The sequence below is a fragment of the Cetorhinus maximus genome, chromosome 2 (assembly GCF_964194155.1).
Source record: "Cetorhinus maximus chromosome 2, sCetMax3.hap1.1, whole genome shotgun sequence".
NCBI lineage: Eukaryota > Metazoa > Chordata > Chondrichthyes > Lamniformes > Cetorhinidae > Cetorhinus > Cetorhinus maximus.
In genome coordinates, this window is record NC_135880.1 from 29,036,519 (window position 1) to 29,180,697 (window position 144,179).

The 144,179-nt window shown below is 42.2% G+C and overlaps 1 protein-coding gene and 1 pseudogene across 2 annotated transcripts; both read left to right on the forward strand.

The window, feature by feature from the left end:
• Window positions 1-3,435: 3,435 nt before the first annotated feature.
• trappc11 (trafficking protein particle complex subunit 11) lies at window positions 3,436-82,586 on the forward strand. Of its 2 annotated transcripts, none has more exons than XM_078561864.1 (30): window positions 3,436-3,514; window positions 9,687-9,913; window positions 18,323-18,492; window positions 22,169-22,239; window positions 25,976-26,090; window positions 27,646-27,745; window positions 29,319-29,392; window positions 30,312-30,408; window positions 31,295-31,428; window positions 31,634-31,781; window positions 34,474-34,567; window positions 39,944-40,023; window positions 40,141-40,219; window positions 40,349-40,403; window positions 44,090-44,235; window positions 46,769-46,830; window positions 46,928-47,060; window positions 50,052-50,182; window positions 52,041-52,196; window positions 55,399-55,586; window positions 61,774-61,922; window positions 69,595-69,716; window positions 70,147-70,266; window positions 71,685-71,750; window positions 76,693-76,849; window positions 79,767-79,878; window positions 80,066-80,157; window positions 81,453-81,586; window positions 81,776-81,943; window positions 82,115-82,586. In XM_078561864.1, exons 2-30 carry the CDS (start codon window positions 9,710-9,712, stop codon window positions 82,157-82,159), a joined length of 3,402 nt encoding a protein of 1,133 aa, XP_078417990.1. In that variant the 5' UTR covers window positions 3,436-3,514; window positions 9,687-9,709; the 3' UTR covers window positions 82,160-82,586. The 2 variants fall into 2 exon arrangements, with proteins under 2 accessions (XP_078417990.1, XP_078417997.1); XM_078561871.1 differs by having other exon boundaries at window positions 3,436-3,504.
• On the forward strand, window positions 67,436-67,483 carry LOC144671812 (U2 spliceosomal RNA; annotated as a pseudogene).
• Window positions 82,587-144,179: the final 61,593 nt, after the last annotated feature.

Here is a 144,179-nt window from a genome sequence, read left to right on the forward strand (position 1 = left end):
ATCATTTTGAAGTAGATATGATTTTATTGGTGTCCCTGCCCCCTTTCCTGCATATGGCATTAATATCTAGAACACTGTCTTTGTTCTTGTGAGTACAGTATTCTTGCACTTGAAATGGCATAAATGTTGATTAACTCATGTATTTCCTCAGTTATTGTTCAGCATTTCTAGAATCACCTTTTCATATATAGTTCAAATTTACATTAGTAACAGGGTTGCCAATTTTTGGCAAATCCAAAACCAAATGGGTTGAAAGTGCTTTTTGAAGTTCAGCAAACATGAAAGAAATGTTTGTTAGCTGCATACAATAGGCCCATGCTCAGTAAGAATTCATGATGATGTACAATATGATGCAAGACTTCCTGAATACGTGGTGGGCCATGAAAGTAAGGAATATTGTTCAATCATAATGTTTGTTCCTCTTTGCCTTTAGTGTTTTTGTTAATCTATTTTAAAGGTATGAAGGGGAGGGATATCTGTGTTAAGCAAAATGACATTATTTTTCAATTTTTACCACCCCTTGTCACTGTTGAGTACTCCTTGATTCAATGCAGGAGAAAACTTTCCCCAAAATATCATCTCAATCATTCCCCACAAAACACCTTTCCCTGTGACCTAAGCAAGCCTGCCAATTATATCCCACAAAACTTATCTATGTGGCACAAGCAAGACTGCCAATCAAATATGATAAGTGCAAAATCACTGATCAATTTGGTGCTGTGGATTTATGATCAGTAGAAAACTGATTAAGACTATCCAAGCTCTGTTGCTTTAGGATTTGCAGGCGCAATCACCTGATTAAAAACCTCTTTCCTTTAGTCTTGAAAGTAGACAATTGGGATCCTTTTGAAACATACAAGATGTTAGATGGTATTGATATCCTAAATCCAGGGTTCTACATTAAGGTAGTCAAGATGATGACCTATGCCCATATGGCTCACCAATCCCTCAAAGGCAATTAGAGATGAGCAATGGACGCTGGCCTAGCCAGTGAAGGCCACATCCAATGAATGAATAAATGAAAAAAAGATACTAAACATGTAATGGTCATGTATGAAATCATATTCAGTGGAGAAGGTGGCATAGTAGTAATGTCACTGAACTAGTAATCCAGAGGCCCAGGCCCTGGGGACATGGGTTCAAATCCCACCATGGCAGCTGGTGGAATTTAAATTCAATTAATAAATCTGGAATATGTGTTGCGAAAATTCATCCAGTTTACTCATGTCCTTTAGGGAAGGAAATTTACCATCCTTACCCAGTCTGGCCCACAGCAATGTGGTTGACTCTTAACTGCCCCCTGAAATGGCTGAGCAAGCCACGCATTTCAAGGGCAAGTATCCATATTCTATGACATCCCAATGGCATTACCGTCGCTGAATCCCCCACTATCAACATCCTGGGAGTTACCATTGACCAGAAACTGAACTGGACTAGCTACATAAATACTGTGGCTACAAGAGCAAGTCAGAAGCTAGGAATCCTGCAGTGAGTAACTCATCTCCTGACTCCGCAAAGCCTGTCCACCATCGGCAATTAAGGCACAAGTCAGAAGTGTAAAGGAATACTCTCCACTTGCTTGAATGAGTACAGCCCCCACACTCAAAAAGGTGGGCATCATCCAGGGCAAAGCAGTCCGCTTGATTAGCACGCCTTCCACAAACATTCACGCCCTCCACCGCCAACGAACAGTGGCAGCAGTGTGTACCATCTACAAGATGCACTGCAGAAACTCACCAAGGCTCCTTAGGCAGCACCTTCCAAACCTAGGACCACTACCATCGAGAAGGACAAGGGCAGCAGATAAATGGAATATTACCACCTGGAAGTTCCCCTCCAAGTCACTCACCCATAAGACCATAAGACGTAGGAGCTGAAGTAGGCCATTTGCCCCATTGAGTCTGCTCCGCCATTCAATGAGATAATGGTTGATCTGCTAATCCTCAACTCCATTCTCCACTTTCCTGCCTTTTCCCCATAACCTTTGATTCCCTTACTGATGAAAAATCTGTCTATCTCAGCCTTCAATTTACTTAAAGACCTGCCCTCTTTGGTGAAGAATTCCACAGATTCATTACCCGCTGAGAGAAGAAATTCCTTCTCATCCCTGCCTTAAATGGGCGACCCCTTACTCTGAGATTATGCCCTTTGGTCCTAGACTCTCCCATAAGGGGAAAGAACCTCTCAGCATCTACCCTGTCAAGCTCCCCTAAGTATCTTATATGTTTCAATAAGGTCGCCTCTCATTCTTCTAAACTCCAATGAGTACAGGCCCAATCTAATCAACCCCTCGCATAAGAAAATCTCTCCATACCTGGAATCAACCTAGTGAACCTTCTCTGAACTGCCTTCAATGCCAGTATATCTTTCCTTAGATAAGGGGACCAAAATTGTCCACAGTATTCTCACCATCCTGACTTGGGACTATATCGCTGTTCCTGTCGCTGCGTTAAAATCCTGGAACTCCCTCCCTAACAGCACTGTGGGTGTGCCTACACCACATGGACTACAGTGGCTCAAGAAGGCAGTTCACCACCACGACCTTCTCAAGGGCAACTAGGGGTGGAAAATAAATGCTAACCTAGTCAGCATCCTGCAAATGAATAAATACAATTCCATGAGAGAATAACAAAAACAAAATTAAATAATCACACAAGAACTAAAAATGATGATGGAAAAGATATGCCCAAAACATTAACTTATCTTTTCTATAGATCAAAGCAAAATACTGCGGACGCTGGAAATCTGAAGCAGAAATAGAAAATGTTGGAAAAGCTCAGCAGGCCTAGCAGCATCTGTTGACAGAGAAACAGAGTTAACATTTCCAGCCTGTGTGACCCTTCCTCACAGCAGGACTTCAGAACTTATCTTTTCTTCCTACTTATGTGTATTTCCAGGACATTCTAGCTTCATATTCGCAGTTTTCTATCCTTTTTCTTTTTTTAAATGATATAAGTGAATAGGTCACTTCTGACAATAACTCATGAGACCCTTAACTCATGCAAAGTAATTTTCACTCCTGAGTTAACTCATTAAGTTAACTTACTTCAGAGTGTCAGCACATATTGATCATGCCGACCACATCTCTTGCTATTACACATTTTGTTTATGACAGCTTCGGTTCATAGAAAGGAAAAGCCAGGAAAAAGACCCTGCACAATGTCTTTTTGCAATAGCTTTGTCAGCCTTTATTGACAGTGCCCCACCGACGACCTCCCAGCACCAGATGGCGAAGTTGAGCAAGGCTGTTCAAAGGATTGCATCATGATTTGCGACGACGTCACAGCGTTTTAAATCACCTGATCCCCGGCGCACAGCGAGCGAGAGGGAGAGCCTTCTGGCTGCTGATTGGACAAATCTGCCAAGACGCGGCCACGGAGGCCTAGGCACTGATTGGTTCGTTCTGCTGTCAATCAAAGAAGGACGGCTGTGCATATTGCGTCATGACACAGTGTTTTGAGGGGACTGCAGTTCGAGCCTGGGGAAGTGAGAAGCGGTGACTTGGTCCGTCTGGGTAAAGTATCCGGGCTGCAGGGCGGGGTGGGGGTTGGATTGGGCCTCAGTGCTGGTGACTGTTCCTGTGGGTTGGGGGAGTTAGACTGTTGTCTTTTATAACCATAGTCAGTTTAGTTACCACAACACAGGCCATGACACCAGCTGTCAGATAATAGTGAGAACTTAATGCGTCTGATCAGCAGCTTCCTCTATAAAGCACCACCCTAGCTCTGAATTCATCTTGCTCTAGTTTCTCTCATTATTGCCACCAAACTACTGACTGTCCAACTTCCTTCTTGATCCCCAAGTTAGCAACTATGGCCAAGGCCCCCTGCAAACTGGTTGTCTCTTTCTCCCCCACCCCTTGACTCCTCTCTCTTTTTGAAGTATTACCCCTATGTCCAACTCCCATTCCTCGCAAATCCTTGAACATGTTGCCTCCCAAACTACATACCCAGTTAGCCTCCAATTCCATGTTTGAATCCCTCCAATCAGGTTCCCCTCCCTGCCATAGCACTGAAGTGGCCCTTATCAAAGTCACATTACATTTGATGTGACTATGGTAAACTATCCATCCTCCTCCTCATTCTTGACTTGTCTGCAGCCTTCAACGCAGTTGACAACACCATCTCCACAAGTGCCTCCCTACTGGTGCCCAGGTGGATGAGGCTTCCCTCACTTAGTTCCATTCATATCTGTCAAATTGCAGTTAGAGAATCAGCTACAATAGCTTCTCTTCCTGTTCCCACATTTGCCTCAGATGTACTCCAAGGATCTACCCTTGCCCCCCACCTATTTCTTATCTACTTGTTCCCTCTGGGGACATCATCAGAAAATTTGTTGGATTCTACATATATGCTGACAACAGCTCTACCTCACCACCATCTCTCAATTCTCCATTGTCTGATTTGTTGTGTTACAGGTTGGACATCAAGTACTAGATGAAATATTTTCCAGCTAAATATTGGGAAGACCAAAGTCATTGTCTTTTTTTTCCTGACACATGCTCTATTCCCTAGCCACCAACTCCAGAACCAGATTGCTTCCAACCTTGGTGTCATAAGAATATTAGATGTAGAAGCAGGAATATAGGCCATTTGACACTTTGAACCTGCTCTACCATTCAGTACAATCATGGCTGATGTTCAACCTCAACTCCCCTTTCCTGTATCATATTTGACCCTGAGATGAACTTCCAACTACATCCTTTCCATCACCAAAGCTATCTCTTTGGACTTCAGTAACATTGCCTTTCTTTTTCATTGCCTCAACTTATCTGCTGAAATCCTTATCTATGCCTTTGCTACCTCTAGACTTAGCTATTTCACTGCTCTCCTGGCCAGCTTCCTATTTTCCACTTTGCATAAACATGAGCTCACCCTATTGTTCTAACACACACCAAGTTCCGCTCACCCATCACACCTGCTGACCTACATTGGGCTCCTGGTCCAACATAGCTTTGACTTTGAACATTTCCATGCTTCTTTTCAAATCCCTTCATGGCTTCACCCCTGCCTATCTCTAACTTCCTCCAGCCATATAACCTTCTGATATTCTTGCATCTCTCACTCAAGAACTTCTAAAACTTTGTTCCAGTAAATGTATCAAATTATATAGCCTGGCTTGATGACTTAAACTAACAATTGCTTTGCACAGGATAGCCCTGGGAATCACGTGATCGACACTATTTCTGTACTCAGTCTTATTTTTTCCCCACCTAAAGGAATGCCATAATGTGGAAACTCTTCTAGTTACTGAAAATGTAAGAAAGTAAATCATGGTCTGTTGTGATTTTTTTTCTTTTGTTCCACCATTGGTGGCTTTGCTTTCAGCTATCTAGGCCTTCAGCTCTGGAATTCCCTTCCTAACTTTCTCTGCCCCTCTACTCCTTTAAAACACTGTTTAACACCTACCTTTTTGATCAAGTCATGGGCACCTGTCCTGATATCTCCTTACATGGTTTAGTGTCAAATTTCTGTTTGAAAATGTTCCTGTAAAATGCTGTGGGACATTTTATAATCTCAAAATTCTACAGAAGTGTAAGTTCATGTAATGGTTATGCACACTGCTGTGGTGGTGTGTCAGCCACTTGGTTGAGCTGATCTATTTGAGACCTGTGCATTACTCCACAACAAGGATTTGGCCAATCCTTGCTTCCTTTTTTAATTTGTTCTGTGATGGGATAATGCTGGCAAGGAAGTTGTATATCGATCATCCTTAGATATCTTGAGTGTTTTGAATCAACTCCATATTGTGGGCTGGGGTCAAGTTTAAAGCAGCCAGTTAGTGGGGTGGCAACTTTTCCACTGATGAAGGGCATTAACAAATCAGTTGTGTTTTACAATAATTTGGAAATTTCAATGAATATGTTTCTGGTTTGAGCCCACAACTGACCAGATTGTTAATTCACGTGACTTCTGAGCAGTTAGGCTTGTCCCATAACCGCTAGGATACCTGCCCAGTCGGACATTTCCATTGAATGTTTAATCTTCTCGTCTTTCGAAATTCCTTGGATTCTGCAAGGGTCCCAGGGGCTTGAGAAATAGCAAATGTAAGACTTTCCTTCAAGAAAGGTCAGTTAGCCTAGCATTTGTCATGGGAAAATTACTGTAATCCATTTTTAAGGGGGTTATAGCAGGATGCTTAGGAGGAAATCATAATGTGATCAGGCAGAGTCAAATGGTTTGTGAAAGGGAAATAGTGCTTAACTAAATTATTAGAGTTTTTCTAAGGGAGTAACATGCAAGGTGGATAAAGGGGAACCTGTGGATGTGGTGTACTTGGATTTCCAAAAGACATTTGATAAGATGGCACATCAAAGGTTACTACACAAGATAAGAGAACATAGTGTAAGGGGTAACATATTAGTATGGATAAAGGATTGGTTAGCTAACAGGAAGCAGAGAGTAAGGATAAATGGGTCTTTTTCAGATTGGCAAGATGTAACTATTGGGAGTACCATAGGGATTACTGCTGGGGCCTCAACTATTTGCAACATATATCAATGATTTGGGTGTAGGAACTAACTATGTGGTAGTTAAATGTGCTGATGACACCAAGATAGGTAGGAAAGTAAGTTGTCATGAGGAGGTAGAGTGTCTGCAAAGGGACATAAGATAGGTTCAGTGAGTAAGCAAAAATTTGGCAGATGGAATATAATGTGGGAAAATGTGAACTTGTCCACTTTAGTAGGAAGAATAGAAAAGCAGTATACTATTTAAATGGAGAAAGATTACAGAACTTGTGGGTTCTGGTACATGAATCACAAAAAGTTAGTATGCAGGTACAGCACTTGATTAGAAAGGTAAATGGAGTGCTGTCGTTTTTTTGCAAAGGGAATGGGATATAAAAATAGGAAGGTTTTCCTGCAGTTGCACGGAGCCTTGGTGGGACCACATCTGGAGTACTGTGTACAGTTTTGGTCTCCTTTTTTAAAAAAAAGGATATAATTGCAGTTCAAAGAATTTACACTCAACATTTGCTGGGATCAAGGGCTTGCTTTATGAAAAAAGGTTGAACAGATTAAGTCAATTGGCGTTTAGAAGAATGAGAGGTGATCCTAATGAAGCATAGGAGATCCAGAGGGGACTTGATAGGGTAGATACTGGGAAGATGTTTCATCTTGCAGGGGAAACTAGAGCTGGGGGACACAGTTTAAGAATGAGAGATCTCCCTTTTCATATGGTGATGAGGAGAATTATTTTTCTGAGGGTAGTTCGTATGTAGAATTCTCTATCCAAAAAGCAGTGGAGGCTGGGTCATTGAATTTATTCAAGGCAGAGATAGACAGGTTTTTGATAGACAAGAGAGTCAAGGGTTATGGGGCAAGACTGGAAAGTGGTGTTGACGCCATAACCAGGTCAGCCATGATCTTATTGAATGGTGGAGTAGGCTTGAAGGGCCTAATAGCCTATTCCTGCTCTTATGTCCTATGTTTAAGCTCAGCAATTTATTTGAGGCTATACTTGCAGCTTCCCTTCCAGTCTCTGGCCCTCAGTTTCAATTGCCTGCAGTGTGGCAGTGAGTGGGTGAATAATGCACCCTAACTGTTGCTTGCATTTGAAGGCATTTGTTGTTCCATCCTTCACAGAACTGTTTCAAGAAAGCATTGGGATTGACGACAGGTTTAACTGAGGTCATCTTCAGTGTCTCTCAAACTCCTTTCTCACCCAAAAGAAAACTCAAAAAAAACAGCCACGTGATGCCATCTAGGATGATAACTGTACCTAGCCAATAACTCAATGTTGAAGTGGTGATTAGACTCTTCTGAAGGGTTATCACAATTGTACCAATACCTAGAGCTTTGGCTTCAGGCATTGGAGCCTTAACTCTGCCTCCAGGCTCCTGAGGACTCGGGCAAACAAAAAGAACAGAAAAGAAAGTGTAGGAGCAACATTAAAAACGAAAACGACGGGAAAAAAAAGAAGGAAAACTAAAGATAGAGTGGGGGAGACAAGCAGAGGAAAGAGGAGACAGAGGAAAGGCGACAAATACACAAAGATCTAGAGGACAGCGAGAGACTAACAGCCAGAGAGAAGTGTCTACACGCACATGGAGTTATAGAAAGGGACAACCTCATTATTTTTATCCATGTGCAATGCCACTAGAAATTAACATGACAAAATATGAAGCGTTCCAAGACTGGTTGTTGGAATGCCATCCAGCCAGTAGCTGCAGCATGGTCAAACCTACCGCATTCTCACCTGACATTCGAATACATGACCTTTCCAGCATGCATCACTAGATCGCAATCAGGAGTGGTCACCTTGACTTTTTTTGCACCCTTAAGTGCTGAGACTAATTGTGAATGTTCCCATGCATCAGGAATGTCCCCTGCATGTCACAATCAGGCTGCAACAAACAGCATTTCCTATTTCCATCATTGTAACATGGCTCAACTTCGCCCATGTCTCAGCTGATCTGCTGCTGAAACCCTAATTTGTGCTTTTCTTACCTCTGGACTTAGCTATTCCAGTGCACTCCTGGCTGGTCTCTCTCATTCTACCCTTTGTAAGCTTGAGGTCAACCAAAACTCTGTTGCCTTGTGCCTAAACTCGCAGAGTTCCATTCCCCTATCACCCCTGTGCTGACTAACCTACGTAGGCCAAGCAATGTCTTAATTTTTAAATTCTCATTCTTGTTTTTCAAATCTCTCCATGGCCTCACCCGCCCCTATCTCTGTAAGCTCCACAGCTCCATGACAACCTTCTGAGATATTTACACTCCTCTAATTCTAGCCTCTTGTGCATCCCCAATTATAATATCTCCATCATTCCTTTGCTTGCTTAGGTCTCAAGCTCTGGAATTTCCTCTCTACCTAACTTTTTTATCTTTTAAGACGCTCCCTAAAACCTACCTCTTTGACCAAGCTTTTGTTTATCTGACCTAATATCTCATTATGTGGCTCGGTGTCGTACTTTGTTTTATAATGCTCCTATGAAGCACGGAATGGGTGTTTCGTTATGTTAAAGATGCTATATAGACATAAGTTGTTGTTGTTGTTCAGACGCGTGGCCGCATGGTAACCTTAAAGGGATCGTGCAGTGCAACAGATGAGCCATACACAGCAAAGGGGAATTAGAGGGGAAGTCAATAGCGATATCCTTTCAGCTATCCTGATTAAGAGCTAATCCAGTAACTCAAGTTCAGTGACAAGAGCAGTGAGCACATTGCTCACATGTAAGTTGCAGGCAGAGGGAGATTCCTTCTCATGTCCTGATATCGTGCAGGTGAACCTTCGGTTTCCAGTTAAGAGTGCCTGCTTTGCTGGTATATCATTCAGGCTTTGAGTCAGATGCGTGCTGACAGCTCAATGCTCATAAGTAAGCTTCGAGCAGGATTCAAACCTGCTCATCAAAGCTTGATTGGATTTTAAGACACCTTGGTCTTTTGACCATCACAGCTGTCTAATTCAGGAATGATTGTTGAATAGAATCGGAAACCTTGTTTGTATGGCTCATTTGCATGCTTTCTTCACCAACTGAGTCATGGGGCATGAATATCAGAAAGCTTTATTTCATGGAATATAAAATGTATTCACAGCCCATTTAGCTGCCCTAATCCAGAAATGATCGAATCTGGAAATGTAGATTTGTTTAAAACTCTTGCAACGCAGAATAAACTTTATGGCTGATCAGTGATGCTGCCTAGCCTCCACTCTGCTAACAGTGTCACTCTGTCTTTTATTTCAGCTTATGTTTCATTAGTCTGCACAATGAACTCAATGCAATGGGATTTTCCTTTGGAGCTTTGCTGCCGGCCTATGGCCTTTGTAGCTCTCACAGGCCTTGATGTGACTTATAATGCCATACATCGAGCTATTTGGGATGCATTTTGTGCTAACAGACGGGCTGACAGAGTCCCTATATCGTTTAAAGTACTTCCTGGAGATCATGAATACCCGAAATGCAGACAAAAGGTAAGCAACTTTAGTAGTAGGATTATCTTTAGTTTGTACGTTGCAAAATGGAAAGTTTGGCGTAGAGGTATGCGGACATCATTGATGACACTGAGTATTATGAAGTGAGGTTGAATCTATATACCATGAATGCAATATTGTGCTGAAAAGGTACACTTTTAAAAATATATATATATAGCTGTGATTTTTTTCTGACGTTAAGGGAATAGTGTATTTAAGTTTAACTCTCTTTTATATATAAAACCTAAACTGTTGGATCCCTTGATCGTTCATCGGGTTAATCCATTGCACAGAACCACAGTTTAACCAATGTCAACTAGCGTGCCAAGGGGGATTTAACTTGGACTCCATGCCCCCAAGCTTGGAAGTGGAGAATCCCTACTCCTGATTATTTTTTAGTGTCCTTGTCCAAAGTGGGCTTGTACATCATGCTACTAAGTTGGGGACAAGCTTGGGATAATAATGAGGCAGTAATAGTAGGTGATTTTAACTGCCCAAATATTAACTGGGATAGTTTTAGTGTGCAATGTAGGGAGGGAGCAAAATTATTAGCTGACATCCAGGAGAACTTTTTTAGCCAGTACTAGAAAGCCCAACAAGGGAGAAGGCAGTACTGGACCTAATATTCAGAAATGAGCCTGGGCAGGTGGAAGGTGTGTCAGCAGGGGAGCATTTTGGAGGTAGTGACCATAACTCAGCTAGCTTTAGGAATAGTTATGGAAAAGGATAAGGTTGGGCCGGGAATAAAAGTTCTAAACTGGGGAAAGGCTAAATTTACTAAGATGTGATACGGTTTGGCCCAAGTAGACTGGGAGCAGCTACTTGCAGGTAAAACAGTCAGAGCAGTGGGAGGCATTTAAGGAGGAAATAGCAAGAGTACAGGGACAATATCTTCTCATAAAGACAAAGGGGCAAAGGGGGGGACCAAGTCTGGAGAACCCTGGATGTCAACGGACATAAAGTTTAGGATTAAGGAAAAAAGTGATACCACTGGCAGATACCAATGGTTCAATACACCAGAGTCCCTAGAGGAGTATAAAAAGAGCAGGGGGGAAATTAGGAAAGCAAAGAGAGCGCATGAGAAAGCATTGGTGGGTAGAATAAAGGAAATCCCAAAGGGTTTTTTTTTAAATATATGAAGAGCAAGAGAATAACTAGGGAAAGAGTAGGCCTAGTTAGGGACCATGGTGGTAATCTGTGTGGACCCGGAAGATGTGGGTACAGTCCTCAATGAATACTTTGCGTTGGTCTTCACAATGGAAAAGGACAGCGCAGGTATAGACATCAGGGTGAAGGACTATGAAATATTAAGAGGAAATTAACGTAGAGAGAGGGAGGAGGTACTAGAGGGTTTAGCGACCTTAAAAGTGGATAAACCCACAGGCCCGGATGAGATGTATCCCAGGCTGTTGAGGGAGGCAAGGGAAGAGTTATTAGGGGCCCTGGCAGTAATTTTCAAATACACTCTGGCCACAGGTGAGGTGCCAGAGGACTGGAGGACTGCTAACGTTGTCCCATTACTTAAAAAAAATGGAGGAAGAGATAGTCTAGGAAATTACAGGCCAGTCAGCCTAACCTCGGTGATAGGGAAATTACTAGAAAGAATTCTGAGGGACAGAATATATCTGCACTTGGAGAAACACAGATTAATCAAGGATAGTCAGCATGGATTTGTTAAGGGAAGGTAGTGTTTGACAAATTTGATTGAATTTCTTGAGGAGGTAACCAGGTGTGATAGGGTAATGCATTTGATGTGGTCGACATGGATTTCAACAAGGCTTTTGATAAGGTCCCTCATGGCAGACTGGTCAAGAAAGTAAGAGCCCATGAGATCCAAGGCAAAATGGCATGTTGAATCCAAAGTTGGCTGAGAGGCAGGAAGCAGAGGACAATGGTAGAGGGATGTTTCTGACTGGAAGTCTGTTTCTGGTGGGGTTCCGCAGGGCTTGGTGCTGGGGCCCATGCTGTTTGTGGTGTACTTAAATGATTTGGACTTAAATGTGGGGGATATGATCTAGAAGTTTGCGGATGACACGAAAATTGGTAGGGTGGTAAATAATGAGGAGGATAGCTGTAATCTGCAGGAGGATATCAATGGATTGGTCAGGTGGGCAGAGCAGTGGCAAATGGAATTCAACCTGGAAAAGTATGAGGTAATGCATTTGGGGAGGGCTAATAAGGCAAGGGATTACACTATGAATGGTAGGACCCTGGCGAGTACTGAAGATCAGAGGGACCTTGGTGTGCATATCCACAGACCCCTGCAGGTAGCAGGGCAGGTAGATAAGGTGGTTAAGAAGGCATATGGGATACTTGCCTTTATTAGCTGAGGTACAGTGTACAAGAGCAGGGAGGAACTGTATAAAATGTTGGTCAGGCCACAACTGGAGTACTGCGTGCAGTTCTGGTCACCACATTTCTGGTCACCACCTTTTAGGAAGGATGTGACTGCCCTGGAGAGGGTGTAGAGGAGATTTACTAGGATGCTGTTTGGGCTGGAGGGTATGAGCTATGAGGAAAGATTGGATAGGGTGGGGTTGTTTTCCTTAGAGTAATGAAGGTTGAGAGGGGACCTGATAGAGGTGTATAAGATTGAGGGGCATAGATAGGGTGGATAGGAAGGCACTTTTTCCATTAGTAGAGGGGTCAATAACCAGGGGTCATAAACTTATGGTAAGAGGTAGAAGGCTAAGAAGGGAGATGAGCAGAAATTTTTTCACTCAGACTGTGGTGGGAATCTGGAATTCACTACCTGAAAGGGTGGTTGAGTCAAAAACTCTCTTAACATTTAAAAAATGTTTAGATATTCACTTGCATTGCAGTAGCCTTCAAGGCTATGGGCCAAGCGCTGGAAAACGGGATTAGTGTAGTCAGATCTTTGTTGACCAGTGCGGACGTGATGGGCTGAATGGCCTCCTTCTGTGCTGTAGACATCTGAGTCTATGAGATCTCCATTGTTGAATAGACAGCCATTGGTAAGATTGGCCGGTAAAGACTACTTAGACTGCTGGTGTACTGATATTGTAGAAACATGCTTCCAGCATGATGTATTCAAGGCACAATGGCTAGAAGGAGAAAATCGTGTTGGCAAAGTAGAAGGGAGGGAAAAGGAGTATTGTGGTAACAGGCCTTTTCTGAAATACCTTCATGCTACATATATGCATGTTGACAGCATTGCCACAAGTTGTTATATAGGGAAGAAAAGCTTTAAGTTTTGTTTTCAAGACTTACTATACTTCTGGTTCCTGCAGTCAACAGTAATCTTAAATCCAAGATTGATAGATTTTTGCTGGCAAGGACATTAAGGGATTTGGAGCAAAATGGGTTAATGGAGTTAGAATGCAGATCAGCCATGATCTAATTGAATGATAGAATAGGCTTCAAGTGTTGAATGGCCTACTCCTGTTTTGATATATAGAAAAAAACTTGCATTTTACAGAGCCTTAAGAAATCCTGAATTTCTCAAAAGTGCTTCAATGAGTTATTTTAGAATTAAATTACTATTGGGTAGGTAAATGTGACTGTTTGTTTCTCTCATTACAAATTTCTCCAACAGCAGTGAAGAAGTCCCAAAGTATGTCAGAATCAATGAATTAGTTCCAGAGGGAAGCATAGCAAATACTCTAGCATACAGCAAAAGAAACAGCACCTGGAAGAATTACTAGTTAGTCTGTTTTCATACTGTTGGTTGGGGGAAGAATGTTGACCTGGACACCGAGAACTTGTTATTTACCACCTGCTGAAACCATTGCGACAAGCAGATAGGGCTGCTTGTGAATGAGCAGGCCCTGATAATACAGTTACTTTCCCAGTATAGCACACGAGTGTCTCTCCAGATTGAATGTTCATACAACTCTCAGCCTTCTGATGCCTGTTTCCCCATCCACTCAAGTTCTTGTAACTGTTGTCACCCTCCCAACAATTCTCAGTTAAATCATTCAGTCCGATTTCTGCCCTGCCCATGACATGTAGGCTGTAAGTCATTAATGGTTTCTTGGGATGAATGTAATCATGACGCTTGATCCTCCTTGACCTCTGTGGTCTTTGATCAGGTGGAATTCTCCTCCACAGTTTACTTCCATGACAACACTCTCATTTGATTCCATTTGTAGCTGTTCCATTGCTTGCAAGTTCCATCCTTGTATTCCCCTTCTATATGTTGCTGTGCAGTGACATGTTCCCAAGCTTTCTTATGAATCTCTACCTCCACCCTTTGTTCCAGGACTGTTGCTGTGTAGTCTGTTTGACATCAATTTGTAAATGAGCCAAATTTCTTGCAACAAAACCAAAGCTTTACCATGTTAAGTTCCCCACCATAAATTCATCGTCCTAGCTCCTGATGCCATTGCCATTTTTGAACTTTCACTTAAGTTCCATCCCACTGAGCTGTACCACAAACTCTATACCTAGTCCATTGCCAAAATTGCCTGCTTTGTCACTGAAGTATTGTCTGTATCCACCGCTGTGGTACCCAGCTTCTGCTTAAATGCTCAGACATGACTTCACTTCAGGACATGTCTTTCCAATACCCCACTTGTTGACCTCCAAAATTGCATATTACAGAGCTTTAGCTTGTCTGGAACTCCAGCACCTGGATGTTATACTGCACAAAATCCTGCCCGTCTATCTGCTGGCTTTGTTCTCAAATTCCTTTGTTGTCTTGGCCCTTCTTATTTCTGCAACCACCTTCAGCCTTGCATGCTGACCTGCACCCATTACTGCATTTTTACTCTCTTTCTGTGACATCACTGGCAGAGACTTCAACTATCTTGTCCCCAATCTGACACATGGGATTGGCATGTGTCAATGTATTGTTAATTACATTAATGGCAATTACATTGTTAAACAGGTGATGGGTATTCTGGATACTGAGTTCACCTATAAATGGTGTCAGCTGTGGCTCAGTTCATAGCACCCTCGCCTTTGAATCAGAGGGTTGTGGGTTCATGTCCCACTCCCGGAAAACCAAGAACTGTGATTGTACTCAAAGATTTGCAATCTGTGACTGTTGATAACTCTAAAGAGTATAAATGGGGATAGCTGGGATACGGGGTGGGGATGGTGGTGATTGGAATAGTGTTGATTGTGAACTATGTCAATAAACTCTCTCCAGCAAAGAAAGTAGTGTGTCTTTTAACTTCGCCAATCGGGGTGGATCTGATTAACAGCATGAATTAAGAACATATGAAATAGAAGTATAGGAGTGGAACATTTGGCTGTTTGAGCCTGCTCTGACATTCAAAAGATTAACCACTCTCTGAGAGAAGAAATTCCTCCATATCTCTGTCTTAATTGGAGACCCCTTATTCTGAAACTGTGGTGCCTAGTTCTAAATTCCCCCATGAGGGGAAACATCCTCTCAGTATCTACCCTGTCAAGCCCCTCAAAATTTTGTATGTTTCAATAAGATAAGACCATAAGATGTAAGAGCAGAAGTAGGCCATTTGGCCCTTTGAGCCGCCATTCAATATGATCATGGCTGATCCTCTATCTAAATACCATATTCCCGTGTTATCTCCATACCCCTTAATACCCATAATAACCATAATACCCATAAAAACCTATCAATTTCTCTCTTGAATATACTCAGTGACCCTGCCTCCACAGCCTTCTGTAGTAGAGAATTCCATAGGTTGACCATTGTCTGAGTGAAGAAATGTTTCCTCATCTCAGCCCTAAATGGCCTGCCTCGTAGCCTGAGACTGTGGCCCCTGGTTCTAGACTCCCCAAACAGGAGAAACATCCTCCCTGCATCTAGTCTGTCCAGCCATGCTAGAATTTTATACGTTTCAATCAGACCCCCTCTCGTTCTTCTGAACTCTAGTGAATACAGGCCCAGTCAAACCAATCTCTCCTCATACAACAGTCCTGCCATCCCCTGTATCAGCCTAGTGAACCTTCACTGCATTCCCTCTATGGCAAGTATATCCTTTCTTAGGCAGGGAGACCAAAACTGCACGCAATACTCCAGGTTTGGTCTCACCAAGGCCTTGTATAACTTCAGTAAGACATCCCTACTTCTGAACTCAAATCCTCTTGCAATGAAGGCCAACATACTATACCATTTGCCTTCCTAATTGCTTGGGATCGAATAGACTTGGCTATATTCTCTGGCGTTTAGAAAAATGAGAGGTGTTGGGTGAGGTTAGAGGGTCAGAGGGCCGTGGAGGAGAGAGTTGGTGATGTCAGTTGCATAGTTACCCAGGAGCTTGCCCTGGTTTTTCTGTCTAATATTTCCTGTGCAGTTACTATTAATACTATGCAGTTAAGTAAGTCAGAATCCTCCAAAAGAGTTGGAGACCTTTTCGGAGGGTCCCATGGAGCAGGGGAATTGCCCATCGGAAGTTGAAACTTACTGACCAATTACTGTGGAGTCAGTTCGTTTGGACTTCTGAGAAGTCCTAGTGCATCTTCCGTGTGACGTACTGTGTCTGATCATCTGGAGACTGGAAGATCTGGGTCATAGAATTCTCAGAGTTGACAGGGTGGATGCTGAGAAAATGTTTCCTCTGGCTGGGAATCTAGAACAAGAGTTCAACTGTTTAGGACTGAGATGAGAAATTTCTTCAACAATGGATCAGATTCTTTGGAATTCTCTACCTCAGAGCTGTGGATGCTCAGTTGTTGAACACATTCAAGGCAGAGGTTGATTTTTTTTTCTGGATACTGAGGGAATTAAGGGACATAAGGATCTTGCAGGAAGGTGAAGTTGAGGTGGAAGATAAGCCATGATCTTTTGAATGGCGGAGCAGGCTCGAAGGGCCAAATGGTCTACTCCAGTTTCTAGATAAAAGCAAAGTACTGAGGATGTTGAAACTCTGAAATAAAAACAGAAAGTGCTGGAAATACTCAGCAGGTCCATAGATGCTGCCAAACCTTATGAGTATTTCCAGCACGATCAGTTTTTATTCCAGCTCCTAGATCTTGTGTTCTTTACTTTGCTGCATCTCTTGCCCCCTCGCCCCCTTCAGAAGCTTCCTTAAAATCTACTCACTGCTGCACTTTTGGCCAGTTCCATTTCCTACATTAGTTTGGGTCTGACTCTGAAGCTCCCTAGGACTTGATTAAATGCACCATATAAATGGAAGTAGTTGCTTTTAGCAAGGTGAACAGCAAAGGTCGCCCTCTACTTCAACAACAAGAACTTGTATTTATATATCACCTTTAACTTAATGAAACGCCCCAAGGTCCTTCACAGGAGCATTGTAAAACAGATTATCACACCGAGCCAAATAGGGGGCTATTAGGTCAGATGACGGAAAGTTTGGTCAAAGAAGTAGGCTTTAAAGACTGTCTTAAAGAAGGAAAGCAAGGAAGAGAGGCAGAGAGGTGTAGGAAAGGAATTCCAGAGTTTAAGACCTAGGAAACTAAAAGCATGGCCACCAATGGTAGAGTGTTTAAAATCGGGGATGCTCAAGAGGCCAGAATTAGAGGACTAGAGATATCAAGGAGGATTGTGGGGCTGGAGGAGATTAGAGATGGTGAGGCCAAGGAGCGATTTGAAAACCAGGATGAGAATTTTAAAATTGAAATGTTGCTTGGCCGGGATCCAGCGTAGGTCAGCGAGCACAAGATGATGGGGGAACAGGACTTAGTGTGAGTTAAGACGTGGGCAGCAGAGCTTTGAATGGCCTCAAGTTTACGGAGGGTGGAATGTGGAAGACTAGCCAGGTGTATGTTGAGATAGTCGAGTCTAGAGGCAACAAAAGCAAGAATGTGGGTTTCCGCAGCAGATGAGCTGAGATGGGGTGAAGTCGGGTGATGTTCCAGAGGTGGAAATATGTAATTTCAGAGATGGCATGATCATGTGGCCTGAAGCTCATCTTGAGGTCAAATAAAACACCAAGTTTGCAAACAGACACCAGACGGATGGAGTCAACAGCTAGGGAAAAGAGTTTGGAGTGGGGGCCAAAAGCAATGGTTTTCAGTCTTCTCAATATTTAATTGGAAGAAATTTCTGCTGTTGCAGTCCTGGATTTGAATAAGCAGTCTGATAATTTAGCAACAGTGGAGAAGTCAAGAGAGGTGGTGGCGAGGTATAGCTGGGTGTCGCAGCTTGCAAGTGAAAACTACGCTGCACTTTTCGGATAGTGTCACTGAGAGGCAGCATGTAGATGGTAAATAGTACAAGACCAGGGATAGATCTTTGGGAGATACCAAAGGGAGCAGGAAGAGAAATCAATGCAAGTGATAACCTGCTTATGATCGGATAAGAATGAAACTACGTGAGAGCAGTTCCACCCAGCTGGATGACAGTGGAGAGGCATTGGAGGAAGGTCCACTGTGTCGGAGGCTGCAGACGGAATAAGTTGGACCTGAAGGAATCGTTTATTGTTGTCACAATCACATTGGATGTACTGCACTGTAACGGTGTACTTTTCTTTAATTATTGAATTTTTCCTTTTATAGAGGACTTCTTATGAGTGGTACATTCCAAAAGGAATCCTTAAAACTGGCTGGATGAACAAACATCTAAACCTTGTTCCTGCACTGGTAGTAGTATTCTATGAACTGGACTGGGATGAGGCTCAGTGGAAGGAGAAACAGTCAGAGTGTGCTACCAGAGTAGAAATTGTCAGGTTTGTAATTGAATATTCTTTTAAGAATCTGTTTAAGAAAAAATCTGTAAGGAATGTGCCTACATAAATAAATCCTCGGGTGTTTAACATCTCTTCGGATGATTTGAAAGAGAATCTAACCTGTGAATTATAATGTCTTGACCAGGAAATGCTACAGATCTACTTCTAAGTATCTAAGAATTACCAAATCACCATAATCTAAATAAGAACATAAGAAATAGGAGTAGGAGTAGGCCATTCGGCACCTCAACCCTACCCCACCATTTAGTAAGATCATGGCTGGTCTGCCCCAAGCCTCAACTCCTCTTTCGTGCCAGCCCCTCATAGCCCTCAACTCCCTGATATTTCAAAAATCTACCTACCTCCCTTTTAAATACTTTCAGTGATCTAGCCTCCACAACTCTTTGGGGTAGAGAATTCCAGACATTCACTATCCTCTGAGAGAAGAAATTCCTTCACATCTCAGTTTTAATTGAGTGTCTCCTTATTCAGAAACTACGTCCCCTAGTTTGAGATTCCCCCACTCGTGGAAACACCTTCTCAACATCTAGCCTGTCAAGACCCCTCAGCATCTTGTATGTTTCAATAAGATCACTTCTCATCCTTCTAAACTCTAATGAATAAAGGCTTAACCTGTTTTGCTGTTCTTGATAAGTCAACCCCTTCATCCCAGGAATCAGCCTAGTGAATCTCTTTCGAACTGCCTCCAGTAAGTATATCCTTTCTTAAATAAGGGGATCAAAACTGTCACAGTACTCCAGGTGCGGCCTCACCAACACCCTGTACGGTTGTAACAAAACTTCCTTGTTTTTAAAACTCCAAACCCCCTAGCAATACAGGCCAAAATTCCATTTGCTGCCTAAATTACTTGCTGCACCTGCATGCTAACTTTTCGTGTTTCATACACAAGAGCGCCCAAGATCCTCCTCTGCCGCACTTTTTTGGAGTCTCTTTCCATTTAAATAATAGCCTGCCATTTGATTCTTCCTATCAAAGTGCATGACCTTACATTTTCCTACATTAAACTCCAAGTTCTTGCCCACTCACTCAACTTATCAATAATCCTTGTGTCATCGTCACAACATGCGCTCCCACCTATATTTCTATCCTCAGCAAATTTGGATATATTACACTCTGCCCCCTCCTCCAAGTCATTAATATAGATAGTAAATAAATGAGGCCCTAGGATTGATCCTTGTGGCACCCATTCCAACATCTTTCCAGCCTGAAAAAGACCCATTAACCTGACTCTGTCTTCTGTGTGTTAACCAATCCTCAACCCATGCAATTACCCTCCAATACCGTGGGCTCCTATCTTGTGCAATAACCTTTTATGTGGCACCTTATCGAATGCCTTCTGAAAATCCAAATATACTACATCTACCGGTTCCCCTGTATCATCTCTGCTTGTTATATCCTCAAAGAACTTCAGCAAATTTGACAAACATGATTTCCCTTTCACAAAACCATGTTGACTCTGTTTGATTGCGTTAAGCCTTTCTAAATGTCCTGCTATTTCTTCCTTGATAATGGACTCTAGCATTTTCCCAATGACAGATGCTAGGCTGACTGGCCTATAGTTTCCTGCTTTTTGTCTCCCTCCTTTCTTGAACATGGTCGTCACATTAGTGGTTTTCCAATCCGCTGTGATCCTCCGGAATCTAGTGAGTTCTGGAATATTTCGACCAATGCCTTGACTATCTCTGCAGGCATTTCCTATAAAATCCTTGGATGCAGGCCAGCAGCTTATCTGCCTTAATTCCCATTAGTTTGTCAAATACTTTGCCCCTCGTGATAGAGACTGTTACAAGATTTTTCCTCCCATTAGCTCCTTGCTTATTTGATATCTTTGGGATGTTTAGTGTCGTCCCCCGTGAAGACAATGCAAAATATTGGTTTAAATTATCTGCCATTTCCCTGTTCCCCGTTATCAATTCTCCAGTTGCATCCTCCGAGGTTCCCATGCTCACTTTAGCTACTCTTTTTATATACCGACAGAAGCTCTTGCTGTTTGTTTTTATATTTCTTGCCAATTTACTTTCATAATCAATTTTCTCCCTCTTTATTAGCTTTCTAGTCACCCGCTGCTGGTTCCTAAAAAATTCCCAATCCTCTGGCCTACCAACAGTTTTCACCATTTTGTAAGCCTTAGTTTTTGATTGGATAATCTCCGTGACCACCTTTGTTAACCACGGGTGGTTCATCCTTCTCATCAAGTTCTTCTTTTTAACTGGGATAAACTTTTGCTGAGTGTTATGAAATATCTGCTTAAATGTCTGCCAGGTGAAATGGTTGAAGTATTGCGGATTTAAGCAGAGGTTTCCTGCATAATGAGGGGAAAGCAGTAGCGGGGAATGGGGGGCCAAGTGGAAGATGTAAATAGATTGATGGAGACTGAAGTGGAGTATAAATGCTGGAATAGATCAGTAGGGCTCAGTGGTAAGTTTCTGTGCTGTGGATTCTGTGTAATTATATGTTAATACCCTAACCCTCCTATTTCCCCAACAGAGAATGCCAATTTACTTTCATAACCAGTTTCTCCCTCTTTATTAGCTTTTTAGTCATCCACTGCTGGTTCCTAAAAAAAAAAAAAAATTCCCTAACCCCTGGCCCAACATTAGTTTTTGCTGCTTTGTATGTCTTAGTTTTTGATTGGATACCCTCCTTGACCACCTTTGTTAAACATGGGTGGTTCATCCTTCTCATCGAGTCCTTTTTTCTGATCGGGATAAATTTTAGCTGAGTGTTTTGAAATATCTGCTTAAATGTCTGACACTGCTCATCCACTGACCTTCCCCTTAATCTATTTTCCCAGCCCACCTTAGACAGCTCTTCATACCTCCTGTAATTGCCCTTATTTAAGCTGAGGACACTGGTTTGAGACTAGCCCTTAAACTGAATTTGAAATTCTACGATGTTGTGGTCGCTACCCTCTAGAGGATCCTTAACTACGATTTCTCTTCTTAAACCTACCTCATTACACACTATTAGTTCTAAAATAGCCTGTTCCTGGGCAGGTTCTGCAACGTATTGCTCTAAGAAACAATCCCTGATGCAACCCCTGTGCCGAAGAGTCGTAGGAATTTAATTCTATTAGCTTTATAACCCAAACACAGTTGTGTAGTGTAATTCAACTGAATATATAATTCATTTCATTTCCTGCTGTGTTATATCTAAATGTATTTCTTAGTGTAATGTTAGTTTTCACTTGCAAGCTCTTTATTCTAAAAGGTTGTAAAATTGAACTGTTCCTTGAAAATATGACCATATATTAAAAAAAAAGCCAGAAATTGAAATGAGATTTTATGCTGAGGCCTATTTGTGAAATAAATTTGTTGTATTGCTTTGTTGTAAAGATGATACTTTTAGCATCTTCCTTTTCTGAAGTCAGATATTGGGGAGAGTGGGTGATTTGTTGAGGTTAGTTTGTTGGAATGCAGACTTTTCTGCTCTTGTATTTTGCTGTACTATAATTTATAATTTGCAAACTTCTGTGTTATGGAATACACAGACAGCATTATCATCCTAAACCTTAGGAAAGTAAGGCATTCTTCTTTTGTCCAGAGTACAGGACCTAAAACAGACTCTTACCTTATGTGCACAATTCTATGAGGTTGCTTGATTTCTTTCTGTTCTACTTTTTTCCACCCTGCTCTGAATTGTTTTATCGTTGCAGGCAAAGTTTACAGGGAAGAAACACAAAGGTTGCTGTTGTACTGATACAGAAGAAAACTCCCTTACCTCCAGGTACTTTCATTGCAAGGTCTTTTAAAAGGAAAAAACAATTTTTAAAAAATTCATTCATGAGATGTGGGTGTACACAGGCTGGGCCAGCATTTATTGCCCATCTCTGGTTGCCCTTGAGAAGGTGGTGGTGAGCTGCCTCCTTGAACCGTTGCAGTCCATGTGGTATAGGTATACCCACAATGCTGCTAGGGAAGGAGTTCCAGGATTTTGAGCCAGTGACAGTGAAGGAATGGCGATATCTTTCCAAGTCAGGATCATGAGTGGCTTGAACGGGAACTTCCAGGTGGTGGTGTTCCCATGTGTCTGCTGCCCTTGCCCTACTAGATGGCAGTAGTTGTGGGTTTGGAAGGGGCTGTCGAAGGAAGTGGTGAATTCCTGCTGTGCATCTTGTAGATGGTACACACTGCTGCCACTGAGAGTCGGTGGTGGAGGGAGTGAAGTTTTGTGGATGTGGTACCAATCAAGTGGGCTGCTTTGTCCTGGGCAGTGTTGAGCTTCTTGAGTGTTGTGGGAGCTGCACTCATCCAGGCAAGTGGGGAATATTCCATCATACTCCTGACTTGTGCCTTGTAGATGGTGGACAGGCTTTGGGGGGTTAGGAGGTGGGTTACTCGTTGCACAATTCCTAGTCCCTGACCTGCTCTTGAACCACAGTATTTATATGGCTAGACCAGTTCAGTTTGTGGTCAGTGGTAACCCTCGGGATGTTGATAGTGGAGGATTCAGTGATGGTAATGCCATTGAACATCAAGGAGCGATGGTTGGATTCCCTTTTGTTGGAGATGGTCATTGCCTGACACTTGTGTGACGCGAATGTTACTTGCCACTTGTCAGCCCAAGGCTGGATATTGTCCAGGTCTTGCTGCATTTGGACATGGACTGCTTCAGTATCTGAGGAGTCGCGAATGTTGCTGAACATTGTGCAATCATCAGCGAACATACCTGCTTCTGACCTTATGATGGAAGGAAGGTCTTTGATGAAGCAGCTGTAGATGGTTGGGCCGAGGACACTACCCTAAAGCACTCCTGCGGTGATATCCTGGAGCTGAGATGATTGACCTCCAATGACCACAACCATCTTCCTTTGTGCTAGGTATGACTCCAACCAGTGGAGAGATTTCCCCCTGATTCCCATTGACTCCAGTTTTGCTAGGGCTCCTTGATGCCAAACTCTGTCAAGGGCAGTCACTCTCACCTCACCTCTGTAGTTCAGCTCTTTTGTCCATGTTTGAACCAAGGCTGTAATGAGGTCAGGAGCTGAGTGGCCCTGGCGGACCCCAAACTGGGCGTCAGTGAGCAGGCTATTGCTAAACAAGTGCTGCTTGATAGCACAGTTGATGACCCCTTCCATTACTTTACTGGTGATCGAGAGTAGACTGATGGGGTGGTAATTGGCCGGGTTGGATTTGTCCTGTTTTTGTGTACAGGCATGCCTGGTCAATTTTCCACATAACTGGGTAGATGCCAGTGTTGTAGCTGTACTGAAACAGCTTGGCTAGGGGTGCGGAAAATTCTGGAGCACAAGTCTTCAGTACTATAGCTGGAGTATTGTCAGGGTGCATAGTCTTTGCAGTATCCAGTGCCTTCAGTGGTTTCTTGATTTACATGTAGTGAATCAATTTGGCTGAAGACTGGCACTGTGATGCTGGGCGCCTCCAGAAGAGGCCGGGATGGACCATCCACTCGGCACTTCTGGCTGAAGATTGTTGCGAATGCTTCAGCCTTATCTTTTGCACTGTTGTGTAGGGCTCCTCCTCCACTGAGGATGGGGATATTTGTGGAGCCACCTCCTCCAGTGAGTTGTTTAATTGTCCTCCACCATTCATGACTGGATGTGGCAGGACTGCAGAGATTAGATCTGAGCCTTTGGTTGTGGGATCACTTAGCTCTGTCTATCACTTGCTGCTAATGCTGTTTGACATGCAAGTAGTCCTGTGTTATAGCGTCATCAGGTTGACACCTCATTTTTAGGTATGCCTGATGCTGCTCCTGGCATGCCCTCCTGCACTCTTCATTGAAATAAGGGTTGATCCCCTGGCTTGATGGTAACGGTAGAGTGGGGGATATACTGGGCCATGAGGTTACAGATTGCGTTAGAGTACAATTCTGCTGCTACAGATGGCCCACAGCACCTCTTGGTGATGGACATTTGAAGTCCCCCTTCCAGAGCACATTCTGCACCCTTGCCACCCTCTGCTTCCTCCAAGTGATGTTCAACATGGAGGGGCACTGATTTGTCAGCTGAGGGAGGGTGGTACGTGGTAACCAGCAGGAGCTTTCCTTACCCATGTTTGACCTGATGTCATGAGACTTCATGGGGGCTGGAGTTGATGTTGAGGACTCCCAGGGCAACTCCCTCCCGACTGTGTGCCACTGTGCCGCCATATCTGTCCTGCTGGTGGGATGGTGATGGTGGTATCTGGGACATTATCTGTAAGGTATGATTCCGTGAGGATGACTGTGTCAGGCTGTTGCTTGACTAGTCTGTGAGACAACTCTCCCAATTTCGGCACAAGCCCCCAGATGTTAGTAAGGAGGGCTTTGCAGAGTCGACAGGACTGCGACTGCCATTGTCGTTTCAAGTGCCTAGGTCAATGCTATGCCATATCAGAGGGCATTTAAGAGTTAACCACTTTGCTGTGGGTCTGGAGTCACATGTAGGCCAGATCAGGAAAGGATGGCATACTTCCTTCTCCAAACAGTGGAGAGCTTTAACCCCTGATTCCCATTGGCTTCAATTTGCTGGGGCATCGTGCCAGCTTGGTCAAGTACTACCTTGATCTCAAGGGCAGTCACTCTCGCCTCACCCTCGATTTCCGCTCTTTGTCCATATTTGGATCAAAGCTGTAATGAGTCAGGAGCTGACTGATCTTGGTAACCCAAAGTGAGCGTCAGTGAGCCGGTTGTTGCATTATAAGTGCAGCTTGTCAATGATACTTTCCATCACTTTGATGATGATGATTGAGAATAGATTAATGGTGTGGTATTGGCAGGGTTGGATTTGTCCTGGGGATGGGACATACTGGTGCAGTTTTTCACAGCTGCCAGTATTTTCACTGTACTGAAACAGCTTGGCTAGGGGCACAGCTAATTCTACAGCACAAGGCAGGGCCCGTAGTGTACTAAATTGTATTGTGCTATTTAGGTAGCGGTTTTCACTACATGCAAGTAATTTTAAAATCTATAATTTAAAATGTTTCTTCTTTTCATTACAGACCTTGCACAATACTGCAGCTATAATGTTTCAATGAGCAGCGACAGAGCAGTGAAATATCCCCTTGCATAGCTACTTTGACCAATTTTCTTTCCAAGCTTATTTTTAATAAATACTTTTAGCCTATTTTTTTTTTCTTCACCCTGGACTGCTTTTAAAAAAATTCTAACTTAAGCCTGGTTCAGGTGTTTAATTTTGTTTTTATTCATTTGAACATTCACTTTGTCTTGAAACGTTCGAGAAGAGACTTTCTGCTAATTTCTGATGCTCAAGCATAATGAAATGGACAAAAAATACAAAGAAGTGGACCTTTTGCTGCTTGATAGTATTCTTAGAATAAAATCTGAAATTTAATCCGGTTAAAATATTTCAGTTGTACTCTAGGATCTATCCAGTGCTATGTGGCTCATCAGCCTTTCTGCAATTCATTACCACACAGTTTTTATGTGGTTATAAAAAGTTTCTCACTTCATCACCACCTCATTTTGGATTAAATATTTTTCTCTATTCATTGCTTCTTAGGTGAGGACTTAATTGCTTCGGAGAGAGCAGCGGCACTGTGCAATGCCTGTGACTTGTCAGGAAAGTCTTTGTTTGTGCTACCACATACTGATCATCTCGTGGGATACATTATCAGGTAGGTGCTTTACATTTTTGACTAATACCCCTCTTGCTAGACCTAAAGTTTAAATGTTTTCAGAAAGGTTTTCTTATAACCTTGCTTTTGGTGTACTAGTTTAAAATAATTGTCCTCCTAAGCTATTGTTTTGCTTTAAATTGCAGCTAAGACTATGTCTGATTCAAATGCTCCGCTTGGGTTAAAAATTTCCCCTGTTTTAACAATACTGTATCCAACATGTGAAGAACAATTTGGGTGTGTGGGTAGTTTTTATTTTGTCTACAGAGGCTACGCGGCAGCTCCCTACTGAATGTCAATGGACAAGCACTTAAAGCCGAAATCATACATGATGCCTAGGAAGATGAGTGTGTTTTCTGGGTAGTTCTGTGCTGCTTTTAACCTCCATTGGCACCTCACCCGCGATGCCACACTGCTGCTCCATGCTGCTTTAACTTGTGTCGGATCCCTCCTTTTATTGAAGTTCATGAAGCTGTTTTAAAAAAAAAAGCTAATGGAATTCTTGGTTTCATTTATGTTTTATCTAGAGGTATAGAATATAAAAGTGAAGAGGTAACCATGAACCTGTACGAGTTAGGATGTTGTGTGCGGCATTGGAATTCGCAATGTAGGAAGGATATGGTGACCTGTTTTTAGCGAAGGTGCCATAAAGATTAATTAGGATGCTACCTTCTATGAGGAAATGCTAATATGAATAAAATTTGAAAAATTGGAGCTTTTTCTAGCTGATTTATTGGGTTTAAAACTAAGAAAGGATAGGGCAGAGTAGCAGTTTAGGACCGTTGGCACAAGACTTATTGTACGAGATTTGGAACGAGGGGACGCTTCTTTCACAGACTTTTGAGGTTGGAATTGACTTTCATGGTTAGTGCTTGAGGCATAATATTAACATTCAATCTTAGATTAAATCGGTGGGTGAAGAAAAGAGGGATTAAGGGATATGGTTACAAGGTGGGTAAATGTGATTAAGATTATTTGTTGGCTTGAGTGGTAAATGCTGACATGGACTGGTTGGGCTGAACATCCTGTTTCCATGTTGTAACTTCTATATATTTTTGTACAGTAGAGGTTTAAGGAGAATGGCTATACAGTTCAGGTGGCTAAGGGTATCATATCAATGGGGCTTTGTCAGTATCACCCATGTCCTGAGATCAAATTGCAAATAAATTCAGTTTATATTCTCTCGGGTTCCTTCATTTAGAATTCCACAATCTTGGGGCTGTGTTTCTTTAATGTAATTAAAAGCTCTTGAAGTTTAGCAGGCTGTCTCTTTATTTAAACAGTTTGCTTGATATTCATAAACCATGTTAACTATCCATTATGGCCGTAAACTGATAACCTTGTACCATGGCCAAACTAAGTCCAGAAAGAATTATGGTTGAATAAAATTAACATTTCTAGCATATTAGTATCTCCCACAGTTTTAATATACTGCTTCATTGCTGATGGACTTTGCTTGCTGGGATGTTGATGTTAAATCATATCAAGTATTTACATTTTTATAGCATTTTTTTTACACATTAACAATACACATTTTTGTTTTGTCATTTTGTAGGTTAGAGAATGCTTTTTATGAGCATGCACAGACATATTATTACACAGAGATCCGGAGAGTTAAATCTCACAAAGAATTCTTGAACAAGACAACTCATCAGGTAAGTAGAGTTAAGGGCACGGGCAGGGGAGTGGAGTGGAAGCGGTGGCGAGTCCTGTCATACCCAGTCTGAATGCATTAATGCTTGTATAGTATCCTCCGATTTAGGTTGGGGACTGTTCGTTTTAGACTAGCTATAGTTAATAATGTAGAGCACTAGATGGTTGGGAGTATTTTACAAAGCTGTAGCTCTGATGCCAACCACAGCTCAGCATCAAAATTTCAAAACTTCTCCCTGGCCTTAGACATGAGAGTTTTCACAGAATAGTTACAGTTACTGCGTAGGAGGAAACCATTTGTTATACTTTACTGCAGCCCCATACTAACCCCACCCTGATCCTTTTAAATTCCTCCTGTTCAATTTATCCCATTCCCTTTTAAATGATCTAGTCTCTGTCTTAATCACAACTTGTGGTGAAATATCCTGTAGCCTAATAGCCCTCAGTAGCAAAACCATCACCACCTTCCCCATTTGTCCATCAGTGGATGCTGTCTTTCACTAGCTACCTGCACTAAAGCCCCCAGGTTTCACTTGCTCCTTTGTCTTGATTCCACTTCCATTCACCATGTTGCTGTCCACTTGGCTTTGTCAGAAATGCTGGGCCTCACATGTACCTCGTTCCCCAGTCTCCCTCCCTCTTGCCTGTCTGAGCCCCAGTGACCTAACTTCTCTCTTCCCACCACACCCCCCAACCACTCATTCTTCTGGCTCCCAAACAGCTGTCACTCTTTCCCTACTCCCACTAAACAGCCAGTGTTGTTTTTGGTCACCATTAAATACAGGCTGGCTCTCTGCAGCAAGTGGATGTAAGGTGACATTTCTGTGGCAGCAGCATGTAATGGTTGGTGTTACAGAGCAGTGGGAATCCATTCAAACACATACTTCTAGGCAATCTGGTAGGGGTGGCAATCTTAATTATGATTGGAAGAGTAGTCAAAGGGCTGTTTTGCTTTGTTAATTGCATTACATAATTAGATGTTTTGGAAAGCTTCAATCGTTGACTATTTTATATAAAAGGGTTCAGTTATTACTAAGGGATCTCCCATGCCCCTGGTGTTGCTCAGTGGGCAACCTGGGGTCTGGAGCACAAAGGCCTAGCGTGCCTTTTTAAGATCAATGATGTAAACATTTGCTATTTGAATTCCGATAATGGAAGTAAATTAGAGGCAAGTTAACTGCTTGAAAACTTCAGATCCAGATCAGTGGCTTTATTTTGTAAAGGCATTATTTTGTATCTGTAAAGAAATGGGACATATGAGAAGCAATAATAAATTATTTATTTGGGTTTATTACTTTGGGGCTGGATAATACCCGTTCATTTGCAAACTGTATATCAAAGTAATTTTGGAATTATTGCACTTCATATAACCAATTAAAACTCCTTGGAAATGATTAACACTTTAACAGCATGCATCTAGAATTGAAATGTGACCCCATTGTGGAATCTATTCACAGCTAACAGTCCAGTAAGCAGTGCGTTGCATTGTACAATCTGATTAGGTCAGATCTTTCTGATTTAAAGAATGTCAATATTCTTTCTTTGTAGTTTAAACATGTGCCTATTTTTTGATAGCTCTTATTTGTGAGACATCAATTCAAAACGGCTTTCTTCAGCGAATTGAAACAGGATACACAAAATGCATTAAAGTAAGGCTTTTATTAATTGGTAATATTCTTAGTCTTTGTTATATTTACTATTATAATTGGTTTCTATTTATTTTGTCTAACCGTCTGGATTGTAATTGACCTGAACAAAAACCTGACTGGGGGAGGAAAAATTATTTGTCGTTTTTTTCCCATTATTTTTTCCCCCAGTTTTAGAGGCAGTGACTTGTTCATGAGTGGTAATGGATGCAAGAAGACGCCCAATAACTTACCCGAGTGATAATTGATAAGTCAGCCTACATGGTGATTGTCAAATACCTATTTGAAAAGAGGTGTATCACAACTAAGAACAGATCAGCCCTCATCCGACATTCAGTCTAAGGGGTGATGAGATGAAATAAAGTTCTTCACTATTTATATCTGTATTGAAGTCATTGTAAACCAGCAATTAATCTTGGAACCTTTTGGTTTAATGTAGCTCATTACCATAGCATTCAGTATATTTAATTACTTCCAAATTGGGGAATTTTTTTTGATTTTAATTACCTCCAATCATCTTTCACTCTTCACTATAAGCTAAATCATTTTCATACTTGTGGAACCTGTGGACTGCTGCAGAGAAATAAACAGGAGCAACTATAAGTTCCAACTCTATCCAGTGAACAAACGTTAATAAAAACGCATGTCTTTATTCAGAGTTTGGAGTGGAAATAGCATTCAGCTTTTCATCTTTTCAGTTGCCAACCTGACCATTTGTTGCATCTTCTCTCCACTCTTCTAGCACAATGCAGAATTGAATTAGTATGTTTGAATGTTCGGCTTTGTGTTATGTCAGCATTACGCCTGACAAAAACTTAGCAATTGTTATAACACTGCTTCCTAACAAAATACTTGCTGAATGTTCATCCTAACCGCGTCGTACCTCGGTTATCTGTTTATTTGAAGGTATCTTCATTTTCAGGAACTATAGAACGGCCTATAACCTTGTACATGAACTGAGAGCCCATGAGACCAACATGCTTGAAATCAAGACCATGGCTGGATTCATCAACTATAAGGTGATTATGCAAATTATTAATTATAGTGTTATTTTGCCAGCTGATTATGGAGTTAACCACATTGCCATAGGTGAATGCAATAGCTAGAAGTAACTAATGTTTATTTATTGCAGCAGTTTTGAAACTTTCTGCCTGCTTTTCAAAAGAAAGCAGCGCTATTAATCTTGAAAGCATTGAAAGGTGACAAAAACAACTCTTTTGTAAGTTAACATGCAGAGTATCTGCAATCTAATGACCTTGTGGATTTTTAAGGTTTGAGTAGTCTGTTTTGAAAATCTAGCATCTATGACACAATCTCCATTGTTGCTTGCCCAGTTCATTTTAGTTCTATTTTATCTTGCATAGAGCAGTTTCAAATTCTATAGCCTGTTTACTATTTGATGCAAGCATGTATTCTATCATGAACTAGATGTTCCTTAGGAATGTGCTCAATTGGAAATTGTTATAACTGCTTTTATGAAAAGCAAAAGTAAATAGTGAAGCATTCAGTGGTTGGATAAAGTAAAGTTGGGAAGATTTATATTTTTCACTCAGCGGTTTATCTCTAATTACTTCCAAAAATAAAATTCATTTGATTCATTAATATATTGCCTTCCCACTGTAAGCTGAACAAAATTTCATCTTGTGAAATTTTGGCTAGGAATCTGGTTTAGCAAGTTTTTTTTAAACAGTAAAAAGGGAGCACAAGTACATCTATTCAAATCAAAGCATGAGTCGCGACTGATGTATTTACTTGCTTTGATGTGGTACCAAACCTAAAACAGAGATAGGAGTTAGGATCACAAACAATTCATGAATATTGTGGGTGCCTGGAATACCTTGGGATACAATTGACAAGGGCGTGAAGATTTCATTTTGCTTTCTGCTTCTATCCCCCCCCCACCAGATTTGTCGTTTATGTTTCCAACACAATGCTCCATTGGATGCCATCGCGCAGTTTCGTAAGCATGTGGATTTATGCAAAAAGAAGATAGGAAGTGCAGAACTGGCATTTGAACACACAGCCTGGATGTCTAAACAGTATGACCCTAGTGAATTTTTAACTTGTTATTGTTCCCTTTACCATGGATGGTTATGTGCACAGATTGTGGAGTGTGATAAACAAAAGTTTATTTATTTGTGCGTGTTCCTCACCTACCACTATTTATAGATTTATTGATGAAACCAGCTACTGGACGTTTTCTGGGAACTTATTTGTAATGCTTCCATTTCTTCCCTTTGTAAGATTTCAAGCATTTGGGGATTTGTTTGACGAAGCCATTAAACTTGGCCTCACAGCAATTCAGACCCAGAACCCTGGCTTCTATTACCAACAGGCGGCATACTATGCACAAGAACGCAAACAACTGGCGAATCATCTCTGCAACCATGATGTATGTAAAGTTTCCAAGAAATATGGGGTTAAGCTATCTATGGTAGTTTGTGATTATTAATAAAATGTGTTTATGCTCCATTATTTCACGGAATGTGCTTTCTGAGGCATTTTCTGAATATCAAATTTGTGGCTGGTTAGGATATAAGATTGAAATGTTTTTTATAGATATGCTGTTGGTACTCATAGATTTTTGTGTGGGGAGGGAAGAGATCATTAACCACGAGGAAATAAATTTGTGGCTTAAATTAACTGTTTCGAAGGATTTAATTTGTGATTCAAGAGAATTCTGTTCTAAAACACCACCTACTGGAGGGAAGATTTCTCTCTATTGAGCATTTGACCCATGCATATTTTTGACTTTACAAAGACAGTGGGATCACAGCCTAGTGCATAATACTTCTGAATTACTTAATGCTTGTAAGGTTAGGTATGTGAAATCTATAAGGCAGAATTTTCTGCCTGTCGGGTGGGCGGGCGGGCAGGCCCGACCCAATCGCTGGCGGGTGCGGAGCTGATCGCCGCCAGCGAAGCAGGCCACACCGCCATTTTACATGGGCGGGCCAATTAAGGCCCGCCCAGTGTGACGTCCACCGGGAAGTGCTGTGCGCTCCCTGTGTGGGCGGGGGGGATTTCCTAAAATCGAGAGTGCGCTCTTTCGCGCATGCACACGAAAGAGCGCACATCTCCCTGAGGCTAAGTACAGCCTCAGGGAGATCACTTCGACTTTTAAAACTATTAAAAATAGAGAAAAGAAAAATCCCTTACATGTCCCCTCATGTGACAATGTCACGAGATGGGACATGTTCATAATTTACAGAATAACTTTATTACAATTTTTAAAACCCTGCATGAAACCTCATCCCGCCGCTGGATGAGGTTTCATGTTTTCTCTATTTGCTGCCGGGGCTCCTGGCCTGCCCGCCAGCCTTAAGGTTGGACAGGCAGGTCCTTTAATTGGTTACATGATCCTGTCAATGGTCTCAAGTGGCCATTGACAGGTCGGCGGGCCCGCAGCTGATTTTTGCTGCGCCCCCGCCTTCCTAAAAATTTAAATGGGGCAGGATGGCGTCGGCGGTTCCGCCCCACATCATCCCACGTCATTTTACGCGTCGGTGAGCGGGCCCCGCCCCCTGCTCACCAGCAAAATTCTGCCCATAGCATTTGTTCGTATCCTAAATATTTTGTAAATTGCAATAGCTGTATAGTGACACATTAATTTTCTTGCGCTCCTGCTATCCATGTTCTTGATTATTTGCAATCATTTTGTGACTAATGGTAGACCTGTGCAAGTTAGGGCGGCCAGAGTGTTACTTTCTTCACTCACCTTCGCCATGCTCTTGCAACTTGTAGAGCACTGATCTCAAAGAGCTACCGATGTGGCCATCTAAATGAACACCTGCAGAAGCAGAGCACTTTCCGATTCAAACTTATTCCATTTGCCTTGTTTAACATGAATATGTACAGTTTTGGCCCCTGTATTTAAGAGAGGATATACTGGCAGTGGAGGCAGTTCAAAAGAGATTCACTAGGCTGATTCCTGGGATAAAGTGGTTGACTTCTCAAGAATGGCTAATTAGGTTAGGCCTTTATTCGTTAGAGTTTAGAAGAATGAAGGGTGATCTTATTGAAACTACAAGATTCTGAGGGGGCTTGACAGGTTGGGTGGATGTTGAGAAGATGTTTCTACTGGTGGGGGAATCTCGAACTGGGTACATGGTTACAGAATAAGGGGACACTCAATTAAAAGTGAGATGCGAAGGAATTTCTTCTCGGAGGGTAATGATTCTGGGATTCTCTACCCAGGAGAGTTGTGGAGGCTAGATCACTGAAAGTATTTAAAGAGGGGGTAGATAGATTTTTAAAAATTGGGGAGTTGAGGGCTATGAGGAGCTGGCATGAAAGAGGAGCTGAGGCCTGGGGCAGATCAGCCATGATCTTATTGAATGGCGGGGCAGGCCTGAGGGGCCGAATGGCCTACTCCTCCTATTTCTTATGTTACCTATTAAATTTAAAATCCATTCCACTGAGGAGGCTGCCAAATAAGTCATTGGGGCTGAGGAATAAGGAAAGGATATGGTTGGCAGTTAAAGGAACATTTTTGTCCAACTGAGTTCCAAGGTCTTGGATCTGGAAGATTAATTGTTCATTCAGCAGTTCCAGCTCCATTTGATTTTGCTGGGAAGAGCTGGGCAACCAAGGAGTTTGCTGATTGGAGAGACCAACAGGGGGATAGAGACAGGATATTCGGAATCCAGCAGCAATTGTTCATACAGTTTGGGTACTTTCAGTTATCTGCTGGTGACTTACCTCTTGGTGGATTATCAAGGCTCCACTCTATATGCACATGGATGCACCTCTGTTGCTTTGCTTATTAGCTAATGTAAAGCATATCCTAGTTCCTAAGTAGGGTCCCATTTGGGTGCGTAACTGAGATGCATATTGATAACTACACGTGAATTGGAGTACTTCAGTCCAATGTCCATAAATTATTCAATTTATATTGCATGTTTATGTTGAGAGTCCATGATATTTTGTAGGCTGCCAGCAGCTTAACTGAATGTAAAGCATTTAAGATTGAGGGAGTCAAATGGAATTCTCTTGTTTGACCGTTTCACATTTTGTCACTTGAAATATTTGAATGGATAGTTTCTTATGTATTTATTCTGTCGTATTATGTTTATTCTTTGTAGTCCTCTACCACCTATCCTAGTCCTGACCCGTTGGAGACGCCTGCTGGAGTGTTGGACTTTTTTGGGCAAAGACCTTGGAGGCAAAGTCATCAAAGTAAGGCAAGAATTACCTTCAAAATAATTTAATGAAGTAAAAAGCTTTGATGTGTGCAAACTGTGATCTAGGAAAGATTTTTAAAAAAATCTTGTGGTCAAAACATGAATTCCTGTCATTGCTCTTAATTGCCCTAGTTTTAAATGTATGTTCTGGTCAGAGATGAGGCAAGTTTAATGTGTTTGTTTGGCTTGTGAGACTGTCCCAACATGCTCGAAGTGTTCTGACACCATTAGTTATTGTGTATTTAATTATGTGCCACTGCTGGCCAAGACCTGTGTTAGTGTTGCTCATTGTTTAGATTTTATCAGATGTCAAAAGTTGCTTTGTTAACGAGTCAAACCTCTAAGCTATATCATAGCTCAAAAAAAGCCTTTCATGTTTTTGTTGAATCTGAAAGCCCAGTTATTTACTAAAAGAAGGAAGCCACAAGGTTTTTGGTATATATCAAAAAGATTTTAACACAAAAATCAAAGAACATGAATACTAATACATATCTTAAACAACCAGATACTTTAAAGATATTAAAAGTACAATGAACTCGGTTACTTGTAATCTAAGCCAAATTATTAAATCACATTTCCTTCTACCCCCATTGTACTTACACCCCAACAAACTCAAGTCAAATACTTATCAAAAATTGGAAGATTAGCCACTTGGTCTGAGCACTGCTTCGAAGATTCATGTAAGGGTTGAGATTTCTTGGATCCTTTGTTTACACCTGGCGAAGGTGTTACTTCAAGTCTTTTCCAACCTCCTTATGTTTGCAAACTCTCCGTTCAACTCAGGCGTCTTAAGTGTAACCACCGTGGGTCAGAACTGTCCTAGTTCTAATACTCTTTTTTTAACTCTGGAGTTTGGGTCTAAAACTCTCTCACTGTCCTCAGCTTGGCTATGCTTGAAGTCTAACTCGCTGTTTGGAGTAAAAGCAAAATATTGCAGATGCTGGAAATATGAAATAAAAACAGAAAATGCTGGAAAAACTCAGTTCTGAAGAAGGGTCATACAGACTCCAAAAGTTAACTCTGTTTCCCCCTCCAAAGATGCTGTCAGATCTGAGTTTTCCCAGCATTTTCTGTTTTTATTATCTCTGTTAGAAGCTCTTCAGTTAACAAGAGTTTTAAACTCCTTTAACCAACACACAAAATGTCAACTAAACTCCTTTGAGAGAGATGCTTTCTGCCACCTGCTTATTCTGAAACTTAAAACTAAGCTGTTCAAACACAGAACCACCTACAGGGACTACTTGCCCTATAATTAACTAATGGACTCTTTTTTAATGGTTACCTCCCAGGCAACTTGGTTACATAATCATTTACTGAAACACAGCTGCTTTTTTACCAGAAATCAGATCCTAGAGAAACCTAATTCTTGAAGGGACCAGATGGATTCTCCCATTGCTTCGACAGATGAATGTTCAGCAAACTATACTCTAGGCTAATATCATCTCGTGTGACACTAGGCCCTGTCTCGATTTGTATAACCAATTGCAAATACTGCACATGAAGTCAGTGTTGGAGGGATGGATGGACATCTGTGTTATTGGGATTTTGTCTTGCCACCTGACGTTGCAAATAGATCTCAGACAGTGAAGATGAAATGCTTCTAGTTGCTTTATGTGAGCTGGTAGGTTGTCCAAGTCTCGCACCCATAATGAACCACTGTAAGAACCACTGCCTGGTAGACTTTAATCTTTGTTCTGAGACAAGCTCCATGCTCTTTACAAAGTTTGTAGTGAGCCTGCAAAACGCTGAACTTGCTTTTGCCAGGTGATGGTTGCTTTCGTCATCCAACGAAGTGTTATTGGAGACGATACTCCTAAGTTAGCAAAACGTCTGTACAGAATGGAGGAGTGTGTTGTTGATAGTGACTGTAGGGTCTTGGAGTATGTGGCCAGGGGTGGGTTGATTAAAGATCTTGGTCGTCTTCAGAATTAATGTCCGGCCAAAGTGTTCTGAGGCTAGGGCAAAATGATCAGTAAGCAACTGAATGTACTTGAGTTTGTGTTATGAGAGCTCAGTTGTCTGTGAACAAGCACTCATTCAGTAGCTGTTCAGTAACCTAAGAGGTTGCCATCTGTCCTGAATTTAATGTGTACCCCTGTGTCAAGGTCTTTGAGTACATACTGGAGCATGGCTGAGAAGTATATGGCAAACAGAACCGGAAACAATGCTTGCTTAGTGGGCGTTGAAAACAGGAAAGGCATCCAATGACATACCACTTTGCATCATGCTGATCATCATGCCGTAGTAAAACGAGCGAATGACACTGATCATCTTTTCAGTGCAGCCATATTTGCACAGGGCCTTTCTGGTTGACTGTGTCAAAAACTTTGGTCAGGTCAACGAACACCATATTGAGGGGCCATTACCCCACGTGAAATATAGGGTTTTCTCCCCAAAAGCACACGGGCCATCACATCACATCCAACAGACATCTCAAAGCACTTTTCAGCCAATTAGGTACTTTTGAAGTGCAGAGGAGGTGATGGTATAGTGGTATTGTCACTGGACTGGTAATCCAGAGACCCAGGGTAATGCTCTGGGGACCTGGGTTCGAATCCCACCATGGCAGATGGTGGAATTTGAATTCAATAAAAACCGGGAATTAGAAGTCTGATGATGACCATGAAACCATCGCCGATTGTCATAAAAACCCATCTGGTTCACTGATGTCCTTTTAGGGAAGGAAATCTGCCGTCCTTACCTGGTACTCCAGACCCATGTAAATATGGTTGACTCCTAAATGCCCTCTAAACAAGGGTAATTAGGGATGGGCAATAAATGCTGGCCTAGCCAGCAATGCTCACATCCCATGGATGAATACAAAAAAGGACTTACAGGAATTTCGGGAGTAGATGCAAGTTTTAAAAAAAAATTTCCGCTCCCACCCCTGAGGCCTGTAAACAACAGGCAAGCTGTGGAGAATGTTGCTACTCACTTACCTCAGCTCCCCAAAGTGAAGCCCACCAAGTGCACACCGCCTGCATGCTGTCATGAAACACAGCGTGCTCTCCTGCCAATACGGCTGGGTTCCAAAAGCCTGGTGGGATACCCTTTTAATTATATGCTGATGTATTACAATTAGCTCCCCGCTGACTGCTGGTGGGAAACATGGCCTGCCATTGGCTGGCTGAGCGGCCGATTGTGACCTGCCTTCACACTGTCGTGAAGCAGGTCGCGCCATATTTTTTGTGCATGCCTATCTCACCTGCCGCCAGTGGGCTCGGAAAATTCTGCCTAAGGAGTTAGCAACAACTTTTTATGAATAAAATATGTATCTCCAAGTCTGCTGGAGTTCTATGAGTGACAAATCAGTGGGTGAGGCTATTCAGTGGATATATTTCATGTGTATTTTGAACAAAGCATTTTGACAAAGCTTTGCTGTGGGCCTTTTCGAGAATTGTGGAATTCATAAGCCATGTTACCAGCCTGAAAACTGGCAACAGAAAGCAGAAACTGGTGATAATGCAAGATTGGTATGGGGAGGGACAGCAGAATAAATATGTTTGAAGAACCAAATTGAATGCTATAATAGGCCAACATCATTATAGTTGCATTGCATGATCTGTTACAACGCTAAACAGGCCTGAGTGGTATAAAATTCCCTGCTTTTTGCGGTTATCTTTCTATTCTTAGGAGGTTTCAACTCCTAATCATTGTCCAGTGACCACTAGTGAATGCCTAACACCCTATGTAGAGGATCCAGTTGTGCTTTTAATGATGTTGCTTGAACAGTCTGTCAAAATTCACTCACTAACGACTCACCTGAAGGCTCTTGGAGGAGCTGATGGCTGGTGGCCACAGAACCTTGCTCTGCATGAACCTTCAGGAGACCATAACAAGAGAAGACATTAGACAAAGCTCTCATTACCAAAGACATTTCCTTTGTACTTGGGACATGCTTGTTTTCTTTTGTGGAAAACAATCAGTTGGATTGAACAGTTCTATTGAAGGTCTACACTTGTTTATATTTGATTTGAATGGCGTGAGTCTGTAGTTTTGCTTAATTATTTTTGGTTGTCATGGGGAAATTGAATAGAAAGATAACTGCAAAAAGCAGGGAATTTTGTACACCCAGGTCTGTTTAGTCGTGTAACATGGATCATGCAACAAACATTAAATAGTTTGACTAGAATCTCAGATAAGGAAACTTATGCATCCTCTATGGAAAGGATGAAAGAGATGAGAAGAAAACTGTAAATTCTGGAAATGCATTGGAGGCATGAATCTAAAATACAGGCACACTAGGCTGGGACTCATGATCAGAACTGCTGTCTAAAAGAGATCATCATTTATAGTAGTCCTAGGATATTAAGCAAAGATCAAAAGTATGAAACATTAACAACCTTCAAACAGAACCAGTAGCTTTATTTGTTTTTTAAGTGAATCACAGAATTATTACGATGCAAAAAGAAGCCATTTGGCCCATCATGTCTTCGTCGACTCTCAATGAGCAACTTGCCTAGTTCCATTCTCTCCATAACCCTGCATATTTTTCCTTTTCAAATAACATTTAATTCCCTTTCAAATGCTTCAACACACCACAGTCTCAGGCAGTGCATTCCAGACCCTAACTACTATTGCTTGTTATACTAATTACTTTAAATCTGTGCCTTCTCGTTTTCGACCCTTTTCCGAGTGAGAACTGTTTCTCCCTATCTGTTCTAAAGGAAGTTTTTTAATGGCGTTTTGGCAATGGTTTCATGGTCATTATCAGACTTTTAATTCCAGCTTTTTATTGAATTCAAATTTCACCATCTGCCATGGTGCGATTCGAACCCTGGGTCTCTGAAATACTTGTTCAGTGACAATACCACTATGCCACCACCTCCCCCTTCTCCAGTCTATCTTTGTAACTGAAGTTCGTCTTCTCAGGAACCATTATTGTGAATCTTTTCTGCACTCTCTCCAATGCCTTCATATCCTTCCTAAAGTGTGGCAGCCAGAACTGAACACAATACTCAAGCTGAGGTCAAACTAGTGACTTACACAAGTTCAAAATGCCCAAAGGGTTGTGTATTATTGAAAGCACATGATGGATGTAAAGTTAAATATGTACAATTTTAAATTTGTTTACCCCTTTAAAAGATAATGATGATATGTTGAGTGCATCTTGTTTTTAGAACTTTTAAGGTGATAACAATGGAAATGAGAAATCGCCCCGAGTTCCTAAAAATGAATGCATTCCATCCCCACGGCAACAGTGGTTGTCATTGAATTTGAATGGGCTGCAGTGTAACTGAAGCCCAGCTTTTACTAATGGTGAAATTGTCCCACTGTGATAGTATGACCACCCAGTAGGTTCCCCCCACTCTATTTCTTTCCAATGCCGTTGATTGTTCACATTTAATGGATTACAAACTGTCTTATTCAGGTATTGAACCACCAGATCCTGAGAAAGAGAAAGTTGGCATCCTGGCCCTTCAGCTCAAAGAAAGAGATGTTGACCACTCTGTAAGTATACTTTCCCTCAATGTAATCTACAATGAATACACAATGATTTAGACACCAGATTTAAACTATTTTGATGTGCAGGAACAATACCTGATTGCGAGTATTATTAATTGTCAGGAATTGATAATTACCCTCCTGAGTAATGCAGTGGCACAATTCAAGAAATACAAGTGTCCTCGAATGAAGAGCCATTTGAGTGAGTAGTGCACACCAAATAATTTTGGAACCAGAGCTGGCTCATGCTGGCCTTTTTGAATATGTTTTTGAGTGGGTTACTTGTCTGTGAAAACCATTTGTATGTCACTATTCTGTTCTGTGTTGACAGTGGTTCAAATGGGTGAGGAGTATTATTATGCCAAAGACTACAGCAAAGCGTTGAAGTGAGTACCTTCAGTTATCTGTTATGTAAAATGAACTTAAAAGACAGGCGTGGCCACATTTTAATGTATTTCAAGTTTCCACAACTATATTTGCATCACTGTACTGCTGTATTTTCGTGTATGCCTTTGTACTTTCAGTGCTGGTGTGGTATGAAACATATTTCGGTGTAATTATTTCCAAAATTCTGACATAGAGCATAATCCAATATAAAGACTGTTTTATCTCCAGTCAGTCTAATATCGGAAAACATCTCTCACTATATGGATATGATTTGTTTATTTCTAACACCTCTATCTGGATTATCTGAGTGAATTATTAAAGCTCAAATTCTGGAAGTTCTTCAGTCCATTCCAATGGAAACTGCATGGGGTTGCCTTGTTTCCTTTTCTCGCTTGTCTCTTAACAGACATTGTTCTGAATTAAAATTTTGGGTTTTTTTTTTAACTGAGATATATGTAAAGAAAAACACCTGATTTGCTGTATGTTCAAATGTATAAATGCAGTAAGAACTTTCAACCTGTAAGTGTTTATAAAAATATGTTTAAATCGAAAATGTTCAGAAGGCATTTACAAAAACATTTAACATAAATATTTTTTTGCCAAATTGGACATGCTAATGGTGTTAATTGAGGCAATTGGTAACGCTCCAGTTTTGTTTACTTGGTTTCATTTTTTAAAATCCAGTTGTATCAACAACTGTAATTCAAAGAAATTATATTTAAACATAGGAGAGATTTGTTGGCCTTAGCACCACATTTAGCGCATCGCTTCCATGAGGGCAGGCAGTGCTTTGGGCTTTACCTGTGTTGCCAGCACGACGTGCTTCATTAGTACCATTGAAGAATATCACGTGCGTCACACAGGTAAAAGCTCATGTCACTGCCTGCTCTGGTGAAATGGAGATGAGTTTGCGTAGTGTTGCTGGAAGCAGCACTATGCATGCAAATTTTTTCACCTACTGTCTTATATTTTAAGGATCTCTCAAAGTGCTTCATCTGGTAGCTAATTTTGAACAGAAAAATCAAATGAGATACTCCATGTATCTATCTATGATAATTATACTGAAGTGCTGTACCAGTAGATGGGTGAATGGGCTGCCTTGCTGCTGGTTTAATGTAGTGTCAGCACCAAGAGGTTCTTTCTTATGCAGTATGTAACACAAAATACTATGCATCCTGTTTAAATTTGCATTCCATAGAATGTCAGCTACTATTATTCCTGAATTTAATTTTGGTATTAGTAAAACAGGTGAAATATTACATAGGTACTAAAATAAAGCAGTGGTGCTGGATTGAAACACCAAAAGGAATTATACGAGAAAGTGTCCCCACTGCAAAATTGCAATATTTCCATGTGGAGTCATAGAATCATTACCACACACCGGCTTTTCCGTCCATTGAATCCATACCGGCTCCCTGTAGAGCAATTCAGTCAGTCTAATTCCCCCACTCTATGCCCATAGCCCTGCAACTTTACTTCATTAAGTATCCACACTGTTTCCTTTTGAAAACATTGGTCTCTGTTTCTGCCACCCTCAGCGAGTTCCAGGATATTACCACTTAGTGTGTATTTTTTTTAAGTGTTCCTCACATCTGCCCTGCATCTCTTGCATAAAATCTTAAAATTCATTGCTCCCTAGTCCTTGCACGATCAGCTGTTGGGGAAATATTTTGTTTGTCTATCAATCTAAAGTTATCATAATCTGCTGCACCTCTATCAAATGGAGTATAAAAATAGGGGAGGCTTGCTATAACTACAGGGCATTGGTAAGACTGCACCTAGAGTACTGCATACAGTTTTGGTGTCTTTACTCAATGAGGGATATACTGACATTGGAAACAATTCAGAGAAGATTCACTAGGCTGTTTCTGGGAAGAAAGGATTATCCTATGAGGGAAGATTGAGCAGGTTGGGCCTGTACTCATTAGAATTTACAAGAACGAGAGGTGATCTTGTTGAAACACGCAAGTTGCTGAGGGGGCGTTTCCCGACATGGGGGAATCTAGAACTAGGGGGCACAGTTTGAAAATAAGGGATCCCCTTTTAAGACTCAGATTGATGACTCGGGGGGTGGTTAATCTTTGGAACTCTCTACCCCAGAGAGTAGTGGACACTGGGTCATTGAATATGCTCAAGGCTGCATTAGACAGATTTTGATCTACAGGGAATCAAGAATTATGGGGGAAGGCCCGAAAGTGGAGTTAAGGCCACAATTAAGTCAGCCATGATCTTATTGAATGGTGAAACAGGCTCAAGGGCCTACAATTGCTCCTATTTCTTACATTCTATGTTCCTTCAATCTCCTTTGCTCCAAGGAGAATAACCTCAGCTTTTCCAACCTAGCCTTGTAGCTAAAATCTCATCCCAGAAATCATTCTGGTAAATCTCCACTGCATCCACTGAAGGTCCTTCACAACCTATATATATATATATATATATATATATATAAATAGTGGGAACCAGAACTGGATGTAATGCTCTAGCTTGGCCTAACCAGTGCTTTATACAGGTTCAACATAACTTGCTTGTTTTTGTACTCAATACTTCCATTTATGAAGTCCAAGATCCCCTATGCTTTTCTAATTACTCTGTGTGTCCTGTCACCTTCAAAGAGCCATGCATATGAACCCCCAGTTCCCTCTGTCCCTGCACATTCTAAAGCTGTATGATTGTCTATATTGCTTCTCCCACTCCCTTCTGCCAAAATGCATCGTCTCACACTTGTTTGTCACATCTCCAAGTCGGGTTATCATTGGCAAATTTTGAAATTTTACTCTTTCAGTATCCAAGTATGTATAATATATAAAGCAGTGGTCCAAGCACAAACATCGGAGGACACTATTTTCTACCTTCCTTCAGCCTGAAAAATAATCATTTAACTTGCTGTTTTCCATTCTTAAGAAATTTTTCATCCAAGCTGGCACTGACCCTCCTACCCCATAAACCTCAATTTTGTTAACCAGCCTTATATGGGGTACTTTGTCAAATTTTTTTTTTAACTCCATATAGACAACATCCATTATATTCCCTTCATCAGCCTTCTCTGTTATTTAATCAAAAAAATTCAAATAGATTATTTGAGCATAATTTGCCTTTTACAAATCCACCCTGATGCTCCTTAATTACCTCGAGCTTCCCCAATGTCTGATTTTTTTTTTCTTTTCTCCTGATTATTGTTTCTAAAAACCTACCCAGCACTCATGTTAAACTGACTGGCCTGTAGTTATGTTCTTGTACCCTTCCTTGAATAAGGATGTCACTTCTTTAGTGAAGAACAATACAAAGTACTCATTAAGTATCCTGGCCTTGCCCTGTGTCTCTAATGATATATTATCCCCTTTGTCCCTTTTGGACCTCTTTTTGCTTCCTTCATTGCAGTCAAGTAGACATACATCTGCTTTGTGTAGTGTTTGACAATGGGACACAGGTCTGCAACTCTGTTCATGGCTGATCCCACTCTACCTTGAGTGGTGGAGTGTCCAATTATTTTGTTACCATGTGATGGATCATTTCCTCTCATCATTTCCCCTTCCTCCTGTTGGAATCTATCTTTTTCTCTATGCCTTTGATTTTTGGCTTCTGTTTTATGTTAACTGCTGTCCTATTCTCCTCTTTCTTTACCAGTCTTATTTTCCTCTTTACTTTTCCTCCCAACTTACTGTTGAATATTTTTCCCCCCTTATAGGTTGCTGGATTATGTGATGTGTGATTACCGCAGTGAACGCTGGTGGAAGCTGCTTACCTTTATTCTGACCACTGCACTCAAATGCGCTTACCTGATGGGTCAAATCAAAGATTACATCACCTACTCCCTGGAGCTACTTGGGAGGTGTATCCTTGCTTCTCCAAAGCTACTGTTCCCAATATTTTTATGTTACTGGATATTCCTATATTGGACATCTCTTGATAACAATTTGGTTGGGTTGTAAGTGTTGTCTTTTTAATTTTTGGTGCCTCAGGGAATTGAGTGATTTGGGGAGAGGGCAGGCAAGTGGAATTGAAACCCAAAATCAGCCATGAATCGTATTAAATGGTGGAGCAGACTCGAGAGGCCATGTGGTCTATTCCTATTCCTTGTGTGGATAGTGAGAGCAGAGTTCAAACTTTTTTTTCCTTGTTCTTTTTAATTTCTCTAATATATCCTGAGTTATGCAACCAGAGGTGCAGGTGAGAGCATAGACCTGTGGCTATTGTGGTGATCTCCACAACTTCTGTCAGTGCAGCTCTGCCCTGCTAGAAAGAATAGCCTGATGTGAACACCACTCCTTTTGCTTCCTTCAGTGCAGTCAGGTAGATATACTACTGCTTTGTGTAGTGCTTGACAATGAGATACAGATCTGCAACACTGTTCATGGCCAATCCCACTCTACCTTGAGTGATAGTATGTCCAATTATTTTGTTACCACATGATGGATCATTTCCTCTCATCATTTCACCTTGCTTCCTCCTTTTAAAATCTTTTTCTCTATGCCTTTGATCACCTTCCGCACTCATTTCCCACCACAGCATGACACCGGAGCTGCTTTGAGACATTTTTTGTTGCTTGGCTCAATATAAATCAAATTGTAGCTGTCTTCAAAACTTCTGGATCTTCTCCAGATCAGCGAGTACCCAGCTGGCAATCTTTTCCATCTAATGTTGACCCTGACTCATGTGAATAAGGCTTTGCCTTACTTAACTTATGTTTTTTGTGGCCTGGATCTTATTCATTATCTAGACTAGAATTGACTTGCTCTGTTCAGTCAGTGTGGGAAGCGTGTTACCACTGGCTGTATTTGTATCTGTTAAACAATTTGCTTTTTCCTTTAAATATTGAGCTGAATGGTAAATGTTAATTTATTCAAGTAATAATACACTGCATGCACATTTGAACCTTTTGCTCTTTTTTTTCACTTCAGTTTTCTCCTGAACATAATAGGGACAGGAGAAAGCCATTTGGCCCCTCGAACCTGCTCTGCCATTCAATAAGATCATGGCTGATCTGATCGTGGCCTCAACTACAATTTCCTGCCTGTCCCCCCTCGCCCTTGACTCGCTTGTAGATTAAAAACCTGTCTAACTCAGCTTTGAATATATTCAATGGCTCTGCCTGCACTGCTTTTTGGGGAAGAGAATTCCAAAGATTAATGCCCCTCAGAAGAAATTGCTTCTCTCTGTTTTGAGACTTCTTATCCTGAAGCTGTGCCCCCTAGTTCTAGATAATTCCTGAACTTTGACTTGCTGGGATCCAGTTCCACTGATATTGGAAGCCCTTTGGTATCTCACCTAAGTGAACCAAGACAGGATATTAGATCATAAAGAGAAATGCGCCAATCCCACTGCTATTCTCTTATGACTCTTAACTGCCCTCTGAAATGGCCTAACAAGCCACTCAACCCAAAGAATGCCCCTTCCAGGTTCGTGTAAATTTCAAGGTAAATGGGGATAATGGCGTTGAGGTAGTAGATCAGCCATGATGTAGTTGTATGGCGGGACAGGCTTGAGGGGCCGAATGGCCTAACCCTGCTCCTATGTTCCTGCCTGCAGTTCATGGACCGCAGCTGTTCAAGAAGGCGGTTCACCACCACCTTCTCAAAGGCAATCAGGAATTGACTTTGCCGGTGATGCTCACATCCCATGAAAAGATTTTTAAAAATTGTTGAATACTTGTAGATATGCAGACTTTACAGCAGAGGTCGCTGGATAGCAAGCTGAAACACAACCTTGGTCAGATTTGAACCGATGGCAGGGTTTACTGTCCCTCCATTCGAAGGGTAGGCAAAGAATGCATCCCTGCTGATGCTGGCTGTCTTTCAGCTGTTCAATGCTCCGAGGAGCATTAATTGGCTGAAGGTGAGATGTCTGCCCCTCGCTCAGGAGGAAGCGCCGTGTCAGAGAGCTGCCGGCCAAGCACGTTGTGGGAGCGGTGGCTACTGGCTGGGACCACAAGCGGTCTCGCGCTTCAGTCCCAGAGCCACGATGCATGTACTTGCTGGGGGTGCATCGTGATGGGGTTGGGAGGCGAGGCTGGGTGGGAAGCAGCCCTTAAGTGGCCATTAATTGGCCTCAATTTGGGGCGGGTAGGAAGGCGGCTAAGGCCACCTGTAGAATTTGATGGGCCTCATTTACCTCCCCCCTGCCCCCGGCCTGCAAACCGCCAGCGGAGCTTGTCGAATTCTACCTTTTTTATTTTGTTCATTTTTTGTCGTTTAGAGTGAACAAATGATGTTGCGGCCAATTGTAAGGCCCCAGTGGTTGCCCTAGCTAAGTTTAGCTAACTTTGCCCATATCATGAAATTACTGTTCTTTCCTTGCTTGAAAAATGCTGCCAAGTTTGTATAACAGTTGATACTGTTCTGAGACCATTCCTTTACTAAAGTGACAGCTTCCACACTGAGTGATGAGCAGAAATCTCGTATAGAAAAGAATTTGATAAAAGTGTTGATGGTTAGTATTTGTCATAACAGTTTTAAAAATCTTTTAAAGGGAAGAAAAAATAAATTACATTACCCCTACTTTCACTCTTTCATATATATGTGTATAGAATGAGAGCCCTGCACCAGAACCTGATTGTGACTCCAAGGCCATCAAAGCTGCTCAAAAGGTGTGGGCAGATCGTATTTCATTAGCTGGAAGTAACATATTTACTATCGAGATGCAAGATTATGTGCCATTTGGTAAGTTTAATTTTTTTAATGAAATAGAAATATAGAAAATAGGAGCAGGAGTAGGCTATTCGGCCCTTCAAGCCTGCTCCGCCATTCATTATGATCATGGCTGATCATCCAACTCCATAGCCTGCTCCCGCTTTCTCTCCATATCCTTTGATCCCTTTCACCCCAAGAGCTATATCTAACTCCTTCTTGAAAACATACAATGTTTCAGCCTCAACTGCTTTCTGTGGTAGTGAATTCCACAGGCTCACCACTCTCTGGGTGAAGAAATTTCTCCTCAGCGCAGTCCTAAATGGTCTACCCCGTATCCTCAGACTGTGACCCCTGGTTCTGGACTCCCCTACCATCGGGAACATCCTCCCTGCGTCTGCTCTGTCTAGTCCTGTTAGAATTTTATAGGTTTCTATGAGATCCCCCCCCACCTCATTCTTCTGAATTCCAGCGAATGTAATCCTAACCGACTCAATCTCTCCTCGTATGTCAGTCTCGCCATCCTAGGAATCAGTCTGGTAAACCTTCGCTGCACTCCCTCTATAGCAGGAATATCCTTCCTCAGGTAAGGAGACCAAAGCTGCACACAATATTCCAGGTGTGGTCTCACCAAGGCCCTGTATAATTGCAGCAAGACATCCCTGCTCCTGTACTCGAATCCTCTCGCTATGAAGGCCAACATACCATTTGCCTCCTTTACCGCCTGCTGCACCTGCATGCTTACCTTCAGCGACTGGTGTACGAGGACACCCAGGCCTCGTTGCACATTCCCCCCTCTCAATTTATAGCCATTTAGATAATCTGCCTTCCTGTTTTTGCTACCAAAGTGGATAACCTCACATTTATCCACATTATACTGCATCTGCCATGCATTTTCCCACTCATTCCGCTTGTCCAAATCACACTGAAACATCTCTGCATCCTCCTCACAGCTCACCCTCTAACCCAGCTTTGTGTCATCTGCAAATTTGGAGATATTATGTTTAGCTCCCTCATCTAAATCATTAATATATATTGTGAATAGCTGGGGTCCCAGCACCGATCCCTGCGGTACCCCACTAGTCACTACCTGCCATTCGGAAAAAGACCCGTTTATTCCTACTCTTTGTTTCCTGTCTGCCAACCAGTTTTCTATCCATCTCAATACACTACCCCCAATCCCATGCTCTTTAATTTTACAAGCTAATCTCTTATGTGGGACTTTGTCGAAAGCCTTCTGAAAGGCCAAATAAATGACATTCACTGGCTCCCCCTCATCAACTCTACTAGTTACATTCTCAAAATTCCAGGAGATTTGTCAAGCATGATTTCCCTTTCGTAAATCCATGCTGACTGTTAGATTCTGCCACTGTTTTCCAAGTGCTCAGCTATTAAATCTTTTATAATGGACTTTAGAATTTTCCCCACAACCGACATCAGGCTGACTGGTCTATAATTCCCTGTTTTCTCTCTACCTCCCTTTTTAAATAGTGGGGTTACATTAGCTACCCTCCAATCTGTAGGAACTGTTCCAGAGTCTATAGAGTCGCAGAAGAAGAGTGGAGTTCGGTGTGAGTCAGAGAGAGAAGATAGGGATTTTAAGTTCCCAGAAGAAAACTGCAACAGCAGAGGGACAGTAATTACCTAAATAATCAGTTATAGGACTCAGTAAAGTGATAAGTTTAGCAGAGGTGCTACTGGAAGACTGAGTTTAGGGAACTCATTTGTTTGCCCTGCAGTTGAAGGAACAGTGAGTTTAGAGTGCAGTTTTGGGTGTCTGAGAGACGTGAGTTGGGTGACGAGCATCAAGTGAATGTTCAGGAATTCACTAGAAGCAAACAGTTTTCAACTGTGCCAGTCCCAAGCGAGAAGCCCTTGTCAAGCTAGTAACTCTTCACTAGTTTGTGTGTCTGTAAAGGTATTGCTGGAGTAAAGGAATAATGGGAATTTGAATTGTAATATTGTGTTTGTATTGAGATCTTTACAACTTTTTTGTCTGGTGTAATATAGTTCATTTGTTTTAATATTTTATTCTTTGTATTAAAAGTTCATTAGTACCTTAGTGACACCTTTGAATTTGTTCAGTAACTTTCCTCCACTGTTTCTTAAAAAAAAAGGTTAGGATCTATCAAGCCAGGTTTCACTCTGGAATCTGACTTGCCCGACATTAACAGCAGCTGGGATCATAAATGCAGCAAGATTATAATACTTCAAGTTTAGCTTTTCAATTAAAAATGAAGGGTTGTCACATTGTGCACTTTTTTTGTTATAATTTAACGAACATCCCACTGGCTCATAGCTTCCAAGCTTCTGGAAGTTTTAACTGTGGGGTACCCCAAAAATGAGCTGCGGGGCCCCCACCCCACACCCTGGAAGTCCCAGGTAAGAATTGCCCAGGAAGTTCAAACTTTCATTGGGCAACTGCCCTGCAATCGGTACCATCCGAAAGTATGGTATAAATTGAAAACTTTGGATGGTTCTGACTGTTTGACAGTAATAATTATCCAGGGATAGTTAAAAGAATTAAAACCACTTGTAACTGCTGGGTAACTATAGTACTGACCTCCGATGGGACTCCCCGCACCCACCCCCCCAGCCACCAAAAGCAGGGACCTTCTCTGAACACCTGACACCCTCCACAATAATTCCCACTCCTTATAAACCTACCTTCTCCCTGACTTGAAAGCGGCTGTACTTTTAAGCTTAACTGCTTTACGGCAGCTAGTGCCGTAAAAAAGGAGCATGGTTTCCATGCCTACGACTTTCCCTTGACTAAGGCCTCAGGAGAATGCTGCCCTATCAGTTCTCACCCGGCCTGAATTGGAAACTCAGGTGAGCGAGGATTGCCTGGATTTCGAGGTAGGAAACTAGGGGCAGAGTGGCAATCTGACTTTGATTGCCAATCTGTGGTAGTTCAGGCCCATTGATTGTCAAGCATGAAACCCTTCTCAAATTTGTGCTTGCTCACTGAGCAAAGTTGCTGCTTGTTTCTTCCCTTCTTATATCTATTTTTGTTTTATGTAGTTGAATGTAAAGCCCGCTTCCTGGCTCCAAGTTTCCATGTTGATGTCCCCGTGCAACTCCATGTGTACCTCCGAGCTGACTGCCCTCACCCGTTCAGATTTACAAAGCTCTGTGTCTGTTTTAACAACCAGGTGAGAGAACTATAGATCCATCCTGAGGTAAGGCTTATCTGCCTGTAAAGACGAGATTTTCACCCCAGTGTTTGCTTGGGTCAGTAGTAGCACACTTGCTTCCGAATCAGAAAATTGTAAATTTACAGTCTGCGCTGCAAGTTAATGGTTAAATGTGGTGTGACGTTAGGATGTATAGCTGACCTTCATCAGGATAGTGCTAATGGTTCTGTAGATTGTTTTCCTATCCTTGTGACAGGAAGAGAAAAATTAGACAAATCTTGACTACTTCACATTACTGCAAAAAAATCTAGGCTTAAATGAAATTGCCTTGTGGCGTAAAGTACTAGACCTGCTGAGTCCTCTGGACATCTCCCCTCCAGAATATGGTTTCAAAGTATAGCTGATGAAACTTTGACTCAGGACCTCAACTGCTTGTAGCTGCTATCTGGAGGGATAGTGTAATGCTCCAGGATTCCTCCCACTCTGCTTCAGATAACCCTGCAAGCCAATACCTCAATGAATAGGATGGTCCCAACTGGTCAAAAGCAGGGAGTTCTATTGGTAAGCTGTGTTGTTTTACCTGGGTAATCTTCTAAATACCCCTGCTTGCCTTTGTAAGGGTGTGGGGTTGGTGTGTGGAGTGGTGCTTCTAAGCTTTGGCTCTGACGGTTTGTGCCCAAGGCCTCTGAAATAGAAACTGAAATTGCTGGAACTACACTGAGAGGATATGCACCCAAAATATTAACCTGTCTTGTTTCTTCATTACAAATGTTGACTGACATTCATACTTCTGGTTTTATTTTATATTTCCACTACTTACCTGCTCTCTGAACTTAGTTTGGTGGAATGTATCCCTTTATGTGCATTATAAAAGGTGTGTAGGAATTGTGGGACCTTGGTACATATGTACACAAGTCATTGTGGATGGCAGGGTATGTTGAGAGAGCAGTTAGTAAAGCATACAGTATCTTAGGCTTTATTAATAGAGGCATTGAGTACAAGAGTAAGGAAGTCACGTTGAACTTGTATAAGACACTAGTTAGGCCTCATATGGAGTCCTGCGTCCAGTTCTGGGTGCCATACTTGAGGAAGGATGTGAAGACATTGGAGAGATTACAGAGGAGGTTCATAAGACTGATTCCAGGGAAGAAGAACTGTAGCTATGCTAGATTTGAGAGGTTGGGACTGTTTTCCTTGGAGAAAAGAAGGCTGATAGAGGTATTCAAGATCCTGAGGGGTATGGACAGGGTAAATAGTGAGAAACTGTTCCCACTCAAGAGAACATCAGAACTAGAGGGCATAGATTCAAAATAATTGGTAAAAGTGATGTGAAGAAAAATCTTTTCATCAAGATAGTGGTTGGAGTCTGGAACGAATTTCCTGAGAGGGTGGTGGAGGCAGGTTCGATCGAGGTATTTAAACATCAATTGGATTCCTATCTGAAAAGAGAATGTGCACAGTTACGGGGATAAGTCAAGGGAGTGGGACCAGGTTGAATGCTCTTTCAGAGAGCCAGTGCAGACTCAATGAGCCGAATGGCCACCTTCTGCATTGTAAAGATTGTGATTCTATATTGGGCAAAAAAAATTCCACATAGAATAGAATTTACTGCCCAGAAACAGGCCGTTTGGCCCAGCTGCTCCACGCAAGTGTTCATGAACCTCCTTTCAACCCTGTCCATATAATCCTTCTATTCCCTTCTCCCTTGTGTTAATCTAGATATCCTTTATATGCACCTCAACTGATCCTTGAGGTCCACATTCTAATCACTTTCTAGTAGATATTTCTCTGTGTTCTTGGTAGAGACACTCCTAATCATCAGAGCAGACCTAATTGCAATCTCTATGTTTTGTAATTAACTTATTTTTTTCTTAAGGAGTATAACCAGCACTGTGTAGTAGAAGAAACCTACCAAATGTCTGACATCTTAGAAGCTTCATCACAGGGGACCATGTGCTTAGTCCCTGGCAAAACCAGGAAGTATGTGTTCAAGTTTGTTGCCAGGACTGAAGATGTTGGAAAGAAAGTGGAGGTAAATTTTTATATAGCCTTTATTTGCCTGTTTAAAATATCTCTGGTTCCTGAAAAAGAGTAATGTAATTAAAAAGGACTGTATACTAGTAGAGTTATACTATTATGTTGCAATAAGTTTTCTTGCATTTATAGTGAAGCTTTCATTTTTTTTGTGTCTTATGTATTGAAAAAAATCACAGGCTGTAAAAACCCTGTATATTTTGATAGCAATTGGTCTTTTTTAAAATTCATTCCTGGGATGTGGGTTTTGTTGGCTAGGCCAGCATTTATTGCCCATCCCCAAGTGCCCTTGAGAAGATGGCAGTGAGCTGCTGCCTTGAACCGCTGTGGTCCATGTGGTGTAGGTATACCCACAGTGCTGTTAGGGAGGGAGTTTTAGGATTTTGATCCAGCAACAGTAAAGGAACAACAATATATTTCCAAGTCAGGATGGTGTGTGGTTTGGAGGGGAACATCCAGGTGGTGGTGTTCCCATGTGCCTGCTGTCCTTGCCCTTCTAGATGGTAGCGATCATGGGTTTGGAAGGTGCTGCCTAAGGAGCCTTGGTGAGTTTCTGCAGTGCACCTTGTAGATGGTACACACTGCTGTCACTGTGCATTGGTGGTAGAGAGAGTGAATGTTTGTGGATACAGTGCCAATCAAGTGGGCTACTTTGTCCTGGATGGTATCAAGCTCTTGACTGCTGTTGAGCAGCACTCATCCAGGCTAGTGGAGGGTATTCCATTACATTCCTGACTTGTGCCTTGTAGATGGTGGACAGGCTTTGAGGAGCCAGGAGGTGAATTACTCATCACAGGATTCTTAGCCTGTGACCTACTCTTGTAGCCACAGTATTTATATGGCTAGTCCAGTTCAGTTTCTGGTCATTGGTAACCCCCAGGATGTTGATAGTGGGGGGTTCAGTGATGGTAATGCCATTGAATGTCAAGGGGTGATGGTTGGATTCTCTCTTGTTTGAGATGGTCATTGCCTGGCACCTGTGTGGCACAAATGTTCCTTGCCACTTGTCAGCCCAAGCCTGGATATTGTCCAGGTCTTGCTGCATTTGGACATGGACTGTTTCAGTGTTTGAGGAGTCGTGAATGGTGCTGAACACTGTGTAATCATAGCGAACATTCCTCCCTTCTGACCTTTATGATGGAAATAATGTCATTGATGAAGCAGCCGAAGATGGTACGACCTAGGACACTACCCTGAGGAACTGAGATGCTTGACCTCTGACAGCCACAGCCATCTTCCTTTGCTACGACTCCAACCAGCGCGGAATTTTTTCCCTGATTCCCATTGACTCCAGTTTTCCATGGCTCCTTGATGCCGCACTCGGCCAAATGCTGCCCTGATGTCAAGGGCTGTTGCACTCACCTCCCCACTGGAGTTCAGCTCTTTTGTCCATGTTTGAACCAAGGCTGCAAGGAGGTCAGGAACTGAGCGGAACCCAAACTGGGCATCAGTGAGCAGGTTATTGCTAAGCAAGTACCACTTGATAGCACTGTTGATGATCCTTTCCATCACTTTACTGATGATGGAGAGTAGACTGATGTGGCAGTAATTGGCCGAGTTGGCTTTGTCCTGCTTTTTGTGTACAGAACATACCTGGGCAACTTTCCACATTGCCAGGTAGATGCCAGTGTTGTAGCTGTACTGGAACAGCTTGGCTAGGGACTCAGCAAGCTCTGGAGCACTGTCTTCAGTACTATTGTTACAATATTATCAGGGCCCATAGCCTTTGCAGTATCCAGTGCATTCTGCCGTTTCTTGATATCATGTGGAGTGAATCGAGTTGGCTGAAAACTGACGTCTGTAATGCTAGGGACTTCCAGAGGAGGACGAGATGGATCATCTACTCGGCACTTCTGGCAGAAGATTCCTGCAAATGCCTCAGCCTTATCTTTTGTGCTGATGTGCTGGGCTCCCCCATCATTGAGGATGGGAATATTTGTGGAGCCGCCACCTGCAGTGTGTTGTTTAATCGCCGACCACCATTCACGATTGGATGTGACAGGACTGCAGAACTTGGATTTGATCCGTTGGATATGGAATCGCTTATCCCTGTCTATCACTTGCTGCTTATGCTGTTTGGCAGGCAAGTGGTTCTGTTATGTAGCTTCACTAGGTTGACACTTCATTTTTAGGTATGCCTGGTGCTGCTCCTGGCATGCCCTCCCACACTCTTCATTGAACCATTGAGAGGAGGCTGTGGCGTAGTGGTATTGTCACTGAGCTAGTATTCCAGAGATCCAAGGTAATTCTCTGGGGACTCGGGTTCAAATCCCACCATGTTAGGTGATGAAATTTTAATTCCATAAAAAATCTGGAATTAATAGTCTGATGACTATTGTTGTAAAACCCCATCTGGTTCACTAATGCCCTTTTAGGGAAGGAAATCTGCCGTCCTTACCTGGCCTGGCCTACATGTGACTCCAGACCAACAGCAATGTGGCTGACTCTTAAATGCCCTCTGAACAAGGCCAATTAGGGATGGGCAATGAATGCTGGCCTAGCCAATGATACCCACATCCAATGAATAAAAAAAAAAATCCCTTGGTTGCTGGTAATGGTAGAGTGAGGTTACAGATTGTGGTTGAGTACAATTCTGCTGCTGCTAATGCCCCACGGTTGCCTATTTAGCACGGTGGAGGGCATCCTCCATGTGACGACAGAACTTGTCTCCACAAGGACTATGTGGTGGTCACTCCTACCAATACTGTCATGGACAGTTGCATCTGTGGCAGGCAAGATGGTGAGGATGAGGTCAAGTATGATTTTCCCTCTTGCTGGTTCCCTCCCCACCTGCCACAGAGCCATTCTAGCAATTATGTCCTTTTGGACTTGGGCATCTCGGTCAGCAGTGGTGCTACTGAGCCACTCTTGGTGATGGACATTGAAGTCCCACACCCAGAGAACATTCTGCGCCCATGCCATCCTTAGTGCTTCCTCCAAGTGGTACTCAACAAGGAGTAGTACTGATTTATCAGCTGAGGGGGAGCGGTACGTGGTAATCAGCAAGTAGCTTCCTTGCCCATGTTTGACATGATGCCATGAGACTTCATGGGGTTGTAGTTTTGGCTTTTAAAATTGAGATTGTATTGACTTATGATGAGAAACATTCCAAAAATCTTCAAAAAGGCAATGTTTGCTCTCCTATTCTCCAAAGTTCTCCTATTAAAATTTGGTGCTATTTCTTCTGTCTGTGCTATTAGATAACTTCTGTAGACCTGGTCCTCGGTAGTGATAGTGGCAGGTGTGTGATACTTAACTGGAGGGGTGGAGGAGGAGACGCTGCATCTTGCCAGGAGGCCCTGCAGGCCACTCGATCCTTTAAACGACGACCAAAGATGCCTGACAATGAAGTATTCTGGGACAATGTGACAATACAGGCAAGCACCATGTGAGTACAGAAAAGGATTAATTTCTATAATGCAGTTACTCCAGTGAAAGTCCATTATTCACAGTTTTGATGCTAATAACAGATGCTGTTCAATGTCAGAAGCAAAGAGCAGTAGTGCTAATCTGCAGTTGCATCCCCAGAGTTGATCTGAAGAATTTGCTCAAAGAGTGACATGAGCTAACACGACTCTTATCCTGAATACCTCTGGAATGAAATAAAGTGTAAGATTCATGCTTACATCAGCATGCATGTTTTAAACTTATTTTCTTTGGCACGAAACTACATTAGAGTGTTTCTTAATTTTTTTCATCTTCCTCCCTTGTCCTCCATTAGTATAGATTTTTAATGGAACCAAGTGATAAGATCAACTGGATTTAAGTGTATTTCACTTTCTTTATTTAGAGTGCATGTGGACAGTTAGAAAAATAGTCCTAATTTCTGTTGGAAAGGTTCACTCCTACACAGTGAGGATTGGCTGACATAGAAATGTTAATGAGACTTTTACTCATTATAGAGAAAATCAGTTCTGGTTTGAGCACTGGAATCACCGAATCTTAATGGCACAGAAGGAGGCCATTTGGTCCATCATGTCTGCACAGGCACTCCAAATAAGCATCCTGACCTAGTGCCATTGCCCTGCCTTTTCCCCATACCCTTGCACATTGGTTCTATTCAAATAATGATCTAATGTCCTCTTGAATGCCTCGATTGAACCTGCCTCCACCATATTTCCAGGCAGTGCATTCCGGACCCGAACCACTCATGTGAAATTGTTTTCTCATGTCACACTTGCTTCTTTTGCAAATCAGTTTAAATCTGTGTCCTCTCGTTCTTGATCCTTTTACAAGTGGGAACAGCTTCTCCCTATCTGCTCTGTCCAGCCCCGTCATGATTTCGAACATCTGTCAAATCTTCTCTCAACCGCCTTCTCTCCAAGGAGAACAGTCCCAACCTTTCCTGTCTACTCTCATAGCTGAAGTTTCTCATGCCTGGAACCATTCTTGTAAACCTCTCCTGCGTTCTCGCTAATGTGTTCACATCCTTCCTATAATATAGTGCCCAGAACGGTACACAATATTCCAGCTGAGGTCTAATGAGTGTCTTATATAAATTCAGCATAATCTCCTTGCTCTTGTACACTATGCCTCTATTAGTAAAGCCCAGGATACTATGTGCTTTATTAACTGCTCTGACCACCTGTCCTGCCACCTTCAATGATCTATGCACATATTCATCTGTCTTTTTGCTCCTGCACCCCCTTCAAAATTTCACCCCTTATTTTATATTGTCTGCCCATGTCCTTCCTACCAAAATGCAACACCTCACACTTCTCTGCATTGAACTTCATCTTGCCACCTATCTGCCCACTCCACCAACTTGTCTATGTCCTCTTGAAGTTCCACACCATCCTCCTCGCAGTTCACAACACTCCCAAGCTTTGTGTCATCCGCAGACTTTCAAATTGCCCCCTGCACCCCAAGATCTAGATCAATAATGTATTATCAGAAACAGCAAGGGTCCCAATACCGACCCCTGGGAACTCCACTGCAAACCTTCCTCCAACCTGAAAAATATCCATTGATCTTTACTCTCTGCTTCCTATTTTTCAGCCAATTTTGTAACCACGTTTCTACTGTCCCTTTTATTCCATAAACAATAACTTTTCTCAAGTTGGCTATGTGGTACTATGTCAAATGCCTTTTCAAAGTCCATGTACATCACATCAACAGCATTATCCTCATCGACCTTTTCTGTTACTTCAAAAGCTCCAGCAAGTTAGTTAAACATTATTTCGCCTTTAGAAATCCATGCTGGAAGGAATGTTTCATCCTTTTTCGAAGGCTGTCACAGTGAATTTGTAGGCAATATTTTCCTCGAGTGCCCATCCAATTTCCTTTGAGATCATTAAACATCTCTGCTTCCACCACATCATTGTAGGCATCAAGTTGAAGGTCATTATCACATGCTGCGTTGGGGGGAAAAAAGCTTTTTCTCACATTTTTCCCACCCACCCAACGCAATCTTAAAAAACACAGGGGACATAGATTTTTTTTTGTCTGCCTTTTCTAACCCTGGTCTGATCTTGCCCACTTATCAAATCTTCCCTCGCTCTCCTTTGCTGCATGGCAAACAGCCCCAGCTTCACCAACATAACCTTGTAGCTAAAATCCCTCATCTCTGGAACCATTCTGGTAAATCCTCTCTCCACCCTCTTAAGGACTTTGCATCCTTCCTGTAGGATATGGCCTAGGAGTCCCAGGTTATCCAAAAATGGTGGTCAAGCTCCTAAGAGATTTTAAAGCAGTTTATTAAAAGGCAAGAGTTTAAGTATGATGCATAAGCCAAATAGAAAAGGCATATGATCCGTGATAGGTGAGAATGATTTACTAGCCCTGGAAGACAAATGGACGCAATGTGAATGCTGATCTCTGAAGCTGCTGGTGGCTGTCCCATCTGCTCTTAACACTGGCTAGCTCAAGAAAATTATGCAGCACAGCTCTCCTCTGATCTTCCATCCAAAGGAGTGGCAATTTCCCTCCTGAACACCTGTTTATAAACCTTGCTTCTAGAAGTTGGTGGATATTCCATATCAATCACTTGTTCAATCCCTTTTATCCAATCACGGAGGTAACCCCTCTTCTGCCCATCACTCAGCTCTGAAGTCACCTGCCAGTTTATCTCATGCTTGGTACCATTTTTTAACTTCTGCCGGATACTTCTCTAGATAAGAGGGTACGAGGCTCCGTCTTTTCAACTCTGAAATGGTCTTGTTTCAGATCCTATGCTAGAGGCATTTCTTTGGCAAAGAAAACAGGCCTACACTGTTCTTTGTCAGCCCAGTAGCCTGCTAAGGGATTTTTCTTCGTAAGAGGGAGAGATATTTTGATAATATTAATTTTTTTAAAAATTAATGTTATTAGAAATCTATTTCTTACACTCCTAAAGTGTTTTGGCCAAAGCTGAACGCAACATTCTAGTTGTCACCTAACCAGAGCTTTATAATAGCTCCCTGCATATGTACTTAATATCTCTACTTATGAAGGCCAAGATCGCATCTGCATTGTTAACTACTCCCTCAATATGCCCTGCCACAAGGACCTGTGTGCATGAACCCTAATGTACCTTATGATCCCCATAGAGACTGATAACTTTAAAAAATATATTTGAATTCCAGTGACTGACTCAAAGGAGTTGAACAAGAAGATTTCAAGTTTTAAGACTTCTACTGTAAGAAACACATTTAAAAAACAGTACTTAGTAGGTAATTAATACACTAAGCTACAGCAAAGATATCCCCTATTAGTTTCTAAACATGACTGATACCCCCACACCATTTATATTACATGCTCTCCACAGAATTGCAGTCTTTACAGGACTCAGTCCAAGGTTGCTTCCAGCTTCCAATGGGCTTATTTGTCCCCATTTTGCTGAGTTATAACGTCCAGTGACTGTCGAAAGTCCTTTTCCCTCAGTCTTCCCTGAGACCACGAATCAACCTCAGCAGCACAAGGCACTCTGATGATCCTTCCCTGGCCATGCCAGGATGAATCTTTTAATCCTTATATTCCTACTGGTTCAATCTTCTTGACCAAAGGGCAAGTCACCATCACTATTCTTCCTTGTAGCTAACAGAGAATGGCCTTTTCTACGCTACTTGCAGTTGATGTTGTCTCTCTCTTCCTCTGTTGGCCGACACTGGAGACAGAAAGTCTGCAATAGCAAAAACATCCGCCTCTCCCTTTGTGTTCAGGTGTTAAACCTGGCACATGCATTTCATTCACATTTGACCTGGGCCCCTGGCCTCATGGTAACAAGGCCATCCATGCCGGTTGTCGGCAGAACTTGTACCAGATCTCTCTCCATTACTCCATTTTACCTTGAATTAAGGAAGACAGTTTAAAATGTAACCATCTTACATAGCCTCACCATCATAACACACTGTCCTTGCACTCTATTTGGAATTGTGCAATTTATTCTATATTACCTCTCCCTAACCCTTCTGCTAAAATGCATCATCTCGTACCTCTCTGTAGCAACTTGCACCTGTCACTTGCCTGCTCATTTTGCTAGCCTATCCATGTCCTGTTAAAGTCGATTGCTACTATCCCCACTGTTTGCTACATCTCTAGTTTTGATATGATTGGCAAATTTTGAAATTTTACTCTGTATTCCAACACTAAGACATTTGAATATATCCAAAAAAAAGCAGTGGCCCCAGCCCTGAACCTTGGGGATCACCACTATCATGGTCTACCATCCTGCAGTCTGCAAAACAGTCATTTACTCCAATTGCTGTTTCCTGTCCTTAGTTTTATATCCAAACTGACACTGACCCTCCTATTCCATGACCCTCAATGTCAAACACTTTCTTAAAATCCATATAGACAACATCTATTGCATTCTCTTCCTCAACCTGCTGTTACTCCATCAAAATATTCAATTAGATTAGCTAAATACATCTGTCTTTTACAAATCAATCCTGACTTTCCTTAATTAACTCGAACCTCTCCAAGTGCTTGTTGAATTACCACCACTGATGTTGAACTGATTTGACTGTATATTGCTTAATTTGATTTGTTTTCAAGTCAGCCAATTCGCTCTGAGGCCCATGTAACTATTGACTTCTGCAAAGATATCAAGGACTGAACAATGCAGAGTAGAATTCAGTGGACACCCAAAAATTTGTTTATTACACTGTTTCTAGCATTTGAAAATTAGATGGAGAATAGTTAGTTTAATTTTCAGGAACTTTGTTCCAGAATCATAGCATGTTAACTATGTTTGACACAGCACACTATAATCCAGTGCAGGAATGCAATCTCGCAGCTGGTGCTTATTTAGCCTTCATGTAGCATATCAACAAGGTTCAGCTTTGAAGATTATAATACGTGCTTATCAAAGTTTTTAATATATAAATTAACAAGTAGTAATCGTGCTCTTTCTGTTTAAACCTCTTGAGCAAATTTAACAAAAAATCTTTTTCAGCCTTCCTCGCTGGTATGCTGTTTCCACATTGTCTATAATTGCCCTTGTTTGTCTTCTAATACACAATAACACCCGTCTCATTTATACTGTTATAATATTTATTTTGGTGACTTATAACTGACATCGGACTTGGAATTGAATCATTCAAGCTACCTTAGTACTTTGTCCAAACTCTAAAGCTGAAAGATTTTTGATCTTTTAGCGAATCAAGTGAAATGGCGAGCAGGTGGGAAAGTGAAATTTAAGAGGAGATCAGCCGTGACTGTATTGAATGGCTAGAGGGGTCGTATGGTGTACTCCTAGTGTTTCTTATTTTGTATATTCTTATCTGTTAACTTCCTCCAAATATATTAACGTGCTTCCATGATGTTAGTGGTGTTGGCTTTTGATGTAAGTGTCCCATTCAGGCAGAGTGCATTGTCAAAGAGCTGAGCATAGACCAGGGATGGAATCTGGGCGCATTTTCCACTATGGAACTCAGAATGGATAGCCCAGCAGATATCTGGTGGAATCGGGGACCTTTGCCCTTCGTCCCACAAACATTGTGCAAACCGGAGTATGGAACATGCTAAAATGCTCATTTATGTTATGTTATTTGACACAAGTACCTCTCCAAATGTTCACTTAAACATTATGAATCTGATTTTAAGCTTTTCTTGTCAGGGTCTTTATTAGATCAGCAAGGTTTAACTGTAGGGCAGCAAATCGAGCTTCTAAGAATCTAGTCAGCAAAACATTGTTAATACTCTGTAGGCTGACAGCATTTTATGTGCAGTTTGCCAATTCTATTAGAATGCATGTGGAACGTATTGTGTGGCTGTAACTTGGAAAATCCCTTCTAAAACTTTTTCTACCTTAATTTTCACCAGATCAGAGAAGGAGATTTTTCAATGTGAATATAGCTTGTAGGGCAGCAAACTGTATCTGTGGGTCTATAGAGATAATTTGCCTCCAGTTCAGCAATACAGGGGTGAACTTGCACTATTTTTGCCAGTTTCTCTGGTTCTTCTGCCAGTTATAGTGAATAGGTAGAAGACTTCCTGCAAAAATTGCCCCTTTTAGTATTTTGTAAGTTATCTGGTGAATGGCATAGCTTGTGTTCTGTGCAGAGCTACTGCTTTGGAGTAAGTACTTGCAGCTTAAAATGTTCACTTCTGTCAATGATGGACTTCTTTCGTAACTTTTCTTTTTTCAATTTTAGGGTGATTTCTCGAGTTCCAAGAATATTGGTGCAGCTGCGACATGAGCCCCCTGCATTAACCAATGAAATGTATTGCTTAGCAGTCACTGTTCAGTCACAAGAGGCTACCATTGCAAGAGATGTCAAGCTCACAGCAGGTTTAAAACCAGGTATGCATGTATGTACATGTGATGCATCAGCACTACGTTTTAGGATTTATGCCTATAATGAAATAAATAGTCTAGGGTATCAGTATGTGCTCTGGTTCAAAAGTAGTGACTCAATAGGCTAGCGCCATGCTAACTCTATGGTAACAGCTGGAGTTGATCCATCATCCTGGAAATCAAAAGTGTGTCATGAGTTTTTTCTCATTTGTATAGAATTGCTTCTTGTATAGCTTCTTAAGTCCAACCCCTCTTTAGGCTGTGTACATTTGAAGCTAAATTAAGCTCCACATTAGGTATTCCAGTTTTGTCTGATACGTACTCATGAGTGTGCTGTGTCATGCAGTCTGTTGTGGAAGTGTGACATTTTGCATTTTATAATGAAGCAGTGTGAAGTTGTTGTAATTTGCTAGTAGATGTGTGGTGGAGTATGTCAATGCACCTCATTCAAACTGGTCCATAACCATGAGGATAACATTAAAGTATGTCAGTTGTGGAAAACAACAATTTTGCGTTGAGAATAACGGCAAGGCTAATAGCAATCACCATTGCTGTGGAGTAAATTGGACAGCAACTTCTAGAATACTCTTATACGAAGTTGAATTCAGAAATCTTAAAGTTGCAGCCCAAGTTACCCTATTCCTTCACCCGCTGCACCAAAACAGTGACTCGGCATTGGAACACAAAGGGCATGAAGTTGCTGTATTTGACCACTATTTGGCATAAAAAGTTAGGGCTGTTGCATTCGGGTGTAAGAGAATATTTATCAACATGGTAAGTCATAAAAACCGCCAAGCATCCTCTCTGGCCCTGAAAATTTAATTTTACAAATGTGGAGTCTAATTCCTTCAGAGTTTAATGAATGTTGGATATTTCAAAATAGAAATAAATTTGTTTTTTTCACTTTTTTGTCTGTAATTTTTAGTGCGCTCTCAATCTCAAATGTCTTTCCCAGTGTATAATTTACTTTTTGTACTGGACTAAAGTCTAATTTATACATCCTGGTTTAGACTTTGCATGTCACAGTGAGGTTTCTTCAGTCTGGTTGGTTGAAGCACCTCGTTATGGCTTGCCCTGCCCACAGATCACCAGTAGAGGGTGCCATGTTGAATCAAGTGTTCCATGCCAAGATGCCCGCTGTGAGGGAATCTATATTTTTGGATTTTTGTGAGAGATTTTGTGTGGAGCCATGGTAAGTTTAGCACCTTTGGTTGACTGGAGATGGTAAAATTTAAGGTACAGAATGTACCAAGGTTGATATATTAGACCGTGCCTCAGAGCAGGGGATGACGGTTGAAAGATTTAACAGAACAGTTTTCAGCCTGAGCTGAGGAGACCGCAGAAGGTTGCTAGCCCTGTATAGCTGAAATGCTGTTATTAGCTCGGAGAAGCTGAAGCTCAGAAGCCTGGCAATAGGTGGGGGTTAATTGATAACTCCGAAAAGCTGGAAGATGGGACGAAGGAAAGCCTCTGAACAGTGGGATTCTGCGCCGAGCAGCTAGGAAGCTGGAATTATGTTGCTGATTCGATCCTGCAGTGCACCCTTGTGAATCCTGTGGAATGCTGAATCGTATGGGTTATGAGCAGGAGTAGGCCACTCTGCCCCTCGAGCCTGCTCCGTCATTCAATAAGATCATGGCTGATCTGAATGTAACCGTAACCCCACACTCCTGCCTACCCCGATAACATTTCACCCCCTTGTTAATCAAGAATCCATCTAGCGCTGCCTTTAAAAATATTCAAAGATTCTGCTTCCACTGTCTTTTGAGGAAGAGAGTTCCAAAGACACTCAATCCTTTGAGAGAAAAATTTCTCCTCATCTCTCTTAAGTGAGCAACCCTTTATTTTTAAACAGTGACCCCTAGTTCTAGATCCTCCCACAAGAGGAAACATCCTCTCCACATCCTCCCTGTCAAGACCCCTCAGGATCTTAAAGGTTTCAATTAAGTCACCTCTTGTTCTTCTAAATTCCAGTGGATACAAGCCTAACCTGCCCAGCCTTTCCTCATAAGACAACCTGCCCATTCCTGGTATTAGTGTACTAAACTTTCTCTGAACTGCTAATGTATTTACATCTTTCTTTAAATAAGGAGACCAGTACTGTTCACAATACTGCAGATGTAGTTTCACTAATGCCCTGTACAACTGAAGCATAACCTCCCTACTTTTGTAATCAATTCCTCTCTCGATAAATGATAGCATTCTATTAGCTTTCTTAATTATCTGCTGTACCTGTGTACTAACCTTTTGTGATTCATGCATTAGGACACCCAGACCCTCTGAATCTGAGCTCTGCAATCTCTCTCTATTTAGATAATAAGCTTCTATTTTATTCTTTGTGCCAAAGTGAATGGTTTCATATTTGCTTACATTATACTCCATTTGCCATATCTTTGCCCACTCACTTAACCTACCTGTGTCACTTTGTTACCTCCTTACGCCCTCTTCACAATTCACTTCCCTACCTATCTTTGTGTTGTCTCGGGAGAAGCGATTAAGCAGATGAGCAGTGAGCAATCCCTGGGACATTCTAAAGTTTGGATTTTGTTGCCTGACAACTATTTGCAGGCCAAGGAAGAAGCAGGAAGGCCTCTAGTCTGAATTGGAGCTGTGGTTGAAGGAAATCAGAGGCTAGATCCTCAAAAGAGAGGAGCTGAAATCCCTCGTGGGGAGACAGTTTTGAAGGATTCCTGTGACTTAGTGTTCACTGTCTGGGTGGATAGTTGAGAAATTTGTGGGATTTGGTTTAGTTGTACTGCCATTTAATGTGCAGTTTGTGGTGTCTTCGACCAAAGTTTGCCTGTTAATTCCTACTTACCTCGTTAGTTCTGTATGTTAGAGTATAAGATAGATAATATTGACTGCTTGCTTTGGTGGCTCTCGTATAGTAAAATTTCTTTTTGTTTAAAACTGGAATCTCGTGGCTTTATTCCCTTAGTAAATACCTGGGTATTCAAATTTTGTCTACTTTACAGAAAAAAAAGTTTTGGGTCCCTAACCAGATTGTAACAAAATTGGGGGTCTGGTCTGGAATAGTAACACCGCAAAAACTCTGTGGGCATCTGTCATGTTGTGAATGTGAGTGGCGTTCCTTCATTGCAGACCGTAAAATCCAGACCATTAGTTTGTATCTTAGACCAGAATCCCAGTAAAATTGGAAAGTAAACTCTCAGGCACAAGTGCCTATCTATAACTGATATTAAGCTGGGAAGTTGTTAATATTGCAATGACCGCAGTTGGTTTAGGAATATACAGAATTTGCATCTTGTATGTCTGTTGTTTAAGATAATGTACTGGGGTTTAGCTCGCTTTGAGGTTGTCCTTCAGTAAGCCCATCTAAAAACCATTGCATATCTAGAAATATGCAGTTAATGGTGAGTGAAGTGAAGTGATTTAACTCGGGGCTTGGATCAAGAATGAACAACAGTGCAGAATGGATCTCAAATTCTAAGTTATTTTCCCAATTCCACAAATGGAAAGATGATGTTATTAGAGCAACTGTTACAGAGTGCAATCAGTTACTATAAAAATGAGGTTACCGTAGTTGGTGTGAGCTGTTTCTTGTTTGTTCAAGACCCACAGATGACTCCAGAGAGGAAAATCATTTGGCCCATCTTTTCTACACCCTTAATCTCGTGTACCTCTAAGATCACCTCTCCAACACCACTTTTTCCAGGCTGAAAAGCTCACATTTCTCTAGTGTTTTTTCCTAACTCAGTCCTTTGACATTAGGGTTCAGCTTTGTGGCTCTTTCTTTCACTGCTTCTAGTACTTCTGAATGTCTGTTTTGTTTCTTGGATGCTGGAACTGAACATCGTGCTCAAGGTAACGTTTGACCAGAGCATTGTGGTTTTCTCATGACTTCCTGTGACTTGTATCCTGTTTTAGTTACGTGGCACTTTTTTTTTGATGCTCTGCATGATTAGAAGTCTCAAGACATTCAACATTTTGCCTGCCTCCTTGATTCCACCACCCTGCCTAGTTTGGTACCATCTGCAAATTTGACCAATATGCATTGAGATTGTGAATCCAAGGGCTGAATTTTCCTGTTGGCGAGAGGGGGCGAGGCCTGCTCGCCGACAGGTAAAATGACCCGCGGTGACATTGGGCGTGCGTCCCGATGGCTGCGTGCCTGCTGAACTGTCAAAGGCCAACTAAGGCCGTTATTAAAACTAATTAAAGTTGTTAAGAATGCTGCCCGTCCAACCTTAAGGTTGGCGGGCAGGTGAAGAGCCCAGGCGGCCTTCGCATTTTTCATGAAACCTCATCCACTGGCAGGATGAGGTTTCATGAAGGGTTTGTTAATTAAATAAAAAATTTTGAAAAAATTAATGGACATGTCCCAGCTCATGTGGACAGTTTCACACGAAGGGACGTGTCCTTAAAATTTTTTTTCCACCTATATTAAACTTAAACTAATCTCACTGAGGCCCCTCTGTGCCTCAGGGAAATTTCTGTGCTCCTTCACGCGCATATGCAAAAGAGCACAGGCCCCAACTCTGAATCTCCCCGCCCGCACAGGGAGCGCACAGCACTTCCGGGTGTGCATCATGCTGGGTGGGCCTTAATTGGTCCACCAATTAAAATGGCGGTGCACACCCGATTGGGGGCGCCGATCGGATTTGCATTTGCTCCTGTCTGCCCCCCCCCCCAATGGGGGGAATGTTATTCCCCAAGTCATTGATGTATTTCAGGAATAGTGGTCCAGTACCATGCCTTGAGCACCCCACTCGGTACTTTAACACACCACCTGCCTTCCACTAACAAACATATCTGGTTTTCTTATCCTTAGCCAGTTTCTTATCCATTCTGACTATTTACCTTAGATTTGAGCTTAACTGGGAACTTTTGTGTGGAATTTTATCAAATGCCATTGGAAATCTAGGTACACTATTGTAGGATTCTTCACGGTCCACTTCAGTTGCCGCCACCTCAAATAAGTCAAGGAGGCTGGTCAAGTAGGATCCTCCCCTTCTGAAGCTCTCTGCCATTTACAATACTGCATAAATATTCTTCAAGTTTACTACTGATTGTTCCACTATTTTGCACAGAATTGAAGTACGAATAATGGATCTGTAGTTGTCTCTTTTTTCTAACTTTTAAAAAAAAATATTTGGCACCACAGCCAAATGTTTTCAATCTACTAGTCCCCTCCCAATGTTCCAGTCTGGACCACAGAGATCCCTGGCAACTTACTTGATTTGAGCCCTTTTAGCCTTCCAAGGACTTTGTTATTTATACCAAAATCACTCATTTTGCTTTGTTTGTCTCTGGGCATATTACTCATGTCACCCCTTGTGAATAAAGAGAAGGTAATCAAGAAGTGTATTTGCTTAATTTAAAGTTGCTTAATTCTGGTTATCCATTTGAATTGAAATCATGCACACAAAAACACCTCTGCTGTTTTTATTCCTTTTTTTTATTGCAGCTTAACTCGAACTACTGAAACATAGGGAAGTAGGCCATTCAACCCCCTCAAGCCTGATCGTTACTTCAACTCTACCTGTATTTGATCCACCTATCTGTTCTTATCAGTTTAATATCTGATACGTCCCTTATCTGGGGACCATATATTGAGGTGTCAGCTGTGGCTCAGTCCATAGCACCCTCGCCTTTGAATCAGAGGGTTGTGGGTTCATGTCCCACTCCTGGAAAACCAAGAACTGTGATTGTACTCGAAAGAAGTTGCAATCTGTGACTGTTGGTAACTCGAAAGAGTTTCCTTTGTACCATTGTGCTCTTGAAAATGTCAATTGACTCAACAATCATGGGCACGGTAGCTGTAGCAATTAAGTTATTGGACTTGTAATCAAGATATACCATGGTATATCACAGTGGTTTTCAGGAATTTGAATTTAGTTTTTTTTTTCAAACATTTGGAAATTTACAAACTCAGGTGTCAAAGTGACCATGGAGTTGTCTGATTGTCATTAAAAATCTAACTGGTTCACTGGTATCCTTGAGGAAAGCAAACTTCACCTGGTCTGACCAATATGTGACTCCAATTTCACACTAACAGGTAGGCACCACTCCTTAATGATCCATGAAGAAGGCCCACTTCTCAGGGCAACTAGAGATGTGCAATAAATGTCAGCTTTGCCAGTGGCGCTCACATCCCACAAATAAATTTATTTTTTTTACAAGTCTTTTGGAGAGAATTCCATTTTTCCACTTTGGGAAACGTGCTTCCTAACTACACTCCAAAATGGCCCACCTCTAATTTTAAGATTATACTTCCTTGTTCACCCCTGCATTGCAATCCAGTCCGGCAGCGCCTTGATTTTAAAAATCTCCTCCTTGTTTTAAAATTCTCCTCCTTGTTTTTAAATTCCTTCATAGCCTTGTGCCTCCTTCCTAACTTTATCCAGTGCCACAACCCTCCAAAATCTCTGCAATCCTCCAATTCTGGGCTCATGAGCTTTGATTTTGGCGACCATCCCTTTAGCTGCCTGGACCCCTAAGCTCTGGAATTCCCCCCTTAAACCTCTGCATCTCCAGTTCTCCAGACACTGCTTAAAATCTACATCTTCAACCAAGCCTTTGGTTATCTGTCCAAATAATTCCATATGTGGCTCAGTGTCAAATTTTGTTTGCTCTCTTGAAGCACCCTAGGTCATTTCACTATGTTAAAGGCACATAGTCAACAGTAGAGCCATGAAAATTGGATGGGCAAGTGGCTAGAATTGGAGAGCAGAGACCTCACAGGGTTTATATGGCTGGAAGTTGTTAGGGATGGGCAGGGATGAGGCTATGGTGGGATTTGAAAACCTGGGTGAGAATTTTAAAATCAAGCCACTGCCTGATAGGGAACTCGGTGTGGGTCAGCAAGCAGCAAATTGTATTTATATCGTGCCTTTTAATCTGGTAAAATATTCCAAAGTGCTTCACAAAAATGTTATCAAACAAATTTCTTTTTCCACAGGGTTGATGGTGAATAGGATTTGGTGCAAGTTGGAATAAGAGTTTGAGTTTTAGGTGTTTACTGAGTGTGCAAGGTGGGAGGATGGCAAGAAGAGCATTAGAATAGCCTAGTCTAGAGGTGACAGAAGCATGGATGAGGCTTTCAGCAGCTGAGTTGAGGAGGGTGAAAGACAGATGATTTTACAGATGTAAAATCAAATAATCAGTATAAACTGAGACATTTTATTTCCTGTTAGAATGAACATTTACACTCTAAACGATTTTTAAAATTCAATACCCTACATACAGCATGCTGTTAATAGAAATCCAGTTATAAATTTATCCCACTATTTGACCTAGCTGCTATTTCATATGAAAGTAAAATAAATACCTGCATGTATAAAGCACTTACTGCATTTCTCAAATACCTCTCATCACATGCAGTGAATGATTTTTGATGTATAGTAACTATATTTAGAGAAACTTCTTCTGAATTGAAACAAGATGGATGCAATACATGTCTTGTCCTCTTTCTCTTCTGTCTTTTTATTTGCAAGGTAAGGGAAACAAACGTATATTCTACAGTCATAAATCGCTATGGGCCTCAATTGCATTAGAGCTTCCTGAAGCTTGTGCTCTATAATAGAGTTTGCCTTATCGAGGTTAATAATTTGAGTCCTGTATCTAAAATGGCTGCCAACTCACTTGATTTCTGTAATGAACTTGTATCACATTTCTACGAACCAACATTGAAAATTGTTTTCTGTACCATTTTCAGGCCAGGATGCCAACCTCACTCAAACAACTCACGTCACCCTTGATGGTACCGAGATGTGTGATGATTCTCATCCTGCTTTGCTTCCTGATATTCCCATTGGAGACTTGCAACCAGGGGAAATGGTAAACTTCCTTAATGGGCCTATATGTAAAGTTTAGATCATACTGTACTTGGAGAGAGGAGGATTTTACAATGCATACTCTAGATGAGGACCCTCTCCTGTCAGGGTGTCTGTGTTTGGGAAATCTTGCTTCTAACCATTTCTTGCACCTGAATTTTAATAAATGACAAATCATAGGTACAGTGCCTGTAATTTCTTTATATTTTCTCTGGCAGGTGAAGCTCCTGCTTGGTTCACTCTTTCCAAATATTAACCTCAGCAGTAACTGCCTTCAATAACAAAATTGTTCTTTTCAAAAATAATGTATTTTTAATAAAATAATAATTGTAAGCTTTTCGTACTCATGGACACAGGGTTTATGTTCTGGGCAAGCTGACGGGACAAATGACCTACTCCTGTTCCTAGATACTAATTGTCTGAACCTTGTGTAGGTGGAGAAACCTCTGCACATTCGATGTGGACAGGTTGGATCAAGAATTTTTTTGGTTCATGTTTCTTACGCTGTTACTACTATCGTTGAAGGCAAAGAGATCGTTTGCAAATGCCACAAGGTTGGTGACAGTTTCCTGAACCTTGTTGATGTTATAGATTGTTTGGGTTTTTCTTTTTTCCCCTGTATTAACCTTCCAATGTCTTCAGTGTAGTTAAGCTGAAGGATAAGAAATACATTTTTAATACGCCCATCATTGTAGCTCAGAAGTAGCACTCTAGCTTCCAAGTCAGAAAGTCATGGGTTCAAGCTTCATTCCAAAGTCATGAGCACAAAATCCAGTCTGCCCTCAAGCGGCTGTAAAAGATTCCATGCCACTAGTTTGAAGCAGAGCAGAGGGGAGTTCTCCGCAGTGTCCTATACATTATTTATCCTTCAACCAATATCACTAATATAAATTATTTTGTTATTATTTCATTGCTGTTCACACAACTTTTTACACAAATTGGCTTCCCAATCTCCTTCCTTCAGTAGTTAAGTGCGTTAGGATGTTTGTGGGTTGTGAAAGGCTGCCTTTATGTCCGTACTTAAGCCTGTCACTTACAACTTGGTTTATGAAAGTACAAGCTGTCCTATTAAAAGTGCAAGTTCTGTGTTGTCTTAATCCAATGCTTAGAGTTGTTTTAGAATGCTTATCTGGGGATTTCTTAAGCAATGTAATGCCCAATTGTCTAAACATATTATGTAATTCTCCTTTTTTGAGGAAATACTGTTGAGATAATTTTTCTTTTATTTTGAAAAATGATACTTGCATTGCCACATGGACTGCAGCAGTTCAAAAAGCGGCCACCGCCACTGCCTCAAGGGCAATTAGGGATGAGCAATATGTTGCTGGCCTAGCCAGCAACACCCACATTCCATGAACGAATTTTAAAAAAATGATTGCACATTAAAAGCCAAAGGGATGCAATGATATTAATGTTCAAAATAGAAAATCTAATAGTATAATGTATAAAATAGTGTTTATCATATTATTGATAAAAGCAAAATACCGCGGATGCTGGAAATCTGAAGCAAAAACAGAGCCATATGGACTCGAAACGTTAACTCTGTCTTTCTCTCCACAGATGCTGTTAGACCTACTGAGTTTTTCCAACATTTTCTGCTTTTGTTTCCATATTATTGATTTGTTACTGACAAAGTGCTCAAACATTGTGTAAAATTTCAGACTTTTGGGTTATCCTCAAATGTATCTCTGGATTCATAATGAAATATTTTTATGCACTTAGCCCACTTGTAAAAATTCTGCTTCAGGTAGGGATAAGGCAATTGGATATGTTCTTCAAGGAACTCATTTACAGGGTTATAGGGGAAAAGCTTGGAGGTGGCACTAAATTGAACAGGTTTGACAAATAGCTGGCACAGGTTCGATGGGCCAATGGCCTCCTTCTGTATTTTAAGATTCTATGATTCAAGGTCTGTTTTGTAAATGTTTGATTCTAGCAATGCAAAGTTGTTAAAGCTCTCTTTGCCTTTTAGGATGAGACCATCACTATTGAAACAGTTGTGCCATTTGATGTTACGGCAAAATTTGTTTCTACGAAGGTAAGTGCAAGAGTAAATTTAGTTATTTGTTTTCTTGAGTTTGACTTTAACTTGAAGGTTTAAACATATCCTCAGGCAAATATATCCAAACTATACCTAATGGCATTGTGAGGGCCTGGTTATTGACTCTGTAAAGCAGCATTCATTTCTCTTCTATCTCTCTTGCTCTCCTGCAACGCTGCTGCCTACTTGGTTTCTCTGTTCCAATTAAATTTTGCTTCAAGAAAACTGTTTCACAATATTTGTGAAATAAATAAATTTATATATTTGTTCAACTTTACCACATTTTGGTTAGGGCTGATTGAGAATCTCACCAGGTGGGAGGAAGTGGTGCAGGTCATTGCATGTTTACCCAGCTCACCCTTCTCGCAAAGCTGAAAAAAAATCATCTTAGCTTGGCTAGAGCGAGAGCAGTGAGACACTAAATTTTTTCACCCTCCACTCTTCAAGGCACCCCTTCTGCAGGTGCTGAACATCACCTGGTACCAAACCCAGTAGTTACTATTTATGTGAGCCTCGATGGTGAGTGTCAGCAAGCTATTGGATGGTGGGGTCATCAGGATTGATGCTTTTCTTACTTGGCATCCATGCATTCACACTTCCAGCAGGAGTTACTAGATAGTAATCAGAAGTGAGAACTCTGTTGATGTGCCCTCCCTAATCCAGGACCACTAAGACTCTGGATGGTATCAACTAACTTGGCACAGAGTAAGGATCAGTCTTGGAATCTTCGTGATTTTGTGTTACTCGGCTGTTCACAAGATAATCCAACTAAATCATCAAAGGATCATGGGACTTTTAACTATTGCCCTGTTTACATGAGGTACCCATGATATTTTGAGCATGCAGATTGGCCAGATGTAAATTGTACTCATTGGATAGCAGATAGTACCAAAACCAGTATCAGTAACTCTTTCAGAAGAAGGAGGAATATTGCTGAAAAAGAGACATGTTAAGCTTTTCGTCTTGCACTCATCAGGACACTTCGCAAGAATACCAATATTAGGGGAAAATGACAATTTATACTGTGTGAAGAGAGTGCTGATTGGTTAGCAAGTGGACCCTGGTAGAGATATTGCCATGGAGAATGCACCGCTGATGCTGAGTGACAGTTAAATGCCAAGCATTGTTGTCTTTACAGCGTTGTGAGGCTTTAAAACCAACCTGGGCATGCATCAGTAAACCTGACAAAGGGATGGGAATAGTTATCCTTAACATGCATGACTATATCAACTAAATGCATGCCATTCTTAATGGCAGATCCAAAATCTTACGCATTGGACTTGCCGCTCAACATGACTGGACAGCCTTGCCCGAAAGTAAGCTTAAAAAAAAATGCTCGCTGGACTTGTGTAATAGCGATGAGCTACCACGTGATATATTTGACAAGCTTCATCCTCACGTTTTGCTATGTCCGTGTATGTATGTATGCCCAAGACACATACACTGATGACCCTTTATGCTCGATCTTATCCAAAACCAGTTTTGCACAACATGAATTGGTCAAATGGTTGGGCAAATTGTCACAACTAATTTTAACCAAGTTTCCCACATATATGGTGAAGGACTCCTTCACATTTATGAAGGCCATACAGGACTTGCACATTGATAGCAATGCTATGTCCATGTGCTCATTTGACATTGCTAGCCTATTAACCAATGTTCCACTTAAGGAAGCCATAGATATGTGCGCTGCAGCACTATCATGGCGATCTAGACCCGCCACCATGTGAATCAGTTTTCATTGAGTTTATGAACTCGACAACTCGTGCAGTTGAGTTCAATTTTAACGACACCATGTATGCCCAAATAGATGGTGTTGCCATGGGATCCAGTCTAGGCCCAGCTCTCGCAAGCATCTTTGTTGGGTTCCATGATAAACATGCCTTTGATGGAAAGACATCTAACCCCCTACTCCTTGCATATTTCAGATGTGGATGAAATGTTTGCTATATTTAAATCCTCAGCTGCATATAATAATTTCCTTACATGTCTTAATGGGCTCCATCCTCCGCCCAAATTCACCTTTGAAATGGAGCAGTCAAATGAACTCCCTTGATTTACTAGTTGAGAAATCTGCAGAGGGTTCTCTACCATGGTCTACCGCAAGGCTACCTTCACAGGTCAGTATACACGCTGGGATTCTTATAGTTCCACACACCATAAGATTGGTTTTATCGGCAACCTTGTAAATAGGGCCCGAGCCATTTGCTCACCATGCAAGCTCAATGCTGAAATAGGACGCATCAAAGACATCCTGCAAGATAATGGCTACCCTGTTCGAATCATTTTGAACTGTATGCCACGTAAACTCATGAATGGGCCTAAGGCCATCACTTTCAGCCCTGAAAAGTGCCCAGTCTGCCTCAGATTACTCTGGAAGGGCAAAGTATCTCAAAAATTTGGGCAACAGGTGAAGCTAGCTGTTTCATGCTGCTTCTATGCAGTAGCAACATGAGTGGTACGTGCCATTAAAAGGATGCTGCCTTCAAGCCAAAAAGATGTTCTGCCTATCACACAAATGAGTAATGTGGTATATGAATTTCAATGCCAGTGTGATGCTAGGTATGAAGGCTGTATGTCCCAAAGACTGGCGGATCGTATCAAACAGCATATCCTGGCCACTGTTCGCAATGGGCAGGGTACAGACCGTACCCAACCAGCCCGTGCTTGCAAAGCTCAAAACACTGTCTAACATTAGATGTGATTTCACGGTTGGACAACGTTTGCTACATAATCGTCAATGTGCTAAGAATTACTCTGGCAACTAAGATTCTGTCAGGTTTGCAGTGTGGTGCATTTGTGTGTACTGGAATTTACATATATTTAATACACAGGGCCCTACTCTTTGCAGACAGGAAGAACATGTAAACATATTGCGCTTGTTTCAGCTAAATAAAAGTAATAGCTATTTGCTGACTTATTCCTCACGTCAATACTTTGACCAATCAGGGTCAAGCTGCCTGGTTTAAATTTCAAATTATGCTTGGTAGTTAACTGTCAGCCACCATCACTGGTACATTCTCCATGGCAATGTTTCTACCAATCAGAGCCCATTTGCCAACCAATCAGCACTCTCTTCACATACAGTATAAATTGTTGTTTTCCCTTTATATTGGTATTCTTGTGAAGTGCACAGTGAGTGCAAGATGAAAAGCTTTGACATGTCTCCTTTTTCAGCAATACTCAATTCCTCAAGGAATATATTCATCCTCTTGTTTTATTGGCCTTTTTTAGGCACTTCCTATTTAAAATCATCTTTATTCATTGATAAATGTTTGAAACAACCTTCTAATATAAATACCTGGAGGAAAAGTATGGATGAAGATATTCATAAGACAATTAAATGCCATGATGTAAGTTAATGTACCACACATATTACAGCAAAAAAAATGCTGGAAATATTCAGCAGGTTAGGCAGCAGCTATAGAGAGAAATGGAATTAACATTTTGGGTTGTGACTTGCTAAGTTTTTCCAGCCTTTTCTATAACTGATAAATGATTTTTAGAGAGTAAGTGTTCACCTGAGGCAGCATTCATGGCATCTACAAGGGGATCCAGTTCAGTATTGGCTAATGTGCAGAATGTCCAATTTCGTTTTCTCTCCGTGTTTGTAAATCTCCTAATACTAGCAACGACATCCTTGAGCAATCCTCTGTGTGGTACAAAACGGATGACACCACTGCTGGACAATCACTCCCTCTATCTTCTGAAGGAATGTCCCATTCAGCAAAAAGTTTGGCGGTCTAATTAATGCCATGGAGGTCCATACCAACATTCAAAGTGTTTCTGATCAGTGGCAATTTAGTTATGATTATTCTCAATTAAATTCCACCCAGGTTATGACCAACCCTAAAGCAAAGAATTATTGATCAGATATCCAGCATCTGTGGTATTTTCCTTTTGTAATGTACCTCAGTTTGATTTTTGGGCCAATTGCCTTTTCATCCTTTCACTCCTCCAAATTTGAGCCAGATCATGTAGAATAACGTGTTCTCTGCTATAAGTCACAGAAGTTTATATGCTACAACTTTTTGTGGAGTTGGTGCTAAACTTGTCGGCTTCCTGTTGCAAGCTTGTGTTCACTTGGGATTGTATATAAAAGGCGAATTCCCATAATTCTGGGCAGTATGGTGTTCGGTTAGGCTGATATAGCCCAGATTCCTACCACCAAACAAGAAATTTTCATCATATTGATCTGGAATTGAGCCTGAATACCAGTATCAAATTAACTGCACTGACTGGTAATTTCGTTCAGCTGGCAAACATTGATTGACAGAGGTAATTAAGTATGCCATTTCAAATAACTGTCCTCAAGCATATACTCATTGAGCAGACTAAGGTTATGGATTAAGAAATGTTTGTAAAAGTTGATACAATAGGTTAAGTATTACTAGAGATCTGGATTCAAATTCTACAATAGAATAACTACAATTATTTGTTTTATATTGTTAAAGGAGAGTTCCAACTCTTCCATTCTGAAGTTCTATGTATCTTTATTGTTCTTGCTCAATGATTGTGATTCTGCATCATTCATAATATTTCACCAAGGCTCCTTTGACAGCACCTTCCAAACCCACGGCCACTACCATCTAGAAGGACAAGGGCAGCAGATATATGGGAACACCACCACCTGGAAGTTTCCCCCGGCAAGTCACTCATCATTCTGACTTGGAACTATATCGCTGCTCCTTCACTACTGCTGGGTCAAAATCCTGGAACTCCCTTCCTAACAGCACTGTGGGTGTAACTACACCACATGGACTGCAACGGTTCAAGAAGGCAGCTCACCACCACCTTCTCAAGGGCAACTAGGGATGGGCAATAAATGCTGGCCCAGCCAGCGAAGCCCACATCCCGTGAATGAATTTTTTAAAAAATTATTTTAATTCTCAGCTGTTTGGTAATCTGCTTATCTTTTTAAGTAAAATATGTTTTGCAGTTTGAACACATGGATCGGGTGTTTGCAGATATTCCATTTCTTTTGATGATGGACATCCTGAGTGCATCTCCATGGTCACTCACTATAGTAACCAGCAAGCTGGAACTCGCACATTCCATGAATTCAGTTGACCAGATGGAGTCACAGCTAGCACAAGGTACAATTGTGTTTAGTCATGAGGCTCATTTATTTATTTTTTTTAACTATTCATTTTTATTTCTGGATTTAATGCATTCTTCATTTTAACACTGGGGTCTATGTCCTCTATCAATAATAAGTGGTTTTTGGAGGGTAATTGTTCATCTGAGGCAGCACTCATGGCTTCTACAAGGGGAACTAGTTCAGTATTGGCTAATGTGCAAAATGTCCAACTTTTTATTTTCTATCCATGCTTCTAATCTCCTAGTATTAGCAGCAAAATCTTTGAGCAATCTTCTGAGTGGTGCAAAATGGATGACTCCACTGCTGGACAATCATTCCATCTATCTACTGAAGGAATGTCCCATTCACCAAAAAGTTTGGAGGTCTATTTGATGTTATGGAGGTTCATACCAACATTCAAAGTGTTTCTGATCAGTGGAAATTTAGTCATAATTATTCTCGATCAAATTGTGTCCAGGGTTTCACCACCCCAAAGCAAAGAATTGTTGATGTAATGTTGGTCCCCTGTGGGGGGAAAAAAAGAAAGACAGACTTGCATTTATATAATGCATTTCATAACCTAAGGATATCACAAAGACCTTTACCGGCGATCAAGTATTCAGAAGTGTAATCACTGTAATGTAAGGAAATGCTACAGCAAATGTATGCACAGCAAGCTGGTACTGTTCAGGTAATCTGTTTTGATGTTGGTTGATAGATGATTATTTGTCAGGACATCGGGGAGAACTTACCTGCTTTCCTTTGATGTACTGCCACGGGGTCTTTTGCTCCCACCTTAAGGGGGCAGATGGGGCCCCATTTTAATGCCTTATGCAAATTGGGGTATCAATGAAAGCGCAGCATGCTTTCAGTATATCACTGGAGTGTCGACCTAGATTTTGTGCTCAAGTCTTTGGTGTTGAACTTGAATCCACAACCTCTGACTCAGAGATGCGACTGTTACCACTGGCTATGGCCTTGCATCTCCCTGTTGGTGAGAGCATAGCCTTTGGGCCTATTTATCACTCCAGCAGCTGCAGCACATGCATCACTATTAAGTGGCCTTGTCTGTGCTTGATCTCCAAGCGTAATGATCTGTTCTTGACTCTTGGGGTTCCTGCTTTAATTTCAGCTATAGGACAGCTTTGCGTGTAAGCAAGATCTGGTATATGTAAGCGCCAGCGTTCAGATCACTATTGTCTCCCCATGAATCATCTTTCTCAATGTGTAAGGACTGGTCTTTGAACAAGAATGCAGAAGCAGGTGCTCGTCATCACCCTTTTGTTCCTCCATGGCTGCCATGTTTGTCTTGTCTTATGAAAGATTGTCTGAGACCCTTGATATTGAACTTGAAAATGGGTCTCCACATTATTCACACCAGATAAACCAATAAAGAACAAAATATTCTGTCTGTTATGGACTTACGTTGGCAGTCTCAGGAATACGCTGGCAATCTCAGGAATAGAATGCTCTAGTAGGGTTTGTACTACAGGCTGTCCACTCCGGTCTTTCTCCTACTCAGCAACCAAATTAATGCATGTTTTCCTACATGGGATAATTTCAAGCATGTATACACCAATCAAATGCAGCAGAGTGAATTTTAATCCCCCAAAACTGTTAGGGTTGAATGATTTGCTATAAAGTTTTCAAAATCTCAAACCTGCCTCCAACATGCCCACATCTGAGTTTCATGGAGGTGAGCAGCCAACCTCCATCCCAGGGCATGGGTTGGTGATTTAAATATTCTAATGAGGCTGCCAATCTCTGATTTTAAAAACAAAAAATGCTGGAAATACTCAACGGATCTTTGGAGAGAAACAGTGTTAACATTTCAAGTTATTGAACTTTCATCTGCTCTGAAATGCTAACTCTGTTTCTCTCTCTGCCGCTCCCATTTGACCTGCTGTGTATTTTTAGCATTTTCTGTTTCTATTTCAGATGTCCAGCATCTGCAGTATTTTGCTTTTGTATTAGCCTCCGATTTAACCTGCCTTGTAGATTTAATCCTGGGTAGCTGGGTTCTCCAGGCCTTGGGAAACCCAGCTGTTGAAAGGAGGCAAGAACAGCTTTAAGGAGAAGATAAGTGCCTTTACACTTTAATCTCCTACTTGTGGGCCAGGAGGAACAGGAGTGCTCGACCTCACATGCAAACATCAATGATCGGAGCCTGATTCCAATCCACGTTCCTAGTAGCAGCTGCAGGCACACAGCCTGCTCCAAAACCTCTTCATGCCCACTTACCGTACCTGCCTTTGTCAATATTGTATCTGGGCTGTCATCTTGTATTTGCATGTATTAAATGACATCTTCCAGAGCTGAAATGCATTTTTCTTATCCAAGTTCCTTATACCCCTGCATATCCTCGTGTCACCTGCAAGATTGTGGACAGCTGTCCAATGCTTCATTCAGATCATTGATAAAGACTATGTGAGCAGTGGCCCTAACACTGATCCCTCCAGGACTGTAGTAGTAAGTGGTCCCCATAAAAATACCACTATGATAAGCACCCACTTTCTACCTGAGAATGCAAATGGTTCCACATCCAACCTAAATTCAACTGCCAATCAGATGGGACTTGACCTTATTTTGTAGTTTCCTGTGTGGCACCTTGATGCAGCAAGCCCTGCTAGAAGTGCAGATGTGAGTGTTGGCAGAGGAGGAATATCAATCTGCAGTGATGACTCCATGAAAAAAATAGCACCACACCAGGAAGGTTAGGGGGTGGGGTGCAGAAATTGGGACAATTTTTTAAAATTAAAGTTAGCCTGCTCAAGCTAAGGTTTATTTTTTTGTTTGCTACAAAATGAACGAGATTGAAAAAACTGAGTAACGGCCAGTCAGTGATGTATATAAAATAGCAATAATTCAATTGTAATTTGATGTTTTGATATAGTTGATGAGCATTTTTAAAAAAAAAAATCTTTTTTGTTCAGTGATTTTACAGACAGGAGAAAGTGCCAGTGAGTGCTTCTGCTTGCAGTGTCCACCAGCACCTACTAATCAGAGTGGAGTTGCCTCAGGTCGTTATGTAATCTCCTGGAAAAGGCAAAGTATATTTTATCATTTAAAACAGCAGCTTTGGCACCGTATATGAAAATGACAATATTTTGTTTTGTGGAACAGAAATCAATCTTTAATTTGATAATGGGGAAGTTGCTTTCTTCTACTTAGTTGCAATTCAAACCAGAAAACCCATGTTGCTAAGCATTTACTTGTGTTTTTTTTTTAATAGGACCTCCGCTGCTATAAGTGTACCTGTTGTCAACACGGTGATTACGTTGCCCCATGTGATCGTGGAGGCAATTCCGCTCTATGTTCATGCAGGTGAACTAAGTTATTGAACTGCTCTTTACACGTGCATAGCTAAATTTAGAAGTTTCAAGAGTTAAGTGTAAAATGCAACAACAACACTGAAACCAGTGAGAATTTGTAATTAGCGATTAATTTGAAGACCCAATACAATGTCCAAAGGAGGAAGCAAGTAAGTGTTTATTAAGAAGGAGCTATTATCTAAAGCAGTACGTACCACATGTACTTGAGTAATAGTCTATCTTGTCGACTGCCAACTTTTGGCCAAAAAAAAACCTTAATTCTTCAGATACGTCGTGTAAAAGTCAACTCTAGATTTTCCAAGGACACTTCACTCCAAATCGGCCCATTGCCCCACTCTGTGTTTGGAATAAGACAGCAGAGACCAGGATTTGAAGCAGGAGTTTTCTATTCTTTCTTCATTAGTGCTAGATCAGAGTGCAATTTGGCCACTGAGACTTTGGGGAACTTCAGTAAAAGTTCTTGTTGAAATGACGGAGGTAAGATTGGAACAAACTGCAGAATCGATGTGCACCAGCCCAAGGGGTATCTATGTGGAGTAACTAGTTGGCTGTGTGAGCCGCAAATGTTAGTTGAAAGTAAGGCCTTCGAGAACAAATTGGAACAGAGAACTGAAAACCTAGCACAGTTCTCTGCTGGCTGTATGAGCTGTGAGTGTCGGTAGTTGAAAGTAAGCCCCTCAAAAATATTGTCTGTGTGAGAGTTGACAGTTTAATTTTTTGACTATAAAAATGGGTCTCAAAATTTCAGCTTTTACAAGACTATATTTGGCACCAATGCCTAGTGTCCAAGTCATCACTGTTGAAAAGTTCTGAATCTGATTCATTCAAAAAATGCTTGGCATGCAAAATTACAACAATTATACACAATATTTTAAGAAGTATAAACATTCTCTCATTGTACTTTTGGGTCAAATGTTGGGTGTACCTACAACACATGAACTGCAGTGGTTCAAGAAGGCAGCTCACCACCGCCTTTTGAGGGCAATTAGGGATCGACAATAAATGCTGGCCTGACCAGTGATGTCCACATCCCAAGAATGAATAAAAAGAATACTGAAGGAGGGTGGGACATTCAAAGCTTATCGTTTGCTGATAATTCAAAATTTCTAATTAAAGTTGTTCCTTAATTTTCATCAAATTAGCATTGTGTGCATGTTCCTAAACTAGTCTACAATGAATTTTGTATACATAAATTATGCAGTTGTTCTGCTTTAATGGAGGTGCTTACAACAGTTTAAACTAAATTTGCAAGCCTGTTACTGACACTTTATTTTCTTTCTTTGAAAGATCTTCCATCATTTGGTAGAGTTCGTGAGTCTTTGCCAGTCAAATATTGGTTGCAAAATAGGACCAAATTAGTGCAGGATGTGGAGATTTTTGTGGAGCCCAATGATGCATTCATGTTTTCTGGACTTAAACAGGTATGAATTGTAGATGCAGTTAAAGTGGGTAGGTAGGTCATTTGGGGGTGGGGAATGGAATAACAATGTAGACATTTGTTGTTTATAGATAATTCAAGTAATTATCTGAATAGTAATTGCTTTTTGTCTCAGCCTTAGAGTCGCTTCCTTTTTATTTTCTGACTTTTTTTCTTTTGCTCTCTTTCCAAGGTCCGGTTGCGAATTCTGCCTGACACTGAACAAGAGTTATTGTACAACTTCTATCCACTCATGGCTGGGTACCAACAACTGCCAGGTCTCAACATAAGCTTGTCACGGTTTCCCGCAGTCTCCACCCAGCTGCTGCGCAGATTCCTTCCCACACACATTTTTGTGAAGGTACACTGAACCTAGACACTTAAACCTTATTTTACTTCAGTCATGCAAAGGTTTACCCATATACATTCTGTATGAATGACATAGGGAAGAATGATTCTATTTTTTCCAAAAATTGCTCTGACATTTAAACATCCTTTAATATGACTTTTTATGTTTTTGGTTTCATTTTAGCCACAGGGTCGGCAAGCGGATGAAGTAATTGTTGTAGCTGCTTGATGGAGAAGTTATCTTGTGGAAGAAAAATCAGACTTGTGGCTAGAAAGGAAATGGATAAAATCATCACCCTTATTCATGGGTGTATAAAATGAACTGGCTATTTGAACTAGAGCTGCAGCATTTACAACAGTTAAATGTTTCTTAATTGCTGCACATTTACATGCAATTGGCCAGGGAGATGTAAAAGCTTAACATTTCTAGATGTTAAAATTAGTGTTCTGTAAACACCAGTAGGTTGATAATGAACTAAGAATTATTAAGATTGTTACATGATTTCATTATGAGCTTTGTATTATTAAAGTTCAAAGTGATATGATCTTTGTTTAGAATATGTGCTATTGTAAATTTTCCATTTATGTTATCTTGCAGCCTTGATGCTTGGGAGAAGCTGCTACAAAATATTTCAGTAAATCATGTATGAACATGATTTGTTTGTACAAGTTATTTGACCAAACTGCTGCAGTGTTAACTAAATCAAGATTTTGATTTTATAATAGAATTTGCACATAACTGCTGTCAGGAAAATTGTTCCAGCATCCAGAATGTCAGATTCAAAATCTATAATGATGTGCTTCCAAAAAATAGCATCGTGAAATTGTAAGAACAAAGCTTAATTCCATAACTTTAGACAGCACAGCCATCAATAAGATGATAAAAGAAGCGGAGGATGGATCAGAATTGGAAGATTGCAGAATTAGAACAGAATGTTAGGAGATTAAGAGTGGCCGTAGAAGAATTTAAACACACAGATGCAGTTTTAAAAAAATTTTGGGGACTATGTAATGTCAGCTGTGCCCTCGTTGGTTGCGCTCTTGCCTCATGAGTTGCAAGATTCTGGGTTCAAGTCCCATTCCAGGACATGAGCACAAAAATCAAAGCTGACATTCCAGTGCAGTACTGACGGAGAGCTGCACTGTTGAAGGTGCCATCTGTCTGATGAGAAGTTAAACCAATGCTGCGTCTGTCCCCTCAGGTGAACGTATAAGATCCCAGGGTGCCATTAGAAGAAGAGCAACGGAGTTATCCTTGGTGCTCTGGCCAATATTTATCTCTCAATCACCATCACAGAAAAGCAGATTATCTCATTGCTGTTTGTGGGAGTTTGCTGTGTGCAATTTAGCTGCCACATTCCCTACATTCCACCAGTGACTACACTTCAAAAAGTATTTGGTTGGCTGTAAAGCATTCTGAGAGGTCCGGTAGTTGTGAAAACTGGTACATGAAAACCAGCAGAGCTGTGCAGAAGGGTCATACAGACTCAAAACATTTGGCGGAATTTTCTGAGCCTGCTGGCAGTGGGCATGATAGGTGGCGTGTGTGGAAAATATGGCGGGATCCACTTCGCGATGGCGTGAAGACAGGTTGCTATCTTCCGCTTAGCCCACCAATGGGCAGGCTGCGTTTTCCACCATTAGTTGGCGGAGCTAATTGTAATACATTAGCATATAATTAAAAGGCCATCCCCCAGGCTCTTGGAACCCCGCGTATCGTCCATCCATGTCGGCAGGAAAGCACGGCAACGTGTTTCACAACACGCACGCGATGTGCACTTGACGGCCTTCACTTTGGGGGAACTGAGGCGAACTGACAGCAGCATTCTCTGCAGCTCACCTGTTGTTTACAGGTCCGGGGGGGGGTGGGGGGGAACTGATGTCTGGTCTCCAAGGCGACTACTTGAGGGGTTGGCAGACAGGGGGCAAATGCTGGACAGCATCGAAGGCAACTGCTGAAGGGTGGGGGAGTCTGGGGCAAATGCTGGCCAGCCTCGGAGATGACTGCTGAGGGTGGGGGAGGTCAAGTGTAGCCCTGGTGCTGCATCCTGCACACAGGCAATCAAGGTGGAGAGTCAGGGTAAGCAAGGGAAGTGACCATGCATTAGGGACACGTGTATAAACTGACCATACCTCTGCAACTAAGACAGATCAGGCGCAGCCACAGTGATATGATTGGGGTCAGGCTCCTAGCCGGCCGACCGACGCAAGGAACGCACCCATCAAAGGAAACCTTGGTTCAGGACGTCACTCCTGCACTCCATACCTTATCTCCCCCCGCCTAGCCCAAGCACAGACGTTTTGAGTCCGCCACCACTTTATTGGACTGCGGAGCAGTTGCACTGCACATGTTGCACAATCTCCTCGCCAACTCTGGCCATGTAGCAGTCACTGCTAGAGGTGCTCACAGCCCCTTGCAATCTCAGCATCCTGGTTTGGACCAGTGTCCCCACGTCGCAGGTCGACAGGGCAGCCATGCAGCGCACTCATCTCTGGCCATCCGAGGGGTGACCAGCACTCTCCGGGAAGCATTATGGAGCGGTCACATAAGGCCGGGAAAAGTGCTAAGGACAGCCATGATAACAACCTCTCTCGCTCTCATGCTGCAGGAGGACCACGTCATGGATCCTGGTGACCTAGCTGTATGCCTGATGGCCTACAGAGACTGTAGAAGATGGAGGAGAGAGCGACTGAGGCAACTGGCTGCGCAAAGGCAGGAACAGCAACCTCAGGAACAAGGGGCTGCTGAGGCTCCCACACATGCTGCCCAGGAGCGACAGCGAGCTGTGGCTGGTTGGCACCTAGCAACACCCAGGGTCTATAGACGCCACCTGCCATTCCTGCAGATGACTGAGAACCAGTGTCGCCGATAACTGTGCATGCCTTGGGACCTGGGGCTCACATCTGCCACTTACTGCTGGACTTGGTGTCAAGGGGACATGGAGGGCATCCACTGCCTGTGGCTGTGAAAGTGACCGTGATGCTCAATTTCTATGCCAGTGGCTCCTTTCAGGGCTCCACAGGTGACCTCTGTGGGATATCACAATCCGCCACCCACAAATGCATCCATGAGGTCACGATGCCATCTTCTCCATGGCACACAACTTTGTGCATTTCGCCCAGGACCGGGACAGCCAGGATGCAAGGGCCATTGGATTTGCCCAGATCTCGTTATTCCCACAGGTACAGGGTATCTGCACTCATGTGGCGCTCAGGTCTCCATTGCTACACTCAGTGGACTTCATCACCCACAAGGGCTTCCACTCACTGAACGTGCAGCTGCTATGTGACCAGCAGAAACGCACACTGTAGCTATGTGCACGGTTTCCAGGGAGTGTGCACAATGCCTACATCCTGAGTCGCTCGCAGATCCCTTTAAACTTCCAGGGTTACAGAGACTGCAGAGTTGGCTCCTTGGGGAAGAGGGCTACCCGCAGAGGCCGTGGCTGAATACACCCGTGCAGCGGCCTCAGACTGCAGCAGAGCGACGCTATAATGAGGCTCATAGAAACATGGAAACTAGGAGCAGGAATAGGCCATTCGGCCCTTCGAGCCTGCTCTGCTATTCATTGTGATCATGGCTGATCGTCCAACTCAGTAGCTTGCTCCCGCTTTCTCCCCATACCCTTTGATCCTTTTCATCCCAAGAACTATATCTAACTCCTTGAAAACATATAATGTTTTGGTCTCAACTTCTTTCTGTGGTAACGAATTCCACAGGCTCACCACTCTCTGGGTGAAGAAATTTCTCCTCATCTCAGTCCTAAATGGTCTATCCCATATCCTCAAACTGTGACCCCTGGTTCTGGACTCCCCCACCATCGGGAACATCCTTCCTGCATCTACCCTGTCTAGTCCTGTTAGAATTTTATAGGTTTCTAAGAGATTCCCCTCATTCTTCTGAAATCCAGCGAATATAATCCTAACCAACTCAATCTCTGCTCATATTTGTCAGTCCCGCCATCCCAGGAATCAGTCGGGTAAACCTTCGCTGCACTCCCTCTATAGTAAGAACATCCTTCCTCAGATAAGGAGACCAAAACTGCACACAATATTCCAAGTGTGTTCTCACCAAGTGCAATTGCAGCATGACATCCCTGTTCCTGTACTCGAATCCTCTGGCTATGAAGGTCAACCATCCCATTTGCCTTCTTTACCGCCTGCTGCACCTGCATGCTTACCTTCAGCGACTGGTGTACAAGGACTCGTTGCACATTCCCCCCTCTCAATTTATAGCCATTCAGATAGTCTGCCTTCCTGTTTTTGCTACCAAAATTGATAACCTCACATTTATCCACGTTATACTGCATCTGCTATGCATTTGCCCACTCACTCAGCTTGTCCAAATCACACTGAAGCATTCTGCATCCACCTCACAGCTCACCCTCCCACCCAGCTTTGTGTCATCTGCAAATTTGGAGATATTACATTCAATTCCCTCATCCCTGCGGTACCCCACTAGTCACTGCCTGCCATTCGGAAAAAGACCCGTTTATTCCTACTCTTTGTTTCCCGTCTGCCAACCAGTTTTCTATCATCTCAATACACTACCCCCAATACCATGCGCTTTAATTTTACACGCCAATCTCTTATGTGGGACTTTGTCGAAAGCCTTCTGAAAGTCCAAATAAACCACGTCCACTGGCTCCCCCTCATCAACTCTACTAGTTACACCCTCAAAATTCCAGTAGATTTGTCAAGCATGATTTCCCTTTCATAAATCCATGCTGATTCTCCGATTCTGCCACTGTTTTCCACGTGCTCAGCTATTAAATCTTTTATAATGGACTCGAGAATTTTCCCCACTACCGACGTCAGGCTATATTCTGTTTTCTCTCTGCCTCCCTTTTTAAATAGTTGGGTTACATTAGCTACCCTCCAATCTGTAGGAACTGTTCCAGAGTCTAAAGGTAGTCTCAGAAGATGACTACCAATGCATCCACTATTTCTAGGGTCACTTCCTTAAGTACTCTGGGATGTAGATTACCAGGCCCCGGGGATTTACCGGCCTTCAATCCCATCAATTTCCCCAACACCATTTCCCTACTAACATTGATTTCTTTCAGTTCCTCCCTCTCACTAAACCCTGTGTTCCCCAACATTTCTGGTATGTTATTTGTGTCCCCCTTTGTGAAGACAGAACCAAAGTATGTATTTAGTTGGTCAGCCATTTCCTTGTTCCCCATTATAAATTCCCCTGTTTAGACTGTAAGAGACCTACATTGCTCTTCACCAATCTTTTTCTCTTCACATACCTATAGAAACTTTTACAGTCAGTTTTTATGTTCCCTGCAAGCTTACTCTCGTACTCTATTTTCCCCTTCTTAATCAATCCCTTAGTCCTCCTTTGCTGAATTTGAAACTGCTCCCAATCCTCAGGTCTGTTGTTTTTTCTGACCTATTTGTATGCCTCTTCCTTGCATCTAATACTATCTCTAATTTCCCTTGTAAACCACGGTTTGGCCACCTTTCCTGTTTTACTTTTGCGCCAGACAGTAATAAACAATTGTTGCAGTTCACCCATGCGCTCTTTGAATGTTTGCCATTGCCTATCCACCGTCATCCCTTTAAGTAACATTTCCCAATCCATCATAGCCAACTCGCATCTCATACCATTGTAGTTTCCTTTATTAAGATTCAGGACCAAAGTCTCAGAATCAACTACGTCACTCTCCATCTTGATGGAGAATTGTATCGTATTATGGTCGCTCATCCCCAAGGGGCCTCGCACAACTAGATTGCCAATTATTCCTTTCTCATTACACAATATCCAGTTTAGGATGGCCTGTTCTCTAGTTGGTTCCTCAACATACTGGTCCAGAAAACCGTCCTGTATACACTCCAGGAATTCCTCTAGGGTATTGTTATTCCCTTCCTTGACCTCTCTGTCTCAATTTCTGGTGATAGACTGTCCACCAATATCCATTACAAGCCTACCGACTCCCACAGCTACCTTGACTACAGCTTCTCACACCCCACTTCCTGTAAGGACTCCATCCCATTCTCTCAGTTCCTTCGCCTCCGTCGCATCTGTTCTGATGATGCTACCTTCAAAAACAGTTCCTCTGACATGTCCTCCTTCTTCCTTAACCGAGGTTTTCCACCCACGGTCGTTGACAGGGCCCTCAACCGTGTCCAGCCCATCTCCCGCACATCCGCCCTCACGCCTTCTCCTCCCTCCCAGAAACATGATAGGGTCCTCCTTGTCCTCACTTATCACCCCACCAGCCTCCGCATTCAAAGTATCATCCTCCGCCATTTCCGCCAACTCCAGCATGATGCCACCACCAAACACATCTTCCCTTCACCCCCCCCGGCGGCATTCAGTAGGGATCGTTCCCTCTGTGACTCCCTGGTCCACTCCTCCATCACCCCCTACTCCTCAACCCCCACCTACGGCACCTCCCCATGCATACGCAAAATATGCAACACCTGCCCCTTCACTTCCTCTCTCCTCACCGTCCAAGGGCCCAATCACTCCTTTCAAGTGAAGCAGCATTTCACTTGCATTTCCCCCAACTTAGTCTACTTCATTCGTTGCTCCCAATGCGGTCTCCTCTACATTGGAGAGACCAAACGCAGACTGGGCAACCGCTTTGCAGAACACCTTCGGTCTGTCCGCAAGAATGACCCAGACCTCCCTGTCGCTTGCCATTTTAACACTCCACCCTGCTCTCTTGCCCACATGTCTGTCTTGGCTTGCTGCATTGTTCCAGTGATGCTCAACGTAAACTGGAGGAACAGCACCTCATCTTCTGACTAGGCACTTTACAGCCTTCCGGACTGAATATTGAGTTCAACAACTTTAGATCTTGAACTCCCTCCTCCATCCCCACCCCCTTTCCATTTCTTCCCCCTCCCTTTTGTTTTTTCCAATAATGTATATAGATTCTTCTTTTCCCACCTATTTTCATTATTTTTAAATCTATATCTTTTATGCCCTTTTAGTCTTATTTCAGCCCACCCCCACTAGAGCTGTGCCTTGCTTGTCCTGCCATCCATTCTTAAATAGCACATTCTTTTAGATAATATCACCACCTTCAACACCTCTTTGTTCTTTTGTCTGTGACATCTTTTGATTATCTGCTCCTATCACTGCTTGCTTGTCCCTACAACCACCCACCCCACCCCCCCACCACTTCTCTCTCTCTCTCTCTCTCTCTCTCTCTCTTCCCCCACCCCCCCCACTTTAAACCAGCTTATATTTCACCCCTCTCCTATTTTTACTTAGTTCTGTAGAAGGGTCATGAGGACTCGAAACGTCAACTTTGTTCTTCTCCGCCGATGCTGCCAGACCTGCTGAGTTTTTCCAGGTAATTCTGTTTTTGTTTTGGATTTCCAGCATCCGCAGTTTTTTGTTTTTATCCCCTGCATTTTTGTTTGATTTCTCCCATCAGGTTTCTTCCCTTTTGACCCTAACTTAAGACACTAACCACATTCTATGACTGTGGTACATTACTCCTAAACCAAATCTTCTCTTCTCACACCTGCAATATAATTTTAAGGGTCTCCTAAGAATCCATTTTTTCCCCCCCTCCCATATTTACATGATGTTTCTGGGTGACATCATCTGAAAACATGAAGTTCACTTCCACATCTATCCTAGTAACCATAACTCTCCCACCTCTCTCAAACCCTCTACTATGCAACCTGACAGTCCATATAGATGAGGCGTAATTTTTTTTCACGAGATATTGGGAAGACTAAAATTGTCTCTAACACTGCCACAAACACGCATCCTTGTCACAAACTCCATTCCTTTCCTCAACCACTGTCTCCAGCTGAGCCAAACTATAGATAATCTCAATGTTTTATTCAATCCCAAGCTGAGCTTCTAAACTTATATCTCCTCTATCTCCTCTTTCTAAAATTGTCTCTAACACTGCCACAAACACACATCCTTGTCACAAACTCCATTCCTTTCCTCAACCACTGTCTCCAGCTGAGCCAAACTATAGATAATCTCAATGTTTTATTCAATCCCAAGCTGAGCTTCTAAACTTATATCTCCTCCATCACAAAGACCATCTAAATCCACCGTAGGATCATCTATCTCCAGCTTACTTCAGCATGTATGCTGCCGAAACTCTGGTCCATGTTTTTGTTGCTTCCAAAGTTGATTATGATGTTCTGCTGGCCGCCCTCCCGTTCACTTCTCTCCCTTGACTTCAGTTCATCCAAAATTCTGCAGCCTGTATCTTAGCCTGTACCACCTTGTTTGCCCATCACCCTTTCCTTGCCGATGTATAACGGCTTCTGGCCTTCCATACTTCAAATTTAGAATTATTTATTTGAATGGCTCCTTGCTCTTGATCCACTCTTTCCCTGTAACGTTTTTCAGTGCTACAAGCCTCCCATCACAATGAAAACACTGTTCCTTTAACTTTAACTTAATACTTATTTGCATATGGATCATGTATTTTAACTTTGTGTGTCTATTGGTTTATTGAGTGCTTTATTCCCTTGGTTATTGAATGGTGGTAAATGTTAAGTAATTATACATTGCTGGATCTGGTGCTGGGAAATGAGGTTGGCAAGTGGACCAAGTGTCTGTAGAGAACACTTGGGTCAGAGTGATCACCCATTAGTAGTGGAGAAGAGTAAAGAACGATATAGTGTAGAAAGTCCAGATTGGAAGGGGGCTAATTTCATTGTGATGAGAAGGGATCTAGCCAGGGTAGAATGGAACCAAAGACTGGCAGGAAAAACTGTAACGGAACAGTGGGTGGTCTTTAAGGAAGAGATGTTTTGGGTACAATCTAGGTACAATCCAACAAGGAGGAAAGGTAAGTGAACCACAAACAGGACACCTTGGATGTCGAGGGAGTCAGAGATTACGATGAAGCAACAAAAGAGGGTGGATGATGTAAGTCAGGTGAATTCTTCAAGTGTGTACCAGGTCAAAAATAATAGATTGAGGGGGGAGGTGGAGAGGAAAATAAAACTGGCAAAGAGAGAGTATGAGAATAGAATGGCAGTTCACATAATAGGGAACCCAAAAACCTACCACCATGTAAATAGTAAGTGAGTAGTAAGAGATGGAGTGCATCCTATTAGGGACAAAAGGTGATACATACTTAGAAGCACAGAACAAGGCTAGAATACTTAAGAGTACTATGTATCCGTGTTTACTAAGGAAGAGGAATCTGATGAAATATTGATAGAAGTAGAGATAGTAGAAGCAATGAATAGAGTGAAAATTGAGAGTGAGGAGGTAGTGGAAAGGCTGGCTATGCTTGGGGTACATGGGTCACCTGTTCCAGATGGCTTGCATCCCAGGTTGCTAAAGGAAGTGGGGTGGAGATAGTGGAAGGGTTTGCCAAGATCTTCCCTAGATCTAGGGGAGGTACCCTAGAGGATTGGAGAGTGACGAATGTGACATCCTTATTCAAGAAACGGTGCATGGTAAGTCCTATCAACTACAGACCAGTTAGTTTAACATCAACAGTGGATACGGTTTTAGAAACAATAATCCGGGGGCAGGGGGTGGGGGTGGGGGAAATCAACAAGCATTGAGAAAGGTTGGAGTTCATTAAGGAGAGTCAGCACAGATTTTAAAAGGCACATCATGCTTAACTAATCTCATTGAATTTTTTGATGAAATAACAGAGAAGGTTGATGAAGAGAACACTGGATATTCTCTCAATTTTAAGGTCTTTCACAAAGTTCCATGTAAAAGGCTGGTTAGAAAAATTGAGGCTCATGGAATATGAGGGTCAGTGTCCAATTGGATAAAAATATTGGCTTAAGGACAGAAAACAATGAGTGGTGGTAGATGGTTGTTTTTCAGATTGGAGGTTGGTAGCCATTGGCATTTTCCAAGGGTCAATGCTAGGATCACTGCTTTTGTGAATGGGCAGATAAGTGACAGGATGGAATTTAATATAAAGAAGTGTGAGGTGAAGCATTTTAGTGGAAGGAATAGAGAGAAGAAACATAGACTTAATGTCACCGTTCTAAAGAGTGCAGGAACAGAGGGACCTGGGGGAGCATGTGCACATGGGCATTTTGAGAGAGTGCTTAACAGAGCATATGAGACCTTGGGTTTCATCAATAGAGGCATCGAGGACCATAAGATGTCGGAGCAGAAGTAGGCCATTCGGCCCATTGAGTCTGCTCCGCCATTCAATAAGATCATGGCTGATCTGATAATCCTCAACTCCACTTTCCTGCCTTTTCCCCATAACCCTTGATTCCCTTACTGAGTAAAAATCTGTCTATCTCAGCCTTGAATATACTTAATGACCCATCCACTACAGCCCTCTGCAGTAAAGAATTCCACAGATTCACTACCCTCAGAAGAAATTCCTCCTCATCTCTGCCTTAAATGGGTGACCCCTTACTCTGAGATTATGCTCCCTGATCCTAGACTCTCCCACAAGGGGAAACAATCTCTCAGCATCTACCCTGTCAAGCACCCTAAGAATCTTATATGTTTCAATAAGGTCGCCTCTCATTCTTCTAAACACCAATGAGCACAGGTCCAACCTACTCAACCCCTCCTCATAAGAAAATCCCTCTATACCCGGGATCAACCTAGTGAATCTTCTCTGGACTGCCTCCAATGCCAGTATATCTTTCCTTGGATATGGGGACCAAAACTCTTCACAGTATTCAAGGTGTGGTTTAACTAGTGCCTTGTATAGTTTTAGCAAGACTTCCCTATTTTTTATACTCCATTCCCTTTGAAATAAAGGCCAACATTCCATTTGCCTTCCCTATTACCCACTGAACTTGTATGCTAGCTTTTTGTGATTCATGCACGAGGACCCCCAAATCCCTCTGCTGCAGCTTTCTGCAGTCTTTCTCAATTTAAATAATAATCAGTTTGTCTATTCTTCCTGCCAAAGTGCATAACCTCACATTTTCCCACATTATATTCCATCTGCCAAGTTTTTGACCATTCACTTAACATGTCTATATCCCTCTGCAGACTTTGTGTCATCCTCAACACTTACCTTCCCACCTATTTTTGTGTCATCTGCAAGCTTGGCGATAGTACTTTTACTTCCCTCATCCAAATCATTAAGTATATTGTAAATAATTGTGGCCCCAGCACTGAACCCTGCAACACTCCACTAGCTACAGGTTGCCAACCTGAAAATGCCTGCCTTATCCCGCTCTCTGTCATCTATTAGTTAGCCGATCCTCTATCCATGCTAATACCCTACCCCCCAACACCATGGGCTTTTATCTTAAATAGCCTTATGTGAGGTACCTTATCGAACGCCTTTTGGAGATCCAAATATATTACGTAGACTGGTTCCCCTTTATCCTGCTTGTTACTACCTCAAAGAATTCTAATAAATTTGTCAGGAATGATTTCCCCTTCATGAAGCTATGCTGACTTTTCTTGCTTATATTCTGTATTTCTAAATGCTCTGCCAATACACTGTTTATAATAGACTCTAACATTTTCCCAGTGACAGATGTTAAGCTAACTGGCCTATCGTTACCTGTTTTTTGTCTCCCTTTTTGAATAAGGGTTTTACATTGGCAGTTTTCCAATCCTTTGGGACTTTTCCAGAGTCTAAGAATTCTTGGAAGATTACTACCAGTGCATCCACTATCTCTGTAGCTACTTCCTTTAATATCCTAGGATGTAACCCATCAGGTCCAGGGGACTTATCGGCCTTTAACCCCATTAGTTTGCCTAGTACTTTTTCTCTAGTGATAGTTATTGTATTTATTTCCTCCCCCCTCCCTCCCCCACCTTTTGCCTCTTGGTTATTTAGTATTTTTGGAATGCTATTCGTGCCTTCTACTGTGAAGGCTGATGCAAAATATTTATTCAACTCCTCTGCCATTTCCTGGTTTCTTACTATTTCCCCAGCCTTATTCTCTAAGGGGCCTATGTTCACTTTGGCCTCTCTTCCTTTTTATATATTTAAGGAAGCTCTTACCATCTTTTTATAAAACTTGCCAGTTTACCCTCAAAGTTTATTTTCTCCCTCTTTATTATTTTCTTTGTCATCTTTTGTTGGTTTTTAAAACTTTCCTAATCCTCTAAAAGCAGAGAGGTTATGCTGAACCTTTATAAAGCTTTGTCTAGGCCCCAACTGGGGTATCACATCCAGTTCTGGCCACCACACTTAGGAAGGATGTGTGGATCCTTGAGAGAGTGCAGAAGAAATTTACCAGAATGGTTCCAAGAATCAAGGCTCAGGAAAAGGGGGTTGCACACAGTGCAAAACACCAGGGCCCATGGTTGAGGGGTGCCCAAGCTCTCATCTTTAAGTGGACACAATGCAGGCAACATGCATGCGCCTGATAACAAGGTGGCATTGTGACCATTGGCTACCTCAGTTTGCACGCATGCAAAGGGCATCATTTTTGGCTGGGCTGTGAGAGTCTGAGAAGCTTGCTAACTGGTCAGTTGCATCTGAAGCCAATGCAATGCAACCGCTAGGTGGCATACTGCTCGCACATGCGCAAATGCTGTGTGTTCGAGTGAAACGTCACTGCCAGCAACAATTCAGGTAGCTGCCAGTAAGAAAGGTGGCGCTGCTCAATTGTTCACAATCTAGGAATGCAGCCCTGCCTGCGCTCAAGTATTTCTCAGCTGCTCTGCCCAGCTCAAGCAGCCATAGGGCGCATGCTCCAGTTACACTTGCCACTGCACATGCTCTACTCACAGCCCAGCATGGCGCTTGGAGAAGGAATTCCTGCAGTGAGGATCAGGCGTATTCTGCCCCACCGCAAGTGCTGGGTAAGAGCCCCGCCACTGGAAAGTTGATATTGTTGAATAGAAAATTGTGTTTTGTGATTTGATTACGATTTAAGCTACAAGGTCAAGAGTGGGTAGTGAGTGAGCGGGGTTGGGCAGGTGACGTGGTGGTGGCAAAAACCGCAGCAAAGCTGCTAGAGTCCGAGAGTCTGTGGGTAGGGGAAGGCTGGAAGAAATCGTACAAATTATTCCTCAGCTCATTCCAAAGGGATTCCATCTGGGATCCTTTTGCATTTAAATTCTATGCTTTAATGCTGTCATATTAGGATTGACATATATCCCAGTGACCTGTTCTCCAGTATCTAGAGTCAGATACATATTTCCGACAGGCACCCACAGTACTCAGTGTATCTTGGGCGGTCACCGCATCAAAGAAGGCAAAAGCAGCAGCCAACAATTCTTTCCACTTATGGGGCCACCAGCAATTAATCTATCTTTTATTGGCCAGCCCCTAGATTGTGTTCTTGTTTGGGTTGACAAATGGCAGTGGAGAATCCAGGCTAAGATACTTCTGAAAGCTGGGAGGTTGACTTACCTCCATGCATTTAGCATACCAAGCGGCCACCAGATCCCAGGTCGTGGCTGAGGAAATACTCAGCCTCCAAGTCCACTCTCCTCCCTGGCTATGCAAGTTCTGCACAGCACAGATTTCTACTGGCTTATAATAAATTGACTCCAAGTACACAGAAATCCAAACAATTGATAGCAGTATCAAGCCGTTTCAGTGCTGAAATCCAGCTCAGACCAAGCTGTTCTGGCACAGTAGATGGTAAATGCTGAGCTGCTCAAATCCCAGAGGGAAACTTGAAACAGATGCCACAAGTGTTTTTGCAACTTGTATTTTTATTTCGAGAAGTGTGTCTTGAATTCAGTAGTAATAAGTCCACTGAATCTTAGGTAATTTACAAAACTAAATTAACCATTTATTATGAAAAAAATGATTTTAAACAGATACGTGGGTCTACAAATTACTACTATGATAACTCCTAGCTCCCCTAATTAATCTGACACCCAGTTTTTCTTTATTTGTTCATGGGATGTAGGCCAGCATTTATTGTCCATCACTAATTGCCCTTGATCATAGGGCATTTTCTAAGAGCCAACCAAATTGCTGTGGGTCTGGAGTCACATGTAGGCCAGACCAGGTAAGGATAGCAGATTTCCTTCCCTAAAGTAAGTGAGCCAGATAGGTTTTTACAACAATGGTTTCATTGTCATCATTTGACTTTTAATTCCAGATTTTTATTGAATTCAAATTTCACCATCTGCTGAGATTCAAACCCAGGTCCCCAGAGCATTACCCTGGGTCCCTGGAATACCAGCCCAATGACAATACCACTATGCCACCGCCTCCCCTGCACTTCAAAAGTACTTCATTAGCTGAAAACTTCTGTTCAGGCAACAATAAAAACAAATAAATTTTAACAGACCCAGGGAAAAGCACACAATACCCTGGACAGTGATATTCACAGTGAGTTTTCTTAGCTTTGGTTTCAAGCAACTTGATACCTTGAGGCTGGAGGCTTTTCACACTGTTAGATCTTAGAATTCCTTCTGCTTATGCGTAACCTCAGCTCCTTTATGCAGGTTTCTCCCTTTTTAATGTAAGTTCCATTGTCCCAACATGTCTTTGCAACTTTGCTTTTTCCATAATATAAATCTTTCATAACACTCATATTATCAGTAACCTTTGGGAAAAATAAACACAGTTTGGCTTAGCCTCTTGTGGATAAGTGTAACACCTTATCATCTCTTTGAAATTCACTATGGTTTATCTAAAAATGCAAATGTTCCTCACACCTCACATTTTAAAACTTCAGCCATGTTTACGTATTTAGCATTTCAAACTTAGCTTCTCTTTTGATAACTCAAAAGCTCTAAACTAGCTGTCTGCAATTCAATTAAAGGCCCCACACATACAACCTCTCACAGAGAAACTAATCCAAACCCTACTATTAACCTACTTTTACAATAAATCACAATATTATGAAAATTATTATATTTTCATGACACAGCCCCTCCCTTTTTATTGGAAAATGAACCATCATAATTTAAAAAGACAGCTTCATTTTCTTAACCCAGCTTCCATTAGCTCATATACTTATTTATATACCCACACTATTACATTACCAGGTGCATGCATTAACATAATATATATACAAATCCTTGGTATCAACAGAAATCATTCCAGTCCAGGTTTTTACATGTCCAATTTTCCCTTTCAGCTTCAAACTCTTGACAATGCATCTGCAGTTAGATTTTCTTGTCCAGCAATATGTATAATCTGTAGATTAAATGGTTTCAGTAATAAACTCCACCTGAATAGCCTTGTACTTCTGTCTTGAAATTTGTCCAGAAACTTTAAATGATTGTGGTCTGTATAAACAATTGTTTCTGACGAATTGTTTGCAACGTAAATTTCAAAATACTGCAGTGCTAACACCAGACCCAGAGTCTCCTTTTCAATCGCTGAATATCTTCTGTTGTACATTCAACTTTTGTGAAAAATACCCTATCGGTTTCTCAATTCCAGTGTCGTCATCTTGTAACAATATGGTCCCAATGCTTATATAGCTTGAGTCAATGGCCAACTTAAATTGCTTGGCATAATTGGGTACTACTAAACTGGTGTTGTAGTCAATACAGATTTCAAACTCTCTAATGCTTTCTGACACTCCTGTGTCCTTTGAAACTTCTTGTTCTTTTCAAATAATTCAGCCAATGGGGCAGTCACAATGCTAAAATTTATGACAAATTTCCGGTAAAACCCATTCATGTCCAGAAATCTCAAAACTTCTCATTTTGTTGTAGGCATGCGAAAATCCACGATAGATTTGACTTTCACATCTCCCGGAGCCACCTTACCATGTCCAATGGTATGGCCTAGATATGTAACTGGCGCTTTTGTAAATTCACTTTTAGTCAAGTTCATCACCAAATTAGCTTCTTGTAATTGACAAAACAATTCTTCCAGATGTTGTAAATGGTCCTCCCACATTTGACTGAAAACTATCGAGGCATCAATATAAACAGCACAATTTCTCGGTCTTGCAATTACTTTGTTTGTCAGTCTTTGAAATGTTGCTGATGCATTTTTCATAACAAATGGCATGACTTTAAACTGATATGGTCCATCTTGCATCACAAAAGCTGATATCTCCTTTGCTCTCTCTGACAACAGAACTTGCCAATATCCTCTTAGCAAGTCAATCTTTGTGATAGATTTTGATTGTCCCACTTCCTCAATGCAATCTCCCAACCGTGGTATAGGATATGAATCCACTTTTGTCACCGCTTTCATCTTTCAATAGTCCACACACAGTCTTTGTGTTCTATCCAGATTTGGTGCCAGCACAATAGGCAAACTCCAGTTACTGCAACTAGACTCAATAATGTCATTTTGAAGCATGAATTCAATTTCTTTCTGTACTTGTGATAACTTTGCCGGACTTAATCTGTAAGCATGTTGCCTTATCAAAGATGAAACTTCTATGCACACATCATGTGTAGCTAAATTTGTCCTCCCCAGTTTATTCCCACAAATAGCTTTGTATGACTGCAATAGCTTCTCCAAATCACTTTGATACTTGTCTGGAAGGTAACTCAATATTACATTTAAATTTTCAAGTATCCCCTCATTATCCAATTTTATTAGTGGAAAATCAATTTCAGAATCTTGCATTTCTACCGCTTTCTCTTTATCTACTGCCAGTAAAACACCACCTTTTGGTCCTCTTCCCTGTCGAAGTACTTTTTAAGCACATTTACACGACACACCCTCTACTTTCTTCTATCTGGAGTATTTATTAAATAATTTACTTCACTCAGTTTCTTTTCATTCCTGTAAGGCCCACTAAACCTTGCCTTTAATGAGTCACCCAATACTGGTAACAGAACTAGCACTTTTTCCTCAGCAGCAAAACTACGAGCTGTAGCTTTCCTGTCTGTCTTCACTTTTATCACTTGCTGTAATCTCTTTAAATGCTCCCACCTAACTCACATGCTCTGTCCAATCTTTCTCTGAAGTTTGATACATAATCCAGGAGAGTAGTTTCTGAATTTTGACCCACCAATTTCTCATGAGTCTATTTCAATGGTCCTCTTACCTCATGACCATAAACTAGTTCAAAAGGACTAAAACTAGTCAATGCATTAGGAGCATCCCTAAAAGCAAATAACAGGAATGGAATTCCCCATCCCAATCCTGTGGATAGTCCTGACTATATACCCCCATCATAGTTTTTAAAGTTTGATGCCATCTTTCCAAAGCCCCTTGTAATTCAGGTTGGTAAGCTGTTGACTTAATGTTTTATCCCCAGACTGTTCGTTACTACTTTACACAGTTGTGACATGGAATTTGAACCCTGATCTGATTGTATTTCTTTTGGTAAACCATATCTTGTCAAAGGTTTAGTCAACTCTTCCACAATTCTCTTTGTTGTAATATTTCTCAAAGGTATTGCTTCAGGAAACCTTGTAGACACATCTATTGCTGTCAGTAAGTACTGATTGGGATACCACTGGGGGTCCTACATAATCGATCATGACCCTAGTAAAAGGTTCTTCAAATGCTGGAATTGTAATTAAAGGTGCCGGCTTAATCACTGCTTGTGGTTTCCCTACCCTCTGACATGTGACATGTCCTACAGAATTTGACTACATCTCTATGCAATCCAGGCTAATAAAAATATTTTTGTTATTTTCACCCGTAGATTTCTAATTCCTAAATGCCCCTCCTATTGGAATTTCATGAGCAATTCTCAGAATCTCATTTCTATATCCTAATGGTATAACAATCTGATATACTTCCTTCCAGCTTTCATTTGTTGAAACATGGTATGGCAGCCATTTTCTCATTAAAACATTACCCTTAAGGCAGTAACATTCTGGAATACATTCTGCCTCTGTTTCTGAGTAAGCTGTTTGATATAACTATTATTTGTGTATCCTTTTTCTGTAACTCCTCCAACTGCCTTGAGCTAAATGCCTCAGCAGCATTCTGTTCCATTCTTTCTTCCTGAACAATGTTATCAAAAACAGTGTCAGCTATTTGGACTTCCACACCTTCTCCCTGCCTTTTAACTTCCTGTTCTTCTTGTTTCAACCTGTGAGCCTGTGATCTTGTTATCACACAATCTGGAAACAATCCAGGATGCTCTCTCTGTAACACTTCTGTGGGAAACACTTCTACAGGCTGCTCACCTGCAGGCATCACCCACATTTGTGACCCGTTACCTAAAGTAAATTGAACTTCTGCATTGCGCAATTTTCCCATTACTCCAACAATCACCTCACCCGTTTTCCACTTACTCTTTAAAGTTACCTTCCACAAGGGAATAGGTTTAGTATCTCCATGAACCCCAGTTATTACCAGCTGTTCCTGCAATACTCCCTCTGAACAACAAATTCACTATCCCACAACATTAAGGATTGACTAGCCCGTGTCTCTTAAAATTTTAATATTGTTATCTACTCCACCCTGCACACATGGAAAGACTTTCCCTTCACATACAAAATCTTTAAACATTTCTGCAACCTGCTCCTCAGAATTCCCCTGGGTAATTTGTGAACACATTCCACTTCTTTACCTATCACTGATTCTTCCTGCTTTACTTGTACACAAACCATTGTTTTTTCCTGTGCCTGAAGCTCAGAACCCACAGTACTTTTACTTACAGAACTTTTCTGCACCCCAATAATCCCAACATATTTTCCCTGTAATTTCCAACACACTGACTTCGTGTGCCCAACTATAGTACAATGAAAGCACCAATTTTCGAGTGTCACTTCTACCCTCAGCACCTTCCTTTTTAGTCTGAGAAAAAAACTTGCTGGAAATTTCCACCCACCCCTCTTCCCTGACTACCCACCTTCCTTTCACCTTCCCACTTTCAGTCCTCCACTGATTTAAAAATGACAAAAATTGTTTAGATCTATGAACTAACTCATAATCATCAGTTATCTCTGCTGCTTGTCTTACCGTTTTAAGCCTCTGTTCCTCCACATGGGTTCTTAACTACTGAAGGAATTGAATCTTTAAATTCTTCTCTAAGAGCTGCATATGCCTTCTCTATCTTTAATGCCCGTATCCACCTGTCAAAATTACTTTGTTTTACTCTCTCTCATGCAATATAAGTTTGCCCAGGCTGTTTTTTCACATTCCTAAATTTCTGCCTGTATGCCTCAGGAACCAACTCATATGCACTCAAAATAGCCTTTTTTTAATAGCCACATCATAATTCGCTGACATTTCTTCTGACGGTGAAGCATAAACCTCATGTGCTCTACCCTCCAACCTGGATTGTAACAGCAATGTCCAGTTTTCCTGTGGCCATTTCAAATGTTTAGCTATCTTCTCAAATGAAATAAAGAATGTTTCAACATCTTTCCTCAAACTTTGGAATAGCTTGTATAAATTTAAACATTTAAACATCTCCCCACTGGGTTTTAGGTTAAAGGTTTTCTCATCATCAGAGCTTTCCTCAGCATTTGATGTTTCCTTTTTGAATTCCAGCTTTTTAAACTGGTACTCTGTCTCTTTCCTTAATTCTCTCTTCCATTGCTAACTTTTCCCTCAAGCTTATGCATTTCCATTTCTTTTTGAAATAATCTCTCTTTTCCTTTCTATTTCTGCTGCCTCTACTTCCAGTTTTTTCATTTCCAATTCTTTTTTTCTTTTGATTTGCCTCCAATTCAAGTTTTGTTCAGTTCCTTTGCTTGTTAAAATTCAAGCCTCTTCATTTCTAGGCTGTCTGCAATTCAGTTAAAACCACCACACACACAACCTCACACAGAAACTAATCCAAACCCCACTATTAACCTACTTTTACAATAAATCACAATATTATGAAAATTATTATATTTTCATGACAAAGCTCCTTTGGCATTTCCCTCAAGCTTGTAACCCTGAAGACATGGTTAAGTTGAGGACATGGTTTTCGATTAGCTAGTTTTAAAGACTCTATTGTTATAATTGAATTAAAGGGTAACTACTAACACAAGACAAAACAGTTCATTTTTGCTACCGTTGTCCTGGCTCAAAGACGGTCAGGACTGGGCATTAAATATTCCAGGGTACAAAGCATTTAGAGAGACAGGAAAGTAAGAAAAGGTAGGGGGTGGGGCAGCTTTGATTAAAGATGGCATTGCAGTACTGGAAAGAAAGGATGTTTCAAAGTGGTCAAGGATGGAGTCTCTCTGGGTAGAGGTAAGGAATGAAAAAGGTGCCAGAACATTGGTGTAGTATGTAGACCACCATCAAGGGATGTAGAGAAACAAATCTGCAAAGAAATTACAGATAGGTGCAAGAATTATAGAGTAATCATAATGGGAACTTCAGTTATCCAAATATAGACTGGGATAAGAATAGTAAAAAGGGGCGAGAGTTCCTGGAATGTGTTCAAGATAATTTCCTACAGCAGTACGTTTCTGGTCCAAGAGGACAGGCACTATTGGACCTGGTTCTCGGGAATAAGTTAGACCAAGTGGATGAAATATCAGTGGGAGACCATTTAGGGGACAGTGACCAATGTATCATAAGGTATATGTTAGCCATGGAAAAGGACAAGGAACAATCCCGAGCAAGGATAATTAATTGGGGGGAAAACCAACTTTGATGAAATGAGAATGCATCTGAGTCGAGTGAGTTGGAATCAAATGTTGGCAGAAAAAACCATGGCTGAATAATGGGCTACCTTCAAAATAAAGACATTGCAGGCAAGGTATATCCCCCTCAAAGGGGAAAGGTAGGACTAATTAATCCAGTGCACCCTGGATGACGATAGAAATCGAGGTGAAGATGGAACGGAAGAAGTGCGCATATGACAGATGTCGGGTAGAAAATAGGCTGAATGTAGAAGGAGCAGAGAGGAAGTGAAAAAATAATAAGAAAAGCAAGGAGAGAGCATGAAAAGAGACTGGCCGCTAATATAAAAGGGAGTCCCAAGGTCTTTTATTAGCATATAAATAATAAGAGGGTGGTAAAAGAAAGAGTAGGGCCAATTAGGGATAATAAAGGGGACCTGCACGTGAAGACAGGAGAAATGATAGTGTATTAAATGAGTATTTTGCATCTGTCTTTGCAATTGAAGATGATGTTACCCAGGCTGAGGTGAGAGACAAGGTAACTGGCACACTAGAAGAATTTACAATTGAGAAGGACAAGGTTTTAGAAAGGTTATCTTTGCTTAAAATTCATAAGGAACGGATGAGATACATCCAAGGTTACTGAGGGAAGTGAGAGTGGAAATTGCAGAGGCACAAGTGACAATCTTCCGATCTTCCTTAGACACAGGGTAGTGCCAGAGGATTGGAGAATTGTGAATATTACACCCTTGTTCAAAAAGAGGTGTAAAGATAAAGCTGGCAACAACAGATCAGTCAGTCTGACTTCAGTGGTAGGGAAACTTCTGGAAATTATAGTTCAGGACAAAATCAACAGTCACTTAGACAAGTGCAGGATAATTAAGGTAAGCCAGTATGGATTCATGAAGTGAAAATCAGGTTTAACTAACTTGCTGGAGTTTTTTGAGGAGGTAACAAAGAAGGCTGGTAAGGGCAATGCTGTTGATGTGGTGTATATGGATTTTCAAAAGGCATTTGATATAGTGATACACAACAGACTTGTGAGCAAAATTCTAGCTCATGGAGTAAAAGGGAGAGTAGGCACTTGAATAAGAAATTAGCTGAGTGACAGAAAACAAAGAGTAGTGGGTAATGGATGTTTTTTAGATTGGATGAAGGTTTGTAGTGGAGTTCCCCAGGGATCAGTGTTGGGACGCATGCTCTTCCTGACGTATATTAATGACCTAGACTGTAGTGTTCAGGGCATAATTTCAAAATTTGCAAATTTTACAAAGATTAGAAACGTCAGCTGTGATGAGGATAGACTTGAACTTCAAAAGGACATAGACATGTTGGTGGATTTGGCAGATGAAGTTCAATGCAGAAAAGTGTGAGGTGATTCATTTTGGCAGGAAGAATATGGAGACATAATATAAAAATAAAGGGAGAATCTTTAAAGGTGATGCAGGAACAGAGGGACCTCGGTGTATATGCACATAAGACATTGAAGATGACAGGGCATGTTGAGAAAGCAGTTAATAAAGCATATAGTATGTTGGGCTTTAATAATAGAGGCATTGAGTACAACAGTAAGGAGTCATGTTGAACTTGTATAAGACACTAGTTAGGCCTCATCTGGAGTACTGCTCCAGTTTTGGGTGCCATAATTGAGGAGGATGTGAAAGCATTAGAGTGTGCAGAGGAGGTTGACAGGAATTATTCCAGGGTTGAAGAACTGTAGCTATGAGGACAGATTGGAGAGGTTGGGGCTGTTTTCCTTGGAGAAAAGAAGGCTGAGAGGAGACTCGATAGAGGCATTCAAGATCCTTTTCTTTATTAATTCACAGGACGTGGGCTTCGCTGTCTGGGCCAGAATTTATTGCCCATCCCTAGTTGCCCTTGAGAAGGTGGTGGTGAGCTGCCTTCTTCAACTGCTGTTATCCTGAGGGAAATGGACAGGGGAAATAGTGAGAAACTGTTCCCACTCAAGGGAGCATCAAGAACTAGAGGGCATAGATTCAAAATAATTGGCAAAAGGAGTAACAGTGATGTGAGGAAAAACCTTTTCACCCAGAGGGTGGTTGGAGTCTGGAACGAACTTCCTGTTAAGGTGGCAGAGGCAGATTAGACTGAGGTATTCAAAAGGGAATCAGATTGCTACCTGAAAAGAGAGAATGTGCAAGGTTGCAGGGATAAGGCAGGCAAGTGGGACTATGTAGAACGCTCTTTCAGAGAGCCAGTGCAGGCTCAATAAGCCAATTGGCCTCCTACTACACTGTAAAGATTCAGTAATAGTACATTAACTGTCCAATCAGAATATCTAATTGTACTTTGAAACACCCTAATTTTTTTTTACCAGCTATTAACCTATTTGGTAGACTTCCATTATCACTCAAAGAAATGCGACCTTAACTTGTGTTTTCTTTAGATTTGCTTTTAGTTAATTTCTATTTTACATCCTCTAATTCTTCTTTCTTAGCATGCAGTGCAGTAACAATATGGGTACACATTGTCGATAGTAATTAATATTTTATATACTTCAATGATGCATTCCCTCTAATCTTTTATTTCTAGACTGTAAACCATAAGCCTCTTTATAATCTTTCTTCATAGCTTATTCACTCTGACTCGGTCCCTTGTGGGTGAACACAGCCTTTGGAGTAGTTGTATTGAGCACACTGGACTTGCTTAAGAATTCTCACTCTTTTGTCAGCTTTTTCCTTGCCATCAATTTGCTCCAGCAATAATTGTTAAGAGTTAGAGTATGGTAAATAGTGAAATATAGATATAAATATGAAAAGAAACCCAGCAACGTGACGGCGGATGAGAGCTGGGGGAAGGTGGTGGGTGAAGGTCCTTCAAGAAAATGATGAAAGAAAAAGTTACTAAGGAACATCACTAAAAATAAAAGCAAAATACTGCGGATGCTGGAAATCTGAAATGAAAACAGAAAATGCTGGAGAAACTCAGCAGGTCTGGCAGCATCTGTGGAGATGGAAACAGAGTTAACGTTTTGAGTCTATATGAAGAAGAGTCATAAGGACTCAAAGTTAACTCTGTTTCTCTCTCTCCACAGATGCTGCCAGACCTGCTGAGTTTCTCGAGCATTTTCTGTTTTTATTTCATCACTAATAAACTTCCCGCTTGCTGCTGATCCGATCCTAAAACACCCCCATATCCCAGCCTCTGCGCCTGGGGAGGTTGGAGGCTGAGGCATTGTGCGACGACTGGATCTGCCCCTGTGCTATCCACATGTGTTGGAAGCATCTTGAGCAAATGCAGAGAGGCTGCCTCCTTTAAAGGTGACTTGTAGGTTTATTTACCTCTTTTATTATCACCTTTCTCTGTCCCAATCTCGCCACCACTTCTGCTGAAGTCTTCATTCGTGCCTTTATCCATTCCAGCTTCACTTTTTGAAATGTCCTTTAAGGGAGGAAATCTGCTGTCCTCACCTGGTCTGGCCTACGTGTGACTCCAGCTCTGCAGTAATGTGGCTGGCTCTTAAATGCCCTCTGACAGCCTAGCAAGCCACTCAGTTGTATCAAACCGCTAAAAAGTCAATAAAAAGGAATGAAACTGGATGGACCACTCGGCATCAACCTAGGCACCGGAAAAGACAATGGCAAACCCAGCCCTGTCTACCCTACAAAGTCCTCCTTACTAACACCTGAGGGCTAGTGCCAAAATTGAGAGAGCTGTCTCATAGGCTAGTCATGGAATATTTCTTCATTGCAACTTACTTTCCCACCTATTTTGGTGTCATCTGCAAATTTAGCTATAATACCTTCTATCCCTGAATCCAAGTCATTACTATAGATTGTAAATAGTTGGGGCCCAAGGACCGAACTCTGTGGCACCCCACTAGTTACAGCTTGCCATCCAGAAAAAGACCCGTTTATCCTGACTCTCTGCTTTCTGTTGGTTAGCCAATCCTCTATCCCAAGCTAACATATTACCCCTAACTCCATGTGAACTACCTGTCATCAGGTGGTTCCTATTCTTAACCCTGGAGGTTTTAAATGTACGTTTTACCAAATAAACTTAATTGATGCAATTATATGATGCGCATTGCTGGTGTGAGTTATTCAGGCTAACAATAGTTTTCCACAAATACACAACTGTTACCTCATGAAACACTTAATTCATAGCTTTATGCAGGTTCCAAGTTTTATAGCAAAAAAATCTCATGCTTCAGGAGCGATTTTCAAAAAAAGCATTTATTCACACAGCTAGATTTTTTAAAGAATTAAGCCAATCAACAATCCACAATAGCAGCTGTTACCAGTTTCATATGCTGCTGTATTTTACTGTGAGGAACCTGTAACAAGCCTGTAATATTTTTATGTAACTTTATAATGTGCCTGACGCAACAGCTTTGAGGGTTCATTGTCAGACCTTGGCATACCCGCACACTTTTGTGTTGAGCTCCTTTCTCACTAGTTTAAATTTAAAATAATATTAGCAAATGTGGGTGGGAGCATCTCTGCTTTCTGAGCATTTAATTTGACTTCGGGTATGTTTAAGAAGCCCATATTTTTATAATTTCTTTTTGGGATGTGGGCATTGCCGGCAATGGCAGCATTTTGTTTTCTGTCCATCCCTGGTTACCTTTGAAAGTGCTAGTGGACTCCCTAGTTGAACCAGTACAATCTGTGTGGTGAAAGTATTAACCAATATGCTATTAGGTAGGGAGTTACAGGATTTTGATCCAGTGATAACAAGGAACTACAGTATATGTGCCATTGAAGGGGAACATGCAGGTGATGGTTTTCCCATGCATCATCTGTCCTGGTCCTCCTGGGTGATGGAGGTTACAGCTTTGGAGAGTGCTACTGAAGAAGCCTTATAATGCATTGTGTAATTAGTACTCATAGTAGCCACGGTGTGCTGGGTGTTTGAGCTGGTGCTGATCGAGTGGACTACTTTGTCCTGAATAGTGTCAAGTTTGAGTTTCAATTGCACGACAATTTTGTGGTAGTTGGCTGATCTAGTTAAGCTTATTGGCCCCCAACCACCCAGATGCATTCCTTGTGACACCACCATATGTATCATATTTTCCTCAAATCCCTCAATGTTTAATTGACATACATATTTTTACCATATTATTAAATTTCTGACTTGTGTTCTAACACCTAAATGTTCTAATAAAGGCCTTAGCCTTTCTCAAATATGGGCTTTGACGAGATAATTTTGCTGGCCACTCTTGTATTGAGTTTTCAACAGCATCTGTGTGTTCTGAGGATTGTTCAGTTTTGTATGATTTCCTCACATGCAACCTGCATGCAGCAGTATGGTTAAAGGATTAAAAGTTCTGTGTTGCTTTTTCAAAAGACTTTCAAACAAAGCCTGAATTTTACAAATTTCATTTTAGGCGAGTGATGACATTTATATAAAAATAATGATTTTCTATTGTGAACCAATCAACAGCTGTGATTGTAGTTTGTTTTGTGTTTTTCCCCTAATTAACAAGGAGGCTGTTTTATCGGTTTGTTTTCTACCCCACGAGATTTTTTTAAACCTGAATAATTTGAGGCTTAAAAGAATCTTTTTCTAGAAAAACTTGGAAATTTGTTTTTAATGTTTTGAGGATCTATGAAATAAATGTTATTTGTTGACGAAAATGCATTTTACAGTATGCATGTTGGCAAAATTGCCAATAGTGCTCTAAAGAATAAATTTTCTTCTGCTTCAGAGTGCAGACTGGCAAGATGCACACGCATTTCCACTTTGTTTCAAGCAGAATATTTACCATTAAATCCGTTGAGGCAGGACCATAATAGCACAAACCGTCTAACAATGAAGAGAAAGACTTGCATTTATATCAGGACTTTTCACAACCACTGGACGTCACAAAGTGCTTTGCAGCCAATGAAGTACTTTTGAAGTGTAGCCACTGTTCTAATGTAGGAAACGTGGAGCCAATATATGCTCAGCAAACTCCCACACACAGCATTGTGATTATGATCAAATAATCTCTCTTATTTTTGTGATGTTGACTGCGGGATAAATATTAGTCAAGGCACCGAGGATAACTCCCCTGCTCTTCTTTGAAATAGGTCCATGGGATATTTTACATGCCCCAAAGCAGGCAGCTGGGGCCATGGTTTAACGTCTCAGCCAAAAGATGGCACCTTCGATAGTGCAGCATTTCCCAGTATTCCGCTGGCGTGTCAGTCTTGATTTTTGTGCTCAAGCCCTGGAGTGGGGACTTGAGGTGGGAGAAAATATCTTTGGCCACAAAAAGGGCTGTGGATTGTTGAGGAGGAGTCTGACTGAGTAAAGCATCGCTGCTTGAGCTGGGGGACATGGGAACGGGTTGGTAACTTTGGACTCCATTGTCTTGGGGGTCCCCATCTCCTAATTTGCCACTTGGCTGTGGCGCCTTCCCCAATTCTCTCAGATCCTTGCAACCTTGGGTGCTGATAAATTGTGCCCTCCAAAATGTTGATAACATCTTCTTCAAGACCCTGTCCCCAGACTTTCCATATCCTAGTAATCCCCCTCAGTGGTCACCAACTTAGGCTGCATTGCTTGTGTTCCTTTATCTTGGGTCTGTGCTCCCATAGTGAAGAACTCTTTTTGCATTCCCAGCAATCTGGAACTTATTTTCAGACCCTGGGACCACCTCAAAACATTGCAAGACCTCGAGACCAGATGTTTGGTCCCCTTCCAGTTGCCCTCTTATCCCAGGACTAAGGATGAGGTCTACCATTTAAGGTTGAGATGAGGCGAAACTTTTTCGCTCGAAGAGTCGTTAGTATTTTTTTTATTCGTTCGTGGGCTGCAGGCGTCGCTGGCTAGGCCAGCATTTATTGCCCATCCCTAATTGCCCTTGTTCAGAGGGCATTTAAAAGTCAACCACATTGCTGTGGGCCCGGAGTCACGTGTGGGCCAGACCAGGTAAGGACAGCAGGCTTCCTTTCCTATAGGACATTAGTGAGCCAGATGGGTTTTTGCAACAATCAGCAAAGGTCGCCATCAGACTTTTAATTCCAGATTTTTGCTGAATTCAAATTTCACCATCTGCTGTGGTGGGATTCGAACCCGGGTCCCCAGAGCGTTCTGCAGAAAGTGGTGGAGGCTGGGTTGTTGAATTTATTCAAGGCACAATAAGATATATTTTTGATAGACAAGGGAGTCTAGGTTTATGGGAGGGCAGACAGGAAAGTGGAATTGAGACCACAATCAGACCAACCATGACCTTACTGATTGGCAGGGCAGGCTCGAAGGGCTGAATGGCCTCCTCTTACTCCTTAAACCTTATTCTCCCGTGTCCATTTTTTTTATTAACACAGCAGCCTTGTTCTGAGAAAATCTCTTAACTTCATATTACCATAAAATTGTCAATTACCATCAAATCTGACATGACACGACATGAAATCAGAGGCTACACATTACAATGGCAGGGCCATGATATAAGCTTACATGATATACTCTCTGCTGCTAAACCGGGTGCTGTGGGGTAGTGCTGGTGCTCCAGCACTTCCTCTAACCAGCGACAGCTCCGCGGTTTCCCCTGAACAGTCCCGGTTCTCTCCCACCCCAAACAGCCCTGACTCCCAGCGAGCCTGAGGAACTTGCTGCTGCTGCTGCTGTGGATCTACATTTCCTGGCAGACTGCAGCCTCTCTGAAGTCTTTTGCACACCAGTGGCGGTCCCTCCGAATCTAAGGTGATGTCCATCAGGCTTGATGAGACTTCAGATAACTGAGGAGCCCAATTCTGGACCCACATGTTCTTCCACAGTGGGGCGCATTGTTCCGGAGGGAGTGGAAATCACAGCCCTGGGTCGGCTTCCTTCTCCTTCCTCTGGCGCTGCCATTACCATGCACTGGCTGGGAACTGGCTGGCACATGCACAATTTGTCTTCTATCGTTCCTTCGGCTGGGGAATGGCCCTGTGCACATGCATAGAAGGAAGGGCCTAAAAGGGCCCAAACTCCAGACAAACGGCATGAAACTACAGGTCAGGTGACCTGAGCAGGAGTGCCAATACAAAGGAGGTGGCCCACTGAGCAGGACACAGCAAGGGAGACAGGAGAAAGGCCCCAGAACTTCCAGAAGTAAAGTTAACGAAAGAGCCGCAAAGGGAGAAGCAAAGTTGGAAGAGCAAATGCCCCAGCACTGTCAAGGCTTTTCAGATGTTACCTGTTCACTATTACACTATTATGCCAATAAGAGCCTGGGTAACCAGGCACATGTGCATTGTTGGGTAGCTGTGTAAAATCATGTTGCTCCTGGACAATTGTTAGTACATCACCCTGCCCAAAACTCTTGGTGAAGAACAATGTTTTCACTGTTTACTCCCCTCACCCCATGACCACCACCAACGTAATGTGATTAATTCTACCGATTGACCTAGGCAATTTTTGGGTCATGAAATGTAAATGATTAAAAACAGTGATGATGAGGATGACATCATGAATCTGGTAGAGAAGGTGTCCATAGACAATATTATTAAGATGTGTGATGGGTTGACAGGTGCATTCAAGCAACATGCTAGTGGGCAAGAAATAGTGTCAATCTATAAAATAAAAGACAAAAAAGTATTGATGAGGAAGATGAAGCTGGAAGAACAATTCAAGAAATCCTCCCAGCAGAATATATCGACACTCTGAAACCTCTCCTACAAGCAGAAATGAAGATGGTGCCATCAGATGGCACCCTGCATTTATTATTCAATGATATATCTTACTTTTCTAGTTATTTTATTGACTTTAGATTGTAGCTAGCATAGGCTTAGACTATGGTAATGTAAGTAGGCCTTGTCCTATATGCCGTATCTGAAATTTGAAACACGATCAGCCCCGAGGATTTTAGATAATGGACACTTGACCTGTAAAACATTGCTTAGTGAAATTCTAGCTACTCTAAAGACTAATGATTCAAAATACCACAATTTAAAATAAAATGCCTACTGGCATTAGTATTTTTCACTTAAAAAGCATGGTTTACTGATTTTGGGGGGCACAAATGATTAATACATAGGAAAACAACGCACTAGTAGATTTATAAATGATGTGGCCAACACATTTTCTTAGAGTTCCTACACCTCAAAATTTCCCACTGCACCACTGAACAGGTCCATGTACTTTTTACAAGGTACAAAGCCCAATTGATAGATAAAGACATTATGGTTCCTGTAGGTTCTGTTGTTGAAGAAGTTGTCCAGTCTTCCAAGTTGCTTCCTTTTTGTTTTGTACCTCTTCCCAAAGTGTAACATGGAAACTCCGTTTGATGATGGCGTGACACACGGACAGTCACAGCGTGACAGACAGACAGGTTTTATAATACTAGTGGAAATTCTGTGTGATTACTTAGTGAGTCAGGGAAATGATGCCAGATGGGGTGGGGCAGGGCAGGGTGATGTCATAGTAGGCAGTTCTGGGAGACAGTGATGGACTTTTGCAGTAGCGTGGATGATAGAAATGTTAAGAATTTTGAATATCCAGGAATGGAAAAACCCTGGGAGGCAGCTCTAATGACAGAGAAAAAGACTAGCATTATAGAGCACCTCCTGCGATGCAGGGTGTCCCAAAGCACTTTAAAGCCAATGAAGTGTAGTCACTGTTGTAATGTAGTGGCTAATTTGTGCACAGCAAGCTCCCACAAGTAGCAATGTATGATGACCAGATGATCCGTTTTTGTGATGTTGGTTGAGGGATAAATATTGGCCAGGACACAAGGGAAGATTGTCCTGCTCTTCTTCGAAATAGTGCCATGGGGTCATTTACATTCACCTGAGACCTTTGTTTATTGGATGGCATATTAAACAGCACCTCTGACAGTGCATCATTCCTTTAGTACTGCACTGGGGGTTTACCTACATTTTTGTGCTCAAGTCCTGAAGTGAGAATTGAACCCCAGAACCTTCTCACTTCAGGTGAGAGTGCTACCAACTGAGCTTATGGCTGAGGGCAGCAAATAATCCATAGTTGAAAATAGTTTTAATGTGTGACTTTTTTTTAACTTGCAAAATGCTTAAATTCAGCTGCCAGTTTCTTTTCCAATGATTTGAAAATCTTTGCAAACTCAAAATACTGTTCCATTCTGAGCAAAGACAACATTTGATTTTTAAATTGAAATATAAGTACATATTCTGTCATTTATGATTTCTGTGTGGAAAGCAAATGCTGGTAACCATCTCCTGCCACCAGCCCCCGCCCTTGCCTTTTTGAAAAAAAAGATAGCATTTGAACACCGTTTAAATGTGAAACATTGCTTGATAACTTTTTAAGAAGTTCTGCAATGTTTTCAAATAATTAAAAGTCAGAAGCCTTGCTCCTGAATGATTGAGGAAAGAACAATACAAGAGTGACTGACTTTTGTTTTTTCAAAATTTCAGAATATCATTTGAATTGTTGGCTGGTTTTACTACTTGTCATCCAGGATTGTTGCATTTAAGTTTATTCCAATCAATGCAACCTTGTTGTCTGGATTAACTGAAGAGACAAATTTGAAATTGAGATCAGAAAAATTGTGACCCAGAAATGTGAGATGGGACAGGAAGGGAATGCAATTCTTGTGCAAGCACAGTGCCTCAGAATTGGCAACCTTGGGACCATGGCCTTGCTGGATTTTGGTTTGTGTCAGATCTCGGGTAGGGCAGTTTGGGCCTCCCTGGGTTGGGTGGAGTCAAGGATTGCTTGGAGGGCACAAATAGACCGGTGTGCAAGTGGATAACTAGTTGTCATCACACCGCGCCAATGAATCACCTAACCGAATTGTCCAGGTAAGTTTTTTTTTATTTTACTCAGTTAAAATTGATGCATGGCAGGTTTTAAAATGTGGACAACTCCAGTTTTTGGCCAGCTGGATTTGAGACATTACCTGTAATAGTGGATTTATCATGACTTCTTGAGTTGGATGATGGATGTTTTATAATTTTCAGCATGTTGTGCAAACTGCCAAAGGTTACTGATTTACATTAAGATAAAAGCAAAAAACTGCGGATGCTGGAAATCCAAAACAAAAATAAAAATACCTGGAAAAACTCAGCAGGTCTGGCAGCATCTGCGACTTGGAGTCATACGGACTCGAAATGTTAACTGTGTTCCTCTCTGCAGATGCTGCCAGACCTGCTGAGTTTTTCCAGGTATTTTTTTTTACTGATTTACATGATTTAAGAAGTCAAATTATGACAGAATTAAGCTCAAGAGAACAGAACCTTGTCTTTCGATTAGGCACTTCACAGCATTCTGTACTTAATATTGAATTCAGCAATTTCAGATCATTACTGCTGCGATTATTTTCTTTTAGACAACTGGTTATAATCCTGTTGTTGCCATTTACACCACCTGAAGGTCAGGCCTTCACTTTGGCAGCCACAACGGCAATTTGGATAGCTGCTGAAGCTGCATTTAGCAATGGAGATACTTTATCTGGAATCTACTCAAGGCAGCAATGCTGTCAGTCGAGAACATCATCTGGCTGGGGTGGGGAGCAGGCATGTGGAAATGTCCGAGGGTACCCTCAAAGTCTCCTTGAAAAGATGCAACATCCCCACTGACATATGGGAATCCCTGGTCCAAGACTGCCCGAAGTGGAGGGAAAGCATCCAGGAAGGAGCTGGACGCCTAGAGTCCTCATTGCCAAGGGCTAGCTGAAGCCAAGCATTGGCAGCGAAAGGAGTGCATGGCAACCCAGGCACCCCGCCCACCCGTTTTTCCCCTACCACCATTTGTCTTACCTGTGACAGAGACTGTAGGTCATACATTGGACCCATCAGTCACCTGAGAACTCATTTTTAATGTGGAAGCATGTCACCCTCGACCCTGAGGGACTACCTGCCTTGGGTGACGAAGGCAGTGGAGTACAATTTTTGCATTGAATGGATTAATTAAGAAGGGCTTCCTCTTTGGTATATTATCATAAATCAATCGTAGTTATTAAAGGTCAAAGAACAAGTGGGTCTATTAATGGATAAATTGGATGTAGCCATTACAGCTGATCAAGGTGGACAGACCCATTGAGTGGATTTTTTTCATGAATTGTCACTGTAGGGCTAAAAACAAAGTCCAAGGATTAATTATTTAATCTGATCTCTGGATGTATGAGATCAAATAGGCTAAATGACCCATCTGTTACATCAATCTTGGGTTAGTAAATTAATAATGGCCATGTTGATGGTAGAAGAAAAGCTGAAAAGAAGACAATATGTCAATGGATAAATTATTGTGCATGATGAGCATATCGCACATCTGTTGAAGATTAGATTAATTCTAATCATGGTAAAGGAGACTACCCTTTTAGACTAGGTGTGAGTCAAATACAAAAACTGCATTAATACAGTCTGCCACACAACACATAGGTAAATTTTGCCTTCACTGCATTACTGGTAATCTGGCTGATGATATTGTCTGCCTATTTGATTTTCATTCCGTTCAGGGGGATTCTATAATGTGGGCTATCCGGACCACTGCTGGTGGGCTGGCCAAGTGTGGAGGGTGGACAAAAGTTTATCTCTATCGAAAAAACCCTCCAAAAAACACCCAACACTGCATATCTGAAAGAGAAGCAGCAAATGATAGAAACACTGAGACACAGCATATGTAGAGAGAAGCGATTAATTGAACATCTTGGAGAGTGCCCTGAGTGTAACACAGCAGGATGGAATGAGAAGAATATTTCTGGGGATTGGTGGTTGCGAGTGGTATACATGGGCACTCACTGATGCAGCAATTAGGTCAAAAGGGAGTGTCTGAGAGTATGTTGCATATACTAGGTTTGTATTCCCTTGAGTATAAAAGATTTAGGGGGTGATCTATTTAAGGTGTTTAAGATGATTAATGGAGCTGATAGCTTCCCTCTATGTACAGTTCCTAGGAACAGTTCCTACAGATTGGGAGGGTAGCTAATGTAACCCCACTATTTAAAAAGGGAGGTAGAGAGAAAACAGAGAATTATAGACCAGTCAGCCTGACGTCAGTAGTGGGGAAAATTCTAGAGCCCATTATTAAAGATTTAATAGCTGAGCACTTGGATAACAGTGGCAGAGTCGGACAGAGTCAGCATGGATTTATGAAAGGGAAATCATGCTTGACAAATCTACTGGAATTTTTCGAGGATGTAACTAGTAGAGTTGATGAGGAGGAGCCAGTGCATATGGTTTATTTGGACTTTCAGAAGGCTTTCGACAAAGTCCCAAATAAGAGATTAGCGTGTAAAATTAAAGAGCATGGGATTGGGGGTAGTGTATTGAGATGGATAGAAAATTGGTTGGCAGACGGGAAACAAAGAGTAGGAATAAACAGATCTTTTTCTGAATGGCAGGCAGTGACTAGTGGGGTACCGCAGGGATCGGTGCTGGGACCCCAGCTATACACAATATATATTAATGATTTAGATGAGGGAACTAAATGTACTATCTCCAGATTTGCAGATGACACAAAGCTAGGTGGGAGGGTGAGCTATGAAGAGGATGCAGAGATGCTTCAGTGTGATTTGGACAAGCTGAGTGAGTGGGCAAATGCATGGCAGATGCAGTATAATGTGGATAAATATGAGGTTATCCACTTTGGTAGCAAAAACAGGAAGGCAGATTATTATCTGAATGGCTGTAAATTGAGAGAGGGGAATGTGCAACGAGGCCTGAATGACCCCGTACACCAGTCGCTGAAGGATGTTCTTGCTATAGAGGGAGTGCAGCAAAGGTTTACCAGACTGATTCCTGGGATGGCAGGACTGACATATGAGGAGAGATTGAGTCGGTTAGGATTATATTCGCTGGAGTTCAGAAGAATGAGGGGGGATCTCATAGAAACCTATAAAATTCTAACAGGACTTGACAGGGTAGATGCAGGAAGGATGTTCCCGATGGTAGGGGAGTCCAGAACCAGAGGTCATAGGGTAGGCCATTTAGGACTGAGATGAGGAGAAATTTCTTCACCCAGAGAGTGGTGAGCCTGTGGTGAGCTACCACAGAAAGTAGTTGAGGCCAAAACATTGTATGTTTTCAAGAAAGAATTAGATATAGCTCTTGGGGTGAAAAGAATCAAAGAATATGGGAAGAAAGTGGGAGCAGGCTATGGAGTTGGATGATCAGCCATGTGCTCTGGTCCCTGGAGTGGGACTCAAATCTTCAACCTTCTGATTCAGGGAGTGCTACTGACTGAGCCACTATGGGTGGGAGGGTGACAGCAGAGTGACAGACATCGATGATCAGTGTGCCTTGATTAGAATTGTTAAACCCTGGTTACATTAACCTATACAAAGCACTTATAGGACATGTGATCTTCTCTTACTCCAATGTTGTACACTGTTGGCAGTCCCTCATGTCTTGGATGATTCATCCTTGTGGATGGCTGGGTGGAAGTGAGATGCCAGTGTTGTCTGTGATTTCATGATGGCCTATGAGCCCTATATTAGCCTTGCAAACTCTCAATCTGTGTGGACATTGGTTTTCAGTCAGTTGATAGAGTTGGTGGCAAATCGCTGGCTTGAGCAGCTGCCCTCTCTCTCTGTATCTCTCACCATTCTCTCTCAGTAGCTGCTCGTGATTGGAATGTCTTGATACCATTTTTAATGATGGGTTGCCATTTTGGTCACAATTAGGCATCTGCCTCCCATGTGTTTATGTTAATAGACTTTCATGGAGGTTTTGAAATTGTCTTTGAAAGGTTTCCTTTGGCTCCTATGTGAACAAGCTCCCTGGTGTAGCTCTGAGTAGAGCAGCTGTTTGGGCAGTATTGAGTCGGGCATTTTAAGGACATGTCCCATCTGTCTCAGCTGATGTGAGATTATCATGGTCTCTCTACTTGACATACCTGTGGTTACTGTTGAAAGGTGCTGGGCATAGTTTGGTAGTTCTTGTTAAGTATTCGTCGTCTTAGGTAGTTCAACAGTAAGTATTTATTAACTACTAGAAACTATGTACAAGATCCAAGCTAGGAGCTGTCTCCATGCTTGCTTCTACACACAGCTCTGTCCAACACTACATTAACCTCCAGGTGGGGGACCATATGTTTTCTTCCATCATTGGGCAGTACTGTACTCAGTCCCACGTTAAACCTTTATGCACCAGACCCTTATAATACAGTCATAGACGTTTGAAACATGATAAGTTAAATCTCGACAGTCATTAATCATTACTTGTAAGATTTTTCCTTTTTTAGGAAAGCCTTTATCATTTCAATTTCAGTGTTGTGTTCTTTTAGTCTATGTTTTTACCTTTAGTATCTGTCAAGTGAGGTGGTTTTGGCTGCCTTATCCTCAAACTTTTAATTGCATGTTTCTGGTTTTAAATTTTTTATTAGATGCCATAGATCCTTTTCATTTAAGTATGCCTTGATATCAGCTGACATTGTCTTCTGATCTTGCACAGCTTTTGAAAGTCTAAAGATTACTTCAAACTTCAGTGATGGGCTTTGATGTAACTGCCTTCTTGACTGTAAGGCTCGCCTGGCCGTAAAGATGCTACTAATTTGATTAAATTTGATTTTTAATTTTCTCCTGCCCCTTGATCTTCAGTCACAAGCATGTTATTCCTTGGAGCTCACTTGGAAATATATCACTGTTCTTTCATTGTTGCTGGGTCAAAACCCTGAAATCCTGTACTTAATGCCATTGTTGTAGAACACCAACATAAGGACTGCAGTCGTCCAAGGGCAATTCCCATCACTACCTTCTCTTTAACAAAGAAAGGAGAATAAGTGCAGCCTTGCCAGCATCTGTGACCTTTTTTTAAACGTGCATATTTTATTCAGAGATTTGAAGTGGTATTTTCACTCAAGTCAAATCAATTTATATTTAAGGACACAGATGAAAGCTGTGCTACTGATACAGTTGGCTCAGCTCATTCAGGGGTATGCACTTTATAGCCCTACATCTGATTAATGTGCGGGTTGCTCATTTTCATATCCTTTGATACCAAGTGGTACATAGTGTTTGAGGAAGTATTCAGTGTCTGTTTAAATTGATCTGTTTTTTTTGCTTTTTTAAAGTATGGCCAAAAAAATTATTCTGTTTGTATCCATGGCGGTGCCCGCAGTCTTCAACCTTATCCTGGTGACTTCTCAGAGCTGGGAGATGTTTGCTGTCTTGTTCTTTATTGCTGGCCTTGCTCAAATTGCAAGATGCATAGTAATGTTTATTTTGGGTAAGATTTTTAATTATTGTATATGCTGTACTCTAAATCTGTGTCTCTTCATTCTCTTTTGTTCTCACTGTTTTAATGTTCATTTCTCCCTTTTTTTTGGTATATTGTACAGGCAAAGCAACTGGAAGAAGCAATGTTTCTGGTTTGGACTTTAGTAAGATGGAGGGGGAGATGGTGTGTGGTGGTAATGTCACTGGACCAGTAATCTGGAAGGCCAGGCTAATACTCTGGGATCATGGCAGCTGGTGGAGTTTAAAATCAATTAATAAATCTGGAATCGAAAAGCTAGTTTCAGTAATGGTGACCACCATCGATTGACATAAAAACCTATCTGATTCACTAATGTCCTTTAGGGAAGGAAATCTGCCATCCTTACCTGGTCTGGCCTACATGTGACTCCAGGCCCCACAGCAATGTGGTTGACTCTTAAGTGACCTTTGAAATGGCCTAGCAAACCACTCAGTCCAAGGACAATTAGGGATCAGCAACAAATGCTGGCCTTGCCAGTGATGCCCACATCCCAAAATAGGAACCTTGCCTGGTTGTTCATTTGGGAATAAACCGACATGCATGTTGGATAATCTTCAAATCCCATGTCCCATACGTTACCAAAACCCCCTATTTCCACATTTTTTTTTTATTCATTCACAGGATGTGAGCTTCGCTGGCTGGGCCAGCATTTATTGCCCATCCCTATTTGCCCTTGAGAAGGTGGTGGTGAGCTGCCTTCTTGAACCGCTGCAGTCCATGTGGTGCAGGTGCATGTTTACTGAGCAAAGGTCAAACAAAGCAAACACTAAATATTCCACAGCGCTGTTAGCAAGGGAGTTCCAGGATTTTGACCCAGCGACAGTGAAGGAACGGCGATATATTTCCAAGTCAGGAACGTGAGTGATTTGGAGGAGAACTTTAAGGTGGTGGTGTTCCCATCTATCTACTGCCCTTGTCCTTCTAGTTGGTAGTGGTCATGGGTTTGGAAAGTGCTGTCTAAGGAGCCTTGGTGAATTCCTGCAGTGCATCTGTAGATGGTACACACTGCTGCTACTGTGCGTCGGTGGTGGAGGGAGTGAATGTTTGTGGATGTGGTGCCAATCAAGCGGGCTGCTTTGCCCTGGACGGTGTCAAGCTTCTTGAGTGTTGTGGGAGCTGCACTCATCCAGGCAAGTGGGGAGTATTCCAGTACACTCCTGACTGGTGCCTTGTTGATGGTGGACAGGCTTTGGGGAGTCAGGAGTTGAGTTACTCACCACAGGATTCCTAGCCTCTGACCCGCTTATTGTAGCCATAGTATTTATATAGATAGTCCAGTTCAGTTTCTGGTCAATGGTAATCCCCAGGTTGTTGATAGTGGGTCAAGGGGTGATGGTTAGATTCTCTCTTGTTGGAGATGGTCATTGCCCAGCACTTGTGTGGTGCGAATGTTACTTGCCATTTGTCAGCCCAAGCCTGGATATTGTCCAGATCTTGCTGAGGAGTTGCGAATGATGCTGAACATTGTGCAATCATCAGTGAGCATCACCACTTCTGGCCTAATGATGGAAGGAAGGTCATTAATGAATCAGCTGAAGATGGTTGGACTGAGGACATTGCCCCGAGGAACTCCTGCAGTGACGTCCTAAAGCTGAGATGATTGACCTGCAACAACCACAACCATCTTGCTTTGTGCTACGTATGACTCCAACTAGTGGAAGTTTTTCCCCCTGATTCTCGTTGACTCCAGTTTTTCTAGGGCTCCTTGATGCCACACTTGGTCAATTGTGGCCTTGATGTCAATGGTAGTTGCTCTCACCTCATCTCGGGAGTTCAGTTCTTTTGTCCATGTTTGAACCAAGGCTGTAATGAGGTCAGGAGCTGAGTGCCCTGGCGGAACACAAACTGGGCATCTGTGAGCAGGTTATTGATAAGAAAGTGCTGCTTCATAGCATTGTTGATGACCCCTTCCATTACTTTACTGATGATGGAGAGTAGACTGATGGGGCGGTAATTGGCTGGGTTGGATTCGTCCTGCTTTTTGTGCACAGGACATAACCTGGGCAATTTTCCATATTGCCAGGTAGATGCCAGTGTTGTAGCTGTACTGGAACAGCTTGGCTAGGGGCATGGCAAGATCTGGAGCACAAGTCTTTCGTACTATTGCCAGAATATTGTCAGAGCACATAGCCTTTGCAGTATACAGTGCCTTCAGTTATTTTTTGATATCAGGTGGAGTGAATCAAATTGGCTGAAGACTGGCATCTGTGATGCTGGGGACCTCCGGAGGAGGCCGAGATGGATCATCCAGTCGGCACTTCTGGCTGAAGATTGTTGCGAATGCTTCAGCCTTATCTTTTGCACTGGTGTGCTGGGCTCCTCCATCATTGACGATGGAGATATTTGTGGAGCCTCCTCCTCCAGTGAGTTGTTTAATTGTCCACCCCCATTCATGACTGTATGTGGCAGGGCTGCAGAGCTTAGATCTGACCCGCTGGTTGTGGGATCGCTTAGTTCTGTCTACCACTTGCTGCTTATGCTGTTTGGCACGCAAGTAGTCCTGTGTTATAGCTTCACCAGGTTGTCATCTCATTTTTAGGTATGCCTGGTGCTGCTCCTGGAATGCCCTCCTGCACTCTTCATTGAACTAGGGTTGATTCCCTGGCTTGGTGGTAATGGTAGAGTGGGAAATATTCCGGGCCATGAGGTTACAGATTGTGTTCGAGTACAATTCTGCTGCTGCTGATGACCCAAAGCACCTCATGGATGCCCAGTCTTGAGTTGCTAGAGATGTTCGAAATCTATCCCATTTAGCATGGTGGTAGTGCCACACAACACGATGGAGGGTATCCTCAATTTGAAGGCAGGACTTTGTCTCCACAAAGACTGTGTGATGGTCATTCCTACCGATACTGTCATGGACAGACGCATCTGTGGCAAGCAGGTTGGTGAGGATGAGGTCAAGTATGTTTTTCCCTCTTGTTGGTTCCCTCACCACCTGCCATAGACACAGTCTAGCAGCTGTGCCCTTTAGGACTCAGCCAGCTCAGTCACTCGTGGTGCTACCGAATCACTCTTGGTGATGGACATTGAGGTCCTCCACCCAGAATACATTCTACACCCTCAGTTCTTCCTCCAAGTGGTGTTCAACATAGAGGAATACTGACTCATCAGCTGAGGGAGGCTGTAATCAGCAGGAGGTTTCCTTGCCCATGTTTGACCTGATACCATGAGACTTCATGGGGTCTGGAGTCAATGTTGAGGACTCCGAAGGCAACTCCCTCCCAAGTGTATATCACTGTACGCCACCTCTGCTGGGATGGTGATGGTGGTGTTTGGGCATTATCTGTAAGATGTGATTCCATGTGTATGACTATGTCAGGCTGTTGCTTGACTAGACCGTGAGACAGCTGTCCCAATTTTGGCATTAGCCCCCAGGTGGTGGACTTTGCATGGTCGACAGGGCTGAGTTTGCCGTTATCGTTTCCGGTGCCTAGGTCGGTGCCAGGTGGTCCGTCCAGTTTCATTCCTTTTTTTGAGACTTTATAGCAGTTTGATACAACTGAAGGGCTTGCTAGGCCATTTCAGAAGGCACTTAAGAGTCAACCACATTCTGTGGGTCTGGAGTCACACGTAGGCCAGACCAGATAAGGACAGCAGATTTCCTTCCCTAAACGACATTAGTAACAATTGACAATGGCTTTATGGTCATCAGCCAGACAGTGGTGAATCTATGGAATTCATTGCCACAGAAGGCTATGGAGGCCAGGCCATTGAGTGTATTTAAGACAGAGATAGACAGGTTCTTGATTGGTAAGGGGATCAAAGGTTACGGGGAGAAGGCGGGAGAATGGGGTTGAGAAACTTATCAGCCATGATAGAATGGCGGAGCAGACTCGATGGGCCAAATGGCCTAATTTCTGCTCCTATGTCTTATGTCTTATCATTGGACTTTTGAATTCAATAAAAATCTGGAATGAAATTCCACCATCTGCTGTGGTGGGATTTGAATCCAGGTTCCCAGAGCATTACATTGGGTCTCTTGGATTACTAGTCCAGCGACAATACCACTACACCATCTGCACCCCTCATCAGCAATACCATCCTCCTCTGTCCTGATCTCTAAACATGACCTCTCCTCTGTAGCCTGCTGAAGTCAAGCTACATAAACGCCATTCTGTCCAAAACCCAGATGCTTGCATCATACTGCAAGACTTGGTCCACAACAGCTTTTATTGGCTCCCTGTCATTTGTGATTTGAGATCAGTTGAATTTAAAAATCCTTGTGTTTGCTTACCCTACCCATACAACCTTTGGTGGGCCTGCATTCTGCTCTTCCAGTTCGGTTTTGTATTATATCACGCTATCCCTGCTCTTCACTTTGGTGGAAAGTTTAGCTGTTGCCTTAACTATGCATTAGATATCGAATTTTGGAGAAGATAACCTTCTTCCAAAATCTCTGGCTTGCTGCCCTCTTCGACTGCTACTTATGTTGTGCTTCAGCTATACAGAGCCCTGTTTCAACAACACCTGGTTGTACTCCTAACAGTGCACCTTAGGAAGGATATAATGGCCGTTGAGGGAGTGCAGTGTAGATTTACTAGATTCCAAGGGTTATATTACAAGGGGAAATTATACAGACTAGGCTTGTATTCCTTGAAATTTGCAGGATAAGGTGAGATTTCATCAAAGTTCTCAAAATGCTAAAGGAAACAGACAGGGTCGATGGAGAGAAACTATTGGAAAAGCCAGGCCGAGGGAGGCATAATCTAAAAATCAGGGCCAGACCATTCTGAAGTGAAATTAGGAAACACTTCTACACACAAAGGGTGCTAAAAGTTTGGAACGCCCTTCCATGAACGGCAATTGATGCTAGATCAATTGTTAATTGTAAATTTGAGATTGGTAATAAGGGATATGGGGTGAAAGTGGATATGTAGATAAAAGCAAAATACTGCGGATGCTGGAAATCTGAAAGAAAAACAGAAAGTGCTGGAAAAACTCAGCAGGTCCATCTGTGGAGAGAGAATGAGTCTGATATGACTCTTCTTCTGAACCCTTGGAGCCTGGGTCACAAATCAGCTATGACCTCACTGAATTGAGGAACAGGCTCGAGGGACTAAGTAGGCTACTCCTGTTCCACTTTTCCTCTTCCAGTCCTTCCTTACCTAACTTAGCATAACCCTCTAATCCTTTCTCCCTTGTGTTCGTCCAGCTTCCTTTTACATGCATCAATACTATTCACTTCCACTCTCGGTGGCAGTGTGTTCCACCCACTGGGTATAAAAGTTTCTTCGAGTTCCCTATTTCCTTTTTGGGTAACTAATCTTTTATTGATGGTCTCTAGTTTTGCCCTTCTCCACTCTACAAGTGGATAAATACCGGATGGAATCTGCCAGTCCCACCAGCAGTGGGAAGCATGGCGGGCGGGGGAACTTAATTTGGTGTGAGGCCAAAAATCAGTTTCCTGACATTAGGACGAACTGTAGGAATTCTGTTTTCGGGACTTTAAAGGCAGGACAAGCTTCCCAACGAACAATGTCGGGAATCCCTTTTGTATGCATTAGCATGTCATGCATGCTCATTAAAAGGCCACCTCACCGGAATTATGCTCCCCTGCCAAATTTAAGTTCCCCTGCAGTGAGAAATTGAAATGTTCACTTTTACGACTGCACATAAGTGGCGTACACCGGCAAGCTTCACTTCCTCCCTCCTCAACTTTGAGGTGAATAGTCGTTGCTTTCACCTCCTTGGAGACCGCTGACACAGCTTGACTCATATCGGGTGCTAGTAGGATAAGCAGCACGAAGGATGGACATGTGAGGCAGGCTAAGGGTGGAATGGGGGTGGGGGGATGGTAGGGTGGAGCAGAGGCTGGATATGGGAGGCAGGCGAAGGGTGGAAGGGGGTGGAGACTGTCTGGGGAAGTTGAGGGGGTAGGAAGGCAATGAGAGGAATACGAGGGTGCAGTGATGTGGGATGGAGGGAAGGTCCGCTTGTGTTGGGGTCCTGTGGCTGGGTGGGGGAGGGGGTGTTTGGTGGGAGAGAGATGATCCTAGAGGATGGCGTTAGCCCTGGGCAGAGGAAGGAACAGCCACAGTCGGAGGGATGAGTGGGATGCAGTAGGGTGGTAGGTCCAAGGTAATATTTGGGTGGTGAAGGTTTCTTGGGGGGTGAGTGGGGTTGGGTTGGTGGGTTATGTAAGCTGCTAGCTAGCATACTGATCAACTGGGCTGCTTTTTCCTGGATGGTGTCGAACTTCTTGAGCGTTGTTGGAGCTTCACTCCTCCAGGCAGTAGCTATTCCATCACAGTCCTGACCTGTGCTTTGTAGAAGTTGAACAGGTTTTGGGGAGTCAGGAGATGAGTTACTCGCTGCAGGATTCTCAGCTCTGACCTGCTATCATGGTCACATGGTCCAATTTAAGTTTTTCTGGTCAATGGTGACCCCCAAGATGATGTTGGTGGCTTGGGGGAATTTATCAATGGTAATGCCGTTGAATGTGAAGAGGAGATGGTTTGACTGTCTTGGAGAGGTTCATTGTCTGGCACTTGTGTTGCGCGAATGTTACTTCCACTTAATGTAGAGTAAAAGATTAATACCAGAAGCATACAAGATGCTAATGTAATAATGATGTCATATCACATGACTGAGAAGTAAGAGAGATCGTGAAGTGAACAGAAGCTCTTACCTCATTTGGAGGGCCAAATGTGTAAATACTTGGTGTAAATAAATAGTTCTGGTTAAAAAGACAATGGACGCAAACAACATACTTTTGGGAGACTAAACAATCCCCAAACCCAGTCTAAACTCCTAACACACAACAAAGCATGTTGACAGCAAGTGAAAGGCCCAGCAAAGACTGAAAGAAGCTACAGGGCTGGCAAGAACAGAGACCTTCGAAGGAAAGACAAAAGAAAAAAAATCCAAGACGTCCAAACATCACCGTAGCAGCAGAGGCATGCTGTGACACAGACCCAGAGACCAGACAGCATGGGCCAGAAACAGCAAGAAGCAATGGAGAAGCAGGATCAAACGTGGGAACAATTCCAGGGTTCAGCAGAAGCATGGAATCCACCCTACCACTCTCAGAGCCATTTCAGAGTGCGGAAGGCCCACAGCAGGCCCAGGAGTCAGACAGCTGAAGAAAAAGGTTCACAAGGTACAGAGCTGCTTCAGGATTACACAAAGACCTGAAGGACCAAGTCAATACTCTACTTTATGCTGTAAGAACTAATTGCTGATGGCATGATAGCAAGGTAGGGGGTTGATGACACTTCAGTTTCATATGAAGTCATGCAAGCTTTTCAACTGTTATTCTTTTAGCATCCCTTGGAGCTTAATAAATGAGAGAACTAAATTTAACAGAAGAAAACAAAGGCTAGGCGAAAGCATGGATTCATTTATCAATGATCTCTATAGGCTGGCAGGAACTGCATCTAATGGAGTTTTAAAAGACAAGCTGATTCACGACTAGGATCACTGTAGGAGTGTTCGATGAAGCATTACCAGGCAAGGGAAGATTTAACGCTGGTGAAAGCGGTGCAGACCACAAGACAAACGGAAGTTAGAAAATGGAATCAGGGAAGGAGGGGCCCTGTGGAGAAGACTGATCAAGACCATTCGGCTCATAGGCCATAAAATGGAAAGCGCACCAATGTCTAAGCCTGCCAGAATGGGGAAAAGTGTCCTGACAGCCATTTTAAAATATCACTGATGTGGCAGGAAAGAACAAACTGTATAAATGAGAAGAATGTCCAGTGAGTGGGGCAGAATTCCACAAATGTTGGGAAAAAAGGGCACTTTAAAATAGTCTATCACACGAGCGCTAACAACCTGTAAAAAGAGGGAAAAATTTTAAAGCAGAGCCACATACAAGAAGTGGAAGAGCTACAAGAACTGAAATTAGAGATCTGAGGGAGATAAATGACATTGAGTTTAACACTGCAATATTTGTTTTTAAAGTGGACGGACACCCCACAGACTTTAAGATGAGACTCAGGAGCAGGGGTTTCTATTTTATCAGATGAAGTAAAATGGCTCAAACAGATTCATTGCAACCTTCATCTATTAAGTTACGAAGTCCCGGGGAGATTACACTATAAAAATGAAAAGCCAGCTCATGGCGAAGGTCAAGGAAATCCTCGAACCTCTCTCTTTCAAAATTGAGGATGCTGTCTACTAAGCAGAAACTGAAATTAATCTGTAAGGTGGACAAAGTTGACTTGCAGCACTACATTCAAAACAAATTACCTAAATTATTTACAGCGCTGGGAAAACTTGAAGACTGGGTACCATGTCACCCTACAAGCTGATGCTGAGCCAATTTGCCTCTTTACCCCGAGGAAATTCCCTCACCCACTCTTGGACAAAGCCAAGGGTGAAATTGAAACAAAGGGTTATCTCGACAGTCACCGCGCCAACAAAATGGTGTTCGGGCTTGGTTAAGGTCCCAAAACCAAATGGCTCTATAAGAATTTGCATGGATTTAACTCGGCTAAACAGAACAGTGGAATGTGGGATCCACCCGATGGCCTCAGTGGATGAAAGCCCCACAAAAATAGCCAGGAGCACTTTATTTACCAAATTGGATGTCAACACTGGATTTTGGCTGCTGCCTTTGGACAAAGAATCCAGATTGCTGACCACATTTATAACGCCATTCGATTGTTATTGTTTCAATGGATTGCCCTTTGGAATAGCTTCCACCCCAGATATTTTCCAGAGAACAATGTCCAATAGAAGGCATGGGAGGTGTAATATTCCATATGGATGATAAACTCATACATGGATCCACTAGAGAGGAGCATGGTCGCAAGGTCAGTGCAGTCCTGAGAGCTTTACAGGATGCTGATCTAACACGGAATGAAAACTGTGAGTTTGCCAAACCCATGATTAAGTTTCTAGGTCACATAGTTTGGGCTATGAGTGTTTTTTTTTGTGTGGTAAGAGTCTAGACATGGTTTGAGGATTGCCCAGAAATTCTCTTACACCTTTGGTTTTTGCGGATCAACTGTGATTTCTTAAAGAAGGGGATTGACCTATTACAAGCCACCCAGTACAGTCACACTGACAGAAGGGAGAGTACTGAATACCCTTGACCTCTTAAGGAAGTCAGAACAAGATCAGGAAGATTGGTCAGGGCACCTCTGAGACCCCTGTGAAGCCAGAGACTTTGGGGGGAGATGTAGAATGATGTAAATATGATGAGGATAAAGATTTGGGGAGAGATGTAGAGTAAAGGTTTAACATCAGAAGCATGTATGATGCTGATGTAATAATGTCAGATCACATGATTGAGAAGAAAGGGACATTGTGAAGAAAGCAACTCGTACAGAGGTCCAAGCGTGTAAATACTTGCTGTAAATAAATAGTTCTGGTTAAAAAGACTATAGACTCAAACAGCATACTTTTGGGAGACCAGGCAATCCCCAAACCATGTCTAGACTCTTACCACACAAAAAAACACTTAACAGCCCAAGCATGAATTTTGCCCAGGGCTTGTTGCATGTAGGTACAGGTTGCTTCTGTATCTGAGGTGGTGTTACTGGTACTGAGAAGTGGCAAGTAAATTTCGCACCAATAACGCTAGGCAATGATCAACTCCAGTGAGAGAGAATCTAACCATCTCCCTTGACATGTAATGGCATTACCTTCGCTGAATTCCCCACTATCAACATCCTGGGGGCTTACCAAGCTGAACTGGGCCAGCCATATAAATATTGTGGCTATAAGAGCAAGTCAGAGGCTGGGAATTCTGCGGTGAGTAACTCACCTTCTGAACCCCCAAAGCCTGTCCACCATCTACAGGGCAGAAGTCAAAAGTATGATGGAATACTTTCCACTTGCTTGGATGAGTGCACCTTCAAGTACATTCGAAGCTTAACACCATCCAGGACAAAGCAGCCTGCTTGATGCACACTCTATCCTCTACCTTTAACCATTCACTCCCTCCACAACCATTGTACAGTGACAGCAGTGTGCACCATCTAAGATGCACTGCAGCAGCTCACCAAGGGTCCTTCGATAGCACCTTCCAAACCTGTGACCTCTACCACCTAGAAGGACAAGGGCAGCAGGTGCATGGGAACATTGTCCCCTGCAAGTCCCCCTACTAAGCCACACACCATCCTGACTTGGAACTATAATACTGTTCCTTCACAAATGCTGGGTCAAAATTCTTGAACTTTCTTCCTAACAGCACTATGGATATACCTACACCACAGGGATTGCAATGGTTCAAGGAGGCAGCTCACCACCACTTTCTCGGGGCACGTATGGATGAGCACTAAATGCTGGCCTAGTCAGCGATGTCTTACATCCCGTGAATGAATAAAAAAAAAATACACTGAAACCCTCAGCCAACATATTTACTTCTGACCCTGAAAATCAACAAGTTTAACAACACGGAAGAGTAAATTGCAGGGGCACTGGGCATAATCTTTCAGTCTTCCCGAGACTCGGGGGTGGTGTCAGAGACTGGAGAACTGCAAACATTGCGACCATGTTCAAAAAAGGTTTTAAGGATAAACTCAGCAATTATAGACCAGTCAGTTTAACTTCTGTGGTGGGCAAGATGTTATAAACAATTATTCAGGATAGAATTAGTAGTCACATGGAAAAATATGGGTTGATAAGGAAGGACCAGCTTGGATTTCTAAAGGGGGTATCATGTTTAACTAACTTGCTGGAGTTTTTGAAGAGGTAACAGAAAAGGTCGATGAGGTTAATGCTGTTGATGTGGTGTACATAGACTTTCAAAAGGCATTTGACACAGTGCCACACAACAGACTTGTGGAAAAACTATTGTTCATGGAATAAAAGGGACAGTAGGGATACAAAATTGGCTGAAAAATAGGAAGCAGAGAATAATGGTCAATGGATATATTTCGGGCTGGAGGAAGATTTGTAGTGGAGTTTCCCAGGGGTCTGTATTGGGACCCTTGTTTTTCCTGATATATATTAATGATCTAGATCTTGCTGTGCAAGGGACATTTTCAAAGTTTGCGGATGACATGAAACTTGGGAGTGTTGTGAACTGCGAGGATGAAGATGTGGAACTTCAAGAGGACATAGACAAATTGGTGGAGTGGGCAGATAGGTGGCAGATGAAGTTCAATGCAGAGAAGTGTGAGGTGATGCATTTTGGTAGGAAGAACATGGACAGACAATATAAAATAAGGGGTGAAATTTTGAAGGGGGTGCAGGAGCAGAAAGACTTGGGTGTATATGTGCATAGATCATTGAAGGTGGCAGGACAGGTGGAGAGAGCAGCAAAATAAAGCATATAGTATCCTGGGCTTTATTAATAGGGGCTTGGAGTACAAGAGCAAGGAGGTTATGCTGAATTTATATAAGACATTCGTTAGACCTCAGCTGGAGTATTGTGTACAGCTGTGGGCACCATACTATAAGAAGGATATCAGAGAGTACAGAAGAGGTTTACAAGAATGGTTCCAGGGAATGAGAAACTTCAGCTATGAGGATAGATTGGCGAGGTTGGGACTGTTCTTCTCGGAGAGAAGAAGACTGAGAGGAGATTTGATAGAGATGTTCATAATTATGAGGGGGCTGGGCAGAGTAGATAGGGAGAAGCTGTTCCCCCTTGTAAAACGATCAAGAACGAGAGGGCACGGATTTAAAGTGATTTTTTAAAAATTCATTCACGGGATGTGGGCTTCGCTGGCTGGGCCAGCATTTATTGCCCATCCCTAGTTGCCCTTGAGAATGTGGTGATGAGTTGCCTTCTTGAACCGCTGCAGTCCATCTGGTGTCGGTACACCCACAGTGCAGTTAGGGAGGGAGTTACAGGTTTTTGACCCAGCGGCAGTGAAGGAACGGTGATATGTTTCCAAGTCAGGATGGCGAGTGACTTGGAGGGAAATCCCAGGTGGTGGAGTTCCCATCCATTTGCTGCCCTTGTCCTTCTAGATGGCAATTGTTGTAGCTTTGGAAGGATTTGCAAAGGAAGCAAATGTGATGTGAGAAAAAACTTTATCACACAACGAATGGTTTGGGTCTGGAATGCACTGCCTTGAAGTATGGCGGAGGCAGGTTCAATTCAGGCATCAGATAATTATTTGAATAGAAACAATGTGCAGGGGTACGGGGAAAAGACAGAACAATGGCACTAGGTCATAATGTTCATTTGGAGAGCCGGTACAGACATGATGGGCCAAAAGGCCTCCTTCTGTGTTGTTAAAATTCTGTGATTCTGTTACGGAAGGAGGGTCGTGGTGGTGGTGTTCCCATGCATCTGCTACCCTTGTCCTTCTAGGTGGCAGAAATTGCTGGTTTGGAAGGTGGTGTCGAAGGAACCTTTATTGATTTCCTGCAGTGCATCTTGCAGATGGTACGTGCTGCTGCCACTGTACATTGGTGGTAGAGGGAGTGAATGTTTAAGTTGGTGGATGGCTTGCAAATCAAGCAGGTTCTTTGTCCTGGATGGTGTCGAGCTTCTTGAGTTGTTGGAGCGGCATTCATCCAGGCAAGTGGAGAGTATTCCATCACACTCGTGACTTGTTCCTTGTAGATGGTGAACAGGCTTTGGGGAGCCAGGAGGTGAGTTACTTTCTGCAGAATTGCCAGGCCTGACCTGCTGTTGCAGACACAGCATTTATATGGCTGTTCCAGTTCAGTTTCTGGTCAATGGTAACCCCCAGAATGTTGATAGTGGGAGATTCAGCCATGGTAATACCATTGACTGTCAAGCAGAGATGGTTAGATTCACTCTTCTTGGAGATGGCCATTGCCTGACACTTTTGTGTGCTGTGAATGTGTAGGCGAATGCCTACACCCCAGGGTTTTAAAAAAGAAGGCTGCAAAGGTAGTGGATGTGCTAGCTATGATTTTCCAAAATTCCTTAGATTCGAGAATCGTCCCATTCGATTGGAAGTTGGCAGATGTTACGCTGCTTGTCAAGAAACAAGGGAGGGAGAAAACAGTGAACGACAGGCCAGTTAGCCTGACATCAGTTGTTAGAAAAATTTTGGAATCTATTATCACTCATTATCATATCATATTCAATAAAATATTATTTGATTCTCCCGTTTCTGTTCTTGCTATTCATTTCATAATTGAATTTGTTTTTATATATGTTTTACACTGTGTCTCCTGCCAATGTAAGATGGTGGTCTGCGCATGCGTGGAAGTCAAGTGGTGTCACTCTGCTGTGCCAAGCCTGCCAGTATCACTCTAGGCATGTGCAGACTTCTGCGCATGTGCACTTAAGGCTGCACAGGCGTGGTGACATCAGAAAGTGCACGCATGTGCAAATTTCAAAATTCGGCGGTTCCCGGGGAGTGTGTCAGTAGGCATGGGGCATCCATGGGGAGCTGGGCCATATTTACAGGAAATCCCATCCACTCCTCCTCACCCTCCATCCTCCTCCAAGGGACACAGTGTAAAGGGAAAGAATAAAAAGTTCTTCTGCAGACAAGGACTAAAAAGATGAATCATCATGAGTTTGCCTTACTGTGACCATCTCAATCCACCATTGGCAATTTCTTTCAGTGAGCCTCACTTGCAAATCATTGGAATATTTCCAAACTATTCTTTTTCCTCTCCAGTGCTTTGGGTGTTTTCATTCTTTAAAATTCGAACTTTGAAAAGCTTAGACTGGCGTGGGGAATAAAACTATCCTTGCAGCCTGCTGGTGACCTGAATCTTTGAATATGAAAATTTACTTTTTTATTCATTCATAGGTTGTGGGTGTCACTGGCTGGGCCATCATTTATTGCCCAGCCCTAATTGCCCTTGAGAAGGTGGTGGTGAGCTGCCTGTTTGAACCGCTGCAGTCCATGTGGTGTGGGTACACCCACAGTGCTGACCCAGTGAGTGTTAATGTTACAGCTTGAGCCTGACAAGTCAACAAGGCGGAAATTTTAATTAACTGCTCACTGCAAGATCCAGCTGCCCAACTGTGATGATTTGAGCAGCGCCATTTTTGCTCCTGGCCACTGCATACACCATCCCCCTCAATGATGTAACTGAGTAAAATAGTCAAATTGTGCATGCATGGTGTTGGGAGCAAACGTAGCCTATGTTTTTTATGTACATTTTCTTATACTTTTCAGCTGCCAGCTGGGGATATACACACAGTCACTTACTTGGATTTGGTTAGGACTTCTAACATCAGAAACATCACAATATTTGTCGTCCTTATATGGTGAGTAAAGATTAAAAAATGGAGGGAAGGAGAAAACACATTACAGACCAGTTAGCCTAACATCAGTAGTAGGGAAAGTGCTAAAGTCCACTATAAAGGATGTGATACAGGATGCTTAGAAAATATCAATGGGATTAGACAAAGTTTTATGAAAGGGAAATCATATTTGACAAGCCTATTGGAGTTTTTTGAGAATGTAACTAGTAGAATAGATAAGGGAGAACCAGACGCGGTGTATTTGGATTTTCAGAAAGCTTTTGATAAAGTCCCACGTAAAAGGTTAGTGTGCAAAATTAAAGCACATGGGATGGGGGGTAATATATTGGTAATATATAGCTTTTAGTGACTTATGAACAAGGAAACCCAGGCCTCTTTGGACATCAACACTTCCCAAACTCTCCCCATTTAAGAAATATTCTGCATTTCTGTTCTTCCTACCAAAGTGGATAACTTCACATTTTTCCACATTATAATCCATCTGCCATGTCTTGCCCACTCACTTCGTCTGTCTAAATCTCCTTCCTGGGATGGGGGGTAATATATTGGCATGGATTGATAATTGGTTGACAGACAGGAAACAGAATAGGAATAAATGGGTCTTTTTTTGGAGTGGCAGGCAGTGACTAGTTGGGTACCGCAAGGATCAGTGCTTGGGTCCCAGCTATTCACAATATATATAACTGATTTGGATGAGGGAGCCAAATGTAATATTTCCAAGTTTGCTGACAACACAACTAGGTGGGAATGTGAGTAATGAGAAGGATGTAAAGAGGCTTCAAGGCGATTTAGAGAAATTGAATGAATGGGCAAATACAGATGCAATGTAATGTGGATAAGTGTGAAGTTATCTACTTTGGAAGGAAAAACAATGGCAGAGTATTATTTAAATGGTGATAGATTGGGAAATGATGATGTACAAAGGGACCTGGGTGACCTTGTGCACTAATCACTGAAAGCAAGCATACAGGTGCAGCAAGCAGTTAAGATGGCAAATGGTATGCTGGCCTTCATTGCAAGATGATTTGAGTACAAGAGCGAGGATGTCTTACTGCAGCTGTACAGGGCCTTGGTGAGACCATACCTGGAGTATTGTGTGCAGTTTTGGTCTCCTTACCTAAGAAAGGATATACTTGCCATAGAAGAAGTGCAGCAAAGGTTCACCAGAATGATTCCTGGGATGGCAGGATTGTTGTATGAGGAGAGATTGGACTGACTAGGATTGTATTCACTGGAGTTTGAGAGGGGATCTCATTGAAACATATAAATTTCTGGCAGGGCAGACTGGTTGCAGGGATGATGTTTCCTCTGGCTGGGGGTTCTAGAACAAGGGATCACAGTCTCAGGATATGGGGTAGGCCATTTAGGACTGAGATGAGGAGAGATTTCTTCACTCAAACGGTGGTGAACCTGTGGAATTCTGTACCACAGAGGGCTGTGGAGGCCAAGTCGCTGAGTATATTTAAGAAGGAAATAGACAGATTTCTAGACACTAAAGGCATCAAGGGGTATGGGGAGAGAGTAGGAATATAGTGTCGAGATAGAGGATCGGTCATGATCATGATGAATGGTGCAGCAGGCTCGAAGGGTCAAATGACCTACTCCTGCTCCTATTTTCTATGTTTCTATGGTCAGTAACTGTTTCCTTAAACCCCTCTCTCCGACTCCTCCAAGAAAACCTGCAAGGAGCTGATGGGTTTCCTTGTCACTGAGACTGAGTCCCTCCATTTAGCTGTACCTCCCTCTGCCCATTAACTGCTCTAGCCCAGAGTTCTCATTTTTTACTAGTTTCTCTACAGTCTCACCTCATGTTATCTTGACCATAAGACCCACACCCCTTCCCCGCTCTCTTGAGCCTATTCCCACTACACTGCTGATTACCCAACTTCGCTCCTTTGCCCCCAGGATTGTGAAAGTGAATAGTTCCCCCACTCCTTGGGTACTGTCATCCTCCCTTCCAAATCTGCCATCATCACACGTCCTGCACAATGTTATGCTCCCAGATATGAGAACACTGGCCAAGCTGGGTACATGTTAGGATCTGGCTTGATAGACTATAATCATTTGAAGAATGTAATGCGTGGAAGAACCAAGGGTAAGGAAATGAGTGGCAGGACTCCAAGATTAAATTGAAACACCAAAAGAATCTTCACCAAACAAACTTGAACAAAACAAACACAAGCAATAATAATAATAATAATAATAATAATAATAATAGGTACACTGAGCAAATAAGACAATGATTCTAAATGATGTGAGTTTCTACCTTAAACTCAATGCAACAGACATAGCCCAGCTTAACCTTTTTACTGTGGCTTTCACTCTGATGGGCTTTCAAACATACTCATACTCTGTAAGGCAGTTCCTTTTTCTCTGGGTCTAGATGCATGGGTCAAAGCTCGGGTCTATGGTATATTTGCACCAATCCAACCTCCCGGTCCAAGTATAAGTGTCGCTGACAGTCACACACCATGGCCCACCTGACACATGCAGACACTCCGTTGGCATCTATTTTGTAGCTGATTTTCTCCTCCCTTTACAGAGCGGCTTGGTCCTATACCCAATTCTCTAGAACTCTCTCTTTTCCTATCTAAGCATAGAGAACTGAGTTCTTTGGTTAAATACAACAGACTGGATGTCTGCAGTCTCCAGGGAGCATCTCTTATTCTTACTTATTTTCTAAAAATGAAACCCCAAACCCACCGATTTTTCCTTTTAGAGCATGGCTCCACCCTCAGCAGTTTTCTCCATAGCAAACTCAGGGCTTTCTTGCTCCTAAAAGCCTCTCAGCTGGGTCAAATATTCAAGCATGGTTTGCAAACACATCGGCATACTAAACCAAACCAAGTAAACAACATCCCAATTCACCTTAAACTGAAACCAAAACTCTACATTCTTAGCCCTCACTATAACCCACAATAGAGACAATTAAAACAACAAGAAAACACTCTTGATCCCTCTGTCTTTGTAAATCACTGCCCTGTCTCCATTCTTCCTTTCAAGTCTTGTTGCCTTGGAAATTCATGCTCAGTCTTCAATCTGTCTCCATCTCTGCTACAGCACTGAAACATCTCTAATTAATGTACCAAAGGACATTTACTGTGATTGTAGAACATTGGACAGTCTCTCTACCACTCTGTAGCCTTTGACAGTTGACATACTATCCACCAACACCTCCATTGTTCAGGGACTTCCCTCATCTCCTTTCACTCTTACTGAACCAATCCTAGCCAGAGAATCTACTTCAATTGCTTCTCCTTTCACCACCTAAACCCCCACATCATTAACATGTGAGCCCCACAAAATCTGCCCATCCATTGTTCCATGGAAGGAGCTGAATTTTCCTATAATAAAAACAGAAAGTGGGAACACTGTTATCATGTATTTTCTGTCTGTTTCATATTTTCAGCATCTGCAATATTTTGTTTTCCACTAATATTTGTTTGCACTTTTTTGCAGGATGATTTCCTCTGTAGGTTACTTTGGGCTATCCTTCAATACTCCCACTATGCATGGAGACCCCTACATCAACTGCTTTATCTCTGCGGTGACTGAAGTGGCGTCATACGTGATAGCGTGGATATTGCTGCGTATGTCACTTCGTCGGATCTCCCTTGCTTGCATTGTGGTATGTAATGGAATTATGCTGCTGTTGATCCAGATTGTACCTTCAAGTAAGAGTTCAAACCAGTTAATCCTGGAATCCTCAAGAATTCTGTTGAAGAATGTTAATGACTATGTTTAACAACCTGATTTTATTCTATGTTGTTTCTAAAACACTTCTCAGGCTAATGAATCCTATTCAGTTTTTTCATAGGTCACTTGCTGGTGGCTTGTGGCATTGCCCCTAACCACTGGATGATTATAAGCTTTGGGTGATGGGCAGAATTGTCCAATACTTTTGCACATGTTGATAATGGGTTTTCTTTATGTTGTGGTTAAAATCGCAGAACTGACATAATAGATGGAATTAAGTTATTTGGAATCCCTCAAAATATACATACTGAACTGTTCTGTGCTTTCGTTCACAGGTCACTATGTTCTTACCATTATAATGGCAATGATTGGTAAATTCAGTTATGCAGCCACCTTGTCTATGATCTATGTTTTCTCAACTAAACTATATCCAACTGTGGTGAGGAGCATGGGCATTGTGACATGTTCCATGGTATCTATGATTGCCACCATAATATTTTGCTTTTCTGGGTAAGTGGTGTAAGCTTTTAGCAACCATTTTGAATTATTTAAATACTTTTAATTGACATCAGTGTATTGTGGAGTTTGTGAAAGGGGCATCTTTGTTTGAAGAATTTAGACTGTTGGCTTATCTTGTTGATCTTATCTGACTTCAGATTTTTCTGCTAAATTGTGTGTGTTTCTGTGGGGGTGTGTGTGTCTCTTACTCATCATTTAAAATCGATAACATCTCAGCACTGATTCACCAACCTGTCAGCCTTGATTTGTGTTCAACTCCTCTATCCTTCTGATTTCGAGGCTGCATGCTACCAACCCATTCTGGGTAGCAAAAGGGAGAATGGCTCCAGGTCTACAATATAGCCTGATTTCTCTCTCAAACCTGTTGTACTATTTCAGCAGTCACTTGGCCTCTCCCTTTTATTGCCAGAGCAGTAAACCAAAATAGCAAGTTTACAATGGTAGTAAATTCAATTCTGTTTTCATAAAGATAAAGTAAGGATAAATCTAACTATTATTCTTAGAGAGAGCTGAAGGAACTTTGAGTAGAACATTTTTCCCACTGCTTTCCTTAACGACACCAACTTGCAATCATATAGCACCTTTAAGGATTAAAGTGTCCTGAGAGGCTTCATTGGCGTACTTGCAAGCAAAATTTGACACCAAACTATGTAAGATGATAATGGGAGAGATGACCAAAGGCTTAGTCAAAGAGGTAGTTCTTCAAGGAGGAGGGAGAGGCAAAGCGACGGAGGTTTAGGGAGGGAATTCCAGAGTTTCTGGCCTAGGCAGCTGAAACCACGGTGTGGAGCATTTAAAACGGGGCGTGTGCAAGAGGACAGAATTGGAGAAGTGCAGAGACCTCGGAGGCTATAAAGCTGGAGGAGGTTACAGAGAAGGAGAGTGACAAGGCTGGGGAGGAATTTGAAAATAAGGATGAGAATATTTTATGGTTCTAAACTGAAACTTTTTTTGTTCCATACCAAAACAACTTTCATTAGCAATATGTCAGTCTTCAGATATTAAGGGATGAGATTTCACTGCTCATGCTGAAGAGTTATTGGAGAAAAGGCCATGAGGAATAATGCCCATATGCAGTGCAATAAGTGCATTTGTGGGGTTGAGTTTGTTCAATTTTAGAATGCATCTCGGGAATTAAATGTTTGTTTTTCCCCCCACTTCATTTTGTTCTTATTAGTTTAACACTCCGAGCTGCATGAATTTTTAATAAATTCTTGATTCGGGCAGTGCATCTGAGAAACCTCCGGGCGGCTCTAGCACTATTTAATTTTGTTTTCTAGGGACACGTAATAAAATTTTGCCGTTTGTGCTCATGGGCAGCCTATCGATAGTGGCTGGAATTTTGTGCTTGATGCTGCCTGAAACATATGGCCAACCTCTTCCACAGACTATTGATCAAGTCAAACCAATTATATAGTAAGTCTGCAGTATCGTGGGCATTTATTCATGATAAGATGTTCTTTTTCTTTCTCTCATTTTTCTAATCTCACCTTTCTCTACCAGCTCTTGCAGAGACACTTCATGAACAAGATTTGTTTGGTCTTTGAAACCTTAAAGTGGCAATCCGAACTCCTAGCATAGGTGTCACAAGAACATTAATAGAAAAGATGGAAATTAATTAATGGATCGTGTTAGGGGAGATGATGGCCTAGAGTTATTGTCGCTAGACTAGTAATCCAGAGACCCAGGGTAATTCCCTGGGGACCTGGGTTCAAATCCCGCACCAGATGGTGGAATTTGAATTCAATAGTAATAATGGTGACCTTGAAACCATTGCCGGTTGTTGTAAAAACCCACCTGGTTCACGAATGTCCTTTAAGGAAGGAAATCTGCCTGGTCTGGCCTACCCGTGACTCCAGACCCACAGCAATGTGATTGACTCTTAAATGCCCTCCGAAATGGCATAGCAAGCCACTCAGTTGTCCCTACAAAGTCTCAAAAAAGGAATGAAACCAGATGGACCACCTGGCATCAACCTTACTAACATCAGGGGACTTGTACCAAAATTGGGAGAGCTGTCTCATAGACTAGTCAAACAACAGCCTGACATAGTCATCCTTGAAGAATCATATCTTACACATAATGTCCCAGACACCACCATCACCATCCCTCACTATCATCCCATCCCAGCAGAGGTGTGGCACAGTGGTATACAGTCAGGACGGAGTTGCCCTGGGAGTCCTCAACATCGACTCTGGACCCCATGAAGTCTCATGGCATCAGGCCAAACATAGGCAAGGAAACCTCCTGCTGATTACCACATACCGCCCTCCCTCAACTGATGAATCAGTGCTCCTCCATGTTGAGCACCACCTGGAGAGGTACTGAGGGTGGCAAGGGCGCAGAATGTATTCTGGATGGGGGACTTCAATCTTCATCATCAAGAGTGGTTCGGTAGCACCACAACTGACCGAGCTGGCCGAGTCCTACATGACATGGCTGCTAGACCGGGTCTGCGGCAGGTGCTGAAGGAACCAGAGGGAAAAACATACTTGACCTCATCCTCACCAACCTGCCTGCCGCAGCTGCACATATCCATGACAGTATCGGTAGGAGTGACCACCACACAGTTGTTGTGGAGACAAAGTCCCACATTGAGGATACCCTCCATCATGTTGTGTGGCACAACCACTGTGCTAAATGGGATAGATCTAGCAACTTGAGACTGGGCATCCATGAGGCGCTGTGGGCCATCATTAGCAGCAGAATTGTACTCAAACACAATATGTAATCTCATGACCCGGAATATCCCACACTCTACCATTACCATCAGGCAAGAGGATCAACTCTGGTTCAATGGAGAGTGCAGGAGGGCATGCCAGGAGTAGCACCAGGCATACCTAAAAATGAGGTGTGAACCTGGTGAAGCTATAACACAGGACTACTTGCATGCCAAAAAGCATAAGCAGCAAGTGATAGACAGGGCTAAGCGATCCCACAACCAACGGATCAGATTTATGCCGCATCCAGTCTTGAATGGTGATGGACAATTAAACAACTCACTGGAGGAGGAGGCTGCACAAATATCCCCATCATCAATGATGGAGGAGCATAGCACATCAGTGAGAAAGACAAGGCTGAAGCATTTGCTACAATCTTCAGGCAGAAGTGCCGGGTGAATGATCCATCTGCTCTCTTTTGGAGGTCCCCAGCATCAACAAATGCTAGTCTTCAGCCAATTCGATTCATTCCATGTGATATCAAGAAATGGCTGAAGGTACTGTATAGTGCAAAGGCTATGGGCCCTGACAATATTCTGGCAATAGTACTGAAGACCCCAGAACTTTCTGTGTCCCTAGCTAAGATGTTCCAGTACAGATACAACACTGGCATCTACCCGGCTTTGTGGAAATTTGCCCAGTTATGCCCTGTACACACAAAGCAGGACAAATCCAACTCGGCCAATTACTGCCCCATCAGTTTACCCTCGATCTTCAATAAAGTAATGGAAGGGATCATCAACAGTGCTATCAAGCGGCACTTGCTTATCAATAACCTGCTCACGGACGCCCAGCTTGTATTCTGCCAGGGCCACTCAGCTCCTGACCTCTTTACAGCCTTGGTTCAAACATGGGCAAGAGGGCTGAATTCCCAAGGTGAGAGTGACCGCCCTTAACATCAAGGCTGCATTTGACCGAGTGTGGCATCAAGGAACCCTAGCAAAACTGGCGTCAATGGGAATCAGAGGGAAAACTCTCCACTATTTGGAGTCATACCTAGCACAAAGGAAGATGGCTGTGCTTGTTGGAGGTCAGTCATCTCAGCTCCAGGACATCACTGCAGGAATTCCTCAGGGTAGTGTCCTCGGCCCAACCATCTCCAACTGCTTCATCAATGACCTTCCTTCCATCATAAGGTCAGAAGTGGGGATGATTGCACAATGTTCAGCACCATTTGCGACTCCTCAGATAGTGAAGCAGCACATGTACAAATGCAGCGAGGCCTGGACAACACCCAGGCTTGGGCTGACAAGCAGCTAGTAACATTCACACCACACAAGCGCCAGGCAAAGATCACCCCCAACAAGAAAGAATCTAACCATCGGCCCTTGACATTCAATGGCTTTATCATCACTGAATCTCCCACTTTCAATATCCTGGAGGTTACCATTGACCAGAAACTGAACTGGACTAGCCATATAAATACTGTGGTTACAAGAGCAGGTCAGAGGCTAGGGATCCTGCAACGAGCAACTCACCTCCTGACTCACAAAGGTCTGTCCACCATCTACAAGGCACTGGCCAGGAGTGTGATGGAATACTCCCCACTTGCCTGGATGAGTGCAGCTCCCACTCAAGACTCTTGAGACTCAAGAAGCTTGAAACTGTCCAGAACAAAGCAGCCTGCTTGCTTGGCACCACTAACATCCACTAACATTCACTCCCTCCATCACCGACACAAAGTAGCAGCAGTGTGTACCATCTACAAGGTGCACTGCAGGAATTCACCAAGGCTCCTCAGATAGCATGTTCCAAACCCATGACCACTACCATCTAGAAGGACAAGGGCAGCAGATAGAAGGGAACACCACCACCTGGAAGTTCCCCTCCAAGCCACTCACCATCCTGACTTGGAATATGTCACCGTTCCTTCACTGTCGCTGGGTCAAAATCCTGGAACTCCCTTCCTGACAGCACTGTGGGTGTCCCTACACCACATGGACTGCAACGTTTCAAGAAGGCAGCTCACTACCACCTTTTCAAGGGCAACTAGGTATAAGCAATAAATGCTGGCCCAGCCAGCGAAGCCCACATCCCATGAATGAAAAAAAATTCTTATACCTCTGTCCAAAAATGGGAAGAGGGATAAACCCTGTCTACAAGCCAGTTGATTTAATGCCTGTGATGAGGAAACTCAGGCATTAATCCAGGACAAAATTAATTGGCGCTTGGAAAAATTTAGGTTAACAACTGAAAATCAGCATGGAGTTGTTGCAGGCAAATTGTGTTTGACTAACTTGATTTGAGTTCTTTTTGAAGTAACAGAGGGTTGATGAGGGTAGTGTGGTTGATGTAGACGTGAACATTCAGAAGGCATTTTGATAAATTAACACAATCATCTTGGTGGCAAAATTAGATTAAAGGGGTGTTGGCTGTTTGCATATGTGACTGACTAAGGTACAGAGAGTGGTTAGTAGTGGCGAATGAGACTTTTTCCGGTCTGGAAAAACAATGCACTGGCTTGTCCCAGGGGCTGTGTTGGGATCGCTGCTCTTTTCACTAGGTCAATGACCTGGGCTTTGGTATAGAGGGCATAATTTCAAAATTTGCATATGACATGAGACTCTGAAATCATAACAAACACGGAGGATAATAGACTTCAGAATGACAGACGAATAGCAGAGGAAATTTAATGTAGAGACGTGAAGAGATTCATTTTGATAGGATGAATGAGAAGATAATATAAACTAAATAGTCCAATTTTAAAGAGGGACAGGAACAGAGACCTGGAGGCATGTTTTGGCTTAGAAATAGAGATGTAGAATACACAAGCAAGGAAATTATGCAAAATCTTAACGAAATACGGCTTAGGCCTAGCTGGAGTATTGTGGCCAATCCTGGGTACCACACTTTCGGAAAGGTGTCGAGGCCTTGGAGAAGGTGCAAAGATTTTCTAGAATGGTGTCAGGAATGACAGACTTCTGTTGCCTGGGGAGATTAGAGAAGTAGGTTGTTCTCCTCTGAGTACAGAAGGTTTAGGGGAGTGTTAATGCTACATCAAGAATGGTTTTGATAGTATAAATAAAGAGAAACTGTTTCCAGTGGTAGAAAGATCGGAAACCAAAGGACACAGATTTAAGGCAATAGGCAAAAGAGCTAGAGGTGACCCGGGGCAGAGGTGGTGGAGAGGCGGTGAAGATTCTATGCAGTGAATTATGATCTGGAATGCATTTCCTGGAAAGATGATGGAAGCTGGTTGAATAATAACTCCCAGAAGCAAATTAGTTGAATACGTGAAGGGCATAAAATTTGCAAGGGTACAAGACCCTTGCAAATGGGGTAGCTCCTTCAAAAGCTGGCCGAGGCATGATGGGCCAAATCACCACCACCGATGCTGTAACATCCCATGATCCTATGATTCAACTCATTGGAGTTCAGGCTTCTAGTATTGCAACCCATCTTAAATGTCACACTACATTCCTGGTTTGACTCTTTGTTTTAAAGTGGGGGTTACGCTTTGAGTAAAGAATTTTTTTCTTAGATGTATTTTAAATTACTTACCGTTAATTTAAACTTGCGCTTCCTTTTCTCATTGGTTCATATAAATAATATTCTGGGATCGTTTTATCCATGTTTATAAGGACATGAAATTGGAGTAGGCCATTTGCCCACTTGAGCCTGCTCTCCCTGTCAGAAAATGATGATGTTTTTGTGTTCTAATGTGCGCACTCAAAAATGATCTGCGATCATTTGACATCGAATGTTCTAATTTGGAACGAGCTTTGCATGCAGTCAGCAGCATTTTGCCATCTTTGTTATCAAGTGTAACAAGGGCACTCAAAAGATATGAAGGGCACTATTATGACACAGCAGTTGGTAAAGGCTGAGTTGTTTAAGTCCCAGGGGGAAACTTGAACAACTGTCATAACCTGTATTTTCAATTGGTATGTTTGAGATGTAGCTCTGAATTCAGGAATAAAACCACCAAGCTTTGAGAGGTTTTTTTTTAATATATTAATTTAGCAACAATTTAAACACATACTCATGTCTACAAATTACTACCAAATAACTTTTAAACAAATCCCCAAAGAAGTCACTCCCTAGTAAATCTTCACCAAGGCAACAATAACCCATAGACTTTAAACAGACACCAGGCAAAGCACATTTGACCTTGCGAATTCAAAATGAGGTTCCTTATGATTTGGTTCCTTTGCAGCCACAGCTGCAGGCTTACAGGCTGGTTAGATCTTAAATGCCTCTGACTTAGACACAGGGGCAGCATTTTCCCGTCGGGGGGTGCGGGGAGGGGGGAGGGAGTGCGCCCACTGAACTGTCAAGGGCCTATTAAGGCCATTTAAATAGTCATTAACTCAATTAAGTGAGTTGCCCGTCCAATCTTAAGGCTGGCGGGCAGGCGAAGAGCCCAGGCGGCCTTCGCATTTTTCATGGAACCTCATCCATGGCCGGGCTGAGGTTTCATGAAGTGTTTTAAAATCTAATAAAAATTTTTACATTAATTCTTTGACATGTCCGAGCTCATGTGACAGTGTCACATGAGGGGACATGTTTCAAAAGTTTTTTTTTCCCTTTATTTAAACTTACACATGTCAAATGGATCTCCCTGAGGCACCTCAGTGCATCAGGGAGATCTCTGCACTCTTTCACGCACATGCGCAAAAGATCGCAGGGAACCACTCGGAATGTTTCCTCCCCGCCCGCGCAGGAAGCGCACAGCGCTTCCCCCCAAAGGGGGGGAAATTTTTCCCCATAAGCTCCTTACTGTTTATACACAGCTTCCCCGTTGAATTTAAATTTTAAAATAAAGTTTTTAAAAAAAATTACCTCTCCTAACAATA

Coding starts and splice junctions, on each gene's coding strand:
- trappc11 (XM_078561864.1), top strand. CDS start 9,710: ATGAACTCAATGCAATGGGATTTTCCTTTGGAGCTTTGCTGCCGGCCT. Junction 29,393..30,311: donor GATACACAAAATGCATTAAA/GTAAGGCTTTTA, acceptor CTTCATTTTCAG/GAACTATAGAACGGCCTATA. Junction 34,568..39,943: donor TTGGAGGCAAAGTCATCAAA/GTAAGGCAAGAA, acceptor TGTCTTATTCAG/GTATTGAACCACCAGATCCT.